General features: G+C 44.5%; 7 protein-coding genes across 7 annotated transcripts; 6 read left to right on the forward strand and 1 right to left on the reverse strand.

Moving 5' to 3' along the window:
* The first annotated feature begins 23,249 nt into the window (after positions 1–23,249).
* LOC131293065 (uncharacterized) lies at positions 23,250–24,837 on the forward strand. The gene is given in 5 exon segments (XM_058321145.1): positions 23,250–24,086; positions 24,158–24,349; positions 24,403–24,519; positions 24,596–24,685; positions 24,772–24,837. Coding segments are annotated over 5 exon segments (1,302 nt in total).
* A 2,347-nt stretch (positions 24,838–27,184) lies between these two features.
* Positions 27,185–30,272, reverse strand: LOC131294038 (sorting nexin-2). Its single transcript, XM_058322088.1, has 5 exons — positions 29,814–30,272; positions 29,203–29,324; positions 28,229–29,117; positions 28,011–28,163; positions 27,185–27,932 (listed from the first exon to the last, which is right to left on the reverse strand). The coding sequence occupies exons 1-5, from the start codon at positions 29,940–29,942 to the stop codon at positions 27,882–27,884; spliced, it is 1,344 nt and encodes a 447-aa protein (XP_058178071.1). The 5' UTR covers positions 29,943–30,272; the 3' UTR covers positions 27,185–27,881.
* Positions 30,273–31,032: 760 nt separating this feature from the next.
* On the forward strand, positions 31,033–45,580 carry LOC131293066 (protein PRRC1-like). The gene is made up of 5 exons (XM_058321146.1): positions 31,033–31,636; positions 31,705–31,807; positions 31,881–32,051; positions 32,143–32,332; positions 45,362–45,580. Exons 1-5 carry the CDS (start codon positions 31,132–31,134, stop codon positions 45,578–45,580), a joined length of 1,188 nt encoding a protein of 395 aa, XP_058177129.1. The 5' UTR covers positions 31,033–31,131.
* An 18,611-nt stretch (positions 45,581–64,191) lies between these two features.
* On the forward strand, positions 64,192–67,415 carry LOC131293067 (uncharacterized). The gene is made up of 11 exons (XM_058321147.1): positions 64,192–64,222; positions 64,294–64,504; positions 64,566–64,727; positions 64,786–64,874; positions 64,934–65,067; positions 65,136–65,322; positions 65,389–65,647; positions 65,715–65,980; positions 66,045–66,673; positions 66,748–67,069; positions 67,132–67,415. The coding sequence occupies exons 1-11, from the start codon at positions 64,192–64,194 to the stop codon at positions 67,413–67,415; spliced, it is 2,574 nt and encodes an 857-aa protein (XP_058177130.1).
* A 423-nt stretch (positions 67,416–67,838) lies between these two features.
* LOC131293068 (serine protease snake-like) lies at positions 67,839–71,711 on the forward strand. Its single transcript, XM_058321148.1, has 10 exons — positions 67,839–67,920; positions 67,987–68,049; positions 68,124–68,319; positions 68,385–68,552; positions 68,811–68,898; positions 70,680–70,843; positions 70,906–71,073; positions 71,140–71,234; positions 71,309–71,460; positions 71,523–71,711. The coding sequence occupies exons 1-10, from the start codon at positions 67,839–67,841 to the stop codon at positions 71,709–71,711; spliced, it is 1,365 nt and encodes a 454-aa protein (XP_058177131.1).
* Positions 71,712–72,929: 1,218 nt separating this feature from the next.
* LOC131293069 (uncharacterized) lies at positions 72,930–87,250 on the forward strand. The gene is made up of 15 exons (XM_058321149.1): positions 72,930–72,951; positions 73,014–73,067; positions 73,197–73,347; positions 73,413–73,580; positions 80,791–81,047; positions 81,112–81,363; positions 83,114–83,170; positions 83,239–83,446; positions 83,512–83,679; positions 83,737–83,831; positions 83,900–84,051; positions 84,113–84,296; positions 84,361–84,616; positions 84,684–84,940; positions 87,129–87,250. Exons 1-15 carry the CDS (start codon positions 72,930–72,932, stop codon positions 87,248–87,250), a joined length of 2,403 nt encoding a protein of 800 aa, XP_058177132.1.
* A 24-nt stretch (positions 87,251–87,274) lies between these two features.
* On the forward strand, positions 87,275–90,751 carry LOC131293070 (uncharacterized). The gene is made up of 11 exons (XM_058321150.1): positions 87,275–87,323; positions 87,404–87,490; positions 87,558–87,759; positions 87,844–88,011; positions 88,085–88,179; positions 88,245–88,399; positions 88,461–88,644; positions 88,724–88,909; positions 89,364–90,010; positions 90,070–90,400; positions 90,474–90,751. The coding sequence occupies exons 1-11, from the start codon at positions 87,275–87,277 to the stop codon at positions 90,749–90,751; spliced, it is 2,382 nt and encodes a 793-aa protein (XP_058177133.1).
* Positions 90,752–134,083: the final 43,332 nt, after the last annotated feature.

Genomic DNA, 134,083 nt, shown 5'->3' on the forward strand with positions numbered 1-134,083 from the left:
TCGCTCAATTCACCCGCCGCCGACGGAACAGAACGTCACTGTTTAAAAGGGCATATCGAGGAGTCAGCCCCAGCGAATGGGAACTCGCTAGAAAGCTAACCTCATCAAAGGGCAGACCCTTTTTTCTGCCCCGTTCCGCCGGCCGGCCTTTCACCTGATTGACTGATGGGGGACGGACGAACGCTCGGTCGGTCGGTTGTGGAGAGTGGCTCGTTGAGATTTCACTTTTAGATGAGCGGAGACGAGCGTGATTTTCAGACATTTTCCCCCCATTTCATTGAATCAATTTCGCCAACCTTCATCCCGCTGGCAGCGCCGAGCAGAACGGAACCGTACTTGAATGTCAGATATTTTTTGTTTTTGCTTTGGCAACAAAATGCCGGCTAAAGTGGGCGGCTCGGTTTACGACACGGCCGGTTTGAGTGGTGTCAATTGAATGAAAAGGCATCAACGGCAGCGTGTGCTCAATTTTGTGTGCTGGGAAATTATGAAATGATAGAGTTGGGAATTAATTTACGGCATCTGATACGCCGTTGTTTCCGAAGTCGATCCTTGGGTTTTTTTTTTGCTAAGTAGCTCGTTGACAGTGACTCATTTTTAATGCAATTTCAAGAGGACACACACTCTCAACTGTGGTACTCTGCGCTTAATAAGCTTTGCTGTTGAATTAATTGCGATGCGGGGTTTTTGTAGTGTTTCATATTTAAGTGGTTTTTAAAGCTTCCTGTTTTTTTTTGTTTGTAATGTATTTAACATTCAATTCAATTTTATTTTTTATAAATTATTTATAATTAACAATTCTATCCAATCCTGGGCACTAAATTGTTATTTGCGAACTACGTTGAAGTAAAAAATAAACAAATGGAAAACACTCCTACAAGACAAAAAAGTTGCCTTTCTAGATTCTTTAAAATTAACTCAACAATATTTTAAGCATAAAGACTTTTTTTTCCAAATTGTGAGAAGAAGGAAAATGAGGTCGCAACACATATCGATCGACGGCTGAAGATTGGAAGAGATTCAACAGACGGTTGCAGCCGCTCCTAATGGTACGTGACGAGGTCTACCGTGCGTACGTGATCTTCACGTCCTGGCCAACGCTGTGGGAAAGACCACCAGCACAATTTCCATCACAACCGGTGCGTGGAACGGAGCGGAAACAAATCATCGATGCTCCGATCGAACGCGTTCCGTTTTGGGAAACCGTCCTTTTTTGTTCCCTCTCCAGCGAGCTTCTCCTGCAGCAGCGAACAAATAGAACACGCAAAACGGGGTAAAGTGGAAATCGCAATAACCGTTTCCATTCCGGGGACGACCGGCCCATTTGCGAGGTAGTTTATTCGCACCGATACGGGGGCACCATCGGCGGACCCGAACGTTCATCAAACACTTAGAATAAAGTGAGGATCGCAAATGGGCAACGGAGCAAAAACAAACGGAAAAACACCGAGCAAAAACTAAAAGGATCAAAGTGCCCGCCCCATGGGGTGCGTGCCGAGTGCCGGGTGGAAAAATGGAGAGGAAAATCGAAGCGAAAAATGATTGTGTCGCATTGTTTGCGAATGGGGTAAGTTTGACAAGAGCTTTCCCGAGATTGATGTGTCGGTGCGCGCTCGAACGGAAAGCGCTAGAACGAACGCACAAATGAGGGATGTTGTCGTAAATGGTACGAGGAGAAAGGATCTTTCTTTCACCTCGTTTTTATGTAGATTGATATTTTTCCAAATGTTGTTTTGCTTTCAGTTGCGCCCTAAATCGTGATCACAAAGTAGGGAAAAATGCTCAAACATAAAACTTCAGTTACTTTTAGTCTTATTTGTGTGTAACATATTTTGCTTCTTTACATCAACAAAGGTACATTGATGTAGTATTGTTAATTGGGAAAGAACTACGAAAGAGGAACCCAGGTAGTAAAACCAATCTTAACTCTCGAACAAACAACACAAGCTTCCCATAAACTTCCACCGCCAAGGAAGAGCCGGGTGGGAGGTTTTCTTTTCCCTTGAACTCGTCCAACCATGCGAGTCGGCCGTGACCGATTGGCATCGTCGGTAAGAGAACAAGCTTTTTACCTTCCTCTTTTACCAGCGCGGGAGAAAGATCCTCCTCTCAAATGTCAAACTATTGAATCTCGCCCCCGTCTTGAAGGAGAACCGAGAACCGAACGGAAAAGAATCTGTCAGCTCGGGTTGCCGCGTTACACGATGCCGGCCAAGGATTACACAATGCGAGGAAAGAAAAACGGCAAAAACATGGTACGTAAGCGTTCTACACACGTCGGAGGACGAAAGACGGAACAGCTTGTACGCGTACGGTCTCGGCCGTCCGTCCTTTCTACCCCCCCTGGCAAACCGGTTCCTAGTAATTGAATTTCTAATCATGTGATTTATTGCTTTGTTTACTAATGTGTACATGGCTGCACGCTAAGTGGCAGGCAATAGCCCGGAGCCATGGGGGGGCGGGGGTCGAAACGGGGTAAGATGGAAAGCCTCGTGGATTTATCTTTCCGCCCCACGAAGGATTTTCGGTGTTCTTTTTTTTTTGTTTCGCGTACACGCTTGATTGAAGTTACCGTAATATATGTACGGCTGGATTGAGGAATACATTTTTTCCTTCCATCAAAAGGACGTATTGGAAAAATGTCGGGAAGTGTTCCTTTTTTTTCATTTCATTCATTTCATTTTTTGTAACTACACTAAAAAAAATGAAGAAAAAATAAAATCTTAAAGAGGTTCTACATTTGTGAAACAAATTTTCAACAAATCTGTGACTTCAAAATTAAATATAGCACTCATGTAATGAGCCAGGACTCGGGAATCGGGAGTCGGGAGTCGGGAGTCGGGAGTCGGGAGTCGGGAGTCGGGAGTCGGGAGTCGGGAGTCGGGAGTCGGGAGTCGGGAGTCGGGAGTCGGGAATCGAGAGTCGAGATCCGGATGAATCCCTATGAATCCAGATTAACCAGATGAAGCTGGATGAACAGATAAATCCAGATGAAACCAAATGAACCGGATGAATTCGGGGTGTTTCTATGGTACCAAAAAATGCTTCTGTGCAACACTCGCGTGCTTCTTATGCAGCAATAGACAACCTCAAGATCAATCAAAAGACAGGTCGTGTCAAAGCTATTTTTTCTCCGCCATTGTTGTGACAGTTGGTTGAAAAATTGTTGTCTAGCATACTTGTGGGAGATCTCCGCCAAAATCTTCACGAAATAGGTAATTGGTAATTCTAGATCACAGTATCCATGATCTCGCGGATAGAAACTGCTCTTTTGTGTGAAGTCATGGGATATGGATTCTTTTGCTAGGCGTGATTGCCGAAATTATGTGTGTTGGTCTGCCTTAAATGCAGCCTTCCTCCAGAACATATTTCGAACGCCTCAATTCCTTGTTCTGTTGATGAAACATACCAAAATTGCAGTTTTAACTCACTTTCCTGGCTGCTCGTGAGAGGTAAATAAAATTTTAACCAACTGTCAAAAAATTTCCCACGATTTTTCTCTCGTTGGCATGGTATGCTGCAACCTCTTTTCCATTTGCGACAACCTATGCTAGTCGCGTACTTCGCTCAATTCTGATTTCAACTGCCAAAGTTATAATAAACATGATCGTGTTATGTAATCAACTTATGCAGTTGGAATGTGCTGCAGTTAGAAAAAAAGGTAACTGCTGTTAGGATATCATCTGAAAATCCCTGTAATCCCTGGAAATCTTTATGTCCGCCAGAGAACCACGGTTGAGCCACAAGTGAATCGCCTCGTTTGGTTTCTATTTTCGCATTTTACGTAAGATAGGGGAATAGAGTTCCACAACAGTAAACATTTCTTCAGAAATTCTTGGCGGTCCACTACACAAAGAAAAACGAAAGTTTCGTGCAAAAACTGACCTGCTTCCCCAGTTGTTGCTTTAAATTGCGGATATGTGTTTGTATGTGTGCGCTCGGGTTCCTTTACCATCCCGCCATGTTGGGAAATATGGTTTACGTCTGCAGAAGTTTTTCCTAAGGCTTCCAACAGCGTTGGAGCAGTGTTGTTTTTCCTCCGATTTTCCTTGAGGCACGCGTCGGTGGCGTTATTTTGGCGCTTCAAGACGCTTCGGTTCACGGCACTCCAAACACGTCCAGGACTGCCGATTGCTCGGGGGTTCAATTCGGTTCGGGTTTCAAGTGCCATCACTTCTGCACCATTGCACGTATTCGGTTTTGTCGAAATGGAAAACGAAAGAAATGTGCGCCGTTCTCGGTGGAATTATTTTATTTTTCAATCGTTCACTAAGCTTTTGATTCCTTTCGCGGGGATCTCGAGTTCCCTTTCGTTCGCTCACCCCTCATTTCGAGCGCGCCCTGATCATCTTCTTTTCAACGATTTTTATCCGATCTCGTTCTGCGTGTGAAGGTGCCAGTGTTTTCACAGCCTCTGATTGGCAAAATTGGTTCGATTGGGTTGGGAAGGGAAAGTCTTAAAATTTCCCCCAACGGGAATCGACTTCGTACCGTTTCATGCCGTTTAGGTATATTCGTGTTCCGTGGAGGGGAAGAACGTTCGATTTTATTTACAACCGAAGAACTCGAACTCATTGCGTTCATGCTTCGGCACAAGTAACGATCCACCATAAGGAGGGCGACGTGATGCAATCACTGGTTAGGGTCCTGGGCTAAATTAATCCACTGGGGAACATCACACATCGGAGGGTAGGGTACACAACTGCTTCATAGAACGGATTGGAGTGAGAAGCACGCAGCGTCCCCTACATGTAAGACATTCAGACACAAGGAAAACGAAGAATAAATGTTCTCCCCAAAATGTCGTATTCTTGCCAAGCAAATCCAGCGGTAGGAATCAACAACCGACTAGTTTCGCGTCATATTTAATGCATTTTATCACCACCATCGAAAGTCATACGATTCATTTCATTACGAGCAGACCAGGATCGAAGGAAGATATGGAATGAAAAACTTCCCTGTTTTGCTTGCTTTTCCAGCATAACGGTAACGTGTATAGATGTTGCTACAACATCGAAAATTGTGTAAAGAAAATTTCTTACATCACGTTTAAAAAACCTTGGCTTTCGGCGAACTGTTGATTTCCTACTCACTGTAGTCGGGACAGTGTTTTAAACGATTTCTCGGGAGTGTTTGCATAAGTGTAGCCTTTAATGAATACATTTATGTAATGCATACGTGATACTGCAGGCGTTACCACTACGAACTCGCAAACATACCGTTTTTAATCCGTTTCAGAAACTGAAAGTTGTATGGAATAAGAGGTACAACAAGAGGGACGGAAGTCTTCAACCAAACACTGGCTGGCCTGAATACACATTGAATGCAATTACATCGCATTTGTGCGGTTGGGAGTTTTGTCCCCCCCCCCCAACACTATAGAAAATGACGGTAACGATGCACATTTCTCGAGCTTTTGTTCATTTCCGACACGAACGGTAAGTATAGAAACAACTTCGTCGGCATTTGCGGTGCAGAGCCGGAGCAGGTTCGCCGAGAGCAGAAGTTAATCAGAAAATTCCTTCCATGATGTAACGCGACACATGGCACAGGGCACACAAATGCACACAAAACATCATCGGAAAACAAAAACAATATCTTTTGTAGCCGACTTCTCACACAATACTGCGAACGGAATGGCAACCAAATGCGCTACGAGGAATCATTATTTGAGTCCGTATGAAATAGTAGCATTTTAAATTTAGACGATGTGTTTGCAAACGCACGATGGGTGGATGAACCTATTTTCATCTTTATGAACTAACTGCCCTCGGTCGAGGAGTCGCACGGGGTAGAAGGAGTACCGTATATTGTATGTAAATAAATTGCTTTTCATCAAACTAATAGCCACTGCTACGCGGAAGAGCTCCGACCTCAATACGCACCCTTCAATGGGGAAACTTAATTAAATTCTACCAACGTCGCATCGGGTTTGGAGTGCGTTTGTTTCGTACCCATTTTGCAATTTTCAATTGTCTCCACTGCGGCAACCTAACGCGATTGATGGCGGAGCTGTACAAACATACATAAATATGGCCGCCCATGAGAGGAACCGCCATCGCGGGAAGCCTCGGGCGGGGAAGAAGACGAATTGGAAAGATGAAAATGTCACCACTTGCTTCGCCAGCGCCCGTTTTGGTTGGCATGGTAATGGGCACGTTCGGCAAAAAGTGGCCAGCGAAAGTGGCTTCAATGTGCTTTTCTCCGGCGTTGGGAGATCGAAGGACGAAGAACCGACCGACACTTGGTTACCTTCTTCTAGGTCGCGCACAGAGGCTCGTGTGTGGTGCGTGGGATCCCCGGGGACGGTAACAAAGTGATTCACATGAGCATGATTGGATCCTCCAGCGGGCGACTTGTCCCACTTCCCTTCGCCATCCACTTCCGAGCAAACGAGGGAGGGAATGAAAAATCATCGCGACGTCACTTTATGATGGTCTTTTGGATTTTGAGTTTCTTTTTCTACCGTTTTTTTCCCTTCTAGCTCGTCACCATCGAGACGAGGTGTTTGTGGCGAGCAGGGAAATAACTGCTCGACAATATTTTGACACGTGGGACAATGCTTGCAGGAAGAAGAAGCATCTTGTAATGCGCGTCCCTCGAAAATATAAGCTTATACACACGGAGGCGCTAGGACAGATTGCTAAAAAAAACCCACCCGATTCGCAAACGCCGAGGCACCGAAAGGGATGGTAGAAGAGCGCGATATTGGATCCTCGTTTTTCGTGTTACACTAAGGGATTCCTCCCTTTGCTAGCGTAGCTAGTTTGCCATTCCCACTTCTAATCGTGTCATTTCTCAATTATGTAAATTGGCTTGGCGCCAACCAGGGTGGGAAACTGGTATATAAACACGCTTACAAAATATACCAATGGTGCTAGGAACAGGAAACTTGGCGTGAAAAGGCAAACCAAGCTCTACAAAAGACAATTGCAAAACCATCATCCCCCGGGTGGGTTGGAGAGCAAATTCAGCTGAATTAACGACGCCTTTGTCGCCGGACGCGCTTATCGTGCTTACGTATTTTTAATTAACGACTTGCCAAAATTGCGCCACCATCCGTGAAGGAACAAAAAAAAATCAAACCATCAGGTAAACTTTTAAAGCCAAGTTAACGACATAAGAATAAATGACAAACAAAAACAGACAAAAAAACAACATCGAAAAGCATATAATAATGAGCCGTCCGAAAAATATGACCACAAAGCTAGATTTTCCGAAGTGGGCCAAACACGGTTCTTACCGATTACGATGAGCGATGGTAACGGTGATAAAATCCAAAACTTCGTAAACACACCTGCGCTGCTGGTTGGCACGCGGACGGAGTGGACGTGACAGTTTACAGCAGCGAGCGGCAATTCCGTGGTCACGGTCCAAAAATTTCGTAGCACAAGTTGGTGGGCTTTACCGGACTAAGCTTTGACTATTAAGTGGCAATTAACGATTATCACCACGAGGCAAAACTTAAATCCATCCTCCGGCGGGGGGAATTCGAGGAAAGCACATTCCTTCGTTTAGTTGTGCATAAAATGTCGTGTGTTTCTCCGTTTCGAAAAGTGTGTGTTTTTTAAATGATTTTTTTACACCTACGAGATCCTATGGCTTAACACAAAACATTTCCACTGTTGAAACTACGAAAATACGGTTCCACCACGCGAGAACTGACACTTACGTACGGGCGAGAAAAGGTCGAGTTCTCTCGAACCGTATCGGACGAACGATGGACGCGAACTGACGGCTTCGAAAACGTTCCCGATACAGCGTGGTCTGCTTTAGTGGTGGTAGTGACGTCGATAGAATACGCAGTCGGTTCCGGAGAACCGAAATCATTGTTGTCTTGAATCTGCAAGAATGAAAATAAAACCTTTTAAATGTTTACGTTTCTCAACTACTTTCAATTAAATGGCCAATTGTTCATACATTATTGCTCTTGAAAATATCAACAAAATTTAAAAATAAATACCTTATACCTGCTCCTTAAAACACCATTACCAATTTGCAACAAACAGCCTCAAATTACTATGTAAAATGTTTTTAGATCTTTTTTATAATAAATAGAAATATTCTGCACAAATCACCAGGCGCCTCCATTAACGATGTTCGGAAACGACCTGTTCTGTTGCTTTTGGTACACACTGTTTCGGCTCGTATCGCACGAGTGCACTTGACGACCAGAATCACACCAATACCACCAAGCTGTGTTCGTAAACGCTGGCATTGAAGTGTTCCTTTGCATTCATAGTATTGGTACAGATCTATTGCCGCTCGTACCAACACCGTCAAACACCGAGTGCAGGATATTTGGCGGTAACTTTTGTTTGGAAGCAGACAGCAATTCCAGTGCCAATGTTGCTATAGGGTGTTGGATTGATGGCTATTTTTTTTCCTTTTCTCACCGTCTCAATAGTTGCCATTAGGAACAGCATTCTTTTCGGCTGCTCCTCTGCACGTTCTACGCGCCATTTAGAGTGTCGAGCCCCCTTCGGTGCTGGGCGGATTCAATTTCTCAAGAAAGGAAAAAAAAACTCAAGTGAAGCACTAAATTAACCCGCAGGAAACTCTTACTGGGCAAAGCGGACCAAGAAAGGATGGGTTAAAAGGAAAAGAAAATTTAGGTCGAAAATCAATGTCTCGGCAAGAACCAGGCTTGTTGCTGAGAATTTTCCGTTTTGCGTTCCTCCGCGTTTTGGTTTTTATGTTTACTCTGGACATTGGCGTGATTTGCCACAAGCACGTGATGATACCGTTGGGATTCAATTCTGCGTCCGCTTTCATAGCTTTACTGTCGTTTAGCATGAACTACCTTCCGTCCGAGAGAAGGATGCCGAAAAAGACACAGTAATGTTTCCATCTTAAGCTCGCTCCCGTTTTAGTTGGGTTTTACAGTCCGGGCAGGTTTCGGTACGTCATTAAAACCATGGACACCAAAAACAACGGTGTTGTGTGTGGTTCTTTTATTTACGTTGTAACTTTGCTCGCTGGGAAACTTTTTTGAATACGTTTCTCCGATAACGCTGGCAAGATACGAACGGTGGCCAACTGCACGACCCGATGGGCGAATGAGAAAGTGAAAGGAGAAATTTATGCCTGTTTGTTGCGAATTTGATACTTTAGTGGTTGACTGTGGAAAGAAGCTGTTTTCGGTAGCCGTGGATCTTTTCGACCCTTTTGAGAGGGGTTCCTTTTTCTGTGGATTTGAAGACCCCCACGCTACCGCAGCCCGCAATCATTAGCGACCTGCCGCACGTAAGCATGGTTTGGGTAATTGAAATCGATCCGCCGGGTTTAATTGAAATTTTCCTAACCAAACTGGTTTAAAAATGTCAAGGATGTTTGTCAGGTCGGTGAGGTTTGGTTGGAAAGTTTCAATGATCGAAAAGACGAAAATAAACTCCCACACGATACGACTTTGTTACCCCGATTTACTGATTAATATAAACCGACTTTATTGTTAGGCGGTTTGCGGGCGGAGGCGATGGAGGCGCCCAGTCTTTCGTAAACTGCGTCTTTCGGTCGAATATTTCCCAGCTTGTCTGAGGGTTGTTAACTGATTTTCCTTCCCTTCTCTGTTCAAAACACGCGAAGAAGCAAGAAAACAAATTTAATGAGTTTGTTTTTGCGGGAGAGGCGGATTTATTTTGAGTGTCTTGCGGTTTCACTTTCCCAGTGTTCCAGGATTCAATGGTAAATAGCAATGTGTCGTACGTCTATCTAGCCAAACCGCATCATTTTACGGAAGGCGAAGTGGATCGGATTTACTTTCTGCGTGCTTCTTACATCGAAAACTTTTTTACCATTGAAGCAGTTTGCTTTGGAACGGTGACACTGTCCCAGAAATAGTATGTTTTACTAGTTATTATTTCAGTATAAATGTATTCACCACTTGGGCAACACCATGTTTAGCTTCTCCATCAATAAATTGGTTGTATTATACGCTTTTCTTAACCATATTAAGTGTAACAGCAATGCTTTCTATCCATTCCGAAAATTTACGTTAAACAACCTGTATATTTTCTAGAAAATAGACTGTTGCTAAAGAAGAGCACCAATGTAATCAAGGTAATTGGGTCATATTTTGCGTTATTTTGTTCTCTTCATGGCCTATGGACTTTGGAAAACTTCTAGAAACTGTTCAAGCTTGTTATCTCCATCCTGACATCCTGGGATCAGAATTCCAAGGTATCGTCAATGCGACTTTAAATACAAACACACTTTCCTTACGATGGTTTCACGATCGTTTGCTCCCTGTTTTTCCTTCTCCACGTTTTGCTGACGTTGTCAACTCGGTCTTCCGGTTTTAGCTGTGTGAGCTTATGCTATCCGTGGCGTGGCTCGTGATGCCGCTAAAGAATCGTAAAAATGACTACATTCTCGTCGGCTCATCGTTTGTTTACTCGATCAATTGCTTGGCTTTACATTATTCAACGCTTTTACGCTACCCTTCGGTGGGTGACAGGCAAAAGAAAACGATGGAATAATAACGATACCACAAATACCGGGAACACTAAATCGACGTGAAGTTGTAATTAAATTAAAAATTTATTGTACTTTCCACGTGGTCTTACAGCTGCGGAAACAAACCACAATGAACAAAATCGGTGCTACTACTTATAAATGGATTCCGCTACTTAGAATAAGTTGTAAGCTCTAGATAGAACGTTTAGCACACGGAGTGCCCTCGTTTGAATAAGGAAACAATGGTTTCATCACTGTTACTTTTTAAATTGCTTTACGTGAAGGCAGCGCTGTTGGGTGTTGTTCCGTTTCGATTTCATCTCTATCCTGCCTCGTTGGAGCTCCGTACTTCTCTTCTGTGCTATTGTTATCTCGTCAGCGTGGCTGGTCCAATAACGCGATTTGTTATGAATCTATCCTGGTCCCGGGAACTTACACAGGACGTAAGCGTTCTTCGGATTACTTCCGTAATTACGGAATGCTGTGAATCGGTGCTGCTCATGCTTCCCGCGTGCTACCTTCTGTCACGCCCCGTGAAAGTGTGCATGTTTTTCGAAAACCTAAAACAACTCCACTACAGTTCGATTCTCGCAGGACGCGTTCGAATGCAATCGTGGGTACGGCAGTGTTTTACATCTTGTTTGTTTTGTGAAGTTGTCTATGCTTTTATCATACTGATCTACAGTTCGATATCGAACGACATGCCGGCAATTCTGTTACTACCGTACGTACCGGCCGTGGTGGTGACTTCCTTCTCGAAAATATCCCTGATGATGATCATGTACGGTTCGGGACAATATTTGTTGATCGTTATACAAAGAATCAACGAGATACTCCTGGCAAACAGCAGACGAACAGCGGCTGAGTGGACTCACCTAGATCAAAGTGGTTTAATGAACTTGTACGAGAACCTGTGGAAGTGTTCGCACTCTTTTAACACACTCTTCGGAATACCGATCGTTTGCTATCTTTTGCTCGTGTTTCTCCATACAACCACAGTGTTCTACATGATAGCGTCGATCTTTCTGCTGGGAAAGAAAGACTTCACGGTGGCCAAGAGTTTACTATCGTTTGCCGAGATTGTTTGGGCCATCGTCGACTTGCTCTACATAGTGCTCATCATCGGGACGTGTAGTTTAGTGCAAGATAAGGTACGTTTTGTGTGTCAAATTGTTTATTTTCCGAAAGAATGACATCACCGTCCGCGAGGCGTGGCTTGGGTTGATTTCTTATGGCCTTGGTAGCTTCCGCCGATAGATGTCAATGTTTTTGCTGCCACTGACCTTTGTTCCAAGAGAAGATGTAGTTTTCGATAACGTCAAAGGCATCAATCAATTAGTTTCATTGTTGAGGAGTATTGCCAGTTGTAACGGTATGGAAAACGATAATTCAATATCATTTCCGGTCACTTCAAAACCTTCCAAGCGGCCATCGTTAATCGAGGAATTACTGGCAGTCCTTCATGTTACTTCTGCTGTTATTATTTTAATAGTTACTAGAACCGGACTGGAAACACTTCCGAAAAGCTAACAACTATGATTTCTCCGCACGAAGAGTCGTTGACTCTGAAGATGGAAAAGTCAAAGTTCCTTTTTAAGGCGCTCAACATAAACAATAATAAATTTCTCTTGCTGGGCAACATAAATTGTTACGAGAGTTACTGTATTTGAAACAGATAACCAGAAGATGCTGTCTGATACAAAATAATGTAAGGTAAATGGTCAATTATTAAATTGTACGTTATACTGTCTTCACTCTGTTTATCTTTATAATTGCCCGAGCAGAAATTCCCAAAAGAGGGAAGTTTTGGGACAAATAGTTGTCCGTTTACCATTTCTTCGTAACATACCTTGTGTTGAACTTCCGCATTAGTTATCCTTGTAATTGATGGAGTCATAATCATTTTCATGTTTATCTCCTGAAACAATCTCGTTTCCTATTGGTTCCTCATTTTTTCGTTTCAATTAATTAGTTCCTCTTACATTATTGATGTATTAATGTATAGCAACGAAGAAGTTTCCCCCCGTCGTAAGTGATAAATCCAGGAAGCATTTCCTATACTCCCATGGTTATTCTATGCTGAGTGAGGTTGTATACGCTGCCAGTTAGAAAGTGCCCTCGTGTCCTGAGTATTTATTGGAAATGGAAGATTATATGACACAATTATTAACTTCGCATATCAAATGAAGCGAAAAGATGGTTGGATTCATCTCCTTTTTTAAGCTACTTTATATAAAAGCTGTCTTCTTTGGTGTTGTACCGTTTCGTTACCATTTATTTTCGACCCGCTTGGAGCCCAAAACCGGTCTGCTATACTACTGCTACTTCGTAAACATTATCCCACACGCCACGCTGTTGCTGATCAATGTGACTTGGACGTGGAGTTTTGAGACAGAGTGCAAAATTATGCTGCTTACAATAATTATTATGTACATCAGTGAGCCATTGTTATATTCACTGCCAGTGTTCTACGTCCTGCAGTATCAGGTGGAGGTGTCGGCATTTTTCAAAGACCTTAAACAGCTTTACTACAGCTTGCAGTTTGCTGGACACGTTCGGCTACAAAAGTGGTTCCATAAGTGCTTTAAGTTTAGCTTACTGTATGAAGTGGTGAACGCTATCAACTTGACGGCTTACGGGTTGATTTCAGAAGATTTTACGCTCGACATAACGCTTGTGTATGTTACGATGCAGTTATTCGTAATAGCTTCAAGAGGAACTATGCTTCTGGTGATGTACGGCACCGGGCAGTATCTTCTGATAGTTGTGAAAACATTGAACGAGGTGGTGTTGTCGATGGATATACTACGTTTTCATAGCAAAGCGTTAATAAAACTCTACAACCGCCTATGGAAGTGTTGCGAATATTTCAATGCACTTTTTGGCTTTCCGATCGTGTGTTATATATTGATGGTGTGCATTCGAACGATTTCTGTGTTCTACATGCTATCGTCACCGTGTCTGCTAGGCAGCTTGCAGTTTACAATAATAACCGTTGTCTATTGGACGTTGGAAATCACTTGGCCTATGTGGGAAATAGTGTTCATTATGCTGGTTATCGGAACTTGCTGTCAACTTATAAATGAGGTAAGATAAATGGAAAATTATGAATGATCTAAAAGAATTTTTGTGAACTTGGTAAAAGTCATTTATACCGGTATAAAATTAAGTTGTTACAGAACTTGGATGAGCCATGATTAAGCCTGTACTGAGCAGCCCTTGTTTTCTCTAGAACAACTAGTAGTCAGTTGGTTCACTGTTTTGTTTTTTCAGCAATTCATTAATTTTACATTATTGAACAACGTGACTGTTATTACATAAATTGTTTTTGCTTTACATGCTGGTTCAACTATTATCAGCCTGAAGCGTACTTTTATCCAAAACCATCTGGGCATGCTTATGCCACCATCGTCAAAACAAAAAGGTAACGGACGCCCATGTCGCTACATTCATTAATTTCTCTTAAGGTTATCATAAAGCCCCATCGTTATTCAACGAATTGCTGGCTTTTTCTAGTTCGATTGAAGTATAATCGTTCGGGCCGATTGAGAGTATACTCGTCCAGAGTTCAGAGCAGTGTTGACAGAGAAAGATGTTATAAATATAATCTTCGAACATCAAACGAAGTTGGACGATGTTTGGGTCTATCTTTCTTTTCAAACTCCTCTACATCAAGGCGGTCCTCTTTGGTGTCGTTCCGTTTCGTTATTATTTCTATTCGGCCCAATTAGAACTCAAATTCGTCCTTCTTTGCTATTGCTACTTGGTTAACATCGTCACACAGACCGCGCTGTTGCTGATCAATGTGGCTTGGACGTGGAGTTTTGAAACAAAGAGCAGCGTCTTAATGCTGACAATTAGTATCTCGTACGTCTGTGAACCGTTGTTACATTCGCTTGCGGTGGTGTACTTCCTACAGTATCAAGTGAGGGTGATAGCATTTTTCAACGATCTTAAACAGCTTTACTATATCCCCAATCTAGCGGGGCAGATTCCATTCGATATGTGGCTCCGCAAGTGCTTTAAGTTTAGCTTACTGTATGAAGGTGTGACCGCTCTCAACTTGACAGCTTATGGGTTGGTTTCGGACGATTTTGCTCCAGATACGATGATAGTGTATGTTACGTTGGTTTTATGCATCGTATTGTGCAAAGGTAGCATGTTACTGATCATATACGGTGCGGGACAGTATCTTCTAATGGTGGCGAAAATTTTCAACGAGGTCGTGGTTACAAGTGCGATGAATCTACCACGCTCTCGAAGTGGCTGGAAGTTGACAACTCTGTACAACCAGCTAGCGGCGTGCTGTGAATGTTTCAACTCGCTGTTTGGCTTGCCAATCGTGTGCTACTTATTGATGGTATGTTTGCGAGCAATTACAGTACTCTACGCACTATTGTCAATATTCCTGCTCGGAGGAAAACCGCTTACAACAGCAGACTTTGCTTATCGTGCAACGGAAATCACATGGAGCATGTGGGACGTAATATCCATAATGCTGATCATCGGAACTTGTTATCAGATAAAAAATGAGGTAAGGTGAATAAAATTTTACGAAAGACCTGATGATTTGAAATATCCCGAACAGCCATGATCATCTCCACTTCAATCCTGAAGAACAATTGGTTCCCAAGTTCATACCCTCATTCGTTGTTTAGTTTAATCAATTAGTCAATTTTGGATCATTTATCAATGTGTCAGTTTTCACAACGCGGTAAACCACTAATCTACATGCGTTTCGGAACATTGTGGACAGCTAATCCTAAGCTGTTCCGCTGTTCTGTTCATTATTTTGTTTCTAATGCATTATTCTACAACAGACCATTAGTTGGTAAGCGATAAATCTAAATAGTTTGAAGGGCATCATATAGTTTCATAACTATTTAATGAATTGTTGATTTTTCTATCCTGGGTCAAGTGTAACCGTTCGTGTCGCTTGAAAGTGTACTTGAAGGTGTACAAGGAAAGATGTTGTGCATGTTAGCCTAAGATATTAAAGGAACTTAAACCATGGTTGGATCGATCTTTCTTTTTAAACTCCTCTACATCAAGGCGGTCCTCTTTGGTGTCGTTCCGTTTCGTTATTATTTCTATTCGACCCAATTAGAAATCAAAATCGCCCTTCTTTACTATTGCTACTTCGTTACCATTATCACACAGGCCGCGCTGTTGGTGATCAATGTGGGTTGGACGTGGAGTTTTGAAACAGAGTGCAACGTTTTAATGCTGATAACTATTGCTACGTACATTTGTGAACCGGTGTTACATTCTCTTCCGGTGTTCTACTTCCTGCAGCATCAGGTGGAAGTGATTGCATTTTTCAACGATCTTAAACAACTTTACCACAACTCGCAGCTAGCTCGATCCGATCGACTGGGAAAGTGGATCTTCAAGTGCTTTAAGTTTAGCTTACTGTATGAAGTGGTGAACGCTATCAACTTGACGGCTTACGGGTTGGTTTCGGAGGATTTTACGCTCGATATTATGCTAGTGTATGTTACGCTGTTATCGTTCATCACATTGTCGAAAGAGATCATGCTACTGATCGTGTACGGTGTGGGACAGTATCTTCTGATGATGGCAGAAACATTCAACGAGTTTGTGGTTACAAGATCGATGAATATAACACGCCGTCGTAGTGGCGAAATGATAAACCTATACAACCACTTATGGAAGTGCTGTGAACGTTTCAACGCGCTATTTGCTGTCGCGATAATATGTTACCTATTAATGGCTTGTTTGCGAGCGATTTCAGTGCTCTACTTACAATCGTCAATACTCTTGCATGCAGAAAAAGAGTTTACTATAGTAGACTTTACTTCTTGGGCAGCGGATATTTCATGGGCCTTGTGGGAAATATTGTCCGTTATGCTGATCATCGGAACATGCTGCCAAATTGTAAATGAGGTAAAGTTAATCACTGTTTATTGATTATACAAAAGTTATTGTTGTTATCGAAAGAGTTTCAAGCCAGTGAAAAAGTTTTAAAACCCCAGAGTTGCATTTTAGCGACCGATCGCACAACTTCGTTTTCCGAGTTTTGTTTTCGTTTGTTTGATCGTACTACGTACATTTTCATTTCTACCACTTCACAAACAATTGATTGCTCGTTGATTCATTATTCGTTTGTTTCATTCAATTAGTTCCCCTTGCATTATTAAACATGGTGGTACTTTCCACAGGTTGGCCAACCATCAATAATAATTAGTTCAGTTCACCTATCAGTTTTTAAATGCAGAATAGTATTTTTTTTCGGAAAGAACTACTTTCCTAGCCGTTTGAAATAAACTTCCTACCCACAAACGGTTTGGAGAGGAACTAGACATCCTCAGTTCATCATTTCTCACTTGTTGTGCAGTGCATAAGGCTATGGGATGGTCCCGTCGTTATTCTTATTTAAGCTGATGTACATTAAAGCAGTGATGTTGGGTGTCGTTCCGTTTCGGTTTCATCTCCATCCGGTCTTGATGGAAGTTAAAGAGACCCTTTTGTGCTATTGCTACCTCGTCAGCGGTATTGGACAGACCTCGCTGATGTTGATTAATTTATCTTGGTCGTGGAATTTTGTTACCGAGTGCAACGTCTTGCGTTTAACCGCTATTGTAACATACTTATGCGAATCACTTTTGCTTGCCCTTCCAGTGTTTAGCGTTCTTTTGCGTCGGAAAGAGGTGGTCCAATTTTTCCACGACCTCGCACAACTTTACTTCAGCCGGCCGTGCGTTGGACGCATTCGGCTGGAAAAGTGGATCCGCAAGTGTTTCAAGTTTAATTTACTGTACGAAATCATGTACACACTCACGATGATGGTGTATGGATTTAGTTCGGAGGATTTTTCACCCGAGATGATGCTGGCGTACGTTCCGGCTGCGTTTATGACCGCTTTCTCGAAGGCGACGGTACTGTTGATCATGTACGGTGTGGGACAGTATCTCCTTCTTGTCACGAAAACATTCAATGAGACGTTAGTTGCTAGTGGATGTACAACGTCCAGGACGATCCAGCTGGGTCAGTATGGATTACCGCAGCTGTACGAACAATTATGGAAGTGCTGTGAATGCTTTAACAAATTTTTTGGTTTTCCGATCACGTGCTATCTTTTACTGGTCTGTATGCACTCCACTACAGTACTCTACACACTATCGTCAATATCGTTGCTTGGTGAAGAAATGGTAACACTGTCGGACTTCATCTTCTGGGTAGAGGAAATCGTTCGCGCTATTTTTGATGTCCTTTACGTCATGGAGATCGTCGGAACGTGTAATCGGGTAAGGGTGGAGGTAAGAAAACATTCCTTTTTAATCAACATGATTGAAAATAACGATCCAGTAACCGGAAACACTAATGTACCAGCTTTTGTTGGTTGATTGGTCATCAATTTTAACGTCCCCAGAATGCTAAAAAAAAAGATATACCCCTTGGTTCACGGTTAGTTTATTGAATTTGCATTATTTAATGGAGTTACCTAATGTCTACAAATAGAAAAGGATGTATTTTTATGCTGAATTATTCCACTTGCATTTCGTGCGTCGTGAATCTTATTAAACGACTCGGTAGTTTGACGGTTGCACGTCCGTTCTATCTAAATGCGACAACTATTCCCTGTTATCACAGTAAAGCTAAGAGATGTGGCTTTTCCTCTTTAAGGTGCTCTACATTAAAGGAGTCCTTTTTGGAGTTATTCCGTTTCGATTCCAACTGTATCCTGCGAAGCTGGAATACAGAACGATTCTACTGTACTATTGCTATATTGTTACAATTGTTGGCCAGCATGCACGTTTGCTGTTGAATTTCGTTTGGGCGTGGAATTATTCGCCAGGATTCACCGTTCTGCGGGTGGCGTCTATTTGCAACTATTTCTTAGAATCAGTGGTACTCGCTCTTCCGGTGCTCTACGTTCTCTCCTATCGGAAGGATGTGATCATATTTTTCAACTTCCTCAAGCAGCTTTACTATTGCCCTCTGCTTACTGGACGTATTCGACTGGAGAAGTGGCTTTGGAAGTGTATTAGTTTCAATCTGCTTTATGACATCGTGTATATTATCACCATGGTGGTTTACGGTGTACTTTCGACCGACTTTCCACCCAAGACTATGGTGGCGTATGTTTCGTGTTTGTATTTAACTACGTTCTCGAAGGCGATGGTGTTCTTGATCATGTATGGCGCTGGGCAGTATCTGTTGATCGTTTGGAAAACAATGAACGACGTCCAACAAACATCCGCACCGTGTGGTTGGAATGAAATTATGTTGCTCTACAACCGACTATGGAAGTGCTGCGAATGCTTCAAGGCGTTGTTTGGCATTCCGATCGTGTGCTACCTCTTGCTGGAGTTCATACACTCGACTGTAACACTGTACACGCTGTCCTCGGTATTTCTCCTGGGAAAAGCTAGCCTTACGCCGATAGAGATAGCTTTGTCAGTCAATGAGTTGTTTTGGGCAGTCTTCGACCTGTTGTACGTGATGGTGATCATTGGAACGTGCAGTCTTATAAAGGATGAGGTAAGATCTTATGTTAATTTCTCAACAATTGCACCCAAAATCCTAAGAGGCTTCGACACCCTATGCCCCGGCCTAGGTTCTACGACATGTCCATCCCAGAAGGACATTTCCAGCAGTTAGTTATAGTTTACTTAATATTCTGGATGGAGGAAATCGTTTCGGGCCATTGTAGATCGTCGGAACGTGTCGCTGGATAAATGAAGTGGTAGGACAATATTTGCGTTCAACCAATATTATTGCGAGTAACGATGATCCACATCATGAATGCATACTAATATACCAGCTGGATTGGATGGTCTTCAATGCCATCGTCTGAACTTGCATTATTGAATAGCTTTGCCTGACGTTTGAATGTACAGGACGATGTATTTTCATACTGAATTATTCAAAGTACATTAGAATTTAAAATGGGTTGGAAAATGTGTCGGTTGAACGATAAAAGTCGAAAAGACCACTCCACTGTTTGCCCAGAGTAAAGCCAAGACATGGTTATGTCACTGGTCCTATTTAAAGTGCTCTACATTAAAGGAGTCCTATTTGGTGTTATTCCGTTTCGATTCCAACTGTATCCTGCGAAGCTGGAATGCAGAACGTTTTTACTGTACTATTGCTATATTGTTACCATCGTTGGCCAGCATGCACGTTTGTTCATGAATTTCTTTTGGGCGTGGAATTATGACCTGGAATGCTTCGTCCTGCGGGCGGCGTCTATTTTCAGCTATTTCTTAGAATCAGTGGTACTCGCTCTTCCGGTGCTCTACGTTCTCTCCCATCGGAAGGACGTGATCGTATTTTTCAACAACCTCAAGCAGCTTTACTCCAGTGCGCTGCTTACTGGACGCGTTCAACTGGAAAGGTGGCTTTGGAAGTGCATTCATTACAATCTATTTTACGACATCATGTACATTGCCACCATGGTGGTCTACGGTATACTCTCGACCGACTTCCCACCCGAGGCTATGGTGGCGTATGTTCCATTTATGTGCTTTACCACACTTTCCAAAGTGATCGTGCTGTTGATCGTGTATGGTACCGGGCAGTATCTGCTGCTCGTTTGGAAAACAATGAACGATGTCCTACTATCAGGCGGTCAAACATCCACGGACCGTGTTTGGAATGAGTTTATGATGCTTTACGGGCAACTGTGGAAGTGCTGCGAATGTTTCAACGCGCTCTTTGGCATTCCGATCTTGTGCTACCTCTTCCTGGTGTTCCTGCACTCGACTGTAACACTGTACACACTGTCGTCGATGTTTCTGCTGGGAAAAGCAGACCTTACACCGCCAGAGATAGTTTTGTCATACGGGGAGATGTTTTGGGCAGTCTTCGACCTGCTGTACGTGATGGTGATCATTGGAACGTGCAGTCTTATAAAGGATGAGGTAAGAATTAATTTTAAATTTTACAGCTATAGTTGCACTTCAATTACTAAAAGGTTTCGTTACCTCGGGGCTGAACCTGAAGAGGTCACTACTTATTACGTAACCATGCGCATTGACCCTTCAGTTGGTTATTCAACAAAGTAATAGGTCTTGAATTATTGAACAACTTTGACACCTAGACAATTATATTGTGCGGGCTATCACGAATCCTGGTGGATGACATGCACCATTTTCGATACATTACCATTCATTATTTCAAAGTCAAAGTTGGGAGATGGACAGCGCGCTTTTCCAGTTTAGATTCCTCTACATAAAGGCAGTCCTGTGGGGTGTTGTTTCGTTTCGGTTTCAGCTCCACCCTGCTGTCACGTTGGAACCGAGAAAGGTTCTGCTGTGTTACTGCTACGTCGTCACCATTTTCGGGCAGTCGGCGCGGGTATTCCTGAATTTATGTTGGCTCCAGAATTACGCCTCCGACTTCTTCGTCCTTAGGACGACAAGTTTTATCCATTACTTCGTGGAATCGATGGTACTCGCATTTCCGGTACTCTATGTTCATTCGTGCCAGGGGGAGATCATAGCATTTTTCAAAAGCTTTAAACAACTTTATTACAGCCCAGCGCTCGCTGGGTACGTTCGGCCGGAAAAGTGGCTTCGCAAGTGCTTAATGTTCAATTTACACTACGAGATCACATGCTCCTGCTCGATGATAGCGGTAGGCTTGTTTTCGAACGGTCTACCTCCAGAGCTCATGGTGGTGTACGTTCCATGTATAGTTCTGACCACGATATCGAAGGGTATCGTGCTGATGATCATGTACGGCGCGGGCCAGTATCTGTGGAACGTGTCGAAAACATTAAATGCGGCTTTGATGGCTCACGGACAGCCATCGTTCGTTGGCTTGCACGGGTTGATGGTGCTGCACGGGCAGCTGTGGAAATGCTGTGAATGTTTCAACGCGCTATTTGGCGTCCCGATCGTGTGCTATCTTCTGCTGGTGTGCATACATACCACCGTCGTGGTCTACACACTCTTGTCCGAGTTTATGCTGGAAAAAGAGAAGTTTACACCGTCAATGGTCGGTTTGATGGCGGAAGAGATTGTTTGGGCGTTATGTGAGCTGTTTTGCATTAAGCTGATCATCGGTACGTGCGTTCTGGTAAAGGATGAGGTAAGATAATGTTAACATTCGTTAAAAAATCGAATCTCAACACAATTATTTTCAGAGCATCGTTCAGGAACGTATACTAATCGTAGAGATGACCGTGCACAATCGTTGGTAGATTGGTAATGGTTCTATAATTTATTTTGTTTTCTATGGACTAGGACAGGGACATCAAAGCGTGCCCATTGACTCATCGTTTGTTTGCTCAATGAGGTATTGTCACTCTTGCATTATTAAAGACTTTCGGCAACTACTACGGCTTGATAAGATATTAAATCTATTACTGTCCCAATCGAGTCCTGAACCATTCTCGACTGGCACTTTCATTAGGTTGAACCGGTGCTCTCGGTCATTGTTTCGACAGTCTCTGCTACGAGATGGTCATGTCACTACTTCTATTTCGTATGTTATACACAAAGGCAGTCCTGTTAGGTGTATTTCCGTTTCGGTACCATCTATATCCGGCCCGGTTAGAGGACAAACCAGTTCTGCTGTACTATTGCTACCTCGTCAGCACCTGCGGTCAGGTTGCGCGCACGCTGCTGAATTTCCTCTGGGCGTGGAATTTCGGTGCCGAATATTTTGTCCTTCGCGCGACGGCTTTTATTACCTACTTCCTAGAGTCGTTGGTCATCGCCTTCCCGGTGTTTTACGTTCTGTCCTGCCAGCAACGTGTGATCGCATTTTTCAACCACCTCAAGCAACTGTTCTTTAACCCGCTGCTCGTCGGTTACGTTCGAATAGATGGGCTGATTCTTAAGTGCTTTAAGTTTAACTTACTGTACGATATCGTGTATATTATCACTACGTCGACTTATGGCGTACTTTCGGGAGACTTTTCACCCGCGCTGATGGTGCTGTACCTTTCGTGTTTGTTTTTGACCACCTTTTCGAAAGCGACCGTGCTGTTGATCGTGTACGCTGCGGTACAGTATCTGTTGACCATTACGGAAACATTTAACAAGGTGTTACTATCAAGTGGATGTACAATCTCCTCGGCAAGACACCCTCGCATGGGCGAGCTGATGGAGTTCTACGGTCAGCTATGGAAGTGCTGTGAGTGTTTCAATGCACTGTTTGGCATCCCGATCGTGTGTTATCTCTTGATGTTATGCCTGCACACGACTGGGGTGTTCTACACGTTTTCTTCGACGTTTCTGCTCGGGAAAGAACCGCTTACAACGACAGACACCGTCGTTTCGGTGGAGGAGATTGTGTGGTCCATATTCGATCTTCTCTACATTATGCACATCGTTGGCAAATGCAGTCTGGTAACAAGTGAGGTAAGATTCAATTTCAAATCAAAATTGTATAACTCCATTGTGTAACTAATGGAATTAACTTCCATTGATTCGACTGTTGTTGTGAAGAGATGGCTATCCAATCATATTAAACATACAATATTCTTCCCCAACTCTGGTGGGCAATTTTTGTGTACATGGAATATCTTTGATTGCATTTACTTATCAAATTACGGACCTGCTTTGCGATACATTTTTAATTAGTGGGCGCATCGGTCGACCGCGTTCATGATGGAAGGTTCGAGTAATTCAATACAGTGTAATTGTGTTTTCCTAATGTCCGCTAGCACAATGCAGCGCATCAACAATCATGGATGTAAGTTGTTCGGAACGACGCAATGGTGTGGTTTTACTTTAACATGAACCTATCGTTAAATTTCCCGCAGTACAGTGTAGGTCGTGAGGCTCGAAAGGTTTGGCCACTATTGCTTACTGTTAACGATGATAGTAGGAGAGAAATCGATCGATCGGTTGCTGCTGTACAGCGCTGTGATCGCCACCTTGAGTGGCATTGTATCCATAACGTACGACAAAAAGGCGAAGGAACTGCGCGTGTCGAAGATATTGGTCGTGTACAGCATTGTGCTGTCCATCGTTTGCAGCGCGCTGTACCAGAGCACTCAGTTTGTGCTGAGCACTGCCCGGTACAAGGGTGGAATTAAGACGACTTCGGTCAACCTGGTGATCAGCGCCATTCAGGGGCAGCTGGTGCTGCAAACGTTCCTGTCATCTGCGATACAGCGCTACCGGAAGCGATACCAAGTTGCCACGCTGTTGAAGGAGCTCTACCAGCTCAAAGTGGAACTGTTTAGCTCCACCGAGCTGGGCATGCGATGGACTAAGGTCCGGATCCTTTGGAAGATCATGCTGAGCCAGCTGATAGTTACGAGCAGCTTCGCGCTGGCTGTCGTCGAGCTGGTTGTGTCGGATCAGGCCAATCTCGATGAGGAACTGCTCTTGCTGTGCGTCTACTACTACCCGATGGTAGCGATCGCTAGCTCCGTGGCACTGCATTACGCTGTCATGATGTTTCTGCAAAATCTGCACTACGCCCTTAACGAGCGGATGAAGCAGTTGCTTTTGGAGCATTCCGCCGGTCCGGACGAATCGGTCCGGGGTTACGTACGAACGCAGCATTCGGTGTACATGCGCAGCAAGCTGAATCACCTTTCCGATGCAAGGGGTCGCATTGCACGTTGCTGCAACAAATCGCATGCGTTTTATGATCAGATGCTAGTGAACTGTTGTTTCCTCTGCATGACATTCATTGTCTCCCAGGTAGTAGCAGGGTAGGGTTCGTTGGAGGCTGGGAAAATAAGTTTGACTCACACACCGTTTAACGTTTGCAGATGTACCATTTCTTTGAAATCTTGTACCTTAACTATCGGGGCCAGACATCAGTGTCGATACCTGGTTTGGCGCACGAATCTCTCACCTGTTTGCTCTGCTTCTACGAACTGTACTGCATTATGAACTCGTGTGAGATGGTGCAGGAGCAGGTTAGTGAAGCCATTTCGCAACCTTTCCTCAACTATATGCGGATCTATGTGGCTTTCGAAAAACATAATCAATTATTCATGTCATTTAAACTTACTGCACAAATAGTATACTATTTATACAAATTTTTCCCTTTCTTCCGTAGTCACGTAAAACACAAAAGCTACTGCTCCGTCTAAACGTTACCAAGATAGATCACAAGCTAAAGGAAAGTGTACGTACCCATGTTTGAGGTCTGCTGCCTTTTCTAACGACATTTTTACTCATACGCACTTCTTACCCTCTTCCAGATCGAGATATTTGCCCTTCAAACACTCCATCAGCCGATCGAGTTTACTGCCTCGCGAATGTTCACATTAGACTATACGGTTCTGTTTTCGGTAAGTCGCATGCGCCTAGAATGGTAAGGAAAATGTGTTAAGGTTAGTTTTTCATCAAGAATCTTTCATTTCCTTTCGTTTCGCAGATTATTGCATCCGTGACGAGCTATCTCATTATCCTGATTCAGTTCGAATTGGCGGTCGAGAAGTGAACAGCATGGTGGACGTGGGGAACTTTCTAAAACTCACTATAATATATTACATTTGACATTGTAGTTTAATTTAAGGAACATGGGAGTTAAGACCGTACGTGCACGTATAAATGAAAATAATATAAAAAGAAAATGGTGTATAGTTCGGATGTGAAATGCAGTTTTACTCGTCGTTTGGAGAAAACTATCAGGATGCAATAAAAGTAAGACGAAGATCTGTAATAGAATATAGATATATATAATGTGTATATATATTTTTTTAAACATAGCTCTTAAAATTATAACAGTTCTCACGTGCTCATTTGTTCTGGCTAGTTCTTGTCTCGTCATTGATTACCGATTGATCGTCATTGATGCCTTGGACCTGTACGTTGAAAAGACGTGTAAATAACTTAACGCATTGATTTGCCAGTGGTCCATTATGTCCATTTGATCATGAGAAGTATGAGACAGCAGGGAAATCATATGAAACAGCAACCAATCCGGCTTCGCTGCTTTTAAAGAAAAGCGCTGACGCTTGAGTTGTGTATTAGTCGAGACAATTTGAAAACATGATTCCAGAACCGGGCTTATCTAGCATACGTAGCTTTGCATAACTATTACAAGACACCAGCGATCGGTCTTTGAATCTTTTCGTTTAATCGTATCTATCCGTCTTGTCTATCATTAGAGCAGCATTCGCGGGGGAAAACATTCCCCTCTCTACAGGCCTCCCTTATTTATAATACATCCGCGTACGACTAAGAACACACTGCTCCTCGACTTGCTTTGCCTACAAATGCCTACAAGAGTTTAGCGCGCGTTCGCGTTTTAGATCAACCACGATCCGCCTTTTGCCAGAGTTACATTATTATTTTTCTTCGTTTGTATGTTTGTCCATAATTACATAAACAGGAACACTGTTAATAAACAATTCAAAAATATATAACACGATATTGGAATGCTAGGAATAACATGATTGGCGTTCTGGTTTAATTCCGTGAAAAGCGTAATGATTTGCTTTAAAAAAATGCTTCACAGTATAATGTCACTGAACATTACCGGGTAGTATTTGCATGTACGAACAGGCAACTAAATTTATTTGATTGTTTCAAGGTGTTTGGGTGCATCGTGATGCGTAGACCCTATGTAGATAATAGATTTGTGAGTTTTATCGCTTCACTTTGGCTGGCTAAGGATGAAATAGAAGCGAATAAACTGAGCGATGATCGATTCCTCTAAACTCTATCTGTTTCAAGGTAGAGAATACCACTGGAATCAGCACAGCACCTGTTTGATGCAGAAATTGTTAGAGAGTAACGCGATCGATACGTTTGGCGGCGAGACGTAGGCGTTTTACGAGTACCATTTAAGCACAGCATTAAAGTAAGGAAATCTTCAAGAATCTTATGCAAAACCATTAGCCTTAACTTGTCCCCGAAAAAAAAACTAAACAACTCAGGGATTGGAAACGGAAAAGTTTTGGAAAGCGTTAACGATCATTTGTTTTTGGTACATTTCCTTCCATTTTAACATTCGTTTTTACGAAATTTTACGCTAATATCAAAAATGATAGAATACAGTGCTGCTCTGTAAACCAAAAACTGGGAAAATAATCGTGTGTATAATGTTTTACCGTTTCGATTTTCCTAAATTATCGCAAATTTAGAAATATCTTTTGTTCAGCAATTCAGTTTGGTCTACGGAAAACCATCAACCACATTCATATCCTGGCAAATGTTGTCTGTTTTTGCTTCAGCCATGATTAAACACTTCGTTACTATAGTTTGTAACGTGTTCTGTTAATGCTTAGAAAAGCCCAATTCAAACAATGCCCTTGAAGTGAAGAATAGTTTCGAGAACATATTTTGTTTACACTGTAGTTCACACGAAAAGCCAAATAAGCCAAACCTTTACTAAACATCAGTAACGTCTGGTGAAGCAAAAACATAACAAGAACGCCTCATTGAAAGAATTTTCGAGCGATCGTAAAGTAGTTGTACACGTCTCGCTTTGGTTCCATTACGTTCCGACTTTGCTATGACCATTATTCGAGAATTTGTTCCACTGCTTCACTAGATTCTTCGCACCTTGTCTTCTTTTGTCTTGGTTATAGCACCACCACGTCCCGGGCAGTCTGAAACCAAAGGCAGACTACTGGGGGGTGGCTGTTCCGAGCAGGGAATAGATATTTACAGTTGGTTTAAAAGTTTGCTAACACACGCAGCAATGCAGCAAAAAGGGCTGACTTAGAAAGGGAGGGGGGAAATACTTGCCACGTTTTCCAGGGAAGATATGTGTGGAACGGTAGAAGCATAATTTTTGGAAAGCCTATTTTCATATTAGCATCACAACAATCGGTCTCATCTATTGCCGAAATGTCGCAGGGAACCGGGCGTTACGAATGTCGAATTGGGATTTTCATGCTTTATAGTTCATAAATTTTGCAACGATATCTCAAAATGCGCTTATCGTTATTTACATATTACATCACTTTTGGTCGATCGATATCATAGTTTTTGTTGTTCAATTGTTCTCTTTTGTTTGCAATTTCACGAGCGATCAAGATTAATAGATAAACTTTTATCGTACGACAAAAAAGGTAAATAAAAGAAAACATCCTATTAGTACCTAGGGAGAGAGAGTTAGAGAGGAAAGAGGAGAATTCCCGTTCGCGGAAGGAAATCACAAAGGTCCCTCACACTTCAGGCGCAATGATCACGCGCACAAAACAATAATTTCATTTCAATTCTACTACTATCAACGCACGCGAGTGTGGACGGTCTCCGGTGGAAAGGTTCAGAACCCGCGCACACAGAACCCAACCATTTCACAAGACGTATCCCACCCTCGAATTCCGGGTGGTCAACAGGGATAAAGTAATCATACCTAAAACATTTCACCAATAGCCAAACATCATCCTCCCCCTCCGGATCGCGCTTATCGTTCTACGATATTCTAGCATTAGAGTCGACCAAGTTTATCGACAGCCGAAGCTTGTCGGTCGTCGGAACGCGCTCGTCATCGGCAAACGGGGTGGGTGGATCCGTAGCGTTCTGTTCCTCTCATGCAATGTCACGGGCCACGGGGACGATGGCCTCCCAGTATTTCATTTGCTGCCGAAGATGATGGACGAAGGAGAGCATTAGAATTGCAGCAAGTTGAAGATATTTGTTTCTTTCCCTCTAGCTTACCTGTTGTTGATGAGCCATTTGGTCCTCCAGATACTTAATGATGGTCGACTTAAAGTCACGCGCACGCGCCAGCTCGAAACGTTCCATTTCCTTCTTGATTTCGCTGGAAATGTTGTCAAACTCCTTCTGGCACCGTTGCACCTTTCCTTCCCACTGCGAACAGACATGAATGGAGTGGTTAAAAGCTCCGAAGGGCGCACCGACAAGGCCTCACTTACCTCTTCCACCTCCTTCTGGGCAAACTCCAGCTTGTCACGACGTTCCTGCAGCTCCAGTTTTGCTTTGTTTTCGCGCTTCTTCGTGAGTTGCATCTGCGCGTGCTGCCAGTTTTGGAACACTTTCACTCGCTCGTGAAACACGTCCTTTATTGCACCGAACAGGCCGATGTAGTCCTTGATTGTCTCCGACAGAATGTACAGGTCCGAGTTTGCCTGCTCCGAGCGGAGCAGCTCCACCTTCTCCTCTACGTCGGCCAGCTGCGAGAGGGCCTGCGACAGTCCGGTGTGCTCCTCGCACGTGCTCAGCAACGCGGCCGACTTGGCAACCCCTCCGGTCAGGGTGGCCAACTCTTTGCGGTGCGTCACCAGCGCCTTGATGGCGGAGTGGAGCTTCTGCATGTTCGCATCGATCGTTTCCACCTCGTTGATCTTATCGTTGAACCACGGATCGTTCTCGTCCATCTTGTACGTTATTTTGTTGACCGTTTCGCCCACCTTGTTGAACAGACGCATCACACCGGCCCCGCTCAGGGCGGCCGTGTTGACCGACCGCGGCAGCTCCTGGTCGCTTTCGAGGAAGTTTACGAAATCCGTATCGAGGCAGAGGACGGGATGTTGGGCGACGCGATTCAGAAAGCGTTCCAACGATGCCCGCCGATTTTCGATCCACTCCAGGTTGACGCCCGTACCCGTATCGGCCTGCGGTTGGCTGCCCATTCGCACCTTCGTCGTGCCGATGATGTTCTTTTCCGGCGCGGGTGGAATGATACGACCCATCCGGAGGTATTTGCTCACGAGCAGATCGTGCAGACCGAGAAAGTCGCTAAAGCGACGCATGGTGAAAAATTGTCGCTTCTTGAACTTCAGAATGTTGGTCTTTGTAGACACCCTGTGTTGCGTGAGGGGGAAGAGCGGAAGAGAGATGCAAATTATGCCACCGAAGGGTGTGAAAGTGAGCTGTAATTAGTACGTACTTGTAAGCTAAATAGGATCCCATTCCGTCTCCCACTTTCTGCGGATCGGAAACGGAGATTTCGATGAATGCATCGCCTGCTTCGTCCGTTGGTACGTCTTCCAGTACCGGCGATAATGGTTCCTATTGGATGGGCAAAACGACAAACAAAAAGAGGATGATAAACCTTTGTCTGCTGCAAATGTTGACGGACGAGTCATAGAGCGAAGGCATAGAAACGCCCATTCGAAAGGAAGGGTTTCTACTGCTAACTTCCTTATCGCAATCTAACGGAATGGCCTCCGTCGATATGGCATTGCAAGATCTCCAGCGAAACTGGGGATGAAAAGGAGCAATGCCGCGCTGATTCATCTTCACATACTATACATGACATCGACACGGCCGGTTCCAAGATGTGCTTATCTGCTGCCAATTATAGTGCACCAGAGCCCAATAACGTAATTCAATCAAATTTAATTTAATATCATAGTATTGGTTCGCGTGGCAAGCCGCGCTGCTGTAGAAAGCGGATGCAGTAGCGACAGAGTTGATAAGAAAGAAAGCAAGGAGAAAAGAGAGCACCCGTCGTCCGTCCGTCCGTCCGCCCAGCGCAATCGAACAGCGAATACGAACCTGTATAGCGGACTCGAAGATATCGTTTTCATTTTCATCGTCCGGCGATGTGATGTCGACATTGTCGAAGGCGGGTTGCGCTCGTGATTTTTCTGTTTCACTGTGATCCATCGTTCCGTTGGTATCCATCTTTTCCGCTGCACTTAGTTGCTTGCTACCTAGCTGCTACTAGATGCTTTATCTTATATTTCAGAACCGTCACAAACTTTGCTTCACACACCACGATGGAGCGAGGGGATTGGGAAGAAAAGTACGCGCGACAAAGAAAGTTGACGATACACCCGAGAAACGCACCGCCTCGGCTGAGGACTATCGTGCCACTTTAACGTCGCTGTTCTGCTTTGGACGGCTACCGTTTTTCCTGCGGATCCCCAGCGTAAACGGGTCGGGTTTGCGTTACTTGCACTTATCTTTTTTCACGCGAACGACGATGATTGGATTCTCCTGCTTGTCGTCAGCAAAAACAAGATACGTCAGATGCTAAACTGCAAAGTGCTCAAGATCAATGGAAAAGAGGTCGCAGCACACCATGTAACGAGATAAAAACCGTGGTAAATTTTTTGACAATTGTTTGAGGGCACAACTGCAAACTCGGTATGTTTCAGAGCGGCAATTGAGGCGTTCGGTTTATGTTCTGGAGCGTGAGGAAGGCCATCACTCTTAATTTCACCAATCATGGCGGCCAACAGGATCTATATCCAGTGATTTAACACAGCAGAACAGTACACTGCTCCAAAATTTCCAATTACCTATTTCGTTTAAGAGATTATAGCAAAGATCACTCACATACTGCAAGTATGTTTGTCGTCACTTTTTCAACCAACTGTCACAACAATGATGGAGTAAAAAATAGCTTTGATCCGACCTCTCTTTTTACCGATCTTGAAAGTGCTGCTGTGTTTCTAGTAACCTTGGTCCAAGTGATAAAAAAAGAAGAGAATCTGTCAACATTGTTTTAGTACACAAGGTTCGTAGATCATGAAATAATCAAAACTTTCAAATCAGCCGTTCTACAGTAAGCAATTTGGTAGAAAAAAGTCGAAGAATACATGAAAATATTTAGAAAAGAAATGTTTGCTCGAAAATACAATGAAATTGTGTTTATGAAAGCCAAAAGGATGTTTTTTGAGCCCTGCTTTTGTTGACATTTGACATCATTTTAACTGTACTAAAAGCACATCAAAACATAAACAAACAACGGAGCAAAATAAACGTAGGCATTCCGAAAGACGACGCATTTTATTAGCCGAACCATATCGTGAAGTGCTGTGTCTAGTTGTTTTATTTTGTTATTGATCCACAATCCGCTATTCGCACAATGAGTGACCTCAAGAAAAAGACGGGAAACATTCTTTCGAACGTGAGTCCACCGTCCGAGCTGCCTAGCTTTATTACGGCGAACGTGGCAACAGCTGCTACGGACATAACGGTGACTCAAAGCAACAAACCCTCCGCGGTGGACGACGGTGCGAAGAAAGATGAAACGGAACCATTCATACCGACCACATTTAGCCCGGCAATTCCTCCCAGCAAAGACACATCGTTGCTACTGTCCGCGGACCAGCCGATGGCGGTCGATGCGGTGCACAGGGGTGGTGAACCCGAGGCGGAACCAGTGCATCGGGACTTTGCTAGCATGATTCTCAACCCTGAACCCGTCGCGGCAGCATTGAGTCCCATTACTCAGGGTGGCTCGGCACTGTTTGGCTGGATGAAGGGTGCCGTTTCGGGAGGCGGAATCTTGCAGAAGGTCGCCGAAAAGGCGAAGAATTCTGTTGACACGATCGTTACTACGCTGGATCCGCAAATGAAGGAATACATAAGTATGATTGTCTGAAACGGTGCTCCATGCAGTTCCGAATGTTTACGATTTCTTTCTCTCCCTCTTCAGATTCCGGTGGAGACACGGAAGTGATCGTTGCGTCCGACAAGGACGATAAAGTTCGTCCAATACGTGAGGCTTTTCAGACAGTGTTTGGCAAAGCAACAGTCATGTAAGTCTTGCCAACAAAAGGAATCGTTTGTGGATCAGTTGTTTATTGTGAAATTGTTTATACTTCCTTACAGTGGTCTTCCGGCTCAAGCGGCTGCCATTGCGGCCCAACCGGTGGGCTTTACAGCGGGTCTCAAAGGAGCCGAACACCGCATCAATAGCATAAGGGCAGAAAATCCACGCGTCGACGATCATCTTCCCGTGGTGGCGATCGAAAACTTTGTCGTTGAACTTTTCCCAGACCAGTACGTAGTCTAATACTGCCTATCGTGGCTAACAATACCAATGTTAGTAACGTGGTCAAATTTGTATTCGTCTATTTTCCCCTCCACCCAGATGGTTCGATGCCGGCGTGATTCTACTGTTCGACTATGCGAAAAGCATCTTGCTGAAAACGGTCACGCAAATGACCCCGATTCCGCTGCCGGTGATCACGGCACTCCAGGCCGACACGCCGGCAGATTATCCGCTTAAAGATACGGGTTTCGCCGTGACCGTCGGGAGCATTATGGCTAGGAATTTGAACGTGAGTAAAGCATCCATTATCTTTCAGCATTTATTTGTTGCAAACGGGAGTGGAAAGAATGATACAGAGCTTTACCTACGCGAAAGTGTCGGATCAGTCGACCACCATTTTTAAAAACACCACTAGATAGTTCTGCTTTGTTCTACTCCTGCACGGTTTTCTTTACGCCTCGTTTCACTATGGAAACAAATCCAATCCGAAAGACAAGGATTTGACTTAAAAGTAGCGATTAAAACTTTTCCTGGAAAAGTTAGTCTTGCACTTGCACGGAAGAATTCTGTTTGTCCGTGTCGATAATAAACTCCCACCGTTTACTGTTGTTTGTGCGCGGCAAAATGTGAACCACTCTGGTCAGTACTGTTGTGCACTGTAATCGGATTAGCGGGACACCCGTTAGTGTTGGCTTTGGTCGGCTAAGAGAAAAATTGTGGATGAAAAGTTAAAAAAAAAGTTTAACTTCATTCGACGCGTTAGTTTCTATGCTAAGCTGAGCCACATTTTTTTCTTTTGATAGAAAAAGTGGTCCTGCTTATTATTTCTCGCGAAGAACGTAGACCGTTGGATAATTTTCATTCACACTTTAACAACCTTTATGGAATGATTTATACCTTTTCCGTTCACATTTTTGTTGTATGATATTTCCTGCTTGTACTTTTTTTTTACCAATTATAAACCTACAAAAAAAAAAAAACACGTGAGAATGCATCCGGTTCGTTACATCGTCCCATGTGACGCCTTTTAAAGCGAAGTCAATGGGTATTTTAATTAAAATTGTGCACCATTTGCGCACGATGACCATGTGGTGGCATAAAGGCTGCTTTCTTTTTCTTTCCAAAAAGGACCACCCCCGCTTGGGACGCGCAGAGTGAAGCAAAATAATATGCAATTAAGTTGACCTGGTTTTCGCACGTGCATCGGGCACGGCGTTTGCATTGGGTCAATCTGTTGAATGCGGAAAATTTGCGCGGTTAATGTATTTCTCTACCGGGAAAAAAACCCGGTGGAGTCATATGTTAAAGCCTTCATTATAGGGATTTTCCATTTGATGGATTTATTTGTACCTCATCTCGTCAAGTTCTTTCTTTGCATTACCGGGCTCGAATGCATTCACATCCTCGCCGGTATTGACTTTTGCAGTCAAATGAAATGCCTAGAAATATGTTGTAACGAACATCGTTGTTTTCTCGAAATCATTTGAGGTTAGGTTTAGTATGAAAAATAACGTAAAAACTGTTTACAATGGATAATGATGCGTTGCCAGGTTGCGAGAAATGATTCCCGTGCACTTTTTGTCGGCGATCAGCGTAACCGATATTTTCCGTTGTTTTTCTCCCAATAAAACCGCAAAAGGAACAGGGTACCAATTATAAACTTCAACCGGGTTTGGAGTGTTAATTTCTGCCCGGCCAACCGTGCTGTTAGCGGTTCAGCCAAATGAGCCGTTTGCATGCGAATTAAAACTGAATAATTGATTTCGGATTCGATGTTATTTTAATTTTTTTGCAACCGAAATGTCGAAATCGGACCGCTATTGGTCGGATAATTAACATTCGAACATGTTTATCGGTGCGGTCGGCATTTAACGTTGCCCGTTCGGCTTTCCAGACGGATATTCCGTCACCCGTTACTGCTAAGTGGAACCTACTTGGATGATAAACTTAAAGCGTCAATTCATCACCAATTATTGTTTGTGTTCGTTTGGGTAGAATATTTTTCTCTACATTGAAATGGCAATTGGAGTGTCCTGTAATCGTGGCACAATAGAGTTGTTTTCGATTTATTCGAACTGTTCCAAGAATCTTGTTTATTTTTATTTCTCAGTGCAGGTGCGGTGGACAGGAGCATGAAAAGGAGAATTTCAACGGTTTTGATGAGATGGTATTTCAGTATGTTTCCTTTTACCTTTATCATCCAGGCACGTGCGTTTCAGGTTTTCGAATGGAATACTGAGAAATTTGAAACCGAACCGGTTTCCATAAGAATTCCTAGAACCCGTAAATCATTGACCGTGTTTTATTCCGACGGGTACGTACCCTTTTATTACGAAGCAGTATCCTTCGTTTGGACTTTTAGTCCTTCGATTCGGTCGAAATACAAAGGTGACTTCGTTCCGGGAAAACCGAGAGTTGAGTGAATTTTATTGTCGGCTGCCTGCGGATTGATGGTGACGACAGATAATCTCAGCAGGCGGGGAGTTAATTGAGAACCAACCTCTACGCTAGCTGTCCTTTTGCCAGCTTTGTTTGTCTACGGAATTGATAGTGATTGTATGGGAAACGACGAAGACTCCGCGGTCATCATGTGGGTTACCGGAAATTGTGGATCCCACGATGCCATTTTCAGTTTTGCGACGGCAGCATACCGTGCCACGCATGCAGTTTCCCGCCGAAAGCAGGCACCAGGCAGTAGTAAACTTGTTTTCCCTTTCCGCACAATTTCGAACGACACGCCGTCATGGTGCCGACGGAAGACCTTGTGAACGCAAGCTCGAAGATGGAAATTTACCGACCGCAACCACACAACGACGGTGGCACTTTGGAACCGTGCCTGCAGATTCGGCGGACGCACGGGAGGCTGTAATAAAAGCAGATGAATTGGAAAAGCTACACCACTGTGGGAATGCTGAAGGTCCGTACACACAAACACACACACACACACATACGCGTACTTGGAAGGGAAGTGCAATCGAACGTACTCGTCGTGGTTCCTGTTCCGACTTTCTTTAGTTTTACTATCTACCGTCGGGTACGGCGGGAACTTTACTCTTCGGCGGAGGGCTTGTATGTGTGTGTGTGTGTGCGCATGATGATTTATTGCATCCAGAAGGCGCTGCGCGAAATTGTCGGAAAATCAGGGCCGAACATCCTCGGGAGAGGAAAACAGTTCGAGAGGTTACTCTTCCCCGCTTTCGAGGCTCGTCCGCTGTTTGGTGGGAAACTCTTTACCGGGAAAATCGGTAACCGCTTCCTTACGGGACACACTCCCGCACCCCTTTTTGGCAAGAGGCGCACAAAGAACCATTAAGGGCAAAACGGAGGTTGCAGAGCGAGAGCGCTTGGATCGGAGGAAAATTCATGGAATCACTTGCACACAGGTGCGCATACCAACGCGTACGAGGAAGCAGGTCTTCCTCCTGGCTCGTAGCACAGCAACCCGCTGGAACGGAAATGAAAAATAGCAAACTTTCTAGCGGGCAAGTGTTCCGGCACGCCATTTGCCTATTATAATAATGTATGCCCGGCATTATCCTCTTCCCGTGGGGGGGAGGGTTGGCTTGGGTGTCGACTCTGGGCGTGGAACCTAGTGAGCGATGAAGTGTGGCCGATGTCGTTAAAGGGAAGCCAATGCAGAAGAACCACATCCCTGCATGTAACTTCCTGCGCAAACGATGCGCTTTGGTGGCGAGAAAATATGATAGGAAAGGAGGACGGGGAGCAGATATACCATCCGGAAAAGGTGGAAACCAGCGCACCGGAACAAACCTCGGTGTCGTTGGGCCGTTTTCCACCATCCGTTTGTTGGGAAATCGTTTGTCGGGTTCAGTTCCGTCGGCTGGCGAGTGGTTTATCGGATACCTGATGCACGGCTTATTACGAAAGTGCTGCTGCTGCGGTCGGACGGGGCTTAATGGTGGTGGAGATGATGGATGGCAGACGCATCCGGAAATCCCTCATTAAAATAAAAGGTGCCAGCACTCGATGCGCTCGACTAAATTCTCCACGACGCCAAAGGTCACCGCCACTTACGGTGTCCAATTTGCGTTTTCACCGTTCGGTAGATGGAGTTTGCTCCGATGCGCTGTTCCTTGCAATGCCTGATAAAATTACCTGAAACGTCTTTTGCCGTGCGAAAGTTTTCCTCCCGGTTGACGGCGTTGTCGTGCCCGCCGGGGCCGAGGTTCGGCATTGCTGACTGCATTGGAACCAGTCTGTGGCTGCTCCAGCCCGGACTGCTTGTGTCCAACGTGCCGTGGCGCAGGCGGAAGCATCGCCTTCCGGACGAGACGGTGGGTGGATTTGCAAAAGTTTTCCCATTTTACACTGTGTACTCCATCTAATTCCAATCAATTACATGCACCAGGGACAGTTGGTGCACGTTCGGTTCGGTGGCGCACGTCGCCCGAGCTCACTACGACCGGGTGTTCGTTTTCTCTCCGGTGGCCTTCTCGCAAAACGCAACTGCAAGCGCCATAATTGGGTCCCTACACAAACGCCGTTCGTTGCGTCTTTTCCTTGCTTTTCTGCATTCGGATGAAAAAAAAAAAAAATGGCGCTGGAAAACCTCCACCCCCTTTCGGCAAGCCGCGCGGTCGACACGGAAGCCGATGGATGGCGTGTCGTTTGGAGAGTGACGTGAAAAACGTCCCTTAGCCACTGCACTGCTGGACCACGCGCACCCGGGAAATCGATGCTGGGAAAGTTTGATCGTGTGCCATGCTTTCCGTATAACCGTTTTCCCCAATGTGTGCTGCTCGTTGCACATTTCGGGACAAAGGATGAAGTGACCGTTTTTTCCGCTTCCTGCGAGCGGCCTGTGTTACTTGGATGATGTTAGTAAAAAAAACTATTCGATTAGAGTTGGTCGAGGGTAGTTGAAAGTTTTCCTCAAATTGGCTGGCGGGTTGGAACGGGTTTGTTTTTTTTTATCTAAAGATTCCACCATTTTTTGTATGCGAGGGAAAGCGTTCGTTCATCATGAATCTTGGTGAATGGAGCTCAATTTTTGGAAACTTTCACTTGTTTGTGTAAAACGATCTCCTGCCGCTGACAGATTTGATTAAATAAGTTGCCTAAGTTTCCCGCTATTTAATGAAGTTGGGAGTTTTCTATGAAGCTTATGATACAATTTATTTTAAATGCTCACGTTATTTAAGGTAAATTCAATAAACCTGTTGCAAGTTATGCAAAACCAATCAAGCTGGTGACTGCCTGTACCTGTTTATTGCAACCGATCCCCGATTCGGTCCTCAAAACATTGATAAATCTTTCGAAACATTCATTCCATCATAATCTTACTCGATCTAACATAATCTTACTCGAATCTTCGTGATGTTTAGTTGTACATGTGCCCTACCGAAAAAACAGGCAAAATTTCCTTGCCATTTTTTGTGAATCCTTGGGCTTCTTGAATCTGTGATACATAAATTTATTATACTTTAGGATTCATAAATATCTCATTCTAAAATATAGAATCTCAAAATCGATGCAAAGAGGTATTCAGATTCGTAACTCTGAATTTAAACTTTCTTATTTGCTTGAAATCTTTTTAAAAGAATTGTAAATAAATTTTAAAAAGTTGAAAAATATAATATAGTTTGAAAGTCGGATATGACCTTGGTTTGTTAATTTCTAATTAAATAGGATATGAGGGTCATTTGATTGCGATGACAGAAATGATGAGAAAAAAAAATGCTAGATTAAACAACCAGTACCGACAACGATGATAGGCACAGTCAAGATTAATAAATTGGGTAAATTAATCAATTTGTATAAAACAGAAAAATAAGTATAAAACATAAAAAAAATCATATAACATATAATCATAAAACATAACTAGAGTGGATATTTAGACTACTACCGCCTGTTACATATTTTTCTCGTTTGTAAAACTTTACTGTCAGTAAAACTTGTTTGCCTTACGCTCTGCCAATCCACAACACTTCCCTTATCGTTTCGCTTAGCTTGTAATCTTACATTCGATTACTCCAAAATCGCCGGCCAACCCTAATTCACCAACGATTTCGAGGTTTTCAATTGATCGAATTAATGGCCCCCCCGAAAAGTTTATCCAGCCGGCGGCTGATTGCGTAATTGTCCTCCGAACTGGTTCCGGTTCATTTCGGGCATCGAAAAGACATCGAGAGCAAATTGTACAAAACAGTGCGGTGCGGTTTGCTTGCTCCATCCTTATTTTGTGTGCCGTCGGACGAATATTGTCGTCGTCGGCGTTGATCTTCGTCATTGGAAATCCATCGGAAGGCGTTTTGGGGTCTCCGATTGGAAAAGGGACCGACCCGTATGTTGCCTAATCGGTTTTGCCTTGACATGGGACGCAGTGAATCCGGTCCGGTTTTGCGTTCTACTTGAATACACTTCAACCGGTTCGTTCGAAAAGCTCATTACTGTCCCATCGAACCACTGTTGCGGTATCGAATGGGTCTGGACATGACACATGACTTGCGACACCAATCATGCGGGTGGCAACGTGTATTTCTTGTAAGAATTGAAGAAGCTTACAGAATGTCCTTCGTAAAATATACAACCCTAATGCGTTCCTTCATATGTTATCTTATGCGTTCTTGCAGTGTGTTCTCGATAAATTTGTTTATCTTGCAATATGTTTCTTGATTTATTGAAAAGTAGGTGATTGGTGTGCTCGTGTGGCCCGGACCGCCATTGACAACGGTACATCGACCCTTTCTCGGAACCCTAGGACCGACCGGCAGATCATCGATGTCTTTGAACTTCGCACCTCACGCTCGAAGGCTCAGCACCGGTCTTAGCGAGGCATCGAAGCGGACGCCGATCGGAAAGATGGGGTGTCTACTAAGTGGCAAAATTGATGCCGGGATCTTTGCCCCGGCAACGAAGTGGTACCGCGTGAAATGCTGATCCGAGCGTTGATGACAAACGAAAGGACCGTCGAAAGGCCGGGCCGAGTGTGAAGGACAAAATGGAGGCCGCTGGCAAAAGTTGTTGATCGAAGAAACCAACCGAAGCGACACGGGCCCGCTCTGTCCCTCGGTCGTTCCGGATCCGTTGATGAAGGACGTCATGCCGACCACCGACCCAAGCGCAAGTTGTCCTCTTACGCTTTTCCAACGAGTCAAAGTGGATCCTTCTGACGAACGCGTGAAAGGGCACACACACACACACACGCTCCTTTACGTCCTATAAAGCCGTCGAAATGGAAATATGGTACGCTGTAAGGCGTCTGTGAAGCGTGTCCAACGCTCAAGCTTGCACCACCACTAAACGACACACTCGACCACCGGTTCGTTGTCCCTGGCTGGTGGCGGTTTCGAAACGGTAACAATGCCTAACCATGTTTCACCATGAACCACCCGTTTGCTTATCAAACGTTCACGACGGAACACCATTGAATACCGGCTCACTTCCGGCTGAAGCGTGTAAAGGTGCGAACCGGAGCTTCCAGAGACAGCTTCACCAAACATCAACGGGGCGCGAGCGGCTGGTAGCGGAGTTGCCTGGAATTGCCGGATCAGTGTTCAGCAAACTCTGGGTGTGACGAGCAAAGGCAGCAAATCCATACAAAGATGATGGTATCGAGAATCACTGATTACTGTTTGATGGGGTGGCCATTTTGAAATACTGAGGCTCCGTTCGGGATGGGATCGTTCTCATTCTCCGCTGTCAATCTGTCTGTTTACGGGGGCAGAATTTTGCCGGCTTCTATAATACCTCCCCCACCCGCCCTTCCTTGACATCTCTGCCCGTTTGAGGGGAAGATCATCCGCCTCCGGACGGGCATGAATGTGTATGCTGTGTATTGATTGAATTTAAATCGATTATCTCGGGTGAAACCGACCGCTTTGGCTCGCCCCCCCATGACAAAGTTTCCAGGCAAAATTCTTGGGACAACTGTGACATATTTTAGGAACACATCTTATATAGTCTCTTTGATTCCCTAACTCACGGGTCTTTAGGAGAGGGGGTGAATATTTACTCGATGGGTCGGAAATTTCCGCTTAATCCCTCAACCATGGAATTCATTTCCCCAAACCCCAAACCCAGGCCACCCTAAGAAGAAGAAGAAGCAGCTTCAGTTGGGCGTATTTTGGGTCGGTCAGTAATGCCAAGCCGATATGTTCCCGCTTTGGGATTAGAATAACAAAACCCACCGGAGCAGCACAGCCCCGGACAGGTTCGATTCCACGAAGGATCAAGGTGTTTCCCGGATGCGTTTACCTCGTCACCAGTCGATTTCTGATGGGTTTCTTGTGTGAAGATCAAGACCTTAAGCAGTCCCCATCGTGTGTTTAATGTTGTCCGTAAAATATTCAAGCGTAGAAGATTTTGAACGAACATGCTCGGGATGTGTTGGCTTTTTTGGTTTATTTTCTCCCATTTTTTTTATATTCTGCAGGAAATTAAATGGAATCTCCTGTGAGTGTAGCACGTTCGCTTTGCAAATGTTTAAAGCCGAAAGGATAATCGGTTCTGATCGGTCAACAAAAGGTTGTGCAGAATTGTGTGGAAAATGTTTTCCTGTTTAACCTTTTAGTGCGAAAAGGAGCTTATGCTCCTACACCCAGGTCTTTCCCCCCCCTCGGCAAGGATTGTTCATTTATGCACACTACTTCCATTGTAGCCGTTCGTTGTGTCGCTTTGTGTTGATTCCCATCGATAAACCCGAGCGTCCCTTCTGGAGCCGAATTTGTAATTCGTTTTTGCGGTGCCCTTTATTTGCTTTGGAAATCGGTACTTTAATCGATTGAGGGTGTGCGGTTTCAGTCACCCCCCTCCCCCTCGCCCCGCACCGCCCGTTAATTGAAGCAGTTACGATAACTGCCATTTATTACCATTCATCGAACGAGCGTTTAATCGTTCGCAAATTTTCGCTGGAAATGATTTTTCCCACGGTTTCCTTTTACAACCAACCATGGAAGGGAGGGTTAGGTGGAAGCCATTTGTGGTGAGAAATATTGTTTTAATTGTACTTTTCAATTTGATAAGCGAGCGATTTGCAGAACGAGTTTGGCGTTCGGCGTTTTCCAAGCCACGGAGCAAAACCGGGACTGTTTACCCTGTCAATGTAACTGACGTGTGTCAATGGCCAGGGAGCATAAGATCCGGGAAAAGAATGGAACAAAGAGAATGGAACGAGAAATGTTCCAATACCATGTAACCGCTGGCCATAATTAAATTATATCGATATTTTTATGTTTGCACCACCACCACCACCATCACCATTGGAGCCGATCGGAATCGTTTATCTGGTGAGTTCGATTGTGGAGTTGTCCGTGTAATAAGATTACACCAGCAGCGAGCGAGTACCAACGGCGTGAATTCAATTTTCCGATCGCCGACAAGCGCCATTTTTCAACAGAATCTGTTAAGGGATGCCCGGAAAACACAAAAACTGTCCACCAACTCGGTCACGGCACGGAGGGTTCCGATTCCACAGCTTGTTCCACAGTTTTAGCATTAGCGACTAATCTTCTTCCCGAGCGTTTCCGCAGGTTCACGACCACCGACCCCGTGGGTGGTGTGCGGTTCGGAGAGATTTAGATGGCCGGGATTAAGCACTGACTTGCTCGTGATACGTGTTATGGGTGAAATCCCGGGCTCTGACTGCTGTTGCTTCCGGCGCGTCTCCAACATCTGCTCCCAGCTGATGCCCGATGGCATTAGCCAGCGTCTGGGTAGGTCAGGATTCACATTCCGGTTGCGTTCCGGTGATGTTGAGTGGTGAACACACAGCTGGTAGTCAAATACCGGAAGAGTAAGGATACGTGCACTCACACACACATCCATACACACAGATGCAGTCCATTCTTCTTCGTGGTGCAGCGCAAATCATCGAGATAACTCAATGCGCGTGGAGGTTTTATGCTCATTATACCACATCGTTGCAGAGAGTGTGTGTGTGTGGAAGCGGAAAGTCAACCACTCGAATCATCCCCGGGAGGGACATTCTGGATTCTCCTTAGTGTACATTCATCGGAGATTTCACACCGGAACCGAAGTCCACCCGCACCTTTTCGCATGACGATGATGGTTTTGATGATGATGATTGCTCGTAAGCTCACTTGCTGCCCATCTTTTCTCGCACATGACCCACACGGCCAGCTTATTAGAGAACTTCCGTGACGCTGTTGGCAAAGTATGTATTCAAATTGGATTATAAACTATTTTACGGATGGTTGGAGCCGACCCGTCCCTGGCTTCGCTTGAACGAAACCTCCGGGTAAAAATGGGGAGGTAGGGATTTAAAGTTCCGGAAGGTTTTTCGCCTCCCACAGTGGCTCAACGTGAGGAGATTTTCACACAGTTTTCGGTAGTATTTGATTAAAATAAGAGATTGGCTGTTGAAAGCATAAAAAGCATTGCTTATAAAATTTACTGAAACTTTCACTTTTCCCTGAATTGACTGCCAAGCCGGAAGCTACGGTCAACTGAATTATGATTTTCGCAGGAATTTTAGTCCAGACGGCCTTATTACTTGCTCCATGCACCTAAAACCTTCCTTAGCGTACCGTATCACGCTTAGTTTTTATAAGTCCTAAAGTCGCAATTTTTCGTATCCATTTTTTTTTCAGTATACCTTCTTAAGTTGTTATATTTATGTCCTGATATAGTCCCAAAGTGTTCCGTTTAGTTCCAAAAAAGTGCTGGCTTACGAAACTTTATAAAACATAAATATAGTGAAGTGTTTTAAAAATTTATTTTTCGGAAGAAGCTGTAGATTTCCTTAAAATGTGTTTTTTTTTTAATTTAGATTTTAATTTAGATAGCTAACAAAATTTCCTTTGCAACGATGTAAAAGTTGTGTAAGAAAATATTTTCTAAATCTCTCAAATTTAATATGAAAAAACGAAACAAATATTTGAAAGCATAGCTCACAGTCTTTTTTTCTCTTTACGCAACTTTCAAGAACCATATCTCTTGAAATTGTACATTGAAATAGATAATAATCTGGAGATTTCTTTTAAACCCATAATTCTTTCACATGGAAGAGAAATTTTGAAAATTGATTTTATGAAATGTCAAACGAAAAGACCGCACGCTGGGCCACTGTGCCTCCCACCGTTGTCGGTACCTGGTATGTTGTTTTTTTCCTTTTTTTCTTTTCGTTCAGCACCGAATTGGCTTTGGCCCACTGCCCGGACGCTAATCGCACGCCCCGACGGATCGCCACTGACCATATTACTGCAGGCGAAAATTGAAACTTATCGAACCAATCTACCACAAAACCACGTGCCCGGTCGGATGGTGCTCCGGATCCGGAGATTTCGCTACACCGTAACCTCTTCGCTGCGCCTCCCCTCCCGCTATTATTGGCTCGTTGCACTCGAGCAACGCTCCGGTTTTCTTTTCTTGCATTTGGCCGGTGGTTTTCCGTTCCGTAACAACTGGCACACACCACCGAAGTAAGCTACCGGTTCCGGTATCCGGTGGAAGAAAGGGAGTTTTTTCCTTCAATGCAGCCGTTCTCCTTTTGCTTTCCAACCGAGCAGCGAAAGCCGGAACTTACGTATTTACTCCCATACAAACCGAAAAAGACGAAAGTAATTCAACCGACGTTTGGCTCTTTGTACCGCTGACGGTAGTTGATCTGGGAAGTTTGGTAATCGCACGGAAGTGGTTTATGTATTTTTTTTACCAAACATACTTACTACCTACTTACTATTAAGTCTTTTTAAAGTGGAATCCTGCATACCGTCGCATCTTAAAGCTTGTGTGTTCTTAAACGGCTTACGGCTTCCGGAAAGCTTAAAATTTTCGTTCAATACATTGTGTCAGTTCAGTTTCTTAAATTAATTGGCTTTCTTTAATCCCAAATAAATAGTTTTTAAAGCTGCTAAATTTTTTAATTGATAATTTGACTGACTTGCCATCACACTGTTAGATTTTATTGGTTCCGATTTGATCACCGCTTGGACTTTCTTTTTTCTTTTTTATAAATAGCACTCTTTTTCATACAGATTTTTATACAGATTTTTAAAGCTGCAAGATTTTTGAATTGACAGCAAGTAATTGCAAGTGACGTATCTCATTGAGAAACTCATTGCATTCGATCGATAGGAGTTCGCATGTCGCTTCAATTAATTTAATTTGATTGACTTACCATCATACTGGAAGTTTTCATTGGTTCTGCCTCAATCAGTGCTTGGACTTCCTGTTTTCCTTTTTATAAATAGCACTCCCTTTTGCAACATTTCAGTTCAGTAGAAAATTAATTTCCGGTCGTTTTCGGTTGAATGGAGTACAACCGAATGTTTGCTCGAGTATGCAGCTGAAACAGGGACCGTATCATTTTTCTCATCGCGGACAACACGGGTGGCATGGTCCAATTTGGAGTTTGAATTTGTAGAGCGATCCTGCTTTAAAGTGTCGCTTCAGAGGTTTTTGCCCCTTTTAACGTTGGTACTAATTATGGGACTAGAAAAAGTCCCTGTAAAACGTGAACAAGAAACCCTGGATAGTCAATACTAATCTTCAACAAAATGTGTGCAAGTGATGAAAAATTGCACAAAAACCCCGTTTAAAGATCGCCCATTTATTCGAAGTCATGCACCTTAATGGTAATGGTCCTTGGGGAATTAAATAGCGGAAGGTAAATGCAAAGAGTGACGGTAAGAAGGGACCGGGTTCTACAAAAACGCGCCGAGTGGGGAATCGATTTTCAATCTCTCTTTCTCTGCTTGTCATTTTGCGGTTCACACAATGGGTGTATGGCCGGTCGACTGTCGACTGACTTCCCGGGGTTCGATCTGGACCTAGACTTCCTGCATTCCATCGCAAACCCGATGTTCGCGCAGATGGCTTCGGAAAAGGGTGAATTTCTCTCGCCGGAAAGTTGCTTCGGTTCTAGTGGGGGGTTTTTTTTTCTCTCAATCCCTCCCCCTCAACCCTTTTCCCTCCCTTTCCGTTGCACGTTTGATTAAGCGATGAAGGCAACCGAACCAGAAGGGAATCTACGAACTGGATTTTATGGGAAATTCATTAGTTTTCTTATCGGTACCGGGGTCCGCTGGCCGGAAGTTGTCCGTAGTTTGCCAGTTTCGGCAACCGCAAACTTCTGGTGGGAGTGTTAGAGGTGGTGGTGGTCGTACGCGGTCGGAGGTCGGGAGTATTCCAACGTAATTTAAACCCTACCCTTGCCGGACGGCTAAAGCCCTTCCGTCACAGGGAGGCGTTTTTTGTCTTTCGATCCGGAATCGAGTCATATGACTCTGTGTGTGCGTGCGTGTTCGTGTTCGATTCGCTTTATCTAATCGTACGGTTTCATTTTCACCATTTTCATCTTGTTTGTTTTTTTTGTGTGCTGTTCCTCAACTTTCAGACCCCGCATACCGAGTGGCACCGGGCGTACACGTCGGTGCCCCGTTCGGAGATGATACTGGCGGCCGCAAAAACGATAGCGACACTCTACAAGCAGGCAACGCTGGACTACAACCAGCTGGTGGCGGCCCAGGCGGAGGCGGCGGCCACCCGTGCCGAAGCGTCCGGCGAACCGTCCGCAGTGCCATCCGGCGGAGGAATGCCCGAGCCGGCGGAATAAGAATTAATGTGCACCATCATTAAAGCTTGCCACTGTAATCACTACTAAACGGACGATTGAGAAGGCGATGCGACGAACGAATTAAGCCCATGGTGTGGAGAGAGGGGAGGACAGGGGGACAGGTCCGTGGTGCGATATGGATTACGGTGCGTACGGCGAGAGTTTCTCCCCCACCATTCCGTTGGAAAAAAAACCTCCACCCGTTCAAAACGCAAAGGAATGCGGGTTCGGAAGTGGAAAATCGTTTGCGAAGGAAGAAGCAAAAAGCAGCTCTCTCAATGACGACGGTGCGGTAGAGGGATGCAGATTGGCGGTGTGTGGACGCCAGCGCGGAATAGGATTGAGTGCCAGGGTCCCAGGGAACGCATTAAAGTTTTAATGTTTGGTGGGTGTGTCAACGCTACGTGACGGTGTGGAGAATCATCATTTACTTTATTTTCTTTATTATCCCCCGCCCAACACACACTCCTCTCTGTCGTTCCCTCAGAATGGAGATCTTTGGTGGAACGAATGTAAAATCAACACGATTTCAACCGGGGCGAGCACGATGAAGCGCTTCCGGAAGCTCTATGCAGAGGTTTAGGTTTCCCCTCGAGTGAGTCCTCGGTCGCGGATGTTACCACCCCCGCGGGGTTGGTAATGAGGGTTCCGATCAAGAGAGAGAGAGAGTGTCGTGATGCTGCGTCAGGGGAACGTTTTAATTTTAGTGCGCGCTTATCAAAATTATTACCATAGTTTATTATAGCACTCGTTGAAATTGTAAGCCTATTATCGTAATAACAAGTAATAAAAGTAACGCTATACGGAACCGGCAGCGTAACGGGAAGGATAAAACCCGTGTCCGTGGCGCGGGCGACGCTGACGACAAACGAGCGAACGTAAGCACAAAATTGAATATCTTAATTCGTTTCTGCTTTCGTTGCTGGCGCCCCTTTTTCCTACCCTCGTGTCCGGGAGTGCAGATTTCATTCAGTTGCTGGCGGTTGTTGTTTCTCGGGCGTAGAATTATCAACAGGATCATGGCCAGTGTAAGGGTTTGGTGAGGGTGGCAAAAATGTATATCAAATTTACTACGTAGAAACTGGCCGCTTTCGCCGGTTAAAGTTCAAGCTTCCATGTTTATTTTTTGTTGTCCTTTTTTTCCACATCCCACCATGTTGGGTTTGTCTGGTGTGTCATGCCCTTACCCATGGCAAAGTTAAAGTTTTCGAAGCGCTCGGCAAGGCACAGGTCCTGCAGCCGAGAGCGGACCGGCTGGCCAGGCGGCAGATTCGTCCCGTCGGGCAGTCTGGTTTTGAGATGAAATGAAATTATGATTTCTATAATTCCGGCCATCCGTCCGGGCGTGCGCTTTTGCTTTCGCTCCCTCTCTCTTGGTTTTTCATTCATGCAGACGGGCCGACCGCTGCGGGCGGAAATATTGTGGCCCATCTTTGCGATAAATTCTAAACCTAGGCGACGATGCGACGATGCCCGGGGAGCAGGAATATGGGGCTGGGCGGAGGGAGAAAAAACAAAGGATCCGACCCGGTGCGACACAAACGATCCCCGGTCCGGTGTCATCGTTCGTCCGTCGTCGTCCGGACCGTGACCGAGTGTTCCGGACAGAGAACCGAACGGCCGGTACGGGCAGGGCGGACGGATACGAACGGCCGGGCACCGGCTGGAAGATGATTGCTGATGTTAATTGTTTTGTTTATTAAATTTAGAAAGTTCGGTCCGGTTTTATGATCTCACACCCCGTACGCGGTGCGGTTTCCCATCGTTTGGTTTCGACGGAGGGACTCGGTCTCGATTCGGATCGTACCTTGGAATGACGATGGGGGCGTGCAGGGGTTGGCAAATGGGTGTGTTAATTTAGCATACATGCATGTTTCCGACGTTAAAGCGGACAAACCCCCGAAGGCATGGATCCTACATGTGTGTTCTTTTGTCGAAATATTTAATTTTCTCCCTCTCACCACCCGGTTGATGCTTTGGGGTCGGTGGGGTGGCTTTGTGTATTGCCCAACATATTTTCCGAAAGCTATTTCTAATTATTATTATTATTATTTCAATATTACACGCGAGGTTTCACCGTCCATCTATAAATGTTGCTGAAAATTGTATGCAAATGTACCCCCGGGTGTATGATAATTTTCCCGACCGATTTTCCCCTCCGATTGTTGCGAACATGTTCCGAAAGCAAAATTTGGTTACAAGGTACATCCTTGGTACCTAGGTACAACCCCGTCCGGTACGATCATTTATAGCGCTGGGTGCTAATGCATTTTACATTCTAATCGCGTTCCATGAACAATTCATCGGTTAATTTGTTTCGAGTTAATTTGGGGTACATTCACATAAATAAAACATTTCAATTATGCTGCGGAAATATGCAGCGGAATTTCGGATATCGTTCACTGGCTTCGGGGAAAAATTAACGATAGAAAACATATCGCTTACGCAAACATGATATGTTTTGTTGTGGAAAATATAAATGTAATGTAAAACTCCTAACCATGATTTTTGAAACAAAATGGCTAGATATCGACTTACCCTTCATTAATATTCGCTACCATTGTTGTAATGCTATGTCTCTAAATTGCTACAATTTAATGATACAGTAAAACGTCGATTATCCAGGTTAATCACAAAAGCGAACATTGATCAGTATTTCATTTAACAACTTAGTAATATTGGGCTTTTCAAATTATGCTAATTTGGATGCAAAATTGTTATACTCAGTTAACATAACTTTGAATGCGTTAAATGTTCCGGTCGGTTTTATTCCCACGGATAATTTACAAAAATGAAATTAAACATTTAAACATAAACTACTTTTCTTTCACTATACCTTCACGATAGTTTGTAGAGAAAGAGAGTTTCTTAAAAAGTTACCATTGCATATATTAAACTGTGCGAATCGATGCGGAACGTTCAAGGGAACCCCTGTTTTTATCCGCTACTACTAATGGCCATCCGATCTTGTTGAGATATGATGGATTCTGTATAACCTTTTTCTCGTTTCTAGAGCTACAAGAACGGGCACAAAGGCAAGATGCAAGATTGATGTATGTTCTTCAACATTAGTCAAGAAAAAGGCGACCCTTCCGATGGTTGCCATGGTTTTGTAAAGGATGCCATGAACACGACGTAACCAGCCAGGGGCTGGTTCAATTTATTTTAACTCAATTCTCATGCATTCCCTTGTAGCAGGAATAATATTTACTTACCCGGCGTTGGGTTTGAATGCAAGTATATTTTTCATACGCTACACATTTCCCCTGAGCTGCGCTCGATAACCAAGTAAATAATGCACTTCTTTCCCGGCTGCAACGGGGTTCCGGTTCGACGGTAAACTAATTTAAGCCAATATCACATCGGGCTCCTTCTCGGGGGTGGGTGGAATGGAGTCTGCTCTCATGCTCTCCCCGAGGAGGGCAAACATAATGGGCAATGATTTGTATGAAAAGTTGCCATTCGACTCCTTTCGACTGCTGGTGCTTTTTTTTGCGCTCAATTCGATAGAGGGTTTATTTTCCAGCTCCTCTTTTTTGTTCCACCCCAACCCGTTCCGGTTTCCCAGCTGCCCCTGGCCGTTGCATCTTAATTAAACTATCCCACATATTTGTCCCCGTCGCTTTGAGAGAAACCTGCTCCTGGTATCCGTTTTTCCCAGCGCGTGCACATGCACCGGGAGACTTGCAGCAAAAATCCAATTTATTTCAACTTTCTCTTCTGCCCGGTCCGGCGTTTTTCGTCCCTCCTGCTTGCGCCGGGAACGATGATGAAAAATAACAGTTTAGCAACAGTGTCGAACAAACAATTCCACTTTAACGGTTTGGGATTAGTTCACCCACGTCAAGTATTATTTCACCCCCTCGGTTTTTGTAGTGTTTGTGAGCAAGGCTTCCCAAAAAACGGACCGACCTGAAAAATGAAAAAAAACACAGCTTCCGACTGGGACGGAAAACTAATTCGACACCCGGCTATTATCGCCCCCTTCCCCCTTCCGAAGAAGCCCTCCCTACCTCCCCACCCTTCCCGGGCGGCACTCGAAGCACATATTGGCCACTTGCGTTCGGATGCTTTTCCGATGGCTTTTCGAAAGGATTTTTCATTGCCTTCCTCTCTTTCTGTTTCTCCATTTCTTTCTGTCACTCATTTTTCCACGTCGAACCGTCGTCCCGTCTACGGCGAAACTTTCCTCGACAATCATCCTCATCGTCGTCGTCCAAGTGGAAAAACTTGCACGGGAGCGAAAGAACCCAAAGAAACCGAACCGAAAATGCGAGTGCATCGTTGGGTGCATTTTGCTTTTCCGCATTGTCGCCCCGGCCATTCCCGTGCTGGTTCGGAATTAAATGTACTGTTTATTGTTTTTGTCACTTTTCCGCCAGCCGCCTTCCGGGTGTATTGAGATTTGATTGCGCACACGTACGCACACGTACGTGGTAAGGTTCCACTTCTCGAACTCGAATCGATCGCACCGTACGACGAGGCAATGGTTTAAACAGTTTTTCCTCGTCGGAAAATTGCCCTCCTATCCTTCCTCCGCCTTGTTCCGTCGTCTCCGGTGCGATTGTACGGAAATCACATGCCATTTTGTCATGCCGGGTTTTCCCCATTTGTCGCCGGTGCCGATTGAATGGGAAGCTGAGTGGAGCTTTTCATCAACGGTTGGTGACGTACGTGTGTGTGTGTGTGTGTGTGGGAGGGTTAGGTGGTGCTTGCCTCGTGTGAGCACTCTTAATCACACTATTTCATCGGCGATGTGATTTTCCGTATGTGACAAAAGCGGACGGGAAAGAAAATGCTACCGAACAGCGCAAGAAAGCCAAACACTCTCGTGCGCCCCCGGGAAGCCTTTTGCCATCGTGGAGCCTGAAGAGAACTTTCTTGAACGACGAAAGCACCCTCGGCGCGATGGAATGTCGGCCGGAAAAATCCCCGGGAGCGACGAGACACCGCCAAGGGAAACTTTTGTTTGGCTGCAAACCCTCGACAGCTCAATCGTTAATCGACAAATAATTTGTGCGCGGTGGAAAGTTGTTTCGAGTACGCGAAGACTTTTCTTCGCTGGTGCTAGGAAACGGTTGCAACGGGTGTGCGCTCCCGAATGCTGCGGAAAAGTGGGTGGGTAAGTTCAATTAAAAGATTTTTCCACCGTTACCATCGGAGTGTATGTGAGTGTGTGTGTGTGTTTTCGGTTGGTGCCCTGGTGCGGGCAGGTGTAGGAATGTTTCTTCGCAAGGGAGTAAACTTTTGCTAACGGAATTGAGTTTTAATTATTTCTTCCCTTAAGGGAAGTTTTCCACCCCGCTTTTTTCCATTCGAGCTGCATTGAGGTGCATTCAAGTGCATTTCGTCGAGCAGGGAAAAAGCGGGACAGCGACAAGGTTTGCTATGTTTATCTTATTCGCCTGCGTCCTTCTCCAGCATTGTGGAAATCTATACCCAAATGCAGCTGTAAAGATTTTCCGATGCACTTTCCTGACGCATCTGCACCCCGATGGAGTAATCAGCAAACATTTTCCTCGTACAACCGGTTCGCAGCGTTTCATTGAAGATGACGTCGGCAGCGCGGTTGTTTGTTTGGTTCGTGCAAACAATTACAAACACACCATTGGCAGCCCCCCCGCTGGATTTTGGATCGTCGAATTCCGTCGAAAGGATTATCGAAGACGGCGTACAAGAAGCAGTTCAAATGAAAGAAAAAGAAAATAAACACACATCCGGGAAAGAAAGCATACAGGCAGCGGAACTTTTCATTTGGAACCCCGGGGGTTGTGTATGCATTAGTACGATGCACACTTGCGGGATTGCGAAACGTCGTCGAATGGAAAGTTCATCCCGAAGCCTTCCCGGGGAGCTTTACTTGGCAGCTGCCAGGAAATGTACATAGTTGCAACCTTTGCGGGTCAGGCTAAGGGGGGTTAGTTTTTTGGAGTTGGAAGGAGGGAGAGTACAAAGCGGGATTTGGTCGACGGAGTCCCACCGGTACAAGCCGGAAGGGTTGAAAGAATTCGTGCAACCGAAAACGGGGTTATAAGCACCCCTCGGGGGTGGTTTTCGGGCGAACGCGGAGTTTTAATTAGAAACTTCCGGCAACTTCGCCATTCCGGCAACCGGTGGGGATGTCCGTGGAGGGTGTGCATGGAGATGTGTTTACCGCCTTGTAACTATTTAGCTCGGAAACAAATCGTTCGCCGCTGGAAGCTTCTGCGAGCGCTTCTATGCTTTGTTTCTTGTAGTTTATAAATCTTAAACCAACCAGTCTATAGAGCTTGTAAAGTGAAGGTAAGAGAGATGCTTTTTCGGGATGCTCATTTATTTTTCCTACTATGCATTTATTATTTTCATCGTTGTGAACATTCATTACCACTCAGCAGATGATGGCGGAGGGGTTTTTGATTTGAGATAAGACTGTTGATGCTATGGTTTCCAACTTCTGTGGCGGACAAAAAGGGTTTGAGATTGGTAGGTTGATGAAACGACAAACAGAAAGCTAATGTTAGATGATGGTTCTTGTGTAGTGTCAATTTCTTCTGTCAGCCTACAATTTATATCATCTAGACAACGAGTTACAATCGTGTGGTACATCAGTCCAGGTATGTAAACAAAATTATATTATTGTTTATAAAAAAGTTTGTCTTAAGCACATTATTTTAGATTTATTCATAAAAGAATAAACAGATGTAACTCAATTGTGCATCTTTCAGTTTCCTCTCATCCAAAGTCATAACTAGACAAACTTATTTTCAACTGCTATAACATTGTTTGGTTAATTTCTATTTAGACTGACATTAGGCACTATTATTCAACAGCTAAATATATTTAAAAAGTGGTTTTGTTTTGTTTCCTTATGCTGGCGTAAAATGCACGAATTTTAACCAGACCAAACTTATCTAGAAATGAACACTTTCGGCTGTGGGTTTACCTAAAAAAAATGAATTTAAAACATCGAATGGAAACGACTTACGAAACTCGATTGAAAAAAATAAATAAACCATCCGTGGTTGAGGTATCCTACCCAAATGCTCATCCCAGATTATGTCTCACAGTTTATTTGTTTTGCTATGTGTTCAGATGTTTGGTAAATGCTAGAGTTCAACCAGCCTTTCCCATCTGTACGCAATGAAATGGTACGAGAAATTTACAAAGAATTGTGTCGGTATTTCTGAATTGAATTGATTTATTGAATCAAGCATTTCGATGCGAAACAAATAGACATCGATAACATTGATGATCAGATGGCAGGTTTTACAGGGTAATCGTTTGCCTATCAAAAGAACCCGGAACTGTTCATGTCGTTGTCATGTCTATGGTTTGAAATCCCTGGAATTTAGAAGGGTATCTCGGGAAAATTGTTAGGTTCAATAGTTTATCGATGTTTGCAAATAAACTCTAACACATTCCTCGAAAGAGTAAACCAATTTCGAACGAGCTCCCCATTCACCAACAGCTCCCTTATCGTTCCCCATAGTGAGCAGCTTAGTTTAGGAAAAGTTTCCCCAGTGAATCCGGAGGGGTTCGACTATAAATCTTTAATATATCCTGCTTCAGATTAACACGCATCCTTACACTTCATTTCACACCTAATGGATTTCCCATTCTAAAAGTTTGAGGGAGGGGGCGAGGAGTGTTGACCGCCTGTCGAAAACTTTCCACCCTGCATCGAAAACCGAACTCCCTTTTTCCCCCCTCTCCAAGGTATTTACAATGAGGGCCAACTCAAACACGTCCATTTAGGTGTTACTCTGTTGGATCGTTATTTTCCTTCTAATTGCATAGTCAGAAAAAAAAATGGGAGAAAGGTCGGGAAGGATGTTTCCGAAAGCGTTACAACAACGTTGACGAGTTTAAGGCGAGGACGTTGACGAAGGGGAGGGGGGGGGGGGGGAGGAGAGCGAAAACAAACCTTTCCCGGGGCGCAAAAATGAACATAGTCCGGGTGCGAGTGCGGGGGAACATTGTTTTTAAAGGCCACCACGGTCGCCTTCGGTTTTTAGTCCGACCGTCGTCTTTTGCCTAATCTGTTTCTTCACGGTGGCCTTTGGTTCGGGGGTTTGAAAAGCGGTTCACAACAACATGCACGTTGGAAGCAGTGTGGGAAAAACAAACCATTTCCCTAGCGACCGCGATCCTCGCAAGGAAGGAACTGTGAAGCACTTAAGACGATACCCCGGGTACGCACCAGCAGTTCGCAGCCGATGCCGACATTAATATTCCCCTCAGCGAGAGAGCCTTTCATCTTTCAGCGCTCCCTCCGGAAAGTGGGCGCTCGGTGATGCCGAAATCACTTTCGCTTGTTCATCAATAGCCTGCGGGGTTTGGTGGGTAGACGGGTTGTTTTTCGGTAGTTTTCCTCGCCCCGCTTGCTTGGATGGACAACGTGCCGAGGAGAGCCGTTTTGTAAGTCAGTCGGTGGAGGTTTTGGCGATGAGTTATGTTGGGTATTTGGGCACGGACGCACGCACGCACGAACCCGACACCGGGCACGACGTCCCCGGCCGTTATCCCGATGTGCGTGCCGTCCCGTTCGTTTGCGTGCGTGCCGACCCACGGTCCGTGTTAATCAAATACTAATCGATACGATGGATGGCTTCGATAATGGCTTGCTTGTTTTTCCATCTTCTCGACAACCCTCCGTGGGGTCAGCATAATGATGCCCTTTGCATCTCCCGCTCCCATCGTTTTTTTCGGGAGGGTTGCCTGCGAGGGAAAATTACAAGTTGGAAAATAAAACAATCAACCTCATTTACAACCCAGCTCGTGTTCGGATTTAGTTGTGCGTTTTGTTGGAGTTTTGGCGAGCTCTTCCCGGAAGCCGGCAGCAAGGAATAACTTCATTCTAATGCAATTTTCTTCGGCGCGGGAGTTGAGTCGAAAGCGAAAGGTAAAAATCAGATCCAACACGGTAGCGTACAAGGTACCAGGTTAGTTTCCCGCCCTTTCCAAATAGACGCGGAAATGGCCGGGATGTGAAAACTTTTTTATCTTTTCTCTTCCTTTCGTGCGCCACGCGTGTGTGTGTGTGCGTGTATGTGTAAAAAGCGGTATGATTCCGGTGAGAGGATAAAGATTGGATTAAGGGACAAATTAAATTGACGATCCAGGTTTCGTTCCTCACCCCGTTCACTTCTGCGTTCCGGAAAGGTAGTACATGTTGGGGATCGGTAGGATAAGCATCCCACCACGAACGGAACTAGACTTCATCTCCGGAATTTTCTCCCAAGCTGTGTGTGTGTTTACTTCGATGGGATCTTGTTCGGTTCCCGGTTCCCGGGAATCTCGAACGCAAATACCGGAGGATTTCTGGCGGATCTTTCCTTCCCTCGCAACTGCAGCAAGTGCTGCGGAAAACCGGAAGGAACTGATTATATCTTTTATGGGGCGGCAAATCCTCGCTGAAGACAAACCCTGCTAGCCGGTGCGCTGTGCGGGTTTTCGTCTCCGAAAACTAAACAAATGCGCCAGTAAAACCTGGTGCTGTATTGCATGAATTAAATAATACGTTCCCGGTTGATGCTGTGGGCCATTGTTGGGGAGGATTAGCATTTTGGGGTTCCTTTTTCTGGTGCAAGATAAACGGTTGGGGATGGAGTCATGATTTTTTCTTCCCCTCCCCCTCCTTTTTCTTCTTCAACCCGAAACCGTATGACCGTAAAATGGACGTACAAGACAGCTTCATGTGAGTACAATGCATTGTGGGCCGGGCTTTGAGATACGGCCAATTGGTCGAACGATGAGAGAGCTTTCACACATTTTATGTTCCATCGCATTCAACCGAGAACGGACGATTATGGTTTCACTTTTTTCCCCCCCGAGCGTGCACGTTTCCGAAACTTTAAATTTGCTCCAACACTCATTTTGGGACCGGTTTTACACCGTAACAAGTCGGTTGTAGAGTCCTCCGCTGAGGTAGAACCGGAGAAGTTAGACCTTTTATGCAAATTTCCAGTGTTTCATGGCAAATTGGTGTATGAAAGGCAAATCCCTGTATGAAAAAGGGAAGATTTGGACTGGGTGGAAATGGCTATGGTTGGGGGAAAACACTGCCTCCACTAGCAGCTAAACCTGGAACGGACAAAGTGAAATATATTTGGTTGAAGTATAATTTGAAGTAGATACTCTCTGATAGAACAAATCCTTGAAAGTTATTAACATTTAGAGGCTCTCATCATGTTTCATAAAAGAAACAGCCATTGCGAAGGTCTGAAGATAGATCTACTGCAAGGATTATACACACAAACGTTAGGAAATCATAATAAATTTCGTTTTGCATCTAGATAAAATTGATCATTTACAATAAATTAAGAAGAGTTAATACTTTTCAATAAAGAGACGTTAAATTATTTTATAAAAATATAATAAATATAAATAAATAAAAATTCAATACTTTTTTATCGACAAGACTTGTTCAGGATTTTCATGATCCAAAACATTTAACCAAACTTGTTCTCGTAAAAAATAGTTGATTTCAAAAGATTCAAGCTACAGAATTGACAAGCAAAAACTGTCAAAACAAATAGTATAACACTATGATTTGTGTGTCTTCTACTTTCAGAGTGATAAATACATCTAATTTTTCAATTTTAAACATAAAAAACTTTCAAAATATCTTGGATTACGTTGTGCTTAACTGTAATAGTTGTAACATTCAGAAAGATTTTCAGAAGGATCTCCATGGGTTTTGTATAATTAATTAATTGTGTATTTAATTAATTTTGCATAATGTTCCATATTCGCCTTTCCGCTTGATTTAATATTTCTAAAAGATTTTTCAGCCTGCAAACTTATGAAAGTCACAGTTCGATTGATTAATTATTTGTAATTACAAGGAAATCAAATCGGCCCTCGAATAGATGTTACATTTTTAAACGCCCCATTCGGCTTTAGGAGGAGGAAAACGCGTTACGCCAGTGTGAACCCCGGTTTGGCGGTCGGGAAAATTAATGGGAACCAATTTACGAGCGCCCATTACGATTCGTTCTAATGCCTATCATTTAATCAATCGTTTAATTGCAGACGCAAGTTGGTGGTTGGCACAGACGTTGCCGGAATGCGGCAAACAGTTCTCAGGCGGTACCAAGCGTTGATGGACACTTTGCAACCGATGGTTAAATTTGGGCCGATGGCGTCAATAAGGGGTTTGCCATTGGATATGCTCTTGTAGTTGGGTGGCTTGCGTGGGGTTTTATTTGATGTCGACCCTCGGTAGACGCGCCTTATCATTAAATCGACGCTCTAGATTGACAACGCCGATTGTCGTTGGCTCCCGAAAGTGTCAAAAGTTTATGACCATCAATAGGAAGCGGTACGGCTCAACTCATCCAACTACAGGTTGCTGGTTGCGGGACGGTTTCGTGCAAGTCCCACATTTTACGTTTATTATTTCTACACGCAAACACGCACCACCTTCCCGGGGGTCGGGGATCCGAAAGGTGCACGAGATAAGCGTACCTTTGTTTTTCCGGAACCGTCACCGACCCGGCACATCATCTTCGGGCCATTTCACGGTAATGAACATTTTGATGAACCTCACTCCGGGCCAAACCCCGTTTTTTAGGCCGGCCGGGAGTAATGATGTCGGAAAAGCGTACCAACCGATCCCCAGCGTCCTCCTGGCACAAAGTCAACCGGTTGGCTCCCCCGATGGCCCGATGTGACAGGTGAAAGACGGACGAGCAGGTTGAAAGGCAAATGAATGCTATAAATTTGCCAACCGAATGACATGACGTTCACCTAGCGTTGCCAGGGAAAATGCTGCCTCGCAAGTGCTCCGATCCACAGCACGCACAGGGCAGCCCATCCTAGGTCCTAACGCTGCTCTAGATTTATGTCCCCCTGACCGGGCCAGATGATATGGTGCTCGACTGCAGCCTCCGGGTTGGCAGGTGTTTGACAATTTCGGTGAAAAACTTGCGCCCTCTTCGCCCGGAACGATCGGTTCCCGGGATAACAAGGATCCGGTGCTCCGTAGCCACACACACATACACGCACACCGTACACCGACGACGAGAGAAAGAGACGAGTACCGAGACAGCTTTCGAAAAGCACTTACTTCCTCCATCGCCTCCATGCCTCCACCTTTGCCCCGTACCGTTGATTAATTATGTTATGGAAATTTATGAAATATATTTTAATTTTTCATCCGTCATCCGGCTTCACTCGCAGCCTGCCCCGGAACCCTGGGGGGGTTCATTCGTCCCGGGAAAATTCCGTGTGACACCCAGGACCAGCTGGCTGTTCGCGGGATGCAATCGGGCGGAACAAATGGTACCAGATTTGGTCGGTTAAATCCGAACGTCAGTGATCAAGTGACAGTTTCCGCTTGCTTGTCGGTTGCTGTTCTGGCGTTCCGGCTTTTGGGCGTCCCGGAGGGTGGTTGATTCACCGATTTATCCACTTCACCGGGAGGGTATGATGGAAAGTAAATGGAAAACGATAAAAATGATTTTCCACCAAGGTTGTTTGTTTTCCGAACCGGTGAATAATTTTAGTGACACAACTATTTATTGATGATCGTCTTACATTAAAACAGGTAAGCGTGAAAAGTCTCTGTTACAATGTCCCGTGACACACTGGAACGTTAAATTTATTTCCTTTCACCGCTCACAAGGATTAAAGTAAAACAGAATAAGCTACTGCGAAACTAAATTACGTTGATCAACAAAAACAAACCCGGTCCATCCGCGGTAACTCACGAAATCCTCGGAAGCCATCGCTCGGTGCGGTTAAAATATGAGCCAACGGAACACCCGTCGGGAGCTTCTCAGCTTTACGAAACGTTCCCGGAAGACGGGCTCGGTTGTAGATGCTGGCAAACCAACCCGTACGGTATGATGCCCTGCCGTGCCGGAACGGATGCCTTCGGTTGAGTCAACTGTGCGCCATAAATGGCATGCAATCAAAGGGATGAACCACCCCGGGGGAAACGATTTGCGTACTGCGCTTCAGGGATTCATCCACCGCTTCAGGGGGGTTTTGGGTGGCTGGAAAAGGGGGAAACCGCAAAGGTTATCGATAGAAATATAATTCCTTCAATCAATCACCGGCATTGTTTCGGTTGTTTGTCTCCCGCGATGGGTTAGTTTTGCCGGAGAAATAAATGGTTTTGCCGTGTGGCGGGTTTGTGGAATCGGTGGCCCTGTTTGAAGAGTGAAAACAAAAAAAAAGGGTAACCTGATCAACGAAAGCAATGAACACTACATCAATCATTCGGTTGAGATCAAGTGGTGTTTTACTGCTGTTTTATTTTGTACGTTTTTCGTTTGTTTTCGTGTTTAAAAATATTTGTGATGATATAAATCAGTAAAAGCTAATATTTGGGAGCCAATATTATTTTATTCTATAAAATTTGGTTCATCCAGAAGAAACCAGATCAATACCGACTGGAAAGAAAAATACAAACAACCAATAAGGTTGACTTTAAAACAAAGTTTATTTGAAACTTGGCCTAGAAAGGGCATCTGTACACCATCCGTTTGATGCCAAACTTCCCCGAAATATAAATCGACGCAGCCGACCAAGGCCGAAAAGTTAACCCTCGACCCTCGGTGCCCTTATGCTAATGCATCCGGCAACGTGGATAGGGAATCTAAAGTTGTAGATGGAAATTTAAAGCAGAAATCAATCACCAGTATTGTTTTTATTGATTTGCGAAATCAAAATGAAGCCGAACTTCACGAACCGGGAAACTGGGACGCTTCACTTGTCAGCGTGTGCGTGTGTGTGTGTGTGTGTGTTTTCCCTGTGGCAAAAACTTGGATGACAAAATTCAAATATCGAATCACAAAAGTGGAGCGATAAAACGTAACAGAAAACAAATCGTCCATGGCCTGTCCGCGGGGTAATGAGGCGCTCGAACTCAAGGACAGGGGGGGGGGGGGGGGGGGGGGAGAAAGTTCCCGTCCCTAGGTTCGTTCGTTTTGGAGAACCCTCCCCGGAAATAGCAGCTGGTAGCGCTCTCGCCTGGCAGGACAATTTATTTTTCGTTCCATCTTGTATTTTGATATTATTCCGCTCGAATCGACTCGACCGGGAGCGGGCGGAAGAGATCAATTTGTTTCAACTTTATGTCTCCATCGAAACGGAAGCTGGGGGGATGGTGCACAAGGGAAGGTCGGATTCCGTGTCGGTCGAAGGACCGACTGCCGAGTGCAAGTGATCGACGAGCGGCGAACATTTGCGGCTTGGAAATGAAAACAATTTGTTCGGAAAGCTGGAATGCTTGCCGCATCTTCGGCGGGCCAGGTTGGACCCGAGCGAGGAGCGATTCTATTATTTTTAACAATTTATATTTCCATCGGACGTTCGGCTGGGTTGGTAGCTTCGGCCGGGTACAGCGCTGACGGATGAAAAAATATTATTCTCCTACGGTGCTGTTTTGATTAACTTCATTTGCCGCCAGCGGTAATGCAGAGTGCGCCGGAAGTGGCTTTCCTTTCCCGGGTGGAAATTCAATTACATTTTATGGTGATAATCTTTTACTGGCTACAGGTTTTCATCGTAACGATCAAGAAGGTGGGTTTTCTTTACAAAGCGCAGTAAAGTTATGTGAAGAGATTATTCTTTCACTTTAATTTTTAGTTTTCAGGCTACAAATCGTGTCCTTTAAAAGGAATGTGATTTTGTTACTTTTTTTTTCACTTCCCATTTTCCTTAAATCGTTTAACTCAACAAAGGCATCAGATAGACGTTTTATTTTGGAAAACGAACGAAAAGTTACCGCTTCATCAAACTCGGATCAAATCTACCGGCAGCGTGCCGGGAAATGGAAAATAATTATCTCGCCCATCCCATCGCTTTTGTCCTTCCGTCGTTCGGCTGCGGAAACTTGGAAACAACGTTAATAAAAACTCCCAGTAAGCAAAAATAAAACAATGAAACAATCATGCTTCACGGCACAAACGAGGGTGAATTAAAAACTACAAAACGGAGGGTCCTCCATAATAAGTCCTTTCGAATGCTCGACGGTAAAAATCGTCCCCTCGCACGCTTAGTCCCTGGTCAACCGTATGCCCGGTGTCCGGGAGGGTTCATGCACGGGGGAGGCCCAGTGAAAATTAATTGGCCAGCTTAGCGTGCTCTTGGACGATGGTTTGTGCTTCCTCTTTCTGCCCGCCAGAAGGGAAAACCCGGTCCGAAAAGCAGGAGGGTCGCCCTCCGAAGATGTCGCTAAACTTTCAATGTCCATCCCTTACCCGGTGAGAGCGCGCGCGAAAGCGACCGATTCCGGTAGGAAACTTTGCCCATGACGACAAAACCCTAGTGGGTTCCTTTTGAAGCTCATTAAGCGTAATGGTACGCTTCCGGTGCGCATTGGCTTGTGGTGCCACGAGCGGTACACTTCTGCCATTGCCAGCGCCGGGCCATTTGACCGACTAGTTTCGGATCCCCGTTCTTGTCGATTGACGAAAAGATCCCTAGCGCTGGCCACGGGATTTTGGGTTTAGGAGCCGAGCTCTCCGAGGGCCGGTGGAAAATGGAGCGTAAACTTTGGTGAAAGTCGAGGCCGGCATACTCGTTACGGTATCCTGACAGGATATCCCTCGGTCCGGGGATGGGGGGGACCTGGTTACAACGGCGAAGAAATTGTAGCTGTTTTACATTCCATCAACCGTCAAGCGATATCCGGACGAGGCTGCCCGCGACACAACACTCGTCGTCGTCGTCGTCATTGCTTCCGGTTCGCTTGAAGTGGAGTTTTGTGCTGATGCTTCGGGTTGACTGCCGCATGGACGGAACGGTGGACATCTGCAGAATGCGTCCTTTCGCCGGCGACCGGCTCGGAAGTACAGCGAATTATTCTACTTAAACATTCACCATAAGTTCGGGGCCGGTTAAGTGTGCAGTTTATTATAGAAAAGGGTTCGCTGCTACTTCTGCTATGGCCAGTTTGCGTTTTTGCTCGATCAATTAAGTCCGTTTCTAAATTTGCGAGTTATGCGGATTGTTTCTTTGTACTGCTTTAGGGTCAGAATTCCGGTTCCAAGCCGAATTGGTTAAGTGTTTCTTTTAATGCAACAAGTAGCGTTGCCAGGTCTATCTTTTGAAAGAAAGTATCAATTGTGTAACCGAAAATTTACGACAAACAATATTTTACCGACTATTTTGGGTGAATAATTTCTCATTTGTAATAATTTTAAACTATTTTTTACCTTCAACATTCATCAACGAGTAAAAAGATTCGTTGTTGTTGGCATCTGGAAATTGAATGGCGCAGACTTTCTGATGGAGAGCTTTCCCGGTGGTCAGGAGTTTCTGTCGCAGTAAACTTTTGCAGATATCGTATCGCAAAAAAAAGGCCTGGTTCGATGCAGCAAGCGCTCTCATCGTCCGAGATCCAGTCCGATGGCCCTTTCGTCCCTAAGTTGGGCGTAACGAATGAAATAGTCCAGCTTATTTACCATTCCCTTCCCGAGTACGGAAGGTTCGGTACGGTTCAAGTGCTTCGTGTTGGTTGACTGTTGAACCGTGTTTTTGCTATGGGACACAGTTTTCTCATCCGTAGATGGATTCGTTTGCGATAGCGAACTCTAATTGGAAAGGCTTGACGATATTGGATTTATGTTCGGATGCGTGTTCTGGATGCGGTACAGTTTGTCAGATGTCGCTACCCAAACCCCTGAGACGAGTATTGGACGTACACAATTTTTGAAGAAAGTACACAGTTCAATTTGAATGTTGAGGTGGATGTTTTAAAACCCATGTTACACCGTTTTCGAGCCCAGGTAAGCATCGTTCAACTGGTTCTGTATCACCGTTCAACCGCAAGTAAACTTTTGACGTCCAAGTAAAATACTGTTGCCTATCTGTGCATGGTCCAAACGTAAATGAATAAAGTTCAAACGCAACGAAACATTTTATGCCTCCGGTGTCAATGCACGTTTATATTGCCCGGATTCGTTTTTGTCCTATTATCGCTATTTACAATCGTTGGAAAACAATCATTGAGTAGGAAATCTTATGGTAAATAATTAGCCGCGGAGCACAAAGAGCTTTTTTAATCATTCAAGTGAGTTATTGACGAACATGGCAGACAAAAATAATGAAAAAATGTCATCCCGAAATCCACGAAAACTTACAACAACTGTAAAACGACTTCTTACGAAGATCAAGAATTTTTTACGCCGAATACAGATTATCATAAAATTTTAATGTGACTGAATTATACAAATATAAATTAGTTATAAATTATATTTATTTTTATTCTAATGGTCTTTGCAAATGAAATCAACAAAACGAAGTTAAACCTTTATCATGTAAACGTATCCGCTTGGATGCATCAAATGTTTCGTTGCGATTGAACTTTATTCATTTACGTTTGGACTATGCACAGATAGGCAACAGTATTTTACTTGGACGTCAAATGTTTACTTGCGGTTGAACGGTGATACAGAAGCAGTTGAACGATGCTTACCTGGGCTCGAAAACGGTGTATATGTAGCCGTGCTTCGCCAATTACACAACAATCATACGCTCCATGATGTACCTACACTTGGTAGCCTAAGGCGCTATCCGGTTTTCGCTTGTAAACGTCGTAAGGAAAATTGAAATAACTTGTCCCATTATAGATACATGGAAAAACCATCGCAGGAGTCATAGTTTGGGAATTTACCTAAATTTTAATTTAGCTGTAATTATTTTTATTACCTTCTTTCAAGTATATGTTTCGATGAAAGAGTATGGTAGCAGAGTTTATCAATCGCTTTTGCGAATTTTGTTTTTTTATTCAAAGAGAAGCAGTGAGGCAAGCTTCAATCGATCGGTTAAATTGCTGTGATATTTTCACATTTATCTGAGATGTTCCTGAAGATCAAATGAAAATATCAGAAATAACCACTGATAGTTTAATATGGTGAGTAGTAAAGTTTCGTTGCGAAATAAACATGTAAAGAAGTTTTCGTAAATTAAAAAATCAATAAAACACAAACAAACAACAAAACACTATTAAAGATAAAATATTCACAAAACAAGTATAAAGATATAATAATATACAAAAAATAGATATAATAAAGATAAAAAGTTCCCAAATAAACAATAATAAAGATAAAATAATCCCAAACATCATAACAAAGGTTACAGAACAAAACTTTGTGTTTAAAATATAACTGTAAACTGTTAAGAAAAAATTGAAAGATTTCTTAAACATTAATCACTTTGAAACGTAAACTAACTGTAGTGGTCAGGTTACTGACCGTCAGCTTGGGGGTGAAGCCCCCACCTCTCCCATGAACCAGCTCGCGACCTTGAACAGAGTTGCAGCTCAAAGTCGCACGCGAACGTTTCCGCGGTTGGGAAGAAAACCAGTTTCACACTCGATCGTTACACTTGCCCCGGTTTTGAGAGATAGGGTGGTGGTGCTCGCATGGCGCTTGCCCGGGCCAGTCGTATCAGTCGAGAGGTGCCTACGCTGGGGGCAAGATGTGGACCTTGCAGCAAAGCTTTGTTGTTGTTTGGTTGCCTGCGCTGATACTGCTGCTTGGAAGATGCGGTAAGATTTGTTTCGTCGTTGTGCATTCCACTGGAACGCCGGTTTTATAACAACTGTGAGTCTATTTTTAGCCCCATCCGGTCGATCGGTAATGATAGCACGTGCGGAAGAACACATCGGGGTCGCTATGATGCCAAACGTGCGCGAATCACTCGATGGTATGTTTTGGTGACATTGTACTCAATTTCACTGCCGCTTGATACCTCTCTGTGTGTCTCTAATTATAAAGATTGTCACATGCGGTACTACACGTACAACAGCGTGGAGCCATCGGAAACCCCAACCTACGTCCGACCTCGCTTACCGTATCGGGAATTTCCCCATTCAGCCGTCATCGGCTGGACCGGTGGACCGGGTGGCTCGATTCGGTGGGGCTGTCTTGGTGTAATCGTGTGGGAAAACTTTATCCTAACGTCAGCGAGCTGCACTGCGGGCGGAAAGTGAGCAACAAGCAGTGAATGTGAGAATAGTTTCTTGATCTCGATCGTATCTTACAAACAGCGCTGTAGCGCCCGATGTAGTCCGTGTGGGTGATCTAGCGAAGGAGAACGACGATCGTGCGGTGCAGCAGTTTAATGTCTCCGAAGTTATACAACATCCCGCGTACAAAGCCGGTGACCGGGTGCACGATATTGCGTTGTTGAAGTTGGCATCGAAGGTGCAGTAAGTAAATGTAACGAAGAGAAGAAGTGGAAAAACCTGATGGAATTCCGTCTTTCAGACTGGACGCCACAGTGGTTCCAGCTTGTTTGTGGAATTCCGATGAGTTTCGATTTCGGACGCTCGATGCCGTAAGATGGGACGCTTCAGGTAAGGGCAATAACTGGAGTGTTATTAGAGTTTTCCTAAGTTGATTTCTCTCAATCTAGGAGCAAATAAGATATCGAAGGTGAAAGTGCAAACCTCTCCGGGATTGTGTAACAGTTCGTTGGAAGTGGAAAACCCCGGTCGAAATCGATCCCTTGAGCTGTGCGTTGAAAGTATAGGACCGGATACGTGTCTGGTAAGTTTTTAAACTGCAATATGGTTAGCTGGTTCTATAAGTATTACCGATATTTTTTTTTATTCTAGAGTAACACGGGTGGATTTATTCAAGTGAGCTTGCAACACAATGCTAAGTCATCTCCGTTCGTCGTTGGCATCGGCTCACCGTTCGAAGGACGTTGTGGTACATCACAACCTACCGTTTATACCCGAGTTCAGCCGTATGTGGACTGGATCCGGTCTACCATCGAGAAGAGCGGCGAGGAAGCTTGGGGTAGGGACTTACCATACCGTTTCTCTCGACGAACGCGTTCTATCTATCGTTAGTGCTTGTTTACAGAATGGAAGTTCAAACCGGCCGAATGTGCACTTCGTCGCGTTAACCTGCGACAGTACGAACCGGATGTGGTGGTCAGCAGAACCGATTCGGTAGAGACGGTACGACCAGGCGTGAGTCCTAGTTTTACGGATCCACTTAACACGAAAGCGATGGTGGAGATTCCCTACGGGTTCATCTGGAAGGATCGTACCGGCTGTTATGGGTTGATCATCGATGAGGACACGGTGCTAACGCTGGCACAGTGTACCACCAAATTTGGGTGAGTGCCTGTTAGCAGATTATTTGGCACCAATGAATTTCATTCAATTCACTTTTTTTCCATCTAGAATCCGTGCATCGCATGTCGTTAACTACAATGGAGAACAGAACCCGGTGGTAACCCATTACAATCATCCGGGTTATCGGGAGGAAACTCAGTACAATAACATTGGCATACTGAAGGTGAAGAACCGTTTTGGCTTCGGTGGAAACTTCGTACCGGCTTGCATTTGGCATGGGGACACAATTCCTGGCGATCGAGTGGAAGTGGTTGGTACCGGAAGGGTGGACTTAAATTTCTTTAGCTTGCACAACGAGTCTGTTGATGTGTTTAGTGAGTATTTATGGACTAAAACAGTTTCGTGATGTGGCCCAAACTGATGGTTTCCTCTTTGTAGCGCCACAAGAGACGAAACTTGTCGCACAAGTGAACGTACTTTCACTCGACAACTGCTCCTATTCCGAAGAATTCAGTGGAGGACTTCCGGCGGGATTGGTAGCGGAACAGTTGTGCCTCGGGAATGAACCCTACCTGGTACCAGACACCTGCGATCAGTCGTTCGGCGCACCGATTCTTGGCAACGTGAATAAGTTTGATCGCCCGGTACGGTTTGCGTACGGCCTGCACTCGTTCGGACGTGATTGTGGCTTTGGACGGGCCGTCGTTGGCGTAAGACTGGCTTCGCATGTCCACTGGATAAAGTCGATCGTACTTCCCGACTACCGAAAGGACAGTGGATCGTTGCACTTTTTGCATTCCGAGCTGGAGCACGGTGACTGGTGCCAGCACGTCGATGAGAGCGAGGGAATGTGCGTCGATGTGGAACGGTGCCCGAGAATACGATACGAGTTCTCGATCGACCGGAGGGTGGTGTTCTGCAATCGACCCACGACCGTGTGCTGCCCTTACGAGAGCATCGTCAATGAAACGTCTCCGGCCGCTCGACTGCTGGATGAGTGTGAAGAGCGGTCCCGAGGGATTCAAGCTTCGAAAGGACCCATCGATGACGATGATTACCCACATATTGTACGTGTCAGTTGAGCAATTTAGCCAGATAATATTACCCGTTGTTATAACTCCTATGGAACTCCGTATTATAGGTCGATATAGGATGGCAAGCGGGATCCGGAACGCGCTGGATGTGCACGGGAACGATCATCACACCCGCGGCCATCCTAGCGGGAGCCCAATGTTTGCTAGCGCAGCCGGATCTTCCAACAGTTGTGCTCATTGCCTCTAATTATACTATCCCTGTAAAGGAAATCATTCGCCATCCTCTGTACGACAACAATACCAAGAAATATGACATCGTAGTACTTAAACTTGACCGCCCGATCGATAGTTCCTCGACGAGAAAATATCCAGCTTGCTTGTGGACCAATCAGACACACACTCCGTTCGGCTTGACACAGATTGCGATCAGTAAGTAGGAAGTTCTGGAGGGAAATCCGACGCTTAGCTCAAATCGCTTTACTCTTTTTCAGATGAGACCGACGAATTTATCCAACAGGCCACACCGATGTACAACAAAGATTGTGATATGTCGGTCAAAGGGCTAAACTCGAGTCAACTGTGCGTGAATGTGCGTTCCTCGGATCCTACGGCTGCTTATGTTGGTGATCCCCTGTTTTGGACGAAACGGCCGGCGGATGGATCGAGTGTACATTTTCTAGTGGGCATGATGAGCTACGCTGCGCCAGATGCGGTGGGGCTCTATGTGCATAGTCGCCTTTCTTGGTTCGTCGGTTGGATTAGGAGTGTTTTGTAAACGGGACGATGTTGGTGAAGAGAACTTTTAAATAAACGTTACAACTGTTCAAGTTGAGTGAACTAATAGTTTGTTGTTTCTGATTTTTATTTATAATCTTTATTGGCAATCGAACGGGACAAAAACAGGAAAGTATTCAATTACCTTGGGCTCGTCTTATGAAATAAACAAACGGAATGTCCAGCCATAGTTCAACGAACCATCTCGGAGAGGAAATATTGCAAAATAGTTTGCTTGTGCTTTGTTACATACAGGATGTTTTATTGATTTATTTTGTCCTTTAAAGCCAAACAATGTTTATGGTAATTTATTGTTGTGTAGCAGGAATAGTGAGGTTAAGTAAATCGGGTGCCCCTGGTAATTGTTTAAAAGCATGATCCCGCATATAAAATAATCAGTAGAGACCAGACAGTGCGAGATGAGATGGCTGTCCTACGCTGCTTCAAAGATCCTTGCGATCAACCATTTTTGGGTTTAATATTGATGGGTCTAATTTTGCGAACAGGTAAGTCCAAGTTAAATTTATTGGCATAAGTGTCTTACCTGATACATCGATCAACATCCCTAACAGGAAACACGCTGAACAATGATGGGGACTCTTCCATGAAACCCAACGAAATGCTGTTTGAAATCAGTATGTATGGATAATCCTATTCTTTGTATCAAGAGTCATGGTTATAATAGATTCTTTCCTTGTTCTATTCCCAGATTCGTTTGGTTTTAACACCCTAGTGGAATGTTGTCTGCATGCATCGCATGCACAACCGGCTTATTTTGGAGAATTTGCTCATATGGCAGCAATAGGGTGGAGTCAACCGGAAGGCTCAACACTTTGGAACTGTGGTGGATCGTTGATATGGGGAAACTATATTCTCACTGCCGCCCATTGTGCCGCAGACAGATAGTAAGAATTCGTCAGTAAGTTTGGTGTATTTTAAAGCATATAATATGCCAAATGTTTGTCTTTAGTGGTATAGCCCCTGATGTGGTACGGTTAGGGGACCTGAATCTATACGATACAAGTGATGATGGCTACGTCCAGCAGCGCAAGATCGTTGAGATCATAAGACATCCTTATCACGTGTTTAGTATGAAATATCACGACATAGCTCTGATGCGTTTGGATACAAGGCTCACGTAAGTGGATGCTGGAGCTGGATCCTGTTATGTTCCTACATTTTGATTTTTACGCCTAGAATTGCAAAGGGTGTTGCTCCCCTTTGTCTTTGGAATGGGGATGTGACTCGTTTTCCATCATTGGAAGCTGCTGGTTGGGGAGATGTTTCTTCATGTACGAAATAAGTTGACCGTTTGTAATGCAATATTCACAGTGGAAAAACGTTCTCCGAACTTATTGAAGGTTTCCTTAACCCCGGTTGATCTCTTTCGATGTAGCCCGCACTACCTGCATACGCATGGATTGCGAGCTGGTTTGCAAGATAATCAAATATGTGCAGGTGACATCAAAATGGACACCTGTCCGGTAAGTGTATCGAAGTGCTTTAACACACAGAAAGTATCTTAACAATTGCCTTTCTTGATAAGGGTGATTCGGGTGGTCCTCTGCAAGTGAAGCTGGCGTATAACAAACGTGTCATTCCGTTTGCGGTCGGAGTAACGTCGTTTGGAGCTGCCTGTGGCTTCTCGGCTCCAGGAGTTTACACTAGAGTGGCACCTTATATACCATGGATATTTAATGCTCTCAAAGACCGAGGAGAACGTGTGGCAGGTTAGTGTCAGCAATTAAGACAGGTGAAATTTTAGCTATTGAATTTTATTTATTGTCTTACAGAGTGGATGTTTCAGCCTGAAGTCTGTGCCAAAGAATATAATGCAATGCATGGTGACTGGCCTCGTAGCAACTATTTAAAATATCAGGATTTGAAAAATGTTCTTACGGTACAGCAACAGCAAACTGCATACCAAAGAAATAAGTTTTGTGCAGACAACACAAAGGTTCTGTGTTTTTTTAAATGAAAGTTGGTGTACTGGTGTATTAATTAGTGCATAGAACTCTGCCAGCTCACACTCAGTTAATTTATAGAAAGTAATGGTTTGCTGGAATAAATACTACCTATTGGAGACCTATTGGAGCTTTTGGCTACTCCATGGGACGGATGGTGCATCATGAAACGTTGAAAGTGAAACGTATAGCATGACGTGACGTCCATCATGGAATGTTCTATGGAGCGGATCTGGAACCAGGGATTTACGTCGGTCCAGGACCTCAAAAAGAAACTAGTTTTTAACTTCATCTGAGGATTATGTTCCCTTTTTCTATTTAGCAATTACTAAGCTGCACCTCACGGGTTAATACCGAAGTGCTACGGATTATTAATAAAATAGCCAGGATAGCCAGAAATACGCTTATGAGAAGACAAACAAATTATTCCTTTATTCGTTTCTTTATTTTTCAAAATCTCTCATTTTCAGAATAGTTTGTAACAACGCTTTTTCGCTATTTGTTTTAAGTAACATGTCTCCTAATGATGCTCACTTAACCGATCTTAAACTGTATGGCACATAACTCCCTTGCAGCGGGATAATGTTGGTTAAGAGAACTTTTAAATACACGTTTTAACCATTCAACTTGGGTGTACTAATAGTTTTTTGTTTCTTATGTTAATGGTCTGAATACTTTAAACAGATAATCGAATTTCATCGAAACAGGAAGTGCATCAGGTACATTTGGGGTCATCTCGAGGAATAAGCGGAACGTCTGGTTGAAGTGAATCAATAAGAAGCATGCAACATTATCTTAGCATTTTGTTAAGTTGCTTTTGTTGCATGCTGAATGTTATATTGATTTATTTTGTCTTTCAAACCAAACAATATGCATGATGAGTTATTGTGATGTAGCAAGAATTCGAAGATTAAGTAAACCGAGTGCCCCTGATAAAAGTATAAAAAGCTTGCTTCTGTACATATGAAAGTCAGTAGAGTACTGACAGTGTGAGATGAGATGGCTGTCCTACGCAGTTGCAAAGATCCTTGCGATCAATTGCTTTTGCGGTTAATATTGATGGTTCTGATTTTGGGAACAGGTAAGTGTAATTTTATTCATCTTGACCAAAGTGTGTTACATGATCCAACGATAAGATTCAGGAAAAGTAAACTGGCGGGACTATGAGGTGGAACAGGTGATGGTACCCAACCAATCCGGTAAGCATAGTAAATTGAATCCGTCGCATCTAAACCACGACCAGATAGTCATTTCTTGTATCTTGCACAGACTCGTTGGATGATTCTGATCCAACTCATCAGTCGATTATTGCATCCAATGGGGCTCCTACTATTTTGGGCGAGTTTGCTCATATGGCAGCAATAGGGTGGAAGCAACCGGATCGTTCACTTCTGTGGAATTGTGGTGGATCGTTGATTTCGGTGAACTACATTCTAACTGCGGCGCATTGTTCGAAAGATATCAAGTAAGTGTTTAATTTCCGTTAGAGTTTTCCGTTAGAGTTTAACCTAGAAATGTTCCATTCAGTCTTCGCGAACCAACTGTGGCGCGTTTGGGCGATATCAATCTTTACGATGCAAGTGACGACGAGCACGCACAGCAGCGAGATATCATTGAAATTAAAATACATCCTAATTACGTGTTTCGTAACAAATATCACGATATAGCTCTGATGCGTTTAGATAGGAGTGTCACGTAAGTAAAGTGCTTTAGTTATCTATATCGTGACTGAGTTTTGAATAACATACATATTTTCCTTAGAGTTCACGACACTGTTGTTCCCATTTGTCTTTGGAATAAGGCCGTATCCCGTTCTAACTCATTTGAAGCGGTTGGCTGGGGAGAAACTAGCTTTAGTAAGTATACACATAGAACCTACAAGTATTAAGCATTTATATCTGATATCCTATATCATATGAATTTCATCCAGGAGGAATGCGTTCGCCGTTCCTGGTTAAGGTCCGCCTAAGCCTGGTTGGAAAATCGAAATGCAGTAAACATTACTTGTATACGCGTGGATTAGGTGCAGGTTTGCACGAGAATCAAATGTGCGCAGGTGATGAAATAATGGATACATGTCCGGTAAGTGTTTTGGTGTGCCACAAGATATTCCAAATGTCTTACCAATCGGTTATGTTGATAAGGGCGATTCAGGAGGTCCACTGCAAGTGAAGCACTACTTCAATGAACTTAGTGCTCCATTTTTGGTCGGAGTGACGTCGTTTGGAGCTGCCTGTGGCCTCTCGGCTCCAGGAGTCTACACTAAAGTGGCTCCTTATATACCATGGATAACTTCGACGCTGAAATCAGGTGGAGAGTATGTGCCAGGTTAGCATGAGTGATTAAAACCGTTGCAGATTTGTATGATGAAGATTTTTTTTCCAGAATGGATGTTCCATCCTCACGTCTGTGCCAAGAAATACGCTGATATGCGGAAGTCTGAGTCACCTGTTGGGCCGGGTGATGCAAATTCATACACAAATGAAAGACACCATTCGATAAGCAACTCAAAATTACATGCTGCACCAACACAGGAAGTTTCATGGAATAGCCGTATAGTTTGTAGATACTACCCATCATTCCAATGTGCACCAACACAGGAAGTTTCATGGAATGGCCGTATAGTTTGTAGATACTACCCATCATTCCAATGTGTTATTGATGAACGTTGACTTATTACATTGTGCAAAGCGTACCGCAATCCTGAATAAAGGATATTAAATTAAGCGTTTCAACGCAATTGCTGCCAGAATGAACTTTCTGGTTGAATAGGATTGACAATTTTTATTCATATCACGTCAAAGCGTTGGGCATGGGTAGTATGAACGATGCTGTATACATATTAAACAATGAAAAAAAACTGTTTGTCGGTTTGTAACAATAACGCACACTTTTCGAGTACTGAGTAAATGTAAAACTTCTACTACTGCTAAACGTAATACTACTAACGCTACTACTGCAGCTAAGCGTAAAGCTTCTACTAATGCCACTACTTCCACTTTCAGTATGCTAAGCCATAATAATCGAAGCGAAGCTTGGGTTTTGCCTTGTTTACTGTAGAGTTTGCAAAGGAAAGCATTATAGCGTTGCTCACTCTCGTGGCAAGAGTTTCGCTTGCGAATTATAAGATTTTGTCCAAGAACGCACACACGGTTCGTTCGCGCTTTTTAGAGGCGATGGGTAATCTGAATAGTCAATCAAAATGTATCAAAACAGGAAAGTACTGAAACACCTTGGGTTCCATCTTGTACAATAAACAATTGGATCGTCTGGTCGAAGCGGAACGATTCATATCACTCCGTTGAACCATTTAGCAAAATGTTTTGAAACCATTACATGCAGAATGTTAGTATGTTTAGTTATTGGAATGTGTCAATAAAAGATTAAGAAAAATCTATTCGTATATGTGTTTGTGTGTGCGCGCTTTTGAGGCAATTGTGAATGTTACTGCGCTTGCAGAGATAATCAGTATTGTACTGAAAGTCAATGAGATGGCTGTCCTACGCTGTTTCAAAGATCCTTACGATCAACTGCTTTTGCGGGTTATACTCATGGTTCTGATTTTGCGAACAGGTAAGTGCGATTTTATATGCTTCGACAAAGGTAGTCTTTAATTGTACATCGTCTAATTTCAGCAAAAGGAAACACGCTGTCCACTGTAAGCGACTCGCTGATAGAACCCAATCGAAGTAAATATGGCGTTAGAAAGTGTGAACTATCTGTAACGTTTTTCTAAATCATAGTTAAGACTTCAAGCCTTGTTCCATCCTCAGATACGTTTGGTTTTATTCCCAAATCCACATTATTAACGGTTGCAGCGCATGGACGACCAGCTTATTTCGGGGAATTCGCTCATATGGCAGCAATAGGGTGGAGTCAACCGGAAGGCTCAACACTTTGGAACTGTGGTGGATCGTTGATATGGGGAAACTATATCCTCACTGCAGCCCATTGTGCTGTAGACGGCAGGTAATAATTTCATGGTTCAGTTAGTGTGGTTTGTTAGATAGCTTATACCAGATGACTGTCTTTAGTGGTATAGCCCCTGATGTGGTACGGTTAGGGGATCTGAATCTATACGATGCAAGTGATGACATCTACGCCCAGCAGCGCAAGATCGTTGAGATCATAAGACATCCTTATCACGTGTTTAGTATGAAATATCACGACATAGCTCTGATGCGTTTGGATTTAAGGCTCGCGTAAGTGGTTGATAGAGTTTAATCCGGTTCAGTTTCTACATTTTGATTTTTTTTCCGTCTAGAATCGACGTCGGTGTTGCTCCTCTTTGCCTTTGGAATGGGTATGTGACTCATTTTCCATCATTTGAGGCTGTTGGTTGGGGAGATACTGGATTTAGTAAGTAAATCTACTTTTCTTCATGTACGAAATAACTTGACCGTTTGTAATGCAATATTCACAGTGGAAGAGCGTTCACCGATCTTATTGAAGGTTTCCTTAACCCCGGTCGATCTTTTACAATGTAGCAGGCACTACTTGCGATCGCGTGGATTGGGAGCTGGTTTGCAAGAAAATCAAATGTGCGCAGGTGACATCAAAATGGACACCTGTCCGGTAAGTGATTCTCTGAGGCTCGATTCATTTCGAAACTACTTAACGAAGAAGTACTGTAGGGTGATTCGGGTGGTCCACTGCAAGTGAAGCTGATGAACAACACGCGTGTCATTCCATTTGTGATCGGAGTAACGTCATTTGGAGCTGCCTGTGGCTTCTCGGTTCCTGGAGTCTACACTAGAGTGGCACCTTATATACCATGGATATTTAATGTTCTCAAAGAACGAGGAGAACGTGTGGCAGGTTAGTGTCAGCAATGAAGCGAGGTGGAATTTTACCTATTATATTGGGTTTTTGTTCCAGAATGGATGTTTCAACCTGAAGCCTGTGCTACAGATTATGCCGAACTACGAGAGAACGATCCACCCGTTGACCAGGATGGTACCAACTTAGTTGAATATCAGGATTTGGGAAGGGTTCTTGTGTTAGAACAAAAAAATAAAATGAGGCAAATTTTACGTGAACAACAGCTAGCTTTAAACCGTTGTGAAGACAAAACAGAGCGCCTGTGTGTTGATTGATAGAAGTTTCGTTGTTGTTCTATACACTAAGTATAGAAATCTGCCGTTACACATCAGCATCAAGGACTGAGACACATTACTTTCTATAACTTCATGGAAAAATTGTGAAATAAATAGGTTAGCAGCAACTAAGCTTCTAGCTTAAAATGTTGTTAAATCTTCTCAAAGTGTTTGGAAACCGTGACAAGCAATTATTCAACTTCCTCTATTTCTATCGTTTTAAATAAAAAGCACGCGATTAGTTTTCTCTAACGGGCTTATATTACGATCTTGTACTGTATTTGTTATCATGTCGTGGAATTGACGGTTGGAAAAAGGAAACCTAACAGCTTGTAGTAGTAGTCTTATATTATGAAACAGGCATTAATCTGATGAACAATATGTTTATAAGTGTATGTTTTTCGAACAGGAAGTATCAATGGCAATCAATACGATGTGTTGGCATTAAAAATCCCCTGTATGTATGTACTTCAGATTGAAGAGTATAAAAACAAGTTATGCACTATCAGTAGAGCTCAGTATGAAAGTACAAAAGTAGCAAAGATGATCGATTGTCAGAAATCTCGTGTAAGAAGTCTTCTTCATCTCCTATTAGTGGGGCTTATTTGCCGTTCAGGTACGAACAAACTCATCTTTCTGATGAGTTATTTCTGGAAACAATTTAAATCTTTTTCGATTTCACACCTTACAGTTGCCGGACAGAAATCGCTCCCGTTTGTTGTTTTAGAGGATGACACAAAAGGTTTGTTAGTACCAAACCAACGGGAAACTATTGATGGCAAGTTTCGGACACATGCATTGTTCTTGTTACCATTGGCTATTTTGTAACATCGTTTTGTATCCTTTCCGTTACAAACAGATTGCCATTTTCGGAATGTCAGGTATGCTTTTCAGGAAACCAACCAAATACGAAAAGTAGCCCATGGAAAACAGGCTTACTTCCGAGAATTTCCTCACATGGCAGCGATAGGATGGAGTTACGGTAATGGTACTACAATGTGGAATTGTGGTGGATCATTGATATGGGAAAACTATGTCCTCACTGCGGCCCATTGTGCGGCAGACGCGGAGTAAGTGATACCGTAACAACGTCAGAGACATCTGAAAGATATTTTTCGCTGTTTGTTTAAAGTAACATGCCCCCTAATGTGGCTCGCTTTGGCGATCTGAATCTGCATGACGCAAGTGATGACGCGTACGCACAGCAGCGGACAATTGTGCAGGTTATAAGACATCCTGATCACAAGTTTAGCCAAAAATATCACGATATAGCTATGATGCGTTTGGATAGGAGTGTCATGTGAGTAGGTTATTGACCGTGCACAAGTATGTGCTTACTATATGATTAACTATGTGTAGCTGTGTAGCTTTCATGATACCGTTGTTCCGGCATGTCTTTGGAATCAACACGAGATCAATTTCACATCGATGGAAGCTGCAGGATGGGGAGATACAGGTTTTTGTAAGTAAACTGGCGATTCTTAACACTCGGACAAGAAAAACTTGATATTGTTGCATCCACAGTTGAGCAACGTTCGCCAGTCTTGTTGAAGGTTTCCCTAAGCTCCGTTGGTCCTGAACGGTGTAGCAATCATTTCTTGCATACGCGGGGATTGCGCCAGGGTTTGCACGAGAACCAGATGTGTGCCGGTGATATTAAAATGGATACTTGTCCCGTGAGTATTTCTGTGAGGCTCGCTTCATTCGAAACTATCTAAAAACGAACTACTTTAGGGTGATTCAGGTGGTCCACTGGAAGTGAAACTACTGCATAACACACGGGTTACCCCATTTCTAGTCGGAGTAACATCCTTTGGAGCTGCCTGCGGTCGTTCGGTTCCTGGAGTCTACACAAGAGTGGCTCCTTATATTCCTTGGATACGATCAATTCTGAATGTCGGTGGTGAGAAGACAGAAGGTGAGTATCGGATCGGAACCGTGAAATCTTAGCTTGGTCAGTTGACTACTTTCTGTTGCAGAATGGATGTTCACGCCACAAGGCTGTGCAATTAAATACGCTGAATGGCGAGAGTACGAACCGGCTGTTGCCCCGCGCCGTAACAGTTCCTTCCGTATGGTGTACTTAGATAATGCTCATATATTTGAAGCTGAAACAGCACAGCAGGTGTCAATCCATTGGAATCGAAAAGTTTCGGTGGAGCCTGAGCAATGTTACGGTGTGATCATTGATGATCGTTGGATAGTAACATTAGCACGGTGCACAGTAGTTGATGGGTAAGTAAAACAAAGCATACATTATATTTGTTTTTACTCAGCTCAGTTGATTTGTTCGCCCACAGACAACCACCTACTCATATTCGATATCGAGACAATAGAACAAACACTGTAATGAAATATTTCACGCATCCTAAGTATGAGAAAACCTCTCCGTTTTACGACATCGGGCTTCTCTTGTTGAAAGACCCGTTAAAGTTTTCTGAATATTTTTCCCCTGTTTGCCTTTGGCACAACAAAGAGTTGCCACTAACGAAGATTGCAGTGGCGGCTCAAGGACCATACAATTTAATCGAAGCACGGATAGGTTCAATTGACTTTTGTAAGTATACTTAAGCGCCTAAGTGTGTAAGTAAATTACAATAACAATTTTGCTTCTCTGTTCCTCTAACAGGGTCAAGTAACATGGTAAGTGCGCTTGCCATCGGATATACTCAAGACATCGTAAACTGTACATCGTTCGGTGTGGAAAAAAATTTAACCGAGGAGCACCTTTGCTTTGGTTCGGAAATTTTTCTCGTCCCAGGAACTTGCACTCAAACCTTTGGTGGTCCAATATACAGCGAAGTGAGACGTTTGGATCGGCGGTTTACATACGTGTATGCACTGAACCTTTTCGGTAGGGACTGTGGCTACGGACTGCCGGCCGTAGGTGTCAGGATTGCTCATCATACGGAATGGATGGAATCAATATTGCTCCCTAAGGCTATCGAGGATGACGCAGATGAACCAGTTATATTTCTTAACAGCCTACTGGCTGAAGGGGACTCATGTAATTCTGGTAGCGGAAATGGTGATGGCATATGCGTTGAAGCTATATTTTGTCCGAGGGTGGTGCATGAGTTCTACAGGAATGAGCAGGTGCGTTTTTGTCAGACCGGCTCCTTGGTATGCTGTCCACGGGATTTTATTCGCAACGAGACCGATGCAGCGTGGAGGGAAATAGATGAATGTGAAAACCGTCAGTCGTCGGTTGAAAATTCACTCAGCTTTAGCGATAATTTAGTAACATCATCTGTAATTTGGGATGTGATATAAAGTGTTATAATAAATATTAATTATTTTCAGATTCATCTCGTTTGGAACACGGAATCAAGCAGAACGACTTGCATAGGGACGATCATTACGAAGCGAGCGATCATGATAGCTGCAAACTGCGTTGGGCTTGGAAACGAGCATCCCACTGAAGTATCACATCAAGAATCTGCTTTCAAATCGATAGCAATAGAGAGAGTTATCATTCATCCCGAATTTGATCTTTCCACGAAGCAGAACAACATCGCTTTGATAAAAACCAAGGATGACATCGGTACCTTGTGGGGCAAAAGACCAGCCTGCCTGTGGACAAACACGACTCACACGGCGTTTAGTTTAACTCAAGTTCTATTAAGTATGTTTTCAAGATGTTGATAAAGATTCCTTTTAATGATGTTGATGTTTTACCTGCAGACACAACAATTGCGAACGTCACTGAGGCGTTCACAATGTATAGCGCTGACTGTGCGGGAGTGTTTGGAAGGACTCTTCAACCGAATGAGCTATGCGTATTTGCCCGTGAGTGGAGCGGCATGTTGAATGTGGATGAAGATGCACCAGCGCTCTGGCGAGCTGAAGCTGGGAAACAATATTCGATTCCTTATGTGATTGGGATCGCTAGCCAAAAGTCCACGGATGAAGGTAGTGACTTTATACACACCCGAGTATCGTCGTATGTAAATTGGATCAAAAGTGTGTTATGAGAAAGTACAACCTGAAACAAGTGAAAATATTGTTGGAATGAATAACAAATAAATTTATCCATCCATTTATAATAGCTAGGATGTTTATTTTAAAAATGCACATCAACATTACCGAAATTAAGTAGCTAAACTACCCTTACTTCACGTTCCATAGAGCAAATGTATTGTTCGTAGGTTGATTGAATCACACAATAGTTATGATGTATGGTGATATTCAATCGACTAAGCTTTCTTTCATGACCTCTCACGATAGTAAAGCTTTAAATGTTATGTCACGCTAATGAGCTTTTCGGCCCATTTTTTCATTCAACCGTATTTCTTCTCTTCCCTCAAGTTCAATGCTTTCTGTTGTGTTTGTGAAAAAAAAAAAACCGGTTTGCCATACAACATAAACCAGTTAGACAACTTTATTTGTCCATAGCGCTGTCGATTGTGCTTTTTTGTTTTGTTTGTTTTAAGACATTTCGCACCAGCTCCCCAGTCAGCGTTCATTCGCTTTGCGCTATTGTTCGCGGTTACATAAAAATAATCCGATCAGTTGACGATAGTGCTTCTTGGGTGCGGCTGCATCTGAGTTAAGGTGTAGCCTCGAGTTTGCTTATTTTACACGATAAATAGACAATTTTAGTACGCTAACAAAAATGCATGCTTCAAAGGTATTCGATGTGCAATTGCTATTGACAGTGTTGCTATTATTTATTAAATATTGTAAAACAGGTGAGTTCAGGTGATATTTAAAGCAATGTTTTCAAGCTATACAAAGGATGTTTGTATTTCAGAACTTAACTCCGGGGAAGATATGGAAGGTTTGATTATGCCAAACAAAAGACAATCGATAAACGGTTAGTTGGAATACTTTAACCGTCTATTGACCGTATGGTAATTAACTTGCAGCATTAGATTGTCATTTTCGTTTCATTAAGTACGCTCAACGACCTCCAGTGGCTCCTGCGGCAGCGAATGGAAGGCCGACGTATTTACGAGAGTTTGCACATATGGCAGCGATTGGATGGAGTCAATCGGATGGCGCTACGCTTTGGAACTGTGGTGGTTCGTTGATATGGGATAACTACATTCTCACAGCGGCCCATTGCGCGGCAGACTCCAAGCAAGTAATCCGTTGTACGCATCGCGCCAAATTGGTATGTTAATATGAATCGTTTGGTTTAGCAATGAACAACCTGACGTGGCACGCTTTGGCGACCTTAATTTGTACGACGATGGGGATAACGAATACGCACAGCAGCTTAAAATTGTTGAAGTTATCAGACATCCTGAGCACAAGTTCAGCAAAAGATATCATGACATAGCTCTGATGCGTTTGGAAAAGGGTGTCAGGTAAGTTGATGATGAAAAAATGACTATTTAGATACCTGCTCACTATAAGATGCTCTTCTTCCAGATTTCACGATACTGTTGCTCCCGCATGTCTTTGGAACGGGGACGAGATCCGCTTCAAAACGATGGAAGCAACCGGTTGGGGAGATACTGGTTTTGGTAAGCGAATTTTGAGTACATCATCAAACACAAAACATTAACGCCTGTTGGTTGAAACACTCGCAGCTGAGAAGCGCTCGCCGATCCTGTTGAAGGTTTCCTTAAGCCTCGTTGATCCCAAGCGTTGTAGCCAGCATTACTTGGGAACACGGGGATTGCGTGAGGGTTTGCACAATAATCAAATGTGCGCAGGAGACATCAAAATGGACACCTGTCCGGTGAGAGCTTATTTGTGATTTAATTCACTTGAATCTTACTTTAAACGAAATATACTTTAGGGTGATTCGGGTGGTCCACTACAAGTGAAGCTGTTGCACAACACACGAGTTACCCCATTTCTGGTCGGAGTAACGTCTTTTGGAGCTGCCTGCGGTCAATCGGTTCCTGGAGTTTACACAAGAGTGGCACCTTACATTCCCTGGATACAATCTACTCTAAACAAACACGGAGAGAATGTTACAAGTGAGTATAAAGATTCTGCTGGAGGTGGTTTACTTATCTCATCACGAAATCATCCTATTCCAGACGGAATGTTCGAACCTCAAGCTTGTGCCATACGGTACGTTCGATACAGAGAATATGAACCGGCTGTTATACTCGGTAAAAGAGGCTCGTTTGAATCGCTGGAGTTTAAGAATGCCAATCTTTTGGAAGCTAACATGGTACATCATGTTACAATCCATTCGAAGCAAGTAACTTCTGTTGAGTCTGAACAATGTTATGGTGTCGTCTTTGATGAGAGTACGGTTTTGACTCTAGCACAATGCACTTCAATCAATGGGTGGGTATGGTTTTTCGATCGTGTTAATTGTGCTGCTAGTTACATATTACCAATCTTTCTACAGAACTTCTCCGACACATATTCGCTATGAGGGTAACAAAATAAGTGCAGTTGCAGAAGTCTTTAAGCATCCAAAATATGAGGAAAACTCTTTGTACAACAACATAGGAATACTGAAGCTGAAGGATCCAGTCAAGTTCTCGAAATCCTTTGTTCCGGCGTGTCTGTCGCTTGAAGACGATTCTTCCATAAAGAAATTGACTATTTCTGGCAGGGGATCGCTGGAACTAAATGATTTTGAACCAAATCCAACTGCATTCTGTAAGTTCTTTCAGCTAAGTTTTAGTACTTAAAATGTTAAATGTTATCATCTTTTTACCAACAGGGTCAAACAAAACGGTGGATGTACTTGCTACCAGCTACATACACAATGTGACAAACTGCACAGATTCATTCAAATCCCATTTAGCGAAGGGGTTAACCGACGAGCATCTTTGTCTCGGCTCGGATCTCTTCCTGGTTCCTGGCTCTTGCAATCAAATCCTCGGTGGTCCGATACAAACTAAAGCATACCATTTTGATTACAAAATAACCAACGTGTACGCACTAAACCTTTACGGCAAGGATTGCGGATATGGTGAATCGGCCGTAGGTGTCAAGATAGCTCATCATGCGAAATGGCTTGAGTCCATCTTGCTGCCCAAGGAGAAAGAAGTTGACAGAAATACACCGTTTACTTTTGTGAACAGCGAGCTAGGAGAAGGAGATGTTTGCGAAGCGGACAGAAACGGAACAGATGGCATATGCGTCGCACACAAGATTTGCCCGAAGATGGTCCACGAGTTCCAAATAGGTGGTCAGGTGCAATTTTGTCACACTGGATCCTTGGTGTGTTGTCCACGAGAATTCATTCGGAATGAGACGGATGCAGAATGGAGAGAATTAATTGAATGTGAAATTCGTAAAACTCCCACGAAAGCTCGCAGTTTTAAAGAGAGTCTTGTGAGTAAAATGGCAGCAAAATAATCGTAACTCGTTTCATAAATATGTTTAATCTTATCAGATTTCTATTGTTTGGAATTCGAAAACGGAGGAAAAACCATGTATTGGAACGATCATCACCAGCCGTACGGTTGTGGTGGCTGCTAACTGTGTGTTTGGCATGACCTTTCCTGCAGATGTATCAATCAATCATGCTAAGAGTGGTGGAAACAAATTGACGGCAGTCGAGGGGGTCATAATACACCCCGAGTTTGATATGTCAACGAAACGTCACAACATAGCATTGTTAAAGATGAAACATCTTACCCGCGTACTGATGAACATCGAGCCGGTTTGCCTATGGACAAACGCAACCCACACTCCGTTTCATTTGACTCAAGTTGTTTACGGTATGTTTCCCAATGATTTCGCTATGGATTAACAATTTCGTCGAATCTATATTTTAAGCTTCTTTTTATTTCCCAGATGCAACACCTGAGAGTGATGAAGAGGCTTTTGATAGAAATAGCTCTGACGGTAGGGTTTCCCGAATACTTGAATTGTTTTATCCACTATAAGTATATCTGTTTTAAATTTTTGTAGGCCTAACCGTGATAGAGGATGCGGAGGGATTTTCCGAATACAGCACCGACTGTTATGACGCGTTCGGAAGAATGATACAACCGTATGAGCTCTGCGTCTTTGTGGACGATTGGGGAGGACATTTAACAGTGAATCTAGATACACCGGTTTTATGGAAAAAGGAAGTTGGCACGAACTATTCTCCTACTTATCTGGTTGGAATCGCCAGTCACAAGTCTCCGCGTGGTGCCAGTGATTATCTTTACTCCCGCATATCGTCATATGTAAGTTGGATCAAAAGCTTATTGTGAAGTGACGAACGAATACGAGAACACGATACAAAAACTAAATGAATAAATAAATCAATGGTTGAACAGTATCAAACATGCTGTTTGTTGCTCGATTGTGCATAAAGTTATTGAGCAAGAACCTCAATGGCAGTATTGCAGAAGCAATGTGTTATAACAGCAGGCAATCAAGCAGACTCAAACAAATTATGTTTTATACTGTGATGCGGACTAGTTGTTTATTAGTTTCTTATTAATAACACACCAATCATAGAAGTTTACACAGTCCCGTGGAAGGTGTGTGTGTGTGAAATGATAAGAAAGAAACTACTGATATGTATGACCAGTGGCAGATAACGATCAGTAGCTAAACTGCATTAAACGAGCTAAGTAGTCCTATGGAGCGTCTGATACTGTTTCTGCTGTTACCCGTGATTTTAGTGGAATTTACACGTGCAGGTCTGATAGAAATGCCTAATCTGATTGATTCCTGATTGTTGTACATTCTAACATCTTTTACTTATCCTAACACCTTAGTCCCAGAGGATGATATGGAATGGTTGATCGTACCCAACCAACGAACATCTATCGATGGTAGGTGATTGAGTTACGAAGATGATTCTTTGCAAAGTAATCAACACTTAGACCCACTTTTTGCATAGACTGCCACGTTCGATATCACAGATATGGTTTACCGTTACCCTCTACGCCTCAAGTGGCCTTTGGTACAACGGCTTATATAACGGAGTTCGCTCACATAGCGGCCATAGGATGGACTCGTGAGGATGGTGCAATCGTCTGGAATTGTGGTGGTTCATTGATCTGGGAGAACTATGTTCTTACTGCGGCCCATTGTACGGCAGACGCCGAGTAAGTGGGGCATTCGTCGGTATGCTTGGTAGGTTTTGAAGACAATACTTTCTTTTTGCCTCTAGCAATAATGTTCCAGATGTGGCACGGCTTGGGGACATCAACCTTTACAACACTGAAGATGACATGTTCGCTCAGCAGCGGAGGATTGTTGAAATTATAAGGCATCCGGAACATATGTTTTCTAGAAGATATCACGATATCGCTCTGATGCGTTTGGATAAGGGTGTCATGTAAGTTTGATTTGTTGTTGTGTGATTTATGTATGCCAGTTGGAACTCTTCTTCTAGTTTACATGATACAGTTGCTCCCGCATGTCTTTGGAATGAGGACGTGATCCGTTTCAAATCTTTTGAAGCTGCTGGGTGGGGAGATACAGGGTTTGGTGAGTTAATAAGCAATACTTCATCATCTGAATGAGTAAATTGTGCATTTCCATCGGTATTTCCACAGCTGAGAAACGTTCACCGGTTCTGTTGAAGGTTTCTTTGAGTCCAGCTGATCCTGTACGGTGTAGCAATCATTTCTTGCATACGCGAGGACTGCGTGACGGTCTACACCCGAACCAGATGTGTGCCGGTGATGAGCAAATGGATACCTGTCCGGTTAGTGTGCTGGATGGATTTAATTCACCCATTGAATCTTACTAACCAACACATATTGAAGGGTGATTCTGGGGGTCCACTGCAAGTAAAGCTGCTACACAACACTCGTGTCACTCCGTTTGTGGTCGGAGTAACGTCATTTGGGGCTGCCTGTGGTCAATCGGTTCCAGGTGTCTACACTAGAGTGGCACCTTATATTCCCTGGATACGCACGGTGCTTAACGATCGTGGAGAGAATGCGACAGGTTAAAATAACACTTCCACTGAGTGCGATTTGCTTGCATTTACCTGGAGATCTCTCATTTGCAGAGCAAATGTTCCAACCATCAGCTTGTGCCTTACGGTACGTACGGTATAGAGAGTACGATCCGGCTGTTATACTCGGTGGCACTAACGGGCAGCAATCGTTGGAGTTCGCTAATGCTCAACTGTTGAAAGCTGCCACGGAACATCAAGTTTCAATCCATTGGAATGAAACACTCTCCACGCAGGGATCGACATGTTATGGTATCATTTTTGATGAACGATGGGTTGTTACACTAGCACGATGCACTGAAATCGATGGGTTAGTGTGAACTATGAATGAGTGTTTGGATACAATACAATTTACGATTTTGTTTCTTATTCGAAAGGGTCCCACCCACGCATATCCGGTACGGAGGAAACAAAATGAATCATGTTGCCGAATATTTCCAACATCCAAGATACGAGACCAATTCACCGTACAACGATCTAGGACTTCTTAAGTTGAAAGATCGCGTGACGTTCGGCGGATCTTTCGTTCCTGCTTGCTTGTGGTATAAGGAGGATACACCCGTATCAAAGCTGAAAACGGCTGGCCGTGGTTTAAGGAATCAAATTGAACGAAAAATTCCCTCAATTGCCATTGGTAAGTGTTCGTTTGTGTGTGTTTTGCACAGTATAAAAATAGTGCATTCGTTTTCTTTTGCCTTTTTCTTTACAGCATCTAATGAAACGATCGATGTTCATGCAGTTGCATACGAGCGACATGGTCCAAGCTGTTCTTTATCAGATGATTATGCATCCCAATTCGAAAAAGGTTTAACTGACGAGCACCTCTGTTTTGGGTCTGAACAATTCTTGCTTCCTGGCACCTGCAACCAAACCCTCGGCGGACCAATCGCAAGCGAAGGGTACATATGGCATCGTATGCTTCCTGACGTATACGCATTGAACCTTTTCGGCAGAGACTGTGGGTATGGGGAACCGGCAGTTGGTGTGAAAATCGCTCATCACATGGAATGGATGCAGTCCGTTTTACTACCGAAGCATGATCTTCCGGACCATGATGAGCGAGTTATATTTCTGAATGAAGCGCTTGAAGAAGGTGATCGTTGTGTTGCAGGGCGTGGAAGTGATGGTACATGCGTTGAAGCTGCGTATAGTCCTTATGTATCGTATGAGTGGGAAGAAGGTTCGGTAGCACGATTTTGTCAGACCGGATCATTGGTGTGCTGTCCAAATGAACTCATTCGTAACGACACAAATGCTGAATGGAGGGAAATCGATGGATGTGTAAAAAAATATCATACACTAGAAAAATCATTCGATACAAAAAAGTCCCTCGTAAGTATAAAACAACTTACATAAAATACCCAGGTAATAATGGTTTCTTGAGTCAACAGGTTTCGATCATTTGGAACATAGACTCAGGTGTAAAGTCTTGCGTCGGAACGATCGTTACGAGTCGAACGATAGTGGTGGCAGCCAACTGTGTTATTGGAACGCAAATCCCTGCAAACATATCCTTCGGAGAAACTTACCACCCTCTGTCCACATCATTGGCAGTAGAGAGAGTAATCGTTCATCATAAGTTCAATAACTCTACAAAACAACACAACATTGCATTAATTCAAATGAAAGATCACCTAGAGCAGCAGTTCGGGAAAAGGCCGGCTTGTCTATGGACAAACTCCACCCATACTCCATTCTTGTTAACTCAAATTCTTGCCAGTATGTTCAATAGACAATCGTGTTTCTCAACGATATCAAAGAAATTAACAATGAACGGTTTGACTCTTTACAGATACATCTGGTCAAACAGACGCATTTCCAAGATACAGCATCGACTGCAAGGACACCTTCGGCAGGGTTCTAGAACCAAATGAACTTTGTCTGGATATGGAGCTTCAGGACGGGAAGTTGGATGTAGATGAAGATATGCCATCATTGTGGAATAAAATGGTTGGTGAAAAAAGTTCTATCCCATTTCTGGTTGGCATCGCCAGCCATAAGTCCATCGATGATGGTAGCGTGTTTCTTCATACCAGAATTTCGTCGTATGTGAGTTGGATTAAAAGTGTGTTGTGAGAAGTTCCAAACACATCAAAACTGAATAAGAAACATCGCAAATAGTTCTAATTATGCAAATACAAACCATTTTAATCTGGTTCTGATTTCCTTGTATTTCATAACACTTTCTTTTTGAAATGATTTAAATGATAATGTTGTTTTAAATAAGTATAGTATGGTTAAAAGTATTCTTACTAACGCTACCAAACAACGGGTAACTATTTTATGAAAGATGTAGCAATGGGGGATAAAAAACTTCTAAATGAAACAAATTTAGTCTGTACTATTAATGTTGAGCAACTTGCTAACCAAAAAAAAAAAATAATCTTTTTCATAAATATTATACTCCAACTCTAAAATATGTTTGGTGTATGTACTGTTAGTTCCAATGCAGCTCTGAGTAATTTAAACTAACATCACCATTGAATTTGATGAATATTGAAAATAAAATGTATGGAAAGATGGCACAAATCGAAATAGCTGATAATTGATCTCAAAATCCCAAATGAATTCATAGACGCTTTTTCAGCTTTTTCGCTTTAACATTTTATCGGAGTCGAACGCCCTTCGATCGGCTTCCCCATTCTGCTATCCGCCTAATAACCGGCGACAGTGTGAATTCGGAGGGATGTGTGACGATATTCTTGTGTTGTTCTTCTTTAATGGTACGATCTAGCCTTTGTGATTGTGTTCCGGTCATCAAAGAAGACACATTTTACACCAATTAAATTGTTTACTTCCGAACGCCTGTGCCTCTCACTTAGCAACCGGTCAGGTTTCAGGGTTGGGGACTCCCGTGAAAGACTCCAACCGGTTTGACGATTTCGGCTCGTGGCTCGTGCGCGGTTTGGTGATTGTTTACCGTCCATGGTTCGCGCAGACCTAGCTTCAGTCTAGTTAAGGCAGTGAGATGGTGCGTCTCATAACGTTAGTGAGTGTGCTGTTGGTGTTCGGTGGAGGTAATGCCACACAGTTTTAGAGAGTTTTACTAGAGTTCATGAGGTGATATTTGAAACGAACAATTGTTGCGCTATTCCAGCAATCGCCGATTTGCCTGGTCTGGCAACTCCAGAACAGGGCGTTCTTCATGCAGCATTGAAACCGAACGAGCGCGAATCGTTGGATGGTGCGTGAGTTGTAGGGATAGTTACTTCCGCATAAGAATCAGCACACTTTGTCTTACCATTCTTAAGATTGCCATCTACGATACTACCATTTGGGGAGCGGAGGTGCTGTTGCTCCCGCCGAAGGAAGACCTGCGTACTTGCGAGAATTCGCCCATATTGGAGCGATTGGATGGACGCAGCCGGGCCGAACCATCAAGTGGAGTTGTGGTGGATCGCTGATTTGGGAAAATTTTGTGCTCACTGCCGCCCACTGTGTCGCCGATGAAGAGTAAGACATGATTAAGCTGTCCAAGCCAATCTATTACGCCTTGACGCTGTGTGAAGAATCATGAAATGTTATTTATTGCTTCAGCAATAAACCGCCGACGGTTGTTCGCTTTGGTGATCTTAACCTATACAACGATACAGATGATGCGTTTGCTCAACAATACGATATCGTGGAGATCATACGCCACCCGGAGCACCGGTTCAGTGCCAAGTACCATGACGTTGCTTTGATCAAGTTGGAGAAAAATGTGATGTAAGCTGACCGTCCAACTGAGCTTACAAATTTGTATACATAAGAAAGGTACATCGATTGTTGTTTATTGTAGATTGAATGACACCGTTGCTCCAGCATGTCTCTGGGACGCAGAGGAGATTCGTTTTAATTCTTTCGAGTCTGCAGGATGGGGTGCCACCGGTGTTGGTAAGAATGTCTGTGAAAAATGAGCATTGCAGTGCATTAAAAGGGTTTGTCTTCTCTCTTTTTAGGACAATCTCAAACACCAATTTTACTGAAAGTTACCCTGCAACCGGTTGAGAAGAGCAAATGTGACCAAACGTACCGCGTTGGTGATCGCGGTTTGAAAGAGGGCCTCCAGGATTATCAGCTGTGTGCGGGTGATGCAAAGATGGACACATGTCCGGTTGGTTGGAATTATTAAGGTAACGTTAAGATGGACACATGAGAAAGCTGATCGTTTTCAGGGTGACTCGGGAGGTCCACTGCAAGTGAAGCTGCTGCATAACGCCAAAATGACGCCATTCATCGTAGCGGTAACATCGTTTGGGTCGTTCTGTGGCCAGTCCGCTCCCGGGGTTTACACAAAGGTGGCTCCGTACATCCCTTGGATACGCTCCGTTTTAGAAAACCATGGTGAAAACGCTCCTGGTGAGTGGAGAAAAGATAAAACTAACTATTTTAAAGGATAATGTAAGGGTCTGTTTATACATATCTTCTTCCGTTTCAGAGTGGAAATTTAAGCCTCATGCCTGCGCCGTGCGATACGTCCAGCTGAGAGAGTTTGAACCTGATATAGTGGCATCCAAATCCGACACTATCGAGTCCCTGGACTATCGTGGCGTGCACATCAATGTTGAAGATATTCCCTCGACCGTGGCAATACGTTGGGATGAGAATAGCACCTTGGACAACTGTAACGGCGTGTTGATTGATGAAGATACCGTCATTACTTTGGCCGAATGTGCCTCTTCGAATGGGTGACTGCACGACTTTTTAGCATAAAGAATTATGTAGTTCGCTCATGTTTGTTACTTGTAGGAAATCTCCCAGCCGTGTGGTCGTGCTTGACATTCTTCAAAGAGAAATTGAACGCGTCCAGGTGCATCCACAGTATGCCAGTGGATCGGTGTATAATAATATAGCTGTACTCAAACTTGCGAAGCCATTTGTTTTCGATGAACTATTTCTCCCCTCCTGCCCATGGTATTTTAAAAACATACCGAATGACCAGTTCGAAGTAACGGGAAGAGGACGGACGGATCTTAATCAAATTCCCTTCGGTGGATTGGAGATAGGCATCGGTGCGAACACCGTTAGTATGAATGCTGAACACAGTTTATAATGTTTGAATGTTGCTTATTTTTCAGATTCAAGTTTAACAACGTTGGTATCGAGGACAAGCCAACGTACCGCTGATAATTGTACATTACCGACGGACTATAAACATCTCATGACCAACGGTTTGGCAGATGAACATCTTTGCTTCCGCAACGATCTGTTCCTGGTGCCGGAGGCTTGCGAGCAGTTGCTTGGCGGTGCTATTCAGCGTAAAGTGTTTCGTCTTTCCAAGTACTTCAACCACGCGTACGCGCTTAATCTGCTCGGAAGGGACTGTGGTTACGGGCAGGCGGCATTAGGGGTGAAGCTTGGCAGTCACACCGAGTGGTTGAGTAAGATCCTGCTTACCCATCGACGGCAGGACATTGGCGCGATACAATTTTTCAATACGGATCTGGACCTCAACGACCACTGCAAGCTGCCAGATGGAGACGTCGGAGTGTGCACTGACACACGGAGATGTCCGAAGGTGCAGTACGACTTTACCGTCCAGAGGCAGGTGACGCTCTGTGCCAACGGAACGATCGTGTGTTGTCCATTCCACCATGTGCTCAATGCAACTGAGGGCGCTGGGAGTGAACTGGATGAATGTTCATCGCGGTACAAATCCGTCCACAAGGAGGGTATTTTCAATCCGTACGGAGCGTTGGACTTCGAGGAACAGTTTCCACATGTGGTAATGTCGTACACAACCGAATCTCAACCCAATAATTCACTTCCGTTCAATTTGATCAGGTAATGATTGCTTGGAAAACCCTAAATGGATCGTTCGATTTTTGTATCGGAACGCTGATTTCGCAAAGTATGGCCCTGTCTACATCAAGTTGCCTATCGCGGATAGACTCCAACGAGGTTGTGGTGAAGCTAGGCTGGGAAAAAACGGCACCAACGCTGTGGGTGAGCAAGATCACGTTCCATCCCCGGTTCGAGGAAACCACTCTGCGTAACGACATTGCTATTGTGAGGATAGCCGGCACAGTCGCTCCGGAGAGTGGAAAGACACCGGCATGTCTGTGGCAGAATCAAACGCACACCCCGTTCCATCTAAGGCAGTTTGTGTTGACAGGTAATTGTACATACCACAACAGAGTTTATTTGAAGAAATTCAAGCACTTTGTTTGTTTCCGCAATTTCCTCAGACCTACAATACCTGAACAGCTATCCCAAGTACAACAAGGACTGTGAGGTGTTTCGTCACTATGGCAACCGAAGTCTGGAGGCGACGCAGCTCTGTGCGGACCTGGAGATCACCGGCTACCCGATCGTTTCCGGAGAGCCTTCGTTCTGGCAGCAGCGGCTGGACGATAGTGGAACGGTAGTCCACTTCCTCGTTGGTATCGTGAGTTACGTTTACCCGGCGATGACCGTTCAGACGCGTGTCGAATCTTATGTCGATTGGATCAAGAGCCAGATGTAGAGGAAGATGTTGTGCGTGGGAAACGCAAAAGCGAAAAGTATCTTCATTTACGTACGAACAAAAACTTAAGAAGGCCTGTTTATCAACGCGTAACATTCATTGTTCACATTTGATTGTGAAAGTGTTACGAATAAGCGGCAGACATATTGACAACAAATAAAATCTCATCGTATATCCAAGCATCAACAAAGAACAAATGTATGGTCGATGTAGTTTCCTCGATGTGATTCGCGGTGCATGACGAGAAGTTACACAAAAGGATAAGTTTTTCCTCACAGAAACATAACAAACTAGGCGCCAAGAGATTCGTAGAAAAACTGGGGAAAAGATATTGAAATCATCCTCTGTTTGATTCCCGGAACGGATGTGTTGGTTCATCGTTTCTCGACGCCAAAAGGCCTCGAGCTTCTGATGTGCGCCATTTAATGCGGTTTTTTTTTGCATCGTGCCAACGCTCATACACCATCCGCTCGAAGCTAATTGTTTTCTCAGAGTTTTTCATGCTTCTAGAGCTTGCCGTTCGTTTGCTTTGTTTGCATGGTTGCGCGACGGGGGAGCTCCCTTTGCGGGGTCATAAAATTGATGGTGGAGCGATAAAACGGAAGTTGCAAATTATTTAATTAATTTCCATTAATGGAATAATAAATAGAAGGCTACATAAATGCCGCACAATCTGATCGTGGTCGGTTTGAATTCGAAATAGTGGGTCGGGGATCGGAAAAGCGCGTTCCGGAGGAAGGCCATAGTGAAAAGATTTTTATTGCCGTCGGATTGCGATCTCGGCAGCACAAAGGATGTAAGTGTAGAAGTTAACGTAAATGACGATTGTTTCTGCAGCGCATTCGTTTCGCTTGCAAGCCTTCTAGTACTGCCCTTTGGGGAGAAGAAAACAATGTACATGATTAAAACATAATTTTTCCATTTTCCTCTTTATTAGAAAAACTTTCGCGCTGCTGTTCTTTCTTTAGTTTCCACGTTTCCTCCCGGTTTTTTTTTTCATTCGCCTCCACGTCCCATAATGCGATTACGAGTCCAGCATTGCCCTGGCCAGCCCATGCTTGTCAGCGAAAATCCCGGCAGTATCTTTCGAGCAGATGTGTCGTCAACAAAAGTCATCGCGCTGGAAGAGCTTCAGCGCCGTTTGCTGCGGCGATGATCGTTAGCGGCAAGACCCACCATCGTTCCTTCCTTCCTTCCTTCGTGTGGTCTGCCCCATCGGCTTGTGGTACTTCCGCCAGGAGGATAAACGCCAACTCCAGTGTATGCCGAGCGCAGCGTGCTCGTAGCGGAAATTAATGCCACCGGGCGCGCACCAAACTTAACTTCGGGTAAACGACGAACGTGTTGCCACCGGGGAGGGGGATCGGGGTAGCGGAACAGCGAGAGCTTGACTCCACGTGCCCAACGGGAAATTTATTCCACTTCCCGGAGGCCTTCCCGGCAAACTCTCGGTCCTGTAAGGCGACCCCGGGACGGAAGGAAATTCGGCTTCCCTCCGGTGGCTGATGGCTGATGAGCGCGTCTGGGTGGGGCGGGAACGGTCTCGCCCGCCGGACGGTGTGTCTTCCGAGGGCCGGAAGAAAATTAGATAAAACAACAATCTCCTGCCGCACGAGTAGGCTCTCGGCTTTGCGTGGGCGCCCGCCGCACTGTTCGGCCGCACATGTCACGCCAGGCGACAGTTGTTCCATCGTCCAGAACTAGGGCGGCTCGTGGAGCTTGAAACGTTTATGGTACTTGAAACGCTATGAGGCTGATTCCACATTAGCTAAATAACATACTATGGAAAGTTGGCTTGGTTTTCGGCGAAAGTATTGCTAGTCTATGGCTATCTAAAATGATGAGAAAATGTTTGAACTACCAAGAATTGATTAGTACGATTTCTATTTATATTTGATTGCCCGTTTACTACATTTCTTAGACTTATTTTTGAGTCTGTTTTTCTTGGAAAAATTTCAAGTGAATCACTGTTAGTAATCGGATACTTAAATCATTCATTTACGAGAATTGGCTGTTAGGCAGAGAATTTGCAATGTTGTCTTCTGAGAAGCCGAACTTTCTTGATGCCCAACGATGTTGATTCAGGAACGCCTTACACCAAATTTGTTAGTTTATATTTTTTTAAACACTGGTCCTACATTGTGCTTCTAACTCTTCTTCTTCTTCTTCACTTCGGCGAGGATTTACTCCAGTACGGCTATTGAATCCAGCTTCCTGGGCCTTCGCAAGCTAACCTGGAGACATAGACCTCTTTTGTTTAAGGACTGGCAACTAAAGGCCATATGTCCTGATTTTCTGTGGTTTTCGATTTTCTGTAGGCGTCGCCTTTTGACTGCCACCATGCGGCCAGGAGCACTGCTAGCCAACCACGCTAGTGCGCAGTCAAAACGCGGCTGTTCACCCGCCGTAACGAAAGGAATATTTCCTTCCGTTTGTCAGATCGCACGAAACTCGTGATCCGCTTGATTACTCAAACAGCACGAGATGTGCGTCGGCTAGGATTTCTCTGACTTGAGCTCCAGCTCGGCGACACCACGCGGCCGTGCCTAAGATAACCTTACTTTTCAGCTAACCCTTTCAGGAACCTCGTGCACTGCTAACCATCCTCTCTGATGCGACGCCGAACTGGAACTCTGCTTCTAACTCAACTGATTTAGCACACTCTTTAGATGTTATATCTTTCACTAAGACTTTATTGCCAGGATACTTTGTATGTTTCTAATTTGATTAGACTCTAACAACAAGTAGTATACACAAATCAGATGTATTTATTCAAAACAAGAGGAATATTTTAAATTCATTAGAAATATCGCCTGCGTTTAATTTTCTTTTAAAATTTCTTTCTCTTTTTTATGTTGAAACGAAGAGAATTTGCAGCATATTGTAGGACCTATAAGGGATCTGTTACATTTGAGAGGCCATTTTTTATTCAACGTTAAATCGATCTTCGTTCCATCAACTTATCTACCCAACTCCTGAGAGCGAAGTTCAACAGAGCCAATTGGGGAAAGCATATCGCAGAGGGAAGGACCCTGCGGGAAGGGTAGAATTTTTCACAGTGCTGAGTTGGCACATTTATCGGTCGCACTCAAACACATCGAACATTTCCATGATAATTCAATATCTTCCGCTGATTGCCATCGCTAGCGTAAACGTTCCTCGCGCGGGTTTGTTCGAGTGCGGGTTTTCCATTTCCATCGTGGGAGGCTTGTTTCACTACGTTAAACCATCGTGGTGTTGAAATGTTGACGGATTCAGCCAGTTCCGGCGTGCCGCTCGTTTCCGCCGTAATTTGGGTACCCGCATCCGGATGTCACTCTTCCTACGAAGGGGGGAGTTTTCTTTGAAGTGGGCTAGGAATTGTTTCCGGGAAAGCGGTACTCCCATTCGAATGCTTCCCTTCCGATAGGGAGAAACTGTGTCACATGTGGAGAAGCAATTGTGGCCGTGGAGACGCACGTGCATGTAAGTGCTGTGTTGTTGAGATTTTGTGTGACAAATTTAAGCCAATTACACACACACACACACTCACATATATGCGTAAACAGTTTTTTTTATAGAATGGAATAAAAAAGCTCTAAATTGTTTCCAGAAATGGCTACATACTTCCTCTGCGTCAACTGTCTCTCCGCCCGGCGTAAGCGTGCAACTTTTTGCAGACTTAATTAGCCCGTTTTTCTTTGGTGGTTCCAAGCTGGAACGTACGAGATAAATATTTATATTTCCCAACAAAACACACATCAGCAAAATACAAAGAGCCGCCAAGAACGCACACCAACGCTTCGGGAGAACTTTAGACTTAAAGAGCTTAGGAGAAAGCCATCCTGGCGAAAAGTGTTCGCAGGACGATATCACTCCTTTGCACGCTGATGCTCTACGTTTCGCGTGAAAAACACACAAAATAACTGGAATTCCGGTTGTTGTTCCAACTTACGTAAGCACACGGGAAACTGCGAAGGACACCGGCAACACCCCTTACACAGCACTTCATTGTCGGTACCGGAAACTGCCGGCTGGCGGCTTGTTTAACCAACGGATTACGTCAACTCGCGACTCTCAATCGCGTCCGCGCAATCCTCGCCCGGCTTTATCAACTGACCACACTTCACATTTCAAGCGTATCATCGTATGTCTTGTCGTTTGCGATCGGTTTCCGGGTAAATATTTGCACAGCAATCGATCCCGCCGCGCCGGAAATCCGGCCCACTTTTGCCCCGCGAGAACCCGTTGCCACCCCAAACGGAAACAAAGGACAACGGACGATTGCAACGTGACGATTTCCCGGCGTTACCTTCACCAGGCCATCGGGTCCCATTTTTGTCGTGGTGATGCGGGTGCAGAATTAATAAGTGAGCTGGAAGTTTGCGGCGTTTGTCATCGTTTGGCGTTTTTTCATTGTTCCTCCCATTCGCTGGAATCAGTGTGGTTTATTTTCTTTATGTAATTCATATACACACACAGACATGGGCACATGAGGATGGGGATTCGAAAGTGTTATTTTAAGCACCACGTGGGCACGTAATTTACGTTGGAAAGGCAAACGTGATTCCGATGAGAAATGGCCGTTTACGGTTAGTCTGCTTTATTGTAAAATTAATTTCTACGATAAATTTTACACAACCAAACGAAATTTTCGTATTGAATTATTTTTCAACATGGAAAAACGTATCTCATCGTGATAGATTATTTTATCATTGTTTCAATTGGATGCATCATTTTAAAGAAGTTGCTTAACGATCTCGAACCACAATTTCCTACGAAACAACGTTCCTCTTTCAAGCTTGTTGTGAAACGAGCAAACTGTAGCTTAAACTCCTAGCTTCAAGCCGTCGAGTGTCACCTGGCGTCGAGCTCCGAAGGCTCTCATTGTGCTCGAAGCAATAAAACCCGGTGCCCGGTAAATCAATACGGCGTGATTAGTGTTAATTGTAGCAACATTCACGGCGGGCCAATCTCCAAAGCGCACCGATCAAACAACATCCTGCCAGGAGCCGACGGAGGCTTGCGTTTGAATAATTGATCGAACAATCGAACACAATCGAAGGGCTTGCACGGGAGCGGAAATCGTCGGCAGCATCATCGCCACCGTCATAGGAAACGCTGCGTGGCGTGTCCCGGGCGCTGCTCGGTAGGAGACTGCTTAATTATATGATGGCAATCCTTTCTGTCCCGGTGTGGGTGTGCACTCGGGGATGGGTGGAATAATAATAACGCCACGGTGCCTTCACCTGGCTGGTTCGCTGGCGTTGACTTAAGTTGACCCGCTGGGAAAATCAATCCGGCGCTTCATCAGAACCGAGCGGGGGGTGGGGGTGGGGTGGTAGGGTGGGCTTTTCATCCCTGGAACCACGACTTCGAGCTTCACTGGAATGTAAACGGGTGCAACATCGGAGTGTAAACGGTGGGCGTACTTTCCATGACGACACACCAATTGACATTCGAACTGAGGGCCATTCCGCAACCCGTTTGGCACAACCCCACTGAGCATCTAGTGAGCTGTTTTGTCATTCACCACTTCCTCCCCCTCGGACCCTCCGCTGACGAAGTGGGGAACGTCCTTTGGTGCCATCAAACGCAGTGTTTGTCTTCTGGACCGACGCTACAACATAACTCCACCTTGTAGCGTGTCGCTGATGATTACTGCCTCGCAAACGACCACGATCTAAACCGTCCTTCTACCTCCCCACCCTCGCACACTTTAACAGCAAACCCACCGGTCGGACGCTCCGATGTCAGCCGGTTTTATGGCCTCCGGGGCCCTTCCGTCACGGACACATTCCGGGTTCGGAGCTCGCACGGAAGTGGCACGATGGGTGACGCTTGGGAAGCGTAACAGGGCCCGGCTCCGGGTCGAAGGGCCGATCGAGTGATCCTGACGATGATTGCCGTCGTCGTCTCCGTCGACGTCGTTTGGAAACCCTCGGCGGAAGCTACTTCTTACAACTTTTGTTTCTGTTGCGTTCCACCGACCGCGCTTCCGCTGCTCGACTCGGGTCGTAAAAGAATCGGAGTCACCAAAAACAAACACACACACCGAGTTACGGCGTCGGCATCGTAAAAAAACCCTGGTTTCGGATGCTCACGGTACGATGGGAGGACCCATTTCGGAGCTAACTTGTGGCATGCAGGCGAAGAAGTGATCCGTCGCGATTACAATTTCTCTGTTGCCGGAGCGAAAGTTTGTGTCATGCAAAACCATGCAATCAACTGGGAAATGTTGGACCGCAGCGATGTCAACATAAATAAACATGCAGTTCAGTGGATATTGCTTATTCACAGTAATTCAACGCAATGGTGGGTGTGAAGAATGGGGATAGTTTTTGTAGTTTGTTACAATATATTTTCGATGAAAGATCATAGTCCCGCGCAGCAATTCTTCACTGGAAATGAAACATCCTGTTAAAGGAGTGTTCAAAATTTAAAATAAAATATATCATTCGCTTTACAAGTTTGTTTTCCGATTTTATGTAAACAAATCAGATCTTTTATCGTAAAACATTGTTTAATATTTTATAATATCTCTTAGACCATTTTATCCGGCATTTCAGAAATGTTTATAGCTTCATACAAAAAGCCATCTATTCTTGTTGTTGTTGTTGTTTTCCCCAAAAATGAATATTTAAATTTTAAGCAGTCTTATGAGTCTCGTACAAAATGTGGAGTCAAAAAGTCGTTTATTTTGCTACATTTAAGGAATACAGTTTTCATATCCATTTCAATAAGCCAGTAAAACAAAGATATTTTAAAATAATTTGAGTAGAGAATTAATTTCAAATACAACTAACGAAATTAACTTTTCAAAATGAAATTGTTAAAATATCAAAATTTAGCGAAAAGAAGAATGAAAAAGTTTAAGAAAGTGTAATGTTTATGTATATTATATTTTTATATATATGTAAGGAAATTTCTATGGCAGTGTGGCTTAGTAGTAGTGTGTTAAGACACTACGGGACTGGGAAAGAGCGTCCGAGAGATCGAGTGGGTAGTGAGTAGCAGTTCGGAGTTGACAGTGAACAGCCGCGGTGAAGAAAGGTCAAGGAGCCAACCCGAGTAGAAAATAAAGCAAGAAGATAACGACACAAGATAATCAGACGTGTGATTACTGAGATTAAAATTGTTAGGTCCGAATCTACATTACATTTAATTTCTTGTATTTTATCTAACATCAAATTTTTAATGCGACTGAACTATTTAGAAAGTTGATAAATTATTTAATTACTTTAAAAATATTGAATCATCATTTAAGGTATCCGGCCCGCGCCCTCGATATCTTTTTAATCATCTGGCCCTTTTTAGGAAATGTATGCCAACCCCTATCTTAAATCCCTCCCGAAATTATGTTAACGTCAAGAAACCAGATTTTTACTCTTACTATCTGCTTCATCCGATATTTTTCGTGCCACCAGTAGTTAAACAAAGATTGAAAATGCTTTAACCACATCAATTGTTTTTGTCATTCTCCCAGAACGCGATCACCCCGTGTGTTGCGTGTGTGGTAAAGAAAATGTGGTCCAGATTTTCCTCGCGAACTGCAACACCACCGGGTGGCGCCTTCCGTTTCGGTGTTTTCCACTCTCTCCATCGAGAGCTACTCCGCTCAAATAACACACTACAACTTGCCATCGTTGACTCACCGAGCCACACTTCCGATGGGAGAACGGAGGGCGAACTTTTCTTTCCACAACAATTCGTGCTTTGGAGCAAAAAAGGAACGAAGCAAAACCAGAAAACTTTCATCCGATCATCATCATCAACGTCGTCGGTGCGGTACGTATCGTCCCATGCGGCTTTCCATTTCCATCCTCCTGTAGTGGGGGGTCGGGTGAGCAGCGGAGTGGTACACGAACCCTTCACCCTCCGGTCCCGAACGGTTCGCCTGCCATCGTCCTTTCGATTCCTCCATTTGATATATCCTTCACTCTGCATACGTGAGGAGTCTTCAACTTAAACTGTTCACATAAATAAAAACAAGTCGGGGGAAATAAATAAATAGCACCGGTTTGCGGGTTTCGGTACGTGAAGTGGAGGGGGTGGACGCGTTTCAAATTCTACACCCCGCTTCCCTCGCTTGTGTCCCTGGCAGAACTTTAACTTGCAAGTTGTGTAGAGCGCTTTTCATTTACAAAAAAAGAAAAAAACGCAAGAACCGCTCTGGACGATGGTTCATTTATGTTTCTTCTCTGCACTTGACCCCGTTTCTTTATTTTTCTATTTTTTCAGCCTCCATCCCCCTGTTCTACTTTGTGTCCATTGTGTGTTTGCAATGTGTATTTACAAAACGAAACCGGGCGTTCGGAACCGCTGCAACGTGCAACATCTTGTTTATTGCATGACAGTTCCGTGCCGTTTCGTCCAGTTCCGCTTCCAGTGAACGTACGAGGGACGAGCGTGTCACGGTGTACGTATTTGTTTACAGCCATGTGTGGGTCGATGTTATCGTTTTTGTGAATGGCCGATGGAATTCACAGCGTCAGTCGCCTTCCAATCCGGCTCGTGGTAAATTCAGCACCGGTTTACGGTACGGAAGAAAGCGAACAAATATTCGCAAAAGAAACGCCACTTCCATCCATGATGAATGTCGACGGGGATGTTTTAGGGATAGTGCCATGTGCCCGGGGGTGGGGTGTTTCCCCCCCCGGTGGTGGTTCCATCCAAAGCCATATAATCCGCCTGACGGCGTTCGAGCGCTCGGAAAGACTATCGCGCACAGATAAATAAAGCCAAAGTCCAGTGGGAAGATCTCGGCGTGTTATTTTCCCCGACCAACCCCGGTTGAGGGAAATGTTCGCAGGGGAATCCTTTTCATTTTGTACCCCCTTGTTCCACTTTTCCCTGCTCCACGGTACTCGCTCGATCACGTGCGAAACACACACACACACATGCGAGAGGCAAACGTTTGGCGGACGAGTGCTTTCGTGCATGCCGCACGGAAAACTCATAACGTGTCGGCTATGGTTAAGCACTGGCATAAAAGACGGTGGCTTTGCACGGGCGCACGGAGGTTTGGGTTTCGTGGTGTGCGTGCCAGAGCGGCGTATAACGTCGAGCCATTGCATCGGAACATGCCCCCCCCCCCTCCTCCTCGAAACCAGAAGCAGCAGCACCGTTGAACCGCGGGTGGAGGTCAGAGATCAAAACTCACCCCGGGAGACGGTGGCGTGCCGTAGTGGGTGGACCGATGCTGCTCGTTTAATGCTGGTGTTGAACAAAGTTTACATCCCCACTCGGTCCGCCCCCCCCCCCCTCCCACCCCCTTCACTCGTGGGAAAAAAATAAGTTATTGCCAACGGGGGGAAAAACGGAACCTCGGTCGAAACACGGCCTAGGGCTCGGGGATAGGACGGGCGGGGGCGGGTTGGTTGAGCCGCATCCTATAATCTATTGGATGATAGTGTTTCTGCTTGCCACTGATGGCATTATGATGTAGTTTGTGTATCAGCGCATCGGTGTGTTGTCGCGGGCAAAACCCGCAGCGTGACTTCGGCTTTGACGATCGTTTCCCTTCGCAGCGGAAGCTCGTGCCGCTTAATAATGTTGTTTGCTAGTTTTCCTTGCTTTCCTTTTCTTTTTTTTTCCTAGCGACACTATCGCTAATTTTATGCCATTACTTTGCGCGGCGTGACGAGGGAAAGTTCGTTCGAAAAAGCCAAACCCGCGGGAGGTGGGCTAATAAATAGATTCGGAAAAGATAGCACGGCCGTTTTTCCGCTAACAATGGCCGACAGCGATGGCGTTGGTTTTCCACGGTAAGGACGGATCCTATTAGTTGTAGCAATATATTGCGCTTCGATTACGAGCGAAGGAGAGCCTTTTGTAATATGTTCGTTCGAAGAAACCTGCGAACAATTGATGATGTTATGAGGAAAATATGTGATAGGATCATAGAGGAGGGTATTATTAAAACGATGACAATGTAGCGATCGTTAGCCATTTTCCACACAACGTATAGTGTTTCTTGGGAAGACGTCTGATGAATAAGAAAATATATTGCAAACTAAACCAATTTTCATGAGACACGCAACTTATCGCAAGGTAGATTATGATACCGTGATCATTTTTCTTCACTCTCATCTAAAGTTTAAAAACTAATTTGTGTGCACGTTTGAATTATCTTTAGAATATTCTAATCTAGTGAACATTTGTCACTTCAAACATTTGTATTAAAATAAATAACGGATTTCGTTCTACCAAAGTTGGCGTAGAACGAGCCCTCGCATCGTTTAAATGTTAAATTACGGCACCTTTAAAGGCCACTGAATTGGTGTCCTTCCCTCCCCCCCCCCCACATCATTTGTTTCTTTTGGGTTTACTTTTTCAGGTCCCCTCTTTCCCGATGGTAAGTTTTCCGCTGGCGCTACAAAGTAAAGTGAAGGAATGAAAAACAAATAGCGGCCGGTCAGCTTCCGAGTCATTTCGCTCCGTAACCGGGCCGGCTCTGGCTGCACGGCGAAATGAAGGAAGGGGGAGGAGGGGGAAGACTGTTGGACCGGACCCCGGACAACGCTAACCTCGAAACGTAAACAAAAGCGTTGTCTGACGGTCGGCCGCAAGCCGAAGGAAAACTCGAGCGACCGCAACGAAAGCTTTCCCGTGGTGAGTGACCCGAAGGCGGGTTTTGCGTACACCACTCGGAGTGGTGGAGTTTTCCCGTTTGCTGGCCAAAACCCCGTGAGTGGCTTCGGTGCTTCGGGGAAAACAGCTGTGCTCAGTGGAAGCTTTTCCCGAGCGCCAGCGCTGAGTGCCGGGACAAGTTGCCGGGCCGATCGCATCGAGAATGAAAAGTCAATCCAGTTGGCCGTTCGCAGCCGTTCGGTGCGGTTTCTTTTCGCTCAAGCAAACCATGACCTTCCCGGAGGGGGGTTAGTTTTCCATCGACCGGAGAGAAGCGCTAGCGTCGGCACAGACGACTGCTGGCGATCCTTGCGATCGTTTCGTGTGAGGAGAAGTGTTTTCTACGGGAGTGAGTTTGTGGCGATCTCATTAGAATTTACCTAATTATCCCAACGGGTGGCAGAAATTAGCAGGGTCCCGGGCTATCATCCCACATAATCCCGGGTCGGATTAAGGCACACGCACGCACGGTTGTTTGTGTTTTCTTGCGTGTGCGAATTGAAAAGGTTCCACACTGCAGTGTTTCCAAGCGAGAGAAAAAGAGTTAAGGATGCGACATCCTCCTGGCATCGGTTGAAGGTGAAACTCACCCCGAATGAGCTCCGAGGAGGAAAACCGAGGTGAACGTGTGTGTGCAAAGGTGAACCGCGAGGCTTATTGGATAGCAAAGGATTAACGGGGCCTCATTTCGAACGTATCCCCCAACCATGTTTCCTGCCCCATCCCCGCTCATTCCATTGTAAGCCAAATTAAAATGAGCCAGCGTTTGTGACTTCACCGGTTTGCTGATGGGATGGGAGTCAGTGTGTTTATGTAGGCACGTGTGTGTAGGCTTACCGTGGTTTACCAAAAGATTTTTATCCACCGGAAGTTGCTCGCCAGAAGCTCCCACTGCAGACCGGGCTTTGCGGAGTGCAGTGAGAGAAATGCAGCTGTATGCAGATTATGTTAATGCCTTCTGATGATTACATAAATTGTTGCCTCCACCCACGGACCGGAAGTGAACGAATACCTGGTGCAGTCCCCAGCGGGAGCAAGTGCTGTAGCGAAATGATGTGTTAAAGCCCAGGATGGCGCTGAAAGGCAAACCCCTTTATTGTGACATCTGTTCCGGAATCTAAATCGTTAATTGCTCGCATTCCAAGCGTTCGTCGTGCAGCACAAAATGTAGATAGAGTTTACGCCCGGACGTGTGCTACGGTTTCGCCGTTCGTCAAATGCCAGCCCTTAACGGTAATGCGACTTTCTTAACCTCACATCTGTCTTCCGGTCGCCATGTGAGACAAATGATTCCAGCTTTGCGGGATTAGAAACCGATCTGGTGTGAGCGATCCACCCCCCGATTGGTCCAGTTTCATTTCTTTTTGTGTGTGTGTGTGTTTGTATGTTTTCAAGGATATGATGTGTGTGTGTGTGTGTGCGGAAGGAGATATAAAGGATTTGACGCATTCGCTGGTGAACGACCTTTTTCTTACGACTTCGGTTTATCCTTTCGCAGGGAAAAACACCTTCATCGTGAGTGAGGAAGTGTGTGTGTGTCTGTGTGTGTATGATTTTTATTATACATCATTGTAGTGTCCCGTGTGGCCCCAGGCCCAGGGGGCCTCAGGATGTGGCTCAGGATGCGCTTACATCTGACAGCTAACGTGGTGGAATAAATCCGTATCCGATTATACGGTCGGCGCACTGATCGCCTGTGAGTGTGTGTGTGTGTGTTCGGTGGCGCTACACAGTGATTCCGTGGATGAATTGGAATATAAAAAAGCTACAAAAAACAGGTGCAATATCCGCAAGTGGAAGAAGAAAATAAACAACCAGTTTAATCAGCGTATCGCATACCCCCGGATTGGGGAATTGAAAGAAGGGAGGATTGCTGACCGGGTTTTCCGGGAGCTTTCGGGAGGATTTCACGTGTGATATGGATACCATCTGCCTGGATGGACACCTCGTGCACCATGTCCACACGCAGTTTACCAGGTGCGAGGGATGGAGTCATTTTTTCCCCGTTGCATTGTCATTGAGCAGTCGCATGTTTTTGCGGTCCGCTGGCGGTTGCGTCTGCTTCGGTAATTGACAATTTGCGTTGCGGTCGGAGGAAGGCGGTCCGGTCTCGGGGTGGACCGGAGGACGGAGGCAACCACGAGGCGTGAACAAGCCTCAGAACAACCGTACCAGCCAACCAGAAAGCATCATCGCGGAAGCGTTTTCCAACACGTGAGGAGCGAAGAAGAACTATAAAAATCAACCGTAACGACTGGACGGGGGAAAAAAAAGAACCCAAAACCGAAACATCAGTAGAAAAAAACGTCATATTTGGTAAAACCGTGGCAGGTATGTTGAAGCCATTATGTTCGTGCGCAATTATTTATGAGGCATATGGTTTTGCTGTTTTTTTCCGGGCGTGGGTCTGCAAATTTGTTTGCTTGTGAAACCGATTCGGTGGAAACGGAAGAAAAATATAACAAATAGAGCGATAAAAGGCTCGACGAGCCCTTGGGACTTATCTCAACGGTGTTTAACCAGCGGTTTTTGAGGTTTGAATGGGTGGAAAGTTTTTAATTTTGACATAGTTAATTTAAAAATATTGTCAGACCGAAATGAAGTGACATTGCGGTGAGATGTTTTGCAACGAGAAGAAAAAGCACTACATGAAACCACGCTTTTGCGGTATTGAAGAACATTGTATGGTAACAAAAAAGGATGTCGATTCTGACAAACTTCTGATTCATACTTCTTTAACTCATGATGGAAACTTTCTATCTCAACTGTTCACTTCTTCATTTAATATACTCTTCCTCCCTAGACTCAACTCTTAACGACTCTTGGCTTCCTTTACCCGAACGTGATGATATTGTATCGATAACCTCAAAGTAAAGGAAGCTTTCATCGCAATGAATTATGTTGCAATAGAAGAACCATCCACGCTCACATTATCGATTGATTTATACTTTCGCTTTTTTCTTTGTAAATGGTTACAAGGTGTTGTTTTTTGTAGGGAGTTCCGAACGAACCTACCAAACATGTACAACGTGTTTTACAGAACCAACTTGTTTGAAGTGCTCTAGCATTTGAAAGCACACTTTTCAAACCCAAGCCGAACGTCAACAGGAATATTTATGGTACCGCACAGAGGCGTGTTTGGGTATTTGAAATTGGAAATTGAAATTGTCGGTCGGTCTTTCTAAGAATGTCGACCGCACAAGCATGGGTGGTCGTTACAAGAACATATGTTCGTGGGCAAGATGATTTGAGTTACATTGCTCGTTTCGAGAAAATGTTGTGCATGTTCCTTCTTGATAAATTGGTTATGTGTATCTGTGCTGGGGTGTGCACGATGGAACTATGAGACCATTACTGAACGTGATGTGTATTACAGCTAACGACGAGAATATGTTCATTTCATTTTTTTTAACAGGAATTGGGGCTCTATCTAATAATTACATTGACTTTACATTCCACAGGGGAGTATTATCATTTATTTTTCGGAAAGCGAGTCATTGGTTCAATTGAATCTCAATTACTTGAGTTGTTTACTAGAACTTACCATTTATTATAAACATGAATGAATACCTAATGGCATTTTTACTTAACATTTTCTGGCAATATTACAATTTCGATTTATAAACCAGTAGCATAAAATTATTCCGCTTCAAAACGGTGCTGATTATGCGATAGAAATTCGGCGCTCTTGATGAAATTTGAATAATTTTGAAGTTTTGCTAATTGCTGGAAGTATGTTTCGTTTATTATTTTCATTAACTATGCGTACAGCCGGCGGGTCGCTGGATTATATTCGCAGACCAAATCTGATGGTTTATTACGCACCTAGGTTGAGTTTCTCGTTTTAATTGTCAGCATCAATAATTCATGATGCGGTTAATAGCGAATGTTTTGCCCAGTTCGGGTTTGGCCTGGAGCGTGGTTTTGCTTCTCTTGGGGCCGGATATTTGTTTCCCACCAGGGATCCGCATCTCTTGCGCGAGTATTAAACTTTGCTTTGATTATTTATTTCAGCTAACTCTCGTCCGACTCCGTTTTTCCTTTGTTTTGTTTTTTGCTGGTTGCAGAGATTTGGTTTTTCCCTCTCAAAGTTCGTAAGATTATTTCTCCGCTTTGCCGTCGATCGTATGGATGCAGTTTACCCCTTTTTTTTAATATATTTTGCACCTGGTACCCTTCCTGGTCGGGAAGTTTAAATCACGACCGCTCGCTGGCGGTGACTTTCTTCTTTCGGCGGTTTTTCACCGGCACCGGCTCAACCGCAAGGGAATGGTTCATAAATATTTATTGGGAAATTCAACCCCAACGGCACTGCGACACGGACCCTTCCGTGCGGGGTTCGGTAACGCTTTCCTGCTCGTGGCACGGACGCATAAACCGGTCGAAATCGTAAACCGGGCACGTGGATTCGCTCCCAGCGACGTGGCCATAAAGTGTGTCAAACTTCTCGCCGATTGACCGAGATTGGTGGACGAGCGGGTGGGGATGGTGAGGAGGTTTGAGCTCGCTTTTCGCAACTGAGGTGGGTTGGAAAATGTTGGCATTTGTGTGCGGGTATAAGAGAATAAGGTAAAGCTCGATCACGTTGGGCGAGCTAATTATTGAAATCAAGTAGATATCGCTTGGTGAATGTATCAAACGTAGCGATTGTTATCGTTAATGACTCCGTTCATTAATCTTAGTATGACAACTTTTATGACATGAACGATTTGTGTGGATGCTAAACAAAATCGAGAAAGTTCAATGAACAGTGAATTACATGGAATGAAACAAATTCAAGATTTTTTGATAACCAGGAAGATATTTAAGAAAGTTTAAAACTTAACACATAACAACATTTACAAAACTTTTATTAGAAACAATCATAATCATTAGATAAACTTTCGGCATTGTTTTGTTTCAAATGCTACTTCAACGATGTAACAAAAGGCTTGTTGAAAGATAAAAGGCCTTAATTAAGTATTGATCATGGTTAAATCAAAAGCTTTGTCGTGCCTCTCGCATCTCCGTTATAAAACAAAGCGCGGAGACGTAATTGAAAAGGAAAAACACCGAAACGAATAACCAAATGTCACTTGAATTAATAATGTACGCTAAATGGATCACCAAGTCTTTCGACAAAATTATGTATGTTTCTGGCACTTTTATGGAACAACCGATGGAATCAAATCCGCCAAGACGTTGAGCGTGCGAATCTTTTCCACCACATAAAGGATCTTCACAGCAGGCAGAAAAGTCTCGGAGGCCTGCTTCCTTAAAAGGTTAGGCGGATATTTCTAATCAAATTTACCGTCACCCTCATAGCTTTGGCCCAAACCCTTGCTAGGTGAATGCACTCGAACGAAAGCCCAAGGGACACGGAGGATGGTCGGAGGAACGGTAGGAAAAACAATCACCCCACATCTCCGCATACGAGCATCTTGGGAGATAGCGTAGTGTGGAAAATCGAAAACGTTTCCCCCTTGTGACGGGGGGGGGGGGGGGGACGACGACCCACGATCCACCGGGCGCCTCCATTCTGCAATCCGCGTGAAACACCAGGCGCCTCCACCGTAAGCCGCCGGCTAAGCTAACCCACGGGGCTCCGGTCGTCTTCGCCGGATAACTGACGGGCAACATAAACAAGCGCTCACGGAACCGGTTTTCGAGCCACTTTACGCAAACGGGTAAGGTGGGGGTCTTTATCACAACGTCATAATCGTTTCCCGGAGTTTGCGCTTCAATATTATTTATGCAGAATGAAAGTACACGCTTGTGCCGGATTCGGTGGGGGAGAGCGTGCAGAAACAGGGAACCAACAGCAAGACGAACTGATAATTTTTTTTTTGCTTTCGTCTTACCGTTTGAAGTTTCGTTCCCTCGCGATCGCATTCGTCGCTCGCGATTTTACGATTACGACCTGCCATCGCCTTAACTGTTGCTGAAGCTATCAATATCTTCATTGGATGGCGTTCGCTGCTTGGGTGACATTCTTCGTGAGTGGAAAAAAAATCGCAAACTGACGTCGTGCATATAAAAACCTTCATCGAACGGATCGAGATGGTAAAAGTAGGTAAACGTAGGACGTGGAAAAATATTTTCACACCAGAATTTACGTTCGGGAACGTTCGGAACATTTCCTCGCAAGAAAAGCTTCTTTTTAAACCATCGATTACAGTGGCTGTGTCTGTTATTTCAGCGCTAATTTTCTATTGCTTCAACAGTAGCAGCGCTAAGAGAAAGGAACAGTTTAATTTAAGCGGAATGTTTTGGAAAACAACATAAAAATGTATCGAGTGCCGGTTGCTTCGCAGCGAAACCAGGCGGAAACGGAAACCCGAACGGTTCGCGTACTACGTCGGCTTATGGTTTTCCGTTTCACACCGGTACGCCTCGATTACTCTAACCTCAAACGGTGGCTTCCTTTTGTGGGGTCTTTGATATTGGCTGGGTGGACTGAAAGAAAGCCCATCGTGTTTTCTTTTGCCAGACAGTTTTCCCGAGTGCTTCGTCAACAAGCGAGCGGCTGAAACTTGCTGCGAAAAATGGACGGCGAGGAAAAATTTAAAACCGTCTGAAGTATCCATCGTGGGATGCATGTTTTTCACGAGCCCTACCACACCCTACCAACACCTTGTTGCCGTTGGCGTATTAATAGCGTGTTTATAAATTAAGTTTTCGCTGGAAAGCGCTCAATGAGTGAAATCCCCTTGGAGTGACCGGCGTAAAAATATCTACCATTTTTTCCCTTCCACCCACACGTCTGCAAAATAGAAAAAAAAAACACGAAACATTCCCGTGTTGTCACGGTCCGTTTCCATTCGTTCGCCAATTTGCTCCTCCCCGTACCAGGTAGGTACGGTGTTTGACAGCACAAACGTACAGAAAGCGCCCACCACATCGTTCAATGCGCGTGGGACCGGAGAAAATCTGCTTTACATTCGACTCGTTTCCGTGTCCCCGATAAAACACCTGGCATCGTTGGCAACGAGATTAGCGGTTGGCTTAACGGTGTCGACCTTCAACTTTTCCCGGGGGCGTAAGCTCCGGGGAATATGTGAAGAAAAAAACATCCCTGACAGCTCGGAGGTTTCATCCAGAACGATCCCGTGTCGAAATGACATTGAAATTGTTTTAAAGTGTCATCTGGGAGGCAGCATAAAAAAAGAAGTGGAATTTCGTTGGCTTGAGGCAGGATATCCTGCAATCGGCGGTCCGTGCCCCGGATGTCTGAAATGAAAGCTTCAACCACGTCAAACTGAGTCCAGCGTTCTGGAGAAAGTGAGTCAAAAGGAATGGAAAGAAGACAACAGAATCAAATAGTTGCCAGACCATTCCGTGGAGAGTGGAAATCGATAGCGTGACTGGGGAGTTTCCGACGGTGGATGTGGCGCAACCCAGCCGGCCGTAGTTCACCGCACCGGAAATGGATCGTCTAGCAGTTAGGTGGCCGTTGGAGGCCGTTCGATGAAGCCCACCGGTGCGGGCAGACATTGGAAAATGGAAAATCACATCCCGAGCGAGCGTGTACCCCGCCGGGTGGAGTGTCTTCGAGGTTGAACAAGCCACCGTCTCGGCGCTTCCGGTCCCTTTCCCCGGCGGGAAATGAATCGAAGAATTGCGTTCAAACTCGTTTTCACCGTTGAGCGGAGCGCTGAACGCTTTTTACGGCACTTTGGCCTCGTGGAACGTCTTCGATCCGGGTTCCGCAGTGGCTTTTATTAGAATTCTATGCCCTCCCGGAACATGCTCGCCACGCCGACAGTGTCTCGTGATATCGTGTGCACGCGGCTAATGGCGCAGAAGGTAATGGTTTGGGTGCCGTGCCGTGCCGTGTCTTCGCCTCGGTCGAACTTTTTCCCCGAACCCAAGGCACAATCTCTGTGCACTCGTGATTTGACGAGGTGAATTTAAATTTACTCCGAACGACCAAAGCCCTGGGCCGGGTGGCACATGACGGTATTAAACGTCTTTCGCCAGGACGCTTCTCAGGACCCCATTTCGGATTGCCTTTACGCACGCTTCAGCGCGCCATCGATTGCAGTTTTGGTTTTATGACACTCCAGCAAAACCACGAAATCGTTTCGGTGTCGTTCTGGTTTGCCACTTCAACGAGTTTAAGCGACGCTTCGGCAGAATGGTTTTTGCTTGCAGGTGACATAAAATGTTGTGTAAACTGTAACCACCCCAAAAGGGATCGACAAGTTTGTTATAAACAAATACCGTTGAAAAAAGCTTCATTGAAATTGAATTGACTACTACAGGGGTTAAATTGACAATAAAGCAAGCAATATTAACTTTTGAAAGATATTAAAACATTAAAGTTACCTGTTTTTAACGGCATTGTTGGTGTATTAGCCTGAAAACGTTACGTGCCCTTTACATTTTATGAAATTTCAATGAACAGTCAATATTAATATTTGTAATGAATATGCAACTGAATATGTTTATTTCAAAAACAATTATTAACAAAATGGATTATCTTGTGGGTCCGCGTCAGCCGAGCGGTAGCGCCGGTTAAAAAAATCGGCCCATGAGCGCCGAGGCTCACCACCTCGACGGCGTGGGTTCGAATCCCAACCGAGACCGGACCCTCCCCTGTACGAGAGGACTGACTATCCACGTACAACAGGGAAACAAGTCTCGTAAGCCCTTAACGGGCATGACCAAGAGGTCGTTACGCCAAGAAGAAGAAGAAGAAGAAGAAGGATTATTTGGTGGAATGATGAATATTGATTTTCATTTAATACATTTCAATTAAAGTCTTTGTTAATTAAACAACATATCATGAAAGTCTTTATTGATTTAAACATTATTCGAAACTCTGTATCCAACCTTATAATACATAATAATCAAATAAGAGGAAATAAAAATCTAAATTTGCACCGTACCAACTCACTTTACGATATGAAAGATGTTTAAAACCGATATAGAAAATATCAAAAATATTGCGATACCTACTAGTATTACTGTAAATGCAATGATCCTACTCGATTAAAGCGAACGGTTGAATGGTGTCCATTTCTGCCAATTAAGGACGAATAAATTTTCGCTCCTCTGATTGGGCCTTCAATCCCCTTCAGTTTATTTTGCTACTCAGTTTATACTTTCAACGTAAGTTTTGGTTTGTGGAAATATCAATTCACGCCTGAAGTTAATTAAACTGATTGCTCATCTGATTATCGCACTGATTAACGGCATCCGAGGCGTGCGACTGATGGCAGGTGTGCCCGTCGTCGATTTCCCTTAAAAGTGTTCAACGAAACCGGGCCAAATTACCTTTTTGGTCGAGAGCAAAATACCACCATCGGTGGGAGAAGGGAGAAGATGGGAGGTAATGGGTGTCTAATAAGAAAAGCCAGAAAACTTAGCACCTTCCTGGCGAGGCGAAGATTAATTGATTTGTCTGAACATGGCTTTTCGGTGGAAAATGGTGTAGAAAAGGATTTATGAACCGGACCATGGCGTTCATGTAGGGTTTCGCGATTAAATGAAGTGCTCCTTCTTGTTGACTCAAACTCACTCAAACACTTGAGTAATTTTTTTCCAGCATCATTTCCGCACGTAACGATTTCCACATTCCATTTGGTGAACGACGAAGAGTGGATTGCGGAATGTTTAGGCCGTTTGTGATTTTTTTTCCGTCACGATGCTGTTGATTCGAAGGGCTTTTGGTTGTGCACTTGCAGTTTTGGAGGTAGATTTTCGCTGACGAGTCAACAAAAAGATGTCACATAACTGTGCTCAGGTGTAAAAATGTACCGCTACTGCTTTATAATTGAAACGAGACTTCTTTCGTGGAACATAGAGCTGGCTTGCTGTACGCTAGAAAAACACCACGTGCTCGCGGTGGATGGCAGTAATTTTCTTCGTCGTGTTATCCTCCATCATCATTTACCAACTTGTTGTCCCCCACCTTGCGAACGTTTTAAGTGCACGGAAAAATTACGCCCATCCCGTGGAAAAGACAGGAGGCTGCTGGGAGCAAAAAACTAAAAAACGACAGAGCAAAATAAAAATGTCCATCGTAAGCGAAAGCCCATCAAGTGTAATCAAAACCAACTGCCAACTGCGGCGGAATATAGTCTCCGTGGAGAATGTTGTCTGTTTGTTCTAAGGGTCGTTTTTCCTCGAACACTTGGCAGGGACGAGCAGCACCGTGGAATATATAACTTTGAGGAAGAAAGAGACTAGGCTGTTTTTTTTTTGTGGTGCTTGCAAAATCTGCAGAAAACGGTAAGGCTGTGAATTTTTCAAACCCCAGGTTATGTCAAAAAAAAAACTGAACAAAAGGCAGGTGTGTTGTTTGTAGAGTGAATGTTTAAGCGGCATGATGCGTCCGGATCGCCGTGTACGAATATAATTTAAAAGATGAGCTTAGTTTGAATATTCAAAAAAACTAAAAATAAAATGTTTGTACAAACTGTTTCCTAAAAGCTGGAATTTAAAGCATTTACGAAAACGTTGGCCGAGTTATCAGTTTTTTAGTTCTGAATTATACCTTTATTTATTTTATACCTTCATCATTATTAACGAATCATGTAGACTTTTTGTCCTTACTCGCAGCCTTGCACTGTTGACCAAAAGAATAAGAGAAGAATAGAAAATGAAAATACTATACGACCGTCTCATCTTATGTGGAGTGTGGTTTAAATGCACGTAACTCCTAACGATGACTTCATTCAACGCCAAGCACCGCCAGATAAAAAAGAGCATTGTTAGAGAACTGTAATGGAGGTTAAACTAAAAAAAAAGCCTTTCGCTTGGTGATTCCGGAATTCTCATCCAAGCCTTACGGCAACGGTAAATTAAACCCGAATATGCTTTGATATAATCGGCTTTGCGACAGGAAGAAATCTTGTCCGAACAGTGCAACCACATCACGGATGTCCTTGTTGCGCGGATATCAGGAAAAATTGTGAAAAAGTTATTACGTAAAAACCGATTATCATTCGTTTAACATGAACCATTTTCGCTTCTGATAGCAATTTGTTTTCATCTTTATTTAAAGGTTTTTATTTATTCTATGTTCATCAATTTCAAACAAAACTAAGCCAGGTTGTAAGAGACGGTTTTTTAAATTGAAACTCAACTACGGAAGGAGAAATAGATGAAAACAGCAATACATTTCAAACAACGTAATTCAACACGTGGCTTTGATGTTTTAAGTACGAGGAAAGAGATGCTCACTTTGGGTTAAATGGTGAATGACCCGGTAGTTCGAGCAGTTGAGCACTCTTAAAATTACAATAGTAATTGCAAACAAAAATAATCATAACTCTGGGCGATATTTAGTGGTTCACTGCATGCAATTTAGCGCAGCAGTTTTCCAGAAAATATGCCTTTTCAAAGTCAAGGTAGAGAAAATAGAAAATATAGAAAAGCGCAAACAGGTTCACGAACAACAAGTTTGAAGGGTTTATTTGAATAAACCGACCGTTTTCGTACATACTTACTCCAGAAGAGAGGCCAACAAATTTGTAGTGGCAAAACAACTCGATGGACGGGTTTTTTTCGGGGTTTGTTGTTAAATGAAAATGTTGAAATGCTGCCCCAACGGCTACGAACGCTGTGTGTAAAATGGTGCAGCATCAGTGGTTTCCAATGCAGTTTCACGTTCAACAACTTTAACTTTTGTGTACCATTCGGTTGCTGGCCCGAGTCCGATTACTCGTTTAGTATGTTTCCCCTTCTGCGGTCCGATGGAACATTGAAGCCGCAACGAAAAACTGGTGCAGTTTCGCTTTCATGCAAACATTTTAGGTGTTCGTTGTTTTTCGCCGTCCAAATTGGGGATGAACATTTTGCTGCTTTCATCCAACCTCCCTCACTAACCACTTGCTATGCGTGTTTGAGGCAAACGGATTAATTAATTTAGCAGCTTTACCATCCGCGGAGTCGGTCTATCCTACTCTCTACCGCATGCTGTTCAACAAACATCCATTTCGGAAGGTGTGAAAGGATGGAATTTGATCTCCACACACCCGCCCGTACTGAAACGTACACGCATAACATCGCACGCCATTGAGGTTAGTTGTAATCGTGTTTAAATTGTTTGGTTTCATCTATGCTACCTGGTTCGGCTTCAACGTCCAAGTTTGTTGGCCTGTTGGAAATGCGGTAAAACCAAGTTCGCTTTTATCACTTTTTATCAGCTCCCTATTTTGTTCACAAGCAACACTGGCGGTGGTGTTGGTGTTTTTCACATTGGTGACAGAGTGGATGTTAATGAATAAAAGTGTTCAATTTACAAACAACGTGTGTTGGTGGCATTTCAATTACATAAACTATTTAATCGTTTTCTGACCGGCGAAGGACTAAAGGTGCAAACGGAAGCAATAGAGACGATTTACAATTAAAGTGGTTTCAAGCACATGTTTTCATTATTTGTGCTAACAAAACGAAGCTTTTGTTTGAATGCATAGGTTGCATAGGGTGGTTTCGGCATCAATTTAAGAAATTTTAAAGTTGTTTTAATGGAGTTTGCTTCAAGTACAACGATAAAAAGTCCGCCGGCTTGTAACACCCATTTTAAAACTGCCATCCATCAAAAACAAGACTCTTTATGGCCGATTCGTTTAATCACTTTCGGTATTATCTTTCCAAAGCGCTCCGTTACGACCAAGTGCATCCTGCCAGACCGACTCGTTTGTAATTTGTAGTTACTGTTACAATTTTTCACGCCATTGTTCCAAGTCTTCCGGTCTTTCTGTTTTCAAGCCAACACCAGCAGACTTTGCTTCCGTATTGGAGTACCACTTTTCATCCAGACGGTCACTGGCCTTAATGTGCCATGGTTGGCCCATCGTTGGACACTCGACGTCGGGCTCTGGTTGCATGATGAAGAGGAAGGAACAAAAAAAAACCTAAACTCATTTCTCTCGGGTTCGCGACCAACGACGCGCTTTTCCGGCGCCATTGCCCGCTTGCAATGGCCCCGACGGGTTTGTCCTGCGGGCTGGTAAACTCTGGTTGTTTAAATATTGGCAATAGCACCCGGGTGCTGCACTATGATGGACTAATTTTTCATCTTATTTTCGCTTTAAAAAGCATTAAAACTTATTTCAACAAAATAAAATGAAAAGTCTCTACACCAACTATAAATTGTTTAACGATTTCTTTTTAGTGAATCAAGATAAATGAAATTCTAGCTAAGGTTGGAAAAGAGAACGTAAGCAATCAATGAATGAAACCAAGACGAGACAACCTCCTTGACTATTTTCTGCGAAAAGTTTATTGTTGATTCGTATTGCGTGCTTCGATCACTTGTACTCAGGAACCTGCTTCGTCTCAGCTGGACAGTGCCGACACAATAGGTCAAATTGCAAAACGATGCAAACGGTCAGGCAATCGTTACTTGATGGTGATGGGACTTCCGCTCGAGTTCTTGTTGATTCCGGTGCATCGATGAATGAACGGACTTGAAAAAACAACAAGGTACACTCATTGTTATCGATTGGAAGTGCTAAAAGGAGTAGTAAGGGAAACATTTTGTTTCCTTTCCATGGAACGTGGCAGGAACGAGTACCCGTTTTATTTGCTCCTTTTTCCCAGTAAACTGGACTGCAGTTGCTTTGGATGCTTCAAGTTCCGTTTGAATCCGCGTTTTGCAGCAGCAAGTTGAATGCATAAGCGAAAATTCCCTGAAAGATAATTATTCCAAGAAGGATTTTTTTCCCTCAACACAACTCTCCTTGTGTACTTTGAACAAATTAAGTGAGATAAAGAACACCTGGCGTTGAGGGAAAGATTGAACTTAATTGAAATGTCTTCGAACTGCTGATGCAGCGGCACATTGAATTTGATTGAACGGTGGAAAAGCGCTTCGCTTACGAGTTTTCCTCTTTATGGATCAATAATTGTTGGCATCATTCGAATGTCTGTCTCCCGGTCGCCATGATGGATTATTTTCGTTGCAGTTCCCATATCGAAGATACAGCAACGGAGCTCGGCAAAGAATGGTAGATAAGATAAGAAAAACCAATAGCAGCAAAAAATCGAAGTATTTTTATGAAAACTTTCTCTGTTGTCAGGGGAGCAGACTGCTGACTTTTGCTTAACACTGTTTCTTTTTATTCGTCCAGTGCGCTTTCTTATTCGCACCATTAGCATTTCAATTAGACTTTCGCTGGTAGCTCGAGTCACGAGTTTTCGCAAGAGAAAGTAAAAGCTAGGAATGTAGAAAAGAAAAATAAACATGGAAAGGGAAAACAACTGAAACAATCGTAAAATTATAAAGGAAAACTTTGAATTAAAAATATTCAAGAAGCGTTGAAAACGAATCGCAAAATAATGTTAGGGTGGAATATGAAAGAGATATACTAAATTTCTGTAAATTTAAATTAACAAAAGCTCTGTAAGAATGCTGTTTCTATTTTCTAGCAGCAAAGTTAAAAAGTGATGTTACAATTGTATTAAGCTAAGCTCTTTTCGATGAAGGTGCATCCATCTTATTTCGGAGAAATTTGTTGGCACTGAAAACGTCAAAACAATTCCATTTTCCAAGAATGACTTTTCATAAAGCTTAACAGAAAGCATAGAACGTTATTACCTTCAAGCATTGTTCGATGATGTTACAACAAATGATGAACATCGTCGGTGGGCGAGGACTGGTGTTTTTTTTGCATTATTACTTAGGGTAGCTTTCGTTGCGGCAAGAGATGGCGGAGTTCAGAAGAGAGAAAACATCCATTTAGTGGCTTAGACGATGATGTCTGCAATCCCACTGGCTTAGTAAGTATTTTTCCGAAGGATTTACAGTATTCGTACGACTTGCAACATTATTGGAGATGTTTGTTACCCTGTATCGCTTTTGAAAAATATTTCCAATACAATGGTAACCGTTTTGATATTGTTTTCATACACTGATCCGTCGAGAGCGATAAGAAGATAAGAACACTTTCCGCACCGAATTACGTTGGTGTACTTTCTTAGCCAATTATTTATAAGCATGCTTATTGTAAAATCACTCAGTGTACGTTTTTTTCACTGATAGACACGTGTCGACGCTTCTTATCTAGAAAATTACAAGCAATTTTCATTTTGCGGGAAATATTTCCCAGTTCCATTTTAGCCATTCAGCCATTGGTGGTCTTCAAGAAATGTGGGAAATAAAAGTTTGATAATGCGCTTCAGCTGTCTCGGTAAACCCTAAGAGCTAATAACAACTTGCGGGAAACTTAAACTTAGTCAGAAATCTCCTCCCATGCCATAGTTGAGGCGAAGTTGTTCCGTTTGTGTGTCACGCACAACGGTTGGAGCTGGTTGTGTAGCAATTTGTTGAGCGTGCGGACAATTTTGGGATCGTTTATTGGTCTTGGTTTTGTCATATTTTGAGCTTCAAAATATCAGCACAAAGAAGGTGTCGTTGATTTCTATCACGGTTCGGCAGATTAACAGCAAAACGGCGATAAATATTTTCATTGTCATTATTGTAACAACTCTCCTTTTTGATTGGATTAAAAAAGATAGTAAAAGAACATATTGCTGACCAACAATATCGGTTTGACGAACAAATGTAAACTACTCCGAAACAAATTTGTTCCGTTACAACTGTGGTTACATCAAGGAAAATAAAGCTTACCACAACTATGCCATTCAACATTCGTCTCCGCCACTCAGTGCATACATCACTTCACTCCTCTATTCGGTTCTTCTTTGTGAATTCATGAGTCCTGGATTCATGTGCCCTGTCACTCAGAATGCGAACCAACTTCTAGATACTAAATCCCTGCCGTAGCACCCCGGCGTCGTCTATCATACGGTGCCGTATTGTGTCTGACTCTGGGGAGGGAAAATATATCACCTACTCATTAGCCACCGGAGACTTTGCACTCTGTTTTCCTTTTGCAAAACTCTACTCTGCATCGTTACTTGATTCCGTGGGTTTTCAAACAACGGGAGGAAAAAGTTTTTCCGGAAAATGAAACATGTATAACGCAGCTAACGAGATATAGTTATAACAAAAGGATGAAATGTGAAATTCAAAGCTCGTTTTGTGGAGCCGTGGAAAACAGCTAGCGTGCCGATTCCCCCTTGCACCCCAGAGCACGGGGAACTATTTTCCTTGATGGTTGCGCTGCACGGAAACGGTTCAAACTTTTGCAAGAAATTATCCTTACACAATGTGAGCTTCATCATTCTCGACTGCTTTCGGTGCTCGGTTGTCCTCCGTTTTATCTTTGCTTCTCACGTGTGCGCTGGGAAATACAATCCTTTTTTGTTCCTGCCAAGAAATAAACTCCGGCTTTGGGCGAGTGCTTTTAAGGAAACCCGAGCTAGCAAAGCCTACCATCGTGCAGTTCGAGGGTGTACAGTGGAATTAAAAGTTTTATCTTAGATAAATTACCGCTAATGTGTTCGCCCGTGCCGTCTGCCTTGAGAGACGCCGTCGTTTCGCGTGACCTCAGGAAGAGTGGGCGAACGCCAGCCGCTAGCGGGTTGGGTCGTTTCAATTTTCCCCCCAACCTCACCGGTGGTGTTTTGTGTTTCCAGTCCTCTCGGGCTTTGAAGCTGTTGGAGCGCTTTTTTATGGCACTTTTATGTTTTGGCAGAACGGTGTAGGAAAGCAAGCCCCCACGCCGTCGAACTTGAAGGGAGAATTTGTTTTACTTCCCTTGGCGCGTGGGAAAATCTGCGAAAGAAAATTGTGGACATGACACTGATGAGGTAGGGTTTCCGTTTTTTTTTATTTTTTTTCATATTTTTACTTTTGGTCTGCGCTTTCGTCGGGCCTGTTGCTGGTGTTTTTCCCAGGCGAAACGCGCATTTTTCTGGTACATCAATACAAGGCCGTTGCGAAAGGCGGAAAGCACGTCGGTTAAACACACTCGAGAACCAACTTTCGACGCACGGCGCGTGCAGTGCGAGCCACATTTGCATGCGACGCCATCGTCTGCCACATAAAGCATGTGTCAAGTGGGTTTGTGCTCGCTCCGGGCCTGCCGTCACCCGCCGTCGCTCGATGGGAGAAAGGTGTCAAATTTACGAGATTGTCCCCAGTGCGTCCCACTCGTATGAGGCTTTGGCCACGGTTTTGCTTGCTTGCGTGGTTTTCCTGTCTCTCCGTTCAAAAGGGGGCGCATTTTTTCCCGTCTCCCAAAAGTGAGTGCTGAATTTTACGCCCGGGACGCATAATGAACAGGAGTTTATGGCCGACCTAGCGCCACGAACGTCTTTCGTCGGCCCGGTTCCGTGGGAGCCGTGCTCGGTGGGGATTACACGAGTGAAACACGAAAAATTCATCGACGTCTAGGTGGCAGTTTTATGCCTTTCCCCCGCCCTAGGGGGACTTCACAACTCACCACCGTGAGAAACGGGAGACCTCTTTTACGCCGGTTTGTCTCTTGGTTGCCCTTTCATGATAAAGAACGGTTTTTGGTGTTCCTCGTTTTCTCCTCTCCGCGACGCATTTGTTCTAAGACCATTTACAAAACTTAAGCCACCCCGCCCCCCCGCTCCGGTGTCGCTCATAAAGTTTACCTAGTGGGGTGGGGGCAAGAATGAAAAATTGGTGCACGGCGTGCACGGGAAAAACAAAACGACGACAAGCTGGTAGCGCCACGTGAGGATCATCTTTTATTGCGTGTAACTGGTGGTGAAAAGTTGACTCCATGGGTTGAAAAACGGTGTCTCACTGTGGGGGAGGGTGTGTGGGAAAAATCGTGCGAACGCCCCGATCGTCTCATCTTATGTTGTGAACTTTTGGGTGGAAAGATCTTTTTATTGCCATCGGAGCACATTCTTCCTTCCTTGAAGCTCAACGTGGGATTACGTGAGTTTTGGGGATGGAAAAATAAAGAATTGAAACAGAAGTTCATCTCAACCCACCCTTGAGAACGTGGAGGGTGGGGTGGTGGGAAAAAAGAAGTTCTGCTCGTAACAAATTCGAGCCGACCGTGGGAGGTTGAGTTTCGATCCAAGTGGGGGGGTGGGGAGTAAAAATGGGAGCTAATTAAGGGCAGATTTATGTCGCACGTCGCAAAAGTTTTGCTTTATTAAGCGACGTTTTGATGAACTGCACGTAATCGTTGCCCGGAGCGAAGAATCCCCCCGTTCGAACGGGCGGAAATTTGAGCGCGTGGAAAATTTAATGGGCAGAATTAATCCTTGCTGAAGTTCGAAGAAAAGCTGCTCGTTTGCGCTGATAAAAAGGAAATTTCCTACGTGCGTGTTTTTTTTCCACCCAATGTGTGCGTGCGTTTTAATCGTGCGTCATCTTTGGGTTCGTGGTGAATGTTTTCCGAGATTTTCACATAAACAACCCTATTATTACAGTCCACCAAACAATATCGAATATCGGCGTGTTGCGTTCTTGTGAAAACCATTTCACAAATGGTATGCAACTGGGTAATCTAACCTCTTGACTCGGAACGGCATCGCCACCGCACACCGGCACGGTTCGCCAATTTATCGCCCAAACTCGCTAGAATAATGCCCAGCATTATCGTTTATGTGCACCTAGGGATATGCGGGAGCGAAGGTAAAATTTATGTCGCTTCGCCGGAAGGTGTTTGGCAAGGGCTTCGCTCGGCTATTCGTTTCAATTTCACACGCGCTCGCAAGTGGAACAATTTCGTCCAATAAAGCAAAGGGGTCCGGCGGGTTTACGGTGAAGGGTGGAAAAGAAAAAACTAAACCGAACCGTCGGGGTGCAGCAGGAGATAGAATTTTCGGTGAGGTTTGTTTTTTTCCCTCCAATTTCCACGAGCAATAATGTGCCCACCACAACTACCGTGCGCCTGATTGGTTTTATCTGTCCAGCCCCTTACATCGCGCGGTTCCGAACCCAAAGCTCCCGCCTTTGACCGTGGGCTATTTATGCAATCCTTCCCGCCCCGAAAGGCGCTGCCCATTAAACATTCGCGCTTCGATCGAGTTCTGCACAATGTTGAAATAAATCAGCTTAAGATTTTTTCTTCCTTTTAGTTGCAAATAAAAGAGCTAGTGTTTTCCCTCCGGAAGGAGGGGCAATTGGAAAGGCATGGCTTAGGATGGCACACCGAAACACCGGGAGCGTTTTATCGCACACAAGAACGGGGAGTGGACGCGACGACGATCGGTCGAGGCGAAGAAGCACGACAGACTCGACAGCCGGTGGGTAATGAATGCAATCACGGGCACACAATCACACACACACACGAACGTCGGGTGGAAAAAAGGATACACGGTGTCGGACGACGTCATTAAATCACGTCCAGCCCCGGGGGCCACAAACAGCGAACCGACAAACAGCAGGCAAAACAACTGTTTCGTTTTGTGTCGGGAAAGTTTTTCCCGGTTGGATCGTCCGTGTTTTTTTATGCTGTTCTTTTTTGCTGGTGTTCTTCCTTTTGTTTTCTCGACCACTGCATTCGCCCGCGTGTTGGTGCCGTTCGGTTGGGGTAAAATAGACGAGGTGGTAATGTTGACCTAGCTGCAATAATTCTGCGCTCCAACCGGTGCCTAGCTGCCCGTGCTGATAAATAGCCGTACATTATTTATTCGAGTGCACATCGGGGGGATCGGGGGAGGGGAGGAAGTATCCAGTTCCCGGCAGTATGCGTGAGTGTGTGTGTATTGTAGATTGTCAGTTTTACGGCACCACTTGTATTTTATCTGCGTTGTGCGTCGCGAAGAGGAAGTGTTTAGTGCGCGTAAAGTCCGAAGTGCGACGAGAACCGCCGACCTACAAGGCCACATTTCCTTCCATCAATCCGACGATCGTGTGCCAAAGATTGGGTCGGTGGCTGCAGTGGCGATGCACCATCCACGAGACCGTCGGTTTCATCATATGACCGTTGGAACAAAGGAGCCAGGAAGGTTCGTCCACGGATATTATCTGATAAGAGGGCAAGCACGGGTGGGTCGAGCTCATGGAAAATTGTGGGACGCGTGAAAAGCCCCTCTGAACGATGAAACTGTTCATCTGTACGCTATTATAACGCCTTTGTTATTTTCGTAAGGGTGTGTAAACCAATGGTAGATGTACGTTAAATCCAATACTAAATGAAGTCCTCATGTTCTTTTCAAATATATTTCGTATACTTTTTGGATCATATTTTAACTATTTATCCTACTAAAACTTTCGAAACTTTCTCGAGTCTGACACCCTCCGGTATTACGAAAGGCTGACCACCGATCTATAATATACCGTCTTTCGGTCACACAAATTCTCTTCGGAGAGAGACCTTGTCCCACTAGGGGATGTCGTGCCACATAAAAAAAAAATCAATTTTGCAATGGCACAAGAGCTACATTAATATTTCGTTTCAAAGTAGATTCTGGAGTGACGCAAAAATTGGTTGAAAATATTCAAAAGTTTCATAAACTGAGTGCGAAAACCGCGTGAAAAACTTAAAATTATAAAGCAGTTTGACTACTGGAATAATTTCAAGTGTTATAGAAGAAAATAAAATTTAGATAGATTTTGATATAAATCATGGTTGAATGTTACTTTCCGTTTTAGGAAATAGATGAACTTCCTTCAAAAATTATTTATTACCATTCAAATGTGTTGTACCGACCCCAGGTTTATTCCACGCAGCTCTAACAAGGATTCAGTCCTGTTTTACAACGTTTACGTCACCAATCGTGCTTGCAATGGAACGATTTAATTTGATACCATCTGGTCGCTAACTGGGAAATGAAGTTATCTACTTGAACCGTCACCGTCGGTGTTGCTTGTGGAACATTGGTCCGATCAAAGGGGTCACCGTGTTAACCTAGGGAAATTGTTTCCGTCCGGGGCAGCATCAGAAAATGCACCATTTGGCGTGCGAGCTATAAATGTTAGGATCATGCGCTGGCAGTACCTGCTTCCGGAGCGCTTTCCAAATGACGTCAAGTCGTGTGACAACTGCCAAAACAATCTCCCTCACACACAAACACACCGAGCTACGGGCACAAAACCTCCAAACGAGATTGTCGGTGGAAACGGTTACCGGCTGCAGGATAATCCTGTTTTCAAATGACAAACCCGAAACTGGGGTCTTTTAAATCCGGCAAAAGGAAAACACTAAATAAACAAAATGGAAACTAAACCAGTAGGGTATTTTGGAGCTAGGGTTAGTGCTGTTTTAGTTTTTCCCCTGTCCTTGGGCCGAAGGACACCCGTTACCGTTAGTCGAGCATTTAATGAATGATGCGGAAAGAATAGTCCTACCTTGGCAAAAAACCCAAAGCAACGGCTGGCTGGCTGGCCGACATTGAATAGGAAAAGCTCGTCGTGGTCTAGTTAGGTCTAGGTTTGGCCTTTGGGGGTCAAGTGCGCACACCCCAACTGGTATGCTGAGTTTCCCCCCCCGGTCCGGGGCAATTAAATGAAAGGTTTTATAGTTGTGTATACCGTTTCCAGTGTTTGGGGGCTGTTTTTGACCGAATGACTCTGAAGGGCCAATCTTCTGAAGGGTTTGAGTATTCCGTAGCGTGTGCGGTCGGGTGAATATATTATTTTAAAGCAGCTCTATTTTGCCGTGCACTTTTTGTTTTGCTGCGACGTGAGGGTAGGAAGAAAAAAACATAAGCGAGGCCTATTTCTACCTCGATCAAACATCGAGATACAAGCCAAAGGCAAGGGTCAAAATGGGTGCTGGCGATTTCAAAATTTAAAAGCACATCCTTAACGTCAACATTCGGCGCAAGGAATGTTACGCCGCAGGTCCGGACCTGTTTTTCCACGTCCGGGGACCGGAGGTTTCCTTTCCGCCGAAGTAAAACCTTTAGTGCAAACCCCTTTTAGGAACATATTACATTAAAATTACAAAACATCCCTCCCCTATCAAAGAGCGACCGGGGCAGCCACTTGGCCGAAGGGCCAATAAGTGCAATAAAAAAGGGAAGAAAAATGGTGTAGAGTATGCTATTCAGCGTCCAGCCTTTCTTTTCTTTCATTCATTCTGCATTCGTGGAAAAGCAAACCCGTCCGCTATCGCTCCGAATCGATGCGGTTCTAATTTCCGGATCGGTTCTGGGTCCAGCCCTTGCCGCGCCAGGTTTGCCCTAGAAAAAAACGCCCCGACGACGGGAAAATATGCTACACCATTGGGCATTAGTATTCATTTTATTACAACCCCAACCGTACAACTTACCTTTTCTTGTGTTCGGCTTTGCATTTCTCGTTTGGTCCACTTTTAAATTCATGTTTTTCGTGCTCGTGCTCTCTTTCGCCAAAGTTATTCGTCGTCCGTATTAACAACCCAAATCAACCGGATAGCATCGCAACCGAGGAAAACTCCCACCAGAACTCTCCCACTCGAGGGTACTTGCAAAGGGAGGCGCTCCTTTCCATCCCCGGCTGATTGTTTCTACCGGTTTCCACCGATCATATTATTCAAATGACCGATTGTTCAAAGCGTGTTTTTCTTCACTCGCCCTGCCTTGGCGCGTTTTTCAATTTTCCACGCGCAACGCGAACACGGACGGATGGAAAGCGGCCGCCGGTTGGAATTGAAAATTGAAATTTATTCCGAAACTGACCGTCCGTTACATTCGCAGTCTGGTCGCTGGCGAGCTTTTTCCCTCCCGCACAACCCGCTTAAGCCAAATCCCTTTCCCGTTTTTGGGGTGTACGTGTTATGTTGAGGTAAAAAAGTAGTTTGTGAAAGGTTTGGAAGGGAAATTTTATGAAATCGGATGGAGTAATGCATAAGAATACGTTCTCATCGCTTGCCGGGCGCGTCTTTGGAGTAATGGAATTCTGATGCGGTGCGGAAGTGGTCGCCTTCTCCCGGTACCTGGTGGGAAAATGGAAGCCAAAGTTGGACCCTTATTTCCACTCGGCACACACACACACACACACCCTGGCAGATGGCGCTGATGATGGTGATGATGGTGATGATAGCGATGACGTCGTAGAAAGTGCAACGGATTATTAATGACCATTGCGCAGCAGTTGCAAACCGACTGCATCCGGTGGCTGCACCCAAACCATCCTTCCCACGCGAGGGAAAATGGACCGGTGCAACCGTTCGGGACCGTGCCAACCGGTGGAAACGAAGCTTGAAATCGGTCCCTTTTCATGCGCCCGTCATAACTGCCGGTTTGTTTGCCCGGATAGCGTTTCGTTCCGTTTTCTCCGCTCCACGCAGCACACGGACGCGGTGCATTTGCATATCCGATGTGCATATGGTGCGGCACAGGGTGCGGCGCATAGAATCATAGTAAACATCAGTGGGACTGTCTGTGCCAGTGGGTGTGTGTGTGTGTGTGCGTGGGCCCGATGGAGGCGAAAACAACCTTCATGACAGCGACGCCCGCGAGGCACGATGGCGCCCGCTCCACAATGTCCCTTTTTGCTGGCACATTAACATTAACACTGGCGTTTGGGGGCGGCGTTGGCCAGCCAGTTGGCATTTCCGGAGCGGATTGTGCTCGGTTTCCGCCAAAGGGCTAAATGCTGGCCGGAAATGGACGTCAACCTGGTGGAGGGGAAAGGGGTGAATGCAACGAAGCACGCGTGTTTCGGAGGGACAAATGCCGACCACATGTGCATTAGGAGCACCTTTCCGGATGCTTTGAAAGTCCTTTCCAGAGAACCACTCTAACCAAACGTTCCAAACGCAAAGTGCGAGTAGAATGACCCTCGAAAAGTTACAACAGTCGTTGAAAGAGTTTTCCACTTTGAATGCAGAAACAACCGGAAACAACACATCGAATGATTGTGTCACCGTTCCGAATGAACAATCTTCCCTAACCTCAAACTGTCACTTAAACAACATCCTCGGGCGTGGATGTTCTCCACACCAACATTGTTGGTAAATTCAATTGCTTCCGATGGTTTGATTTAGTTTGCCACTCGCGACGGCCATTGGGAAGTGTTGCCATGTAAGTTGGCAGTTTTCCACGTGAAATGCACTTACCCAATGATCAACAGAAAACAATTTTCCCACTACCTAGAAAAGCGAAACACAGCAGCTTCGATTCGCTCACGGAAAAGCTGCTCCCAATACGCTTAACGGCTTGTCGTTTGCCCCCTCCGCGGGGAGGGCCTTTTTTTCCACCGTTGAGCAGTTTTTCCACCGAATCCGCACCGACCTGGAAATGCGCTATTTTGACAGACCAACAGGTGGTGTTGAAATGTTACCGCAGACAATGCCACCGGCAGTAACTATCAACATTGCTACAATGTTGCAATTGTCGAAGCAATCACAATTTTCCTCCCTCCCGGTGGAAAAGTTGCCCTGTGTGGTTTTGTTGTTTATCAACCGGGATTGCTTCACCGGACCGCAAACACTGGACGTAAGTTTTTCCAGAGCCTTCGCCTTCGTTCATCTTTCTGCAGCGCAAATCCTTTCCGATTGGAGAAGGTTGGTTTAGGGTTCATGTATCATCCTTACTACCGGTTCTTCAAACCGGTCCGGATCCTGCAACACGATTGCTTTGCGTTCCTTTTCTCAGCATCGATCGATTTTTCAGAAATGGTTTTGCCTTTTGCATTCCGCCAGATCGAATCGAAGTCATGAAAAGCCGTGTGAAGGGGGGGGGAAGAACGAAACATAAAACATCGTAATACAGCGTGCGGTCAGAGTGATGAACTTTGAGGCGAGATGCAACGAAAAGGAGTTTCCGTACTGCCACTCGGAGGATTCGATGCACAAACCTTGCACCACGGGTCGTTGCTATCCCCGTTCGGTCCATATTTCAGTGAAAAGCAATCTACGGAGCACCGACAGCGTACTTTCTGCTGCCGTCTTCTTCTTGTGGCTCCAATCACGAGGTGCCATTGATTTACGGATCTACACGCAACCGACTCGACGATTGTCGGTTCGAGGAAAGGGAAAATAAACGGCGGACCCTTTCACACCGCACCGAAACCCTATCCCCATCGATAGTCGTGGCGTCGGCCGTCTCAAGGGAGGCCATGGAATGGAGTAAAGATTCCATTTCCATCGGTGCAGTTCGTAAATCTTGCCGCAACACAGTGCGCCACGGACGCCTGAAATACGACCCGAGAAGTGAACCAACCCGAAGGGGGGAAGGAGGGAGGCTAAATAGGAAGCCAGGGAGAAGCATTTAACTGAGTGGAAATCGATCCACATCCCGAAGCTCGGCTTACGGATGGAAAAAACGCTCCGGCATTGCGCATTTCTCGGTAACAATTTTAACCTCAAATTTTTCTTCCAACAATAAAAGCTAAGCCCTTAGAGAGGGATGAGGCAGCAAAGAAGGAGGGCCCAGTTGGTGGTTGTCAACTGTCCGTGTCCGGTGAGTGTCCTGCCGGAGATAATGATTCGGTACGGTTTGTTGATTTCTCCGGCCTGTGGACAATCGTCACCAGCTCGTGCCAAGATCTTTGGCTTTCCCGGGTGGCTTCTTCAGATTTCCTCCATCCGCTTGAAGAAGAAACGGTTGCTCCAATTTCTCCGATCGTAGTTTATCTTAGCGGACACCGCACGTGGCTCCAATCGACATCGAGTGCCAGGCACCCGGTGTCGCATGCCATTGTAATTGATATCCCGTTGTTTGACTTTCCGGTTTTCGGACGGGCGCGGGAAAACTTTTGCACGAATCGAGTTTCCCCGGCGATGGCAAAACATTTCCGGCGCTGAAGGCGTTGGCCGAGGTCCTACATTTTTTGTTTAGTGTGGTTACTTTTTTGACATTTTTATTCTGCTAAACATAGCAAAACAAGCGTTGTTGTGGGTGTTTGGGGATTGGAATGTTCGTTCGTTGTGTTACTTTTTCGTTTCCACAAGTTTTCCTATTTTCGCCCATCGAAAACCGTCTATTTCTGGCCACCGAGCCGGCTGGCAGCATTCGCCACCAAGCGGAGCCGGTCCTACGTCAGCCGTAAATGACGCTAATCATGACAGCACAGCCCACATCCATCCGACAGCTCGCGTCGGGCCCGTCCTTCCGGGGCGGCATCATCGGCATCGAGTGGAAAGATGAATCGCCCGAAAAAAAAAGTTTGTCGTCCCCCATGAGAACGATGCAGCGCTTAAAGGCTCCCCTGCTCGGGCGCTGGCGACGAAGAAAAGTGTCTTCAAGAAATGCTGCCTCCACTCGGAATTGTTACGAAGAAAGAAGATCTGTTAAGGCGGTCGCAAGTGGTGCTTCGGTCCCAGCCCTGAGTTCCGCCCCGTCCTCGGGCAAGCTTTCAGTGTTAGATTTATTTTTATTTTGAGTGGTTTTTGATTTCACTGCCTACCCGGAGGCCGAAGTGACGAAGTGGCGGGGAGGAGTTTCGCAGGCTGCCAAGTGGACAGTGAATCGAAAAACCGAAAGACCAACGAACGACGGACGAAAATATCCGTAGGCCAGTTGTCTCGAAAAATTGCCGACTGGCCGTGATGTGGCATGGTGGTGGAATTTGTTTCGGACAGTTGGCTAAGTAAACCCGGGCCGCTGCTGCTTGAGCTGGGGGTATTTCTTTCCCGGGAAGGTTTTGGCTCGTTTGGGTGTCGCGCAAACCATCGCGAGAGCTATGTAAATGTTTGAGTGCCCGGAATGTTCGCCTAATGACGTTGACAAATAAGCGCTCATTTCAGCGAATCAAATCGAATGGGCTTTTAACGAATGGGGTGGCAATAAATTTGATGACATTCTGCGCGAGGATTCCGATTAAAGTGTGTTCGCGTGTTTCCGGGGTTAGGGGATTTCCTGCTTCCGCGAATGTTGCTCATTACGGGCCAACTATGTTGTAGGATTCGTTTCGAGCGCACTCGAAAATATTTTAATCATATCCAGTTCTGGTGAACTCACTTAACAAATGTGATTAAAATTGAGGGAAATGCATTTCATTTCCAAACCGACGCCCATATCGTGCCATAGTGATGGTCGAGTTGGAAGCGTTCAGGCTTATCATTGCTACCACCATTTGATTCGAACATGGTTCCCCTGGGAGACGACCTATGCAACGGTGCACCCCGGAACCAGTGTTTCTCAAACACAATGGTCATACTTTACGAGGCCATACATCCTGCCTGCTGCATATTAACTTGCCGCGATTTGCAAACCTACATCATTACGAATAATGCGCATTCGGTGGACGAACTGGCGACGATTGATGGCGGGGATGGCAAGGAAACATGATGCGACTATCAGCTTAACAACGACGATACGCGTTCCAGATTGAATTAAGCCAATGTTTGCCAAGCCGGGAAATATTACGGAATAAGTTGGTTTATCGGAGCTAATTCCGAGCGAACGGGCGCTCTTCGCGTGGGTAACTAACACGATGGCGTTGTCCGGTGGCCGTCGATATCTGCGATGCATTCCGTTGACGGTAATTTATGTACTTCCCAACGGCACAGAGGATGTTTCGTTGTAATTAGCCATGGTGTAGGAATTGTTAAGCAATGTGGGACGGGACGTGATCATGTTTAGAAACGTTCAAGTAACGTAATCTTTTTCGTTCACTTCAACGCTTGTTCTTAATTAAAATGAGTATTAGATAGAGCTGGTAGACAGCGCCTCTTACCGGGGGCTAAATTGTTTCGAAGTTGTACATAAAATTTCAAACAACCGTATTGGAATGGTTAAGCACACCCAAAAGCGCTTTAACGTTTGTCCTGTCTATATTGCTTTTGAAATCTCCCGAGACAGATTCAGATAATCGCATCGTGTGAACCGTTAGGAAAAAGGCATACCGGGTATTTGAATCGGCGTGGAATTACCCTCTTTCGAGAGAGGAGAGCGAACATGTTGTAACGGAACAAGCAAAGGTCGCAACGATTGCGAAAAATAAACATCATCTTGGATCTTTTCCGTGGCCCACGCGGCGAAAATTCCGACCCGGCTTGGTGTGGGTAGTTAGGCGTGAGCACACTTATTATAATTAATTGTTTGGAAGTGTTTTAGCCCCTCCACTTTTCCCCCAAAAACCCCACTCGTAAACAGCGGTGTCGCAGTTAGCAAATCCTCACGTGCCAATCGCCGACCGTTTGTGCCTCGATTTTGTTTCCCTTCGTTTTTTTTACGTGCGCACAAATAAACTACCGTCGGGGCGCGCGCCGGGTGGTGGATCTGACCTTCCGGAAAAATGGGCCAAACTTCTCACTTTTTCTTGCTTTTCCTTTCTCGTTATGAAAGATTATATCACAATGGAATTTCATTACGACACGCTCGACAACCGTTTAACCGCGCTAGTCCATTAGCGGGTGAGGGACATTACGGGGATGAGGGGGCCGGAAAATGGTGCCACGAAGGAAAAGGGTCACGGGTACCTTCACCCAGCCCCTTTGCCACCTGCACGATTTAATGGAAATTTGTACTATTGCTCTCTTCGGTTTCCTTCCATCCTTCGGTTTCGGTTTCTTTGTTATGCTACATGGGCACCACATATTGGCCGCTTCCGGTTTGGGATGTAGCTGGACGAAGTTTCCACCGAGTAGCACGTTGCTTCGCCAGCTCGGTGGCAAATAGGCGATCGAAAGTTTGACGGCTTCGTGCAACTACTTATCGGAAGGCTTTATGCTCGGGCGTGGCATTGCCCAGATCGAGCTGCTCGGGATGCTGGACGGACGAATTGGCCTGCGAACAGGCGCTCCGCTTGATTTTGTCCGAGTTCGTTACGGAAGCCGGGTGGCATTTTCTTCGCATTTGGTCGATGGTCGTTTGCTGGTCAGTTTCGGACAACGAGCTCGAGCGACGTGTCGTGCATTCATAAGGCATCGACGAATCGAACTTGTACGGTGCTTTGCGGGCACCGTGGGATCAATGGAGGATTCGGTGGTCACTTTTTCGTACCGGACATGGCCAACGTTCTAGCAAACTTCCGTGTCACAAGAAAGTATTATTTGAAAATAGTTGGTAAATTTTTAAATTGCTCCATTAAATATTATTTTCGTTTCGTTTTGTTACGATTCCTTTTATTGAACTTGGAATAAATTTACAACTCAACTTAGAACAACTATTTGTTCAACATTTTACCCTCTCAGCGACACATTGCCCCATAATCCTTCTTGCGACACGATAACTGGTTCCCCACAATCGAGCATCGGTTCGAGGAAGCACCAGTCCTTCACTTGACGAGATTCATGAGAAGAATATTATACCGAAAAACCACAACCCACCCGACGAGGCGTAGGTTTTTCCGCCCCGCACGGCGAGCCAATCTACGTCAGCAAGTCGCTTGAGCTAGAGCCGAATCGGTCGCTTCCATTCCGATGCCCAGCATGTTGCCAGCAGCCCCGGACCCGGGCTACACTCTCTTCTCTTCTGCCTCGTCGGCAGAATATGGGACCACCGACCGAATCACACTCGCATTACCGTAGTGCTCGCCATGAACGGCGCGTTTCGAACCGGTACCACTATCACGCTCGGCATAAAGATGCTGTCCGATCTAATAAGAAACTCTTGTCGGTTGAAATCGCATTGATAACGGGTTGGCCGGGAGGACCGCTGTACGTAATGAAATCAGTGCCGGCTTCCGCTCCGGAGGGATAAGGAATGGATCAATCGTGTCGATGGGTGCTCGGGTGGGGTGGGGTTAAATAAAATAGTAAGCAAACCGGAGCAGTAGTCTCTATGGAGAGGCGGAGTCTTATCAGCTGCAGATTAGCTGGAGAGCGTAGGAAAAATTCAGAATAAACGAAATGTCTGCCGATGGGTTGATGTTTGCGGCTGTGGCAAGACAATCCAATATTGCTCCAGTAGGTTTTACGGTCTGGGGAGGAACTTATTATTCCTGTGATTTCGATTTGTGTTGATTTATCATTAGACTTAGTGATGAGTTTATGAGCTCTAGCTGAGGGTGTTGGTGATGGCTTTAGATGCCAAACCGAAGGCAAATACAAAAATCTTTTTTCCATCACGAGCCTTGGAACAGATTAAAGACTCGTTTTCCAATTAATCTAATTAATTCTCATAATCTCCTTGAAGGAGTTCACAAGATTTCAAATAACTGATAAGAATAAATTAAATTGATTTTGAAGTGACAGCATCTATTCAATCTACACCTTAAACAATGCGTTTTAAATGGTTGAGCGTTAGTTCAACGGAAGCAATCAGCAAATGACAAAATCAGAAAGTAATTTAAATTTGTATCTACTGCAGAGAATTTTATTACTCTCATTACGATTTCACATCATATCCCGTCCGTATGACTTTAAAACGTACTTTAAGATTAAAAGTACAAAGACACGCATTAAACACAGAACGAAACAGAGAAACCAGCACGTCCAACTCGTAACTACCAGGGCGTGTGAAAATTAAATTTTAAACTCGTCGTAATTGACTATCGCGCTTTATTTACGCGACAGAAAATTGATTATAAAATGAATCGTTTCCGGTAGCTGAACGGAACCGAATGCTGGTCCACGGACCACCGGAAGCCATTCGTTCGCTGATTTGAAACGAAAACTATGGCTGAAAGGGTTTAATTCAAACGAAGGGTTCTCGGGATGGTTGGCGAGAAACTGAAATGAATCTTAAATCTGTCTCGACGGTGCCTTTCAACGGGTCTGGAAGGTGTTGAGTTACACTTTGCGGTTGACGGTGATGTGACAGTTTTGGGTGTAATAAAAACATTTCGTGCCTAATTGAAGTAAGACGACGACACGAAGTAGTTTATTATGTTTTGTTATTTGAAAAGGTTGAAACAAATTTAAACGATTCGAGTTTTGTCTATATTTCGGGAGCTGAACAGATTGTTGTGATATTTTTATTGATACACCTGTCTGCTTATTTTTTTTTGTTGTAGTCATAACTTTTCTGAAATTTAATCTACCAAGTTGATTTTTTTTTTTTTTTTTTAAGTGGCACGACATCCCCTAGTGGGACAAGGCCTCTCTCCGAAGAGAGTTTGTGTGACCGAAAGACGGTATATTATAGATCGGTGGTCAGCCGTTCGTAATACCGGAGGGTGCCAGACTCGAGATTCGATCCCACACCTGTGGTGTGGTGTTTCCTCGCGCTACCGCTGCGCCATGGGCACCCCTACCAAGTTGATATCAAAGTTAAAATTATAATAAAAGAAAATTACGCATACATCATATACTCATTTAAAACAATATAAAAATATCAGATTAATTAATTTTACATCACGTTCAATTGACTCTCAAATAATGCTTTAAACTTTAAAAAGGTCTAGAACAATTCGGCTAAACCACTTTTAATGAATCACAATATTAGCGCAGCTTTGATGTGATTCAAACGTTATTATCACTGCCAGAAGGTTTGGCATTATCTTTGATCTCCAATGCTTAGTAGCATTAGTCAATCAATCATTGACAGGATTATTGCTCCCGGGGTGCTTTTGCAGCAGATCTAGCTAAATCTGGATGGCAGACCGGGTGGAATCCATTTATATCGTCCCTTCGGTAGGAAGTGTGTTTGTCTATGAGCTGTTGATTTGTAGTGGAGCATTTCCCGTTTGATCTTCGTCCCCTCTCGTGACGCGCGACTCGGTTTCATGTCCTTCATGTGTGAAACAATCTTTCATCTCCCTTGTTTTCCGAGCGGTGGTCCCGGGGCGTCCCATGGATTTGACCACAGTTTTACACGCACTCGTGCGTACAATGCGAAATAATGATGAGCTTGATGGCAGGCGCCGGCCGGAATTCTTCCACCGGGCGGAAACATCACTCACGTCGCTGGAATAATTCATGCGAATGGCAGCGATCCCGGAACTGGCAAACGATTGGCGTTCACCCTGTCTGCCAGTTTTCAACACCCGACACCCGATTTCCCTGCGTGTGGCAAGAGAATCGGGCATCGGATCGAGTGCTGCGTACGAGTAAATTATGCAACGCGTGTCGGGAAAAGCACATTCGCGCTGATTTGTAGCCGATTCGCTCCATTCCGTGTCGTGGTTCAGTCGTACATCAGCCCCAGCTGCTCGCACGCGGCTTTTGTGTACATCATTCTCATCAGCGCGGGGGAAAAAGGAGCCGGTGTGTGGGGGCAATGGGTAGCGGCAAATCATTTTCCCACCCCACTTATCTAATGGGTGCGAACGATTTAGAAAGTGTTGGGAAGGGTATTTTCGGAATTGTTTGATGATGATTCACGTACATTAAAGTGGCTTTAAAAATAGTTTACACCAACCGTCCGATGGCAAACAAAACTGGGAATCATGCAAAACCAACTGCAAATCCTATTTTCCAGCACCATTCCGCTTCCACATGCCAGCAATATTTTGAGGCGTTACGAATGGAAATCAGTCCACATTCATGAATGTTCCACGTTCTGTTTGAATACCGCTGTTGGCGTTGGTTAATTGGAAACGCAAACATAAGTTTGCTTCCATTCATTCTGCCTTTAGTGTACGCCAGGTCAGTGATTACATTGTAATTAATGAATATCGCACTTCCGGCGTCATATTTGTGCTGCATTGGAGTAGTTTACACGTTCAATTCCTCTTCAATGAGGCGGCTGTTTTATTTTCCTTTGGTAAATATCTTTTTGGTCATCATTCAGCTTGCATGAGTGGGTTTAATTTGATCTCTATATTTTCCTTATTGCTATAATTTGTAGGGCTTCATAAATCTGTTAGTTTTACTTCGAGAAACCACGAAGTTAACGTAAACGCTACTAGGACAGCAGTTGATCCATTTATGTGAAATTAATTATCCAAAAACATTATTTTTATGCTTCACTTAGCAGTGTTGTGAGCGTATCATTTACCACCGGTGCCAGTGCTGGTGCTCGAAGATTTAGATCTCGTTAGTGTGTTGTTTATAACGGTACCAAAACTATGGCCGCCTAGGAGTGGCTCATGATCACGATGATTAATGGTTGTTGCGGAGAAAGGCGGCACGGCACGATACGGTGCGCTGCTCGGCGCCGTTCTTCGGTTGCCCACATCAGCCGGTTCCTTGG

Source organism: Anopheles ziemanni, chromosome 2, assembly GCF_943734765.1.
Source record: "Anopheles ziemanni chromosome 2, idAnoZiCoDA_A2_x.2, whole genome shotgun sequence".
Lineage (NCBI taxonomy): Eukaryota > Metazoa > Arthropoda > Insecta > Diptera > Culicidae > Anopheles > Anopheles ziemanni.

Bases quoted from the DNA above. Each gene is read 5' to 3' on its own strand.
- LOC131294038 (XM_058322088.1), bottom strand. From the start codon at position 29,942: ATGGATACCAACGGAACGATGGATCACAGTGAAACAGAAAAATCACGA. The intron at 29,118-29,202 runs GTACGTACTAAT...CACGCAACACAG, and splicing joins GGATCCTATTTAGCTTACAA to GGTGTCTACAAAGACCAACA. The intron at 28,164-28,228 runs GTAAGTGAGGCC...GTCTGTTCGCAG, and splicing joins CCCAGAAGGAGGTGGAAGAG to TGGGAAGGAAAGGTGCAACG.
- LOC131293066 (XM_058321146.1), top strand. From the start codon at position 31,132: ATGAGTGACCTCAAGAAAAAGACGGGAAACATTCTTTCGAACGTGAGT. The intron at 31,637-31,704 runs GTATGATTGTCT...CTCCCTCTTCAG, and splicing joins GCAAATGAAGGAATACATAA to ATTCCGGTGGAGACACGGAA. The intron at 32,333-45,361 runs GTGAGTAAAGCA...CTCAACTTTCAG, and splicing joins TTATGGCTAGGAATTTGAAC to ACCCCGCATACCGAGTGGCA.
- LOC131293067 (XM_058321147.1), top strand. From the start codon at position 64,192: ATGATGCCAAACGTGCGCGAATCACTCGATG. The intron at 64,728-64,785 runs GTAAGTAAATGT...TCCGTCTTTCAG, and splicing joins AAGTTGGCATCGAAGGTGCA to ACTGGACGCCACAGTGGTTC. The intron at 64,875-64,933 runs GTAAGGGCAATA...CTCTCAATCTAG, and splicing joins CGTAAGATGGGACGCTTCAG to GAGCAAATAAGATATCGAAG.
- LOC131293068 (XM_058321148.1), top strand. From the start codon at position 67,839: ATGGCTGTCCTACGCTGCTTCAAAGATCCTTGCGATCAACCATTTTTG. The intron at 70,844-70,905 runs GTAAGTGTTTAA...TGTTCCATTCAG, and splicing joins CATTGTTCGAAAGATATCAA to TCTTCGCGAACCAACTGTGG. The intron at 71,461-71,522 runs GTAAGTGTTTTG...TATGTTGATAAG, and splicing joins AAATAATGGATACATGTCCG to GGCGATTCAGGAGGTCCACT.
- LOC131293069 (XM_058321149.1), top strand. From the start codon at position 72,930: ATGGTTCTGATTTTGCGAACAG. The intron at 72,952-73,013 runs GTAAGTGCGATT...GTCTAATTTCAG, and splicing joins GGTTCTGATTTTGCGAACAG to CAAAAGGAAACACGCTGTCC. The intron at 84,941-87,128 runs GTAAGTGTTCGT...CCTCTCACTTAG, and splicing joins AATTCCCTCAATTGCCATTG to CAACCGGTCAGGTTTCAGGG.
- LOC131293070 (XM_058321150.1), top strand. From the start codon at position 87,275: ATGGTGCGTCTCATAACGTTAGTGAGTGTGCTGTTGGTGTTCGGTGGA. The intron at 88,400-88,460 runs GTTGGTTGGAAT...GATCGTTTTCAG, and splicing joins CAAAGATGGACACATGTCCG to GGTGACTCGGGAGGTCCACT. The intron at 88,645-88,723 runs GTGAGTGGAGAA...CTTCCGTTTCAG, and splicing joins CCATGGTGAAAACGCTCCTG to AGTGGAAATTTAAGCCTCAT.